Source organism: Leptopilina boulardi, unplaced genomic scaffold (genome assembly GCF_019393585.1).
Source record: "Leptopilina boulardi isolate dan_hultmark-lab unplaced genomic scaffold, ZJU_Lbou_2.1 LbouV2_317, whole genome shotgun sequence".
NCBI classification, from domain to species: domain Eukaryota; kingdom Metazoa; phylum Arthropoda; class Insecta; order Hymenoptera; family Figitidae; genus Leptopilina; species Leptopilina boulardi.
The window spans coordinates 1,264,420-1,402,522 of record NW_026137882.1 but is presented as its reverse complement, the minus strand read 5'-3'; the positions used below and the strand labels follow the sequence as shown (position 1 = coordinate 1,402,522).

Below are 138,103 nucleotides of genomic sequence, written 5' to 3'. Positions count from 1 at the left end.
ATTTTTTGCGTACCTGAAGCATGCTGTCAGTAAATATTTCAATTGATAACAAATAGTTATTAATTTTCATTGATACACTGAAAAAAAATTCTGGTTAGGCTATATTTAACATTACTTTCTCGTTAAGTTAACCAGAATTCTAGTTGCATTAACTAGAATTCTTGTCAAAATAACCAGAATTCTGGTTAACCTAACCAGAATCAAAATGTTAAATATACCCTAACCAGAATTCTTGTAATTCTAACTAGAATTTTTTTCAGTGTAGTCAAAAACCGTTAAATTCATAAATCTAACATCTGTAATTATTATTGTTTCTTAAGAATTTATATATAATTCTTGAATTAATACTTTTTTTCTCTCCTTTCGTGGATATGTTTATTCAATAAACATTTAAAAATAACATGTCTTGTTAAAAAATTGCTTGTGACTCTAAACTTACTTTAGTTTTCATCTTATATGAAATGTTATTTTTTGGGAACCTAAAGTATGATGTTGGTCAATATGTCAATTCATGACAAATTGTCATTATATATTTTTTTTAATTTTTAAAAGAAATTCAGTGACATTTTAGTTTAGTTAATAATTAAATTAAACAATTATTAATGCGCAGTAGTTTATTATAACTTTTACATCTATGCAGTTGATTTTAACCGACTATTCCCGCTAGGGTTGTATATCTTACATCATAATATATATCATCTGGTGTGAAAAAATAGTTAAATATTAATAAATAATATTTATTATTATAGTTTAACATGTGGCTTATATCCAATGGGAAAAATACCATTAGCGTATTAATGGCCCTATAATCGTGATAATTTTTTTAAGCCACAAAATATTTTTTTAACAGAGAAAATTTAAAAATAATTAAGTTTCTCATCGTGATCTTATTTTTGTGCTACGAATAATTTTTTTGTTACATTTTAGGAGAAAAAAAAGTAAATAATAATTACGTTATTTAATTAATTAATTTATTTACACAGAAAATTTGACTAAAAATTATTTTTTCATTGTAATATTTTTTGGGCTACGAATAATTTGTTTACAAAGAAAATTTTTTTTGTGCTACGTATAAATTTTTTGTTAAATTTTCGAAGTAAAAAAAATTAAGCCGCTAATAATTACGTCTTTTAGTTAATTAATTTTTTTACAGAGAAAATTTGACAAAAATTTACTTTCTTATCGTGATATTTTTTTGAGCTGGAAACTGGTTACTCAGGGGATTTTGAGGTCGCTGATTACGAAAATGAAGTTAGATTTTTAAAATTCAAAATGGCGGACGAATTTGTTAAAAATTCATTGAATTCGCTTGAAACATGTTACTCGGGGGTATTTGGGGTCGCTGATCAGGAAACTGAAATTAGATTTTTAAAATACAGAACGGCGGATCCAATATAATTATTTTGTAGCCTTTAAAAAGGCTGATTCATATAATTTATTAACTGTCGGTTTGATTTCACACGCTTGAATTTACTTTGAAATGTCTCCAGTTTTAGTAATCGTTAATTGTTTTAGTAATTCGTATCTTCGCTCACCTTAACCTCACCTGGACTTAAAGTATGTCGGTCAGTGTGTTGATTGATAACAAATAATGATTGTATATTTTTTGAATGATTTATCAATGAGATTCATTGACATTTTAGATCACTCATATTCATGTATTTAACATTTAAATATACAAATGCTTTTTAAATAATTGTTTGTGATTTTAAAGGTGCTTCACTTTCACTCTGAAATTGAAGTGTTATAAATTGCGTATACTTAACTCTTTAGTAAAGTTGTTATTTTCGATTAATACTATTGCGTATAAATTAGTTGCTTATTATTCTACTATGCATGTTCTATATATGGGGCTTTCTACTGCAAATTTTAAGTCAAATTTTTTTTCTGAAATGGTTTTGCGCATATATTTGCCGCACTACGTAAAATACACATCAGTTTAAAGTAAATAGTACTTTTTTGCACAATTTAATAACATTTTTCTCTGCTTCGTTATATTTTCAATACCTTTTTAGGTCTTTTTGTCGTTAATAACAACTGCACATTATTTAGTAGAAAATGTAACTACGGCGCATGTATTTGATTATTCTAAGTTAAAAAGTATCTATTTAACGTGAATAATACTTTTGGGCATAATTTATTAACATTTTACTGTACTTCGCATCTATAGTTACTATTTAAGTGTTAACTAAAAATGATTTAGCCGATTAATACTACTGCCCATGATTTTATTGATAATAATTGTATTGCGCATATTTTTAATACCTGTTTAGGTCACTTTGTCGATATTAACAACTGCGCATGATTTTGTTGAGAATGTAACCTCTGCGCATGTACTTTCCTATTCGAAGTTGAAAAGAATCTATTAAACGTGAATAACACTTTTGCGCATAATTTATTAACATTTTACCCTACTGCGCATCTATAGTTACTATTTAAGTGTTTGGTACAAATGATTTGGTCGATTAATACTACTGCGCATAACTTTATTGATAATATTTGTACTGCGCATATTTTTGAAATCTGCTTCGGTCATATTGTAGACATTAACAACTGCGCATGATTTGGTTGAAAATGTAACCTCTGCGCATGTATTTTTCTATTCTAAGTTGAAAAGAATCTATTTGCCGTGAATAATACTTTTGCGCATATTTTATTAACATTTTACTCTACTGCGCATCTATAGTTACTATTTAAGTGTTTGGTACAAATGATTTGGTCGATAATTACTACTGCGCATAATTTTATTGATAATATTTGTACTGCGCATATTTTTGATATCTGCGTCGGTCATTTTGTCGAAATTAACAACTGCGCATGATTTAGTTGAAAATGTAACCTCTGCGCATGTATAAGTTGAAAAGAATCTATTGAACGTGAATAACACTTTTGCGCATATTTTATTAACATTTAACTCTACTGCGCATCTATAGTTACTACTTAAGTGTTTGGTACAAATGATTTGGTCGATAATTACTACTGCGCATAATTTTATTGATAATATTTGTACTGCGCATATTTTTGATATCTGCTTCGGTCATTTTGTCGAAATTAGCAACTGCGCATGATTTAGTTGAGAATGTAACCTCTGCGCATGTATTTTCCAATTCTAAGTTGAAAAGAATCTATTTAACGTGAATAACACTTTTGCGCATAATTTATTAACATTTTACTCTACTGCGCATCTATAGTTACTATTTAAGTGTTTGGTACAAATGATTTGGTCGATTAATACTACTGCGCATAACTTTATTGATAATATTTGTACTGCGCATATTTTTGATATCTGCTTCGGTCATTTTGTCGACATTAACAACTGCGCATGATTTAGTTGAAAATGTAACCTCTGCGCATGTATTTTTCTATTCTAAGTTGAAAAGAATCTATTTGCCGTGAATAATACTTTTGCGCATATTTCATTAACATTTTACTCTACTGCGCATCTATAGTTACTATTTAAGTGTTTGGTACCAATGAATTGTCCGATTAAAACTACTGCGCATAATTTTATTGATAATATTTGTACTGCGCATATTTTTGATATCTGCGTCGGTCATTTTGTCGAAATTAACAACTGCGCATGATTTAGTTGAAAATGTAACCTCTGCGCATGTATAAGTTGAAAAGAATCTATTGAACGTGAATAACACTTTTGCGCATATTTTATTAACATTTAACTCTACTGCGCATCTATAGTTACTACTTAAGTGTTTGGTACAAATGATTTGGTCGATAATTACTACTGCGCATAATTTTATTGATAATATTTGTACTGCGCATATTTTTGATATCTGCTTCGGTCATTTTGTCGAAATTAGCAACTGCGCATGATTTAGTTGAGAATGTAACCTCTGCGCATGTATTTTCCAATTCTAAGTTGAAAAGAATCTATTTAACGTGAATAACACTTTTGCGCATAATTTATTAACATTTTACTCTACTGCGCATCTATAGTTACTATTTAAGTGTTTGGTACAAATGATTTGGTCGATTAATACTACTGCGCATAACTTTATTGATAATATTTGTACTGCGCATATTTTTGATATCTGCTTCGGTCATTTTGTCGACATTAACAACTGCGCATGATTTAGTTGAAAATGTAACCTCTGCGCATGTATTTTTCTATTCTAAGTTGAAAAGAATCTATTTGCCGTGAATAATACTTTTGCGCATATTTCATTAACATTTTACTCTACTGCGCATCTATAGTTACTATTTAAGTGTTTGGTACCAATGAATTGTCCGATTAAAACTACTGCGCATAATTTTACTGATAATAATTGTACTGCGCATATTTTTTATATCTGCTTAAGTCATTTTGTCGATATTAACAACTGCGCATGATTTAGTTGAAAATGTAACCTCTGCGCATGTATTTTTCTATTCTAAGTTGAAAAGAATCTATTTGCCGTGAATAATACTTTTGCGCATATTTCATTAACATTTTACTCTACTGCGCATCTGTTGTTGCTATTTACCTATTTAGTACTGATGTTTTTGTTGTTTAACACTACTGCGCATAAATTGGTTAATAATAATTCTACTGCGCATACTTAGAATGTTTAACCATATAATTAAACACCTTGATGCAAGAACTAGCCATAGTGCGTTTAATTTTAACGGGCACTGGCTTGTTATTACATCAACGTTCTCTATTGTTCTTTGGTGTTAGTGGAAACATACATTTGTAAAACTCTTTTATATACTCATTATTTATGAAAAGCATATTTTGGGGTCGTCATGTGAACATCGAAATTGGCACTTAAACCGACATCTACCTGCCATCTCTTAGTTATTTACGAACTACAATGTCCCCAAATTATACATTTTTATTTAAAATTTTGAAAATGTCCCCAAACCATGCGTTGCGTCTGTAGTTAGTTTGGGGACGTCCCCAAACTAACAAAAAGTCCCCAAAACATGCGTTTCTTTCATGAAATGTCCCCATATCATGCGTTCGACATATATATATATATATATATATGGGGCATTCCGCGTGGGGTTTGACTTGGGAAAATTTTTCAAAAAAATGATAAAGGATCTCAATTAGTATTTAACATGGTATTTAACATGATATTTAACGTGGGATTTGACATAGGAAATGACATGGGAAATGAGGAACCTTTTTTTGATATTTTCCTATGCCAATTCCTGTCCCAATTTCCCATGAGGATTTATATGGGATCCCATGTGGTTTCCCGTATGGGAATGGGATTTTACATAGGATCCCATGTGGTTTCCCATGTGGGGATTTTCAATAGGGCAGCATCACAAAACATCAAAATAGTCTCAAAACGTCAGGATTTCTGACGTTTTGAGACTGATTTCTAATTTTATTTATAGCTGGGTTCTTTAACTTTAAATGAAATAATTATTGAACCATACCCAACAGTTAAATATCTTGGTATTCACTTTCACGAGTCTGCTTCCTCCGATACTCGCTTCAACTATCTTTGCGATAAAGGAAGAAAAATTCTAAGTGTACTAAAAGTTCTTAGAGGCACTTGGTGGGGAGCGGACCCTCATCTACTCCTTCGTATTTACGATTCATTACTTACAAGTAACACTACCCAAGTGCCAATCGCCGATTGACTTGAGTCTTTGCGCATTTTTTAGAGGAGCTAAAAATATTTGATACGAACATTTTTATATCGGCAATGAAGATGTTGTAAGGGTTGAAAACAGGGGTTGAAAAGTCATATTTTGAGTGGCAAAATATACATATCATGTTCATTAAAGAAAGTTTAATTAAAATCATTATTTCATTATTTAAAAAATGTTTGACACTTCATTCTTGATTTCCTAAAAGATACTGCTCGGTAGAAATTACCGTTATAAACCTTTTTGAATGGGGTGAGTGAAACCTTTAATCCTTTAAGAACCAAATATACAAAATTTTTGCATGATTTCACAACCAATTTTTTAATGTGATTTGAATCGCTTGAAACTTGTTACTCGGGGGTTTTCGGGGTCGCTGATTACGAATTCGATGTCAGTTTTTCAAAATTCAAAATGGCGGATCAAATATGGCGGAAGACATTTTGAAAATCAACTGCAATTTGATTGAAACTTGTTACTCGGGGGTTTTCGGGGTTGCTGATTACGAATTCGATGTCAGTTTTTCAAAATTCAAAATGGCGGATCTAATATGGCGGAAGACATTTTGAAAATCAACTGCAATTTGATTGAAACTTGTTACTCGGGGGTTTCCGGGGTCGCTGATTACAAATATTTTGCAATTTTGAAAATTGGTTTTAGAATCCTAATTAGGAACCTTAAAAATCAACAGATACTTTATTTTTTATCTATTCTACATGAGTTTCGTTACGAAATTTTAATCACCCCTTTCCCAATTTTTCGCCCACCATATTAAATCCGACATTTTCAATATTCCAATTTTTAATCGAATTCGTAATCAGCGACCCCGAAAACCCCCGAGTAACAAGTTTCAATCAAATTGCAGTTGATTTTCAACATGTCTGCCGCCATATTGGATCCGCCATTTTGAATTTTGAAAAACTGACATCGAATTCGTAATCAGCGACCCCGAAAACCCCCGAGTAACAAGTTTCAATCAAATTGCAGTTGATTTTCAATATGTCTTCTGCCATATTGGATCCGCCATTTTGAATTTTGAAAAACTGACATCGAATTCGTAATCAGCGACCCCGAAAACCCCCGAGTAACAAGTTTCAATCAAATTGCAGTTGATTTTCAATATGTCTTCTGCCATATTGGATCCGCCATTTTGAATTTTGAAAAACTGACATCGAATTCGTAATCAGCGACCCCGAAAACCCCCGAGTAACAAGTTTCAATCAAATTGCAGTTGATTTTCAGTATGTCTTCTGCCATATTGGATCCGCCATTTTGAATTTTGAAAAACTGACATGGAATTCGTAATCAGCGACCCCGAAAACCCCCGAGTAACAAGTTTCAACCAAATTGCAGTTGATTTTCAAAATGTCTTCCGCCATATTGGATCCGCCATTTTGAATTTTGAAAAACTGACATCGAATTCGTAATCAGCGACCCCGAAAACCCCCGAGTAACAAGTTTCAAGCGATTCAAATCACTTTAAAAAATTGGTTGTGAAATCATGCAAAAATTTTGTATATTTGGTTCTTAAAGGATTAAAGGTTTCACTCACCCCATTCAAAAAGGTTTATAACGGTAATTTCTACCGAGCAGTATCTTTTAGGAAATCAAGAATAAAGTGTCAAACATTTTTTAAATAATGAAATAATGATTTTAATTAAACTTTCTTTAATGATCATGATATGTATATTTTGCCACTAAAAATATGACTTTTCAACCCCTGTTTTCAACCCTTAAAACATCTTCATTGCCGATATAAAAATGTACGTATCAAATATTTTTAGCTCCTCTAAAAAATGCGCAAAGACTCAAGTCAATCGGCGATTGGCACTTGGGTAGTGTTACTTGTTAGAAGTCCCATAGATTACGGTTCACAAGCCTCTAACTTTAAATCTCATAAAAATTTATCCCGTTTAGAAAAAATACGTAACCAAGCTCTGAGACTAGCCGTAGGCTACAGACAAAGCACCCCTATCAATGTAATGTTAGCTGAATGGTGTGAACCCCCCTTAAGAACAAGATTTAATTCCCTTGCTAAAAAATATCTTTATAGAGTTTTCTCAAATTCCACCCATCCATTTCGAACTAAACTTTCAGAGCTCTCTCGCCTTACCATTGATTCCAACGTAAAATTCAACTATCCCCTTTTAATCGCATTTAAAAAATCAAAAAATTATAGCGAACTAATTAGAAGTAAGGACCTCGATCCTTACTTTGAATTACTCTTTGAGGATCACTCATTTACTCCCCAGATTATTCTTAACTGGGGTCACTCACTTCAAAATTCATGTAATCCCTCTATCGATTTTAAGAACTTAACTAATTTTAACTTCCCCAATCATATCTTTTTCTTCACCGATGGCTCTAAGTCTGAAGTGGATCATTTGGCTGGCTGTGCCTTTGTCTGCCCTTCTTTAAACCTTACTTCAAAATTTAAAATTTCAGATTACTCGTCAATTTTTCCATTAGAAGCATTCGCAATTTTATTTTGATAAGTTTACAAATTTGATTAATTCCATTAAAACTCATTACTAGGGGGTTATAGAGGGCGCTGATTTCGAAATTTTTATTCACTAAAAAATACAAAATGTCGGATAACAATTTTTTAAAAATAAATTATTTTGTACTGAAACTCCTTACTAGAGGGTTATAGAGGGCGCTGATTTCGAATTTGTTATTTACTCAAAAATTCAAAATGGCAGATTGCAACTTATGAAAATTCCATTACAACTCATTCCCAGATAACAAACGTGTCTGGCACGTTACAGGCACAACGAGCGGCGGACCATGTCCCTGCTGTAACGCACCTTTTGTTCCACCTACTTTATGACAAGAACGACTGTGCCAGCATCGTGCTCGCAATATTCCTGACATATTTTTCGGATCTTTTGTCCAGGATATATCTGCCAATAGGCTTGTTTAAATTTCTGTTTTTGAATCTTCATTATAAATAAAAAAAGTATTACTTTCACTAATAAAATTAAATAATTTACAAATAAATTAATTTTTATTGATATTTTATTTTTTTGTAGTGATAAGCAAAACAAGTTTGCAATAATTTTTTTATGGTTCAAAATATATAAAAATATAAATAAAAGAATAAATCTAGGGATAAGAGAAAATAACAAGATTTATTAAAAAATAATTCACAAATTTTTAAAAATGTAGAATACTTTTTAAAATATCTAAAAAATCATGAATAAAAAATTTAAAAAGTAAAGTAAATTATCAAAAAGATGAGAAAAATATAAGCCAACAAATTTTTAATAAATTAAGCAGTTTAATAAGTATAAAAATCCTAATAACTTAAGTTTTGTAAAACACACTATAGAAATGTTAAGAAAAGAAAATTCTTAAAATATAAGAAAGTTAAGGAGATTATTCATAAAATGAAGGAGTTTAAAAAATGTAAGAACAAAGCTTTAAGGGGACTTTCTGGTTTAGAATTTCAAAAAAATCGATTATTTTTTTTTTGCTTAAAAATGTTCCATAGTATCATAGAATTACTGTCCCAAAACGTTTTTTAAAAAATATGTACAAAAACAAAAGTTATAACAATATTTATGACGGTATGTATTTCAACAACAATCTACAGTTATCTTATTTACATATTTGGTGTTCCTCTTTTATTGATATTAGCTTGAAACATGTTACTCGAGGGTTTTTGGGGTCGCTGATTACGAATTTGATGTCAGTTTTTGAAAATACAAAATGGCGGATCCAATATGGCGGACGAAAAAATAAAAATTTAACCGGATTTGCTTAAAACTTGTTATTCGGGGGTTTTTGGGGTCGCAAGTTTTAAGCAAATCCGGTTGAATTTTTATTTTTTCGTCCGCCATATTGGATCCGCCATTTTGGATTTTCCAAAACGGACATCAAATTCGTAATCAGCGACCCCAAAAACAGCTGGATACGAAGTTCTGTTGTAATAAAAAGTTGTTTGATATTCATGACTCAATGAATTATCTTATGAAAACTTTGAACGCGTTTTTCTCGAAAACTCATTTTTCAAACTGGTACAGAGCTTTTCTCGAAATCTACCGAACCGATTTTGAAATCCCAAAAATTTTTCGATTCTTTATTTAAAAAACTGGTGCCTAAACCTCTAAAAACTCATATTTCTACCCCCTGTGTTTTTATATGGAGGTAAATTGACCCAAAAACACGGCGTTTTTGCGAGTTTTTGAGAAAAATGTACATAAAAAATAAAAAAACCTTTAAAAAAATCGTTTTTGAGGTTTAGGCACAAGAATAAATCCTTATGAAGAGATTCCCGTTTGGAACTTGAATTTATGTATTACAGGTTGCCCGGAATCTAACGTACCAAAAAAAAGGTATCTTTTGGAAGACGCCACCTACAGCTATGAAATTGAACTAAATACACTCAAACATATTTTTTAAATTTTCTCTACGCAATGTGCTACAATGTCCAAAAATAGTTTTTACAATTTCTTTAATACTGTTCTTACAATAAAAGTTTTAAAACCTTCCTTTTTTGTCAATTCTAAACCAGAAAGTCCCCTTAAAGAACGAAAACAGCTTAAAATATTTAAAAATGCCCAAAACAAAAACTAAACAGCTTTAAATTTTTAAAAAATTATGAAATGTTAAAAATTGTATAAAATAAAATGTTGTATGAAAATAGAAGAATTTATAAACGAATGTAAAAAGAATCTGAAAATTAAAAAAAATTGAAATGATTTACAGAAATGTTTTTAAAAAATTAAAGAAAATGTTATAACAGAACGAAAAACTATTGAAATATAGGAACGATTGGGAAATTTGTAAAAATACAGGAAAAAATGCAAAAAAAACTGACTAGAATCTATTAAAAAAGAATAATATAAGGAAAAAGTTATTTGGTTTAGAGAAGGGACAACATTTCTAAGAAATGAAAAAATTATGAAAAACTATAAAATTTATTAAATGAGCAAAGAATGATAAAAAATTATAAAGGAACATAACAACAAAATGAGAAAATAACGTATAAACACACACAGCACATGATATTTTCTAAATATTTCTGAAATATTTCATTGAAATTTTGGAATATTCCAATGTAAAGTCCTTGAAATATTGCTGAAATTAGGGAAATGTCCGCCTGTAAGTAATATTGCCGTGTAATTTTGCTGAAATATTTCATTAAAATATTATAGAAAAATTCCAACTTAAATGCCCACACAGCACAACATCTTACACCAGGCCTACAGCAGGCTTACATGTAAGGTTTGTAAGGTAACATCGTAAGCCCATAGTAGACTTACAGTAAACCTAAAATGTCCGCCTTACAGTAAGCTTACATGGTAGGGTCGAGGTAAGCTTACATGGTAGGGTCGAGGTAAGCTTACACGGTAAGGTCGAGGTAAGCTTACACGGTAAGGTCGAGGTAAGCTTACATGGTAGGGTCGAGGTAAGCTTACACGGTAAGGTCGAGGTAAGCTTATGAGTAAAGGCTGTGGTAAGGTTATTATTAAGTTGTAAGGTTGAGGTAAGGTTGTGGTAAGCTTACAAGGTAAGGCAAGTTATATTCAAATAATAATATTAATAATAAATAAATATTCAATAAAAAAATTTTTCTTTTGCCTTATTCTATTTTGGGAACCTATCATTTCGCAGAAAGTTTTGAAAACAAATTTGGGAGGAGTAGGATTCGAACCCGGGACCGAAGTATATACCTAACAACCTAACCAACTGAGCTAAACGGGGAACTGACAATGAGAAAAGTAATCTTGCTTTTAAGGAGTTGATTATCTTCTTGGTTCCACTTTAAAAGTAAGATTACTTTTCTCATTGTCAGTTCCCCGTTTAGCTCAGTTGGTTAGGTTGTTAGGTATATACTTCGGTCCCGGGTTCGAATCCTACTCCTCCCAAATTTGTTTTCAAAACTTTCTGCGAAATGATAGGTTCCCAAAATAGAATAAGGCAAAAGAACAATTTTTTTATTGAATATTTATTTATTATTAATATTATTATTTGAATATAACTTGCCTTACCTTGTAAGCTTACCACAACCTTACCTCAACCTTACAACTTAATAATAACCTTACCACAGCCTTTACTCATAAGCTTACCTCGACCTTACCGTGTAAGCTTACCTCGACCCTACCATGTAAGCTTACCTCGACCCTATCATGTAAGCTTACCTCGACCCTACCATGTAAGCTTACCTCGACCTTACCGTGTAAGCTTACCTCGACCTTACCGTGTAAGCTTACCTCGACCCTACCATGTAAGCTTACCTCGACCCTATCATGTAAGCTTACCTCGACCCTACCATGTAAGCTTACCTCGACCTTACCGTGTAAGCTTACCTCGACCTTACCGTGTAAGCTTACCTCGACCCTACCATGTAAGCTTACTGTAAGGCGGACATTTTAGGTTTACTGTAAGTCTACTATGGGCTTACGATGTTACCTTACAAACCTTACATGTAAGCCTGCTGTAGGCCTGGTGTAAGATGTTGTGCTGTGTGGGTGATGCTAAGGATCCTAAGGTGTTGAACATGTTAGAAAATAACGATTGATTTCATATTTTAAAAAAGTTTTTAACTTTCTTTGAAATATTTTCTGAATATTGCAGAGTCTTCATTTGTAATATTGCAGGAGTCTTAATGTGTAATATTTCATCAAAATTTCACGGCAATATTTCTTATAGGTGGACATTTTCCTGTTTTCATCAACATTTCATGAACCTTGCATTGAAATATTTCAAATCTTTCAATGAAATATTCATGAAATGTTTATGAAATATAATGTGATGTGTGGGAAAAAAAGAAAATCCTTAAAAAAATTAAACGATTAACTGAAAAGTTTTTTAAAAATTGTACTAAATATTAAACAAATAAAAATTCATGAAACGAATTGAATTAATTGAATAATAAATTGAAAATTGGATGGAATAAATTTAAAAAAAACTATGAAAACTTTTAATAAAGCTAATAAGTTTGACTTCGAAATATTTATTTTGTCTTACTTTAACAAAGGAATAAATTAATGAATTAATAAAATAAAGATAGATTTAATTATTAATGTTACATTGAGAATTTATATCGATGGCTCCTAAATGAAAACACGTTATTCGCGAGAGCAAACAAAAAACACCCTTATTTACGAAAATAAATAGAAAACTCATCTGAAAATTTTGTAACCTAATTTTCTTAACTTTTGCTATGTTTTTATTTTAAGCCAATATCAAATGTCTAAATAAAGTAATTTAAGGAAACAACGTTAGTTTGACACAATATAAACGTTTAAATTAATTTAAATTTTAATGTATCATTCATACTTTAAAAATAACCATTAATTAAAATTGTAACATAGCCTTCAAACAACTGTCATTTTGAATAAGATGTTTTCTATTTGTTTTTCTTAATAAAGTGTTTTCTATCTGCACTCGCGAAAAACGTGTTTTCATTTAGGGGCCATCGATATAATTTACAAGAATAATTTTAAAATTTCTTTTGTAACTTGTTTGCTACTTAAGTTTGATGAATTCGTAAATATAATTAATCATTAGTGAAAAATTTATTATTTTAATGAATATAATATATATTGCATTTAACAATCATGCGATTATATGAATATTCTTAATAACACAAAAAATAATCATAGAATATCTTGAAAATTATTACAATCTATATAATAATATTCAAAATGTTTGATCTATTTATAATAAAAATAATTAATTCTAAGAAGAATATTTGAATAAATGAAATTTTGAAAAACAATAATTTTAAATAAAAGTATTTTATAGTTCATTTTTAGGACAGAATTCTTGTAAATAAAAGCAAGTGCGTTGATAGATCAGTAGGGTAGGCATTAGGTTTAGTTTGCATTAGGTCGCGGTTTCGATTCCCCTTGCGTGCGTGAGATAATTTAACTTTAAGATAAGTATTGTAAATAATCATACTGAATTAAATATATGCATTTCCGTGATTAAATTCCGAAAACAGCTCATTTTTTACTAATGAAATATTTTTGAACACTATTTTTTTAGCTATTTAAGCAATGAGATGGTTGATTATCTGATAAAAAAAAGTTACCAGAGCACATTTTCAAAATGTTAATCAGCACGTGTAATTTGTAATGATAGAGTATCGTAGTATAGTCGGCCGGCGAAAAGAGAGAAAGTAGACAGCGTAAGTAGTAGTGTCACTCTCTTCCCCCACCACTCGCTGTCACCTAGCTGCTAGTGATATACCTTTCGTCTCGCACCTTTTTCATCAGTCTTCTTCCGACTCGCCTAGAGGTGCTCCTCTGACTATTGGAAGGGACTCACTCCTGGCTACCTGGTGCACTGTAGAGGCGCTCCTCTCAGAACATCAGAGCCTACCTCACTTCCTAGAAGGAGCTGTACGTGTTCCTACAGGTGCTCCTGTGGAACAGTAACTCCCTTCGCCCTCCATCCCATTACTCAGGACCGTCCATGCCGAGTAGAGGCGCCCCTCTCTCGACCTAGACGATGCCCCAGGTTAACTCCCATCTCGAGGCGCTCCTCGGATGAGGGTTACACCTGGTGAGCCTTAATACATATTCCTTCGCACTAGCTTCGCGTCGGGCATGAATGTGGGAACCGTATCCCACATCTAGCTTCTTCCCGATTACGTATAATCGACCTAGCGTGCACGACCCTAGTATCCGTCCGTACCGTCGTCTAGGGGGTAAATTCTAGAAAGTACCTCACGCGAATGTAATATGCGTCGTCCTGACCAACGTCTTCGCGAACGTGTTTATATTTGAACTCAATTTAAGCGCGATCGGAGCCTCAGCGAACGCTCCTCTCGAATAGCTAGTTCTTTTATCGTTATGTTTTCTAGAGTTAGTATTTTCTTTGCATTGTATAGATTCTTTTGTTCTTTATTATTTTATGTAATACTTTATTTTGTATATTTTATTATTCTTTTATTTAAACAATATATTCTCTTTCGAAGGTTTAAATAATGACTCGTCAATGACTACACCTCTCCTCTAGATCATAGTAAGAAATAGTTCCGAAATTAATCGAAACATAGATGGCGCTTCACGCCATCTACCGAGATTTAAAGTAACTAGTCAAAATAGGTACCCGGACTCCATCCGGCGAGCAAATCCTTTGGCAATAAAAACACAGATCATTACATGGCGCCCGAATAGGGACTAAAATTTTTTTTTTCTGAGTATCAAATAATTAAAAACTAGAATATTCAGGAAAAAGAAAGCATCGATTTTTTTTTTTTTTATGCATCGAACTATGATTTGGAGGAGATTTGTTTTCTCGCCGCCCTCAAAACGCACTAGTTAAATTAATAGCGAAATATAAAAGAAAATTAATTTTTTTTTCTCTCTCGGATCCGTAATGCAACACTAGTACAAATTTTTTTTTTATATTTATCTTTGCGATCAGTGCCACAAATGGAAGAAATGTGTTATGCAAGAAAGAAGACATCACCAACTCGACAGAAATTTGCAATCGTTCAGTGTTTTGTGTACAGTGAAATGAAATTAAAGTTTTCCTAGTCGCCATTTTTCTCGCATTACCCCCACCCTCGTTAACTAAAAGTAGTCAAGTGGAGGGGATAAACTAGTTTATATAGAACTACCTCGAACAGTTAACTCACATTTTATTGTAATTTGTTACACTAAGAAGACATCAGCTTTTACAACAATTATTTTTTTATTCTGGTTATTAAAATTTTATTTTAATACAAAATGGGAGTGAAATGGATTTATACCCTATCTAAAGAACAACTAATCGCCGAGTTAAATCGACACCAAATTGATTCATCTGGTACAGTGGCAGCACTTCGTCAACGTTTAGTAGCTTTCGTCAAATCGAATCCAGAGCTTTTTGACGAAACTATAGACCCGGTCGACTACAAAGAAGAAGACGATATCTCTAAGGATGCCATCGCATTAGAAGATCCTAATTTGAGCATTATCAACCCTCTTCCACCACCATCGCAAAACCCATCGACATCAAACAACCAAGTGCAACAATTTGTTGGAACAACTGAGAATAATCATCCATTTTCCCCGGTATTACCTAGTAATTCATCACCATCCAATACCGCGAGTGATATTTTTGTTCTTGAAAGTATGCGGAAATGGGGATGCAGTTTTGATGGTAGTGATCCGTATGCATTTTTGGAAAGGTTGGAAGAACTGCAATCAGCTTATGGTTTCTCGGATGAACAGATTCTTCGAGGATTTCCAGTGCTTTTGAAAGGAGATACCATGTTATGGTATCGTAATAGTATCCGCTCAGTTAGATCTTTAGAACAACTAATTACTTCTTTGAAACAGTATTACCTGTCACCATCGGAACTGAGAAGTCTGGATTATCAGATTTCCAGAAAACTCCAAAGTAAAAGTGAATCAATTCGTGCCTTCACTATTAGTCTACAAACATTAATGAGAAGACACGGCGGTTATAATAAAGTGCGTGAATTGGACACACTTTATTGGAATATGTTACCAGTGTATAGACTCCATACCAGAAGAACAGAAGTGAATGAAGTCAACGATCTGATACAACGCGTAGAAGAAGTTGCAGAGATTCTTCATTTAGTCAACAATGAAGATAAATCCACATAAAGATGTCAGTGAATGATGCCGAATAGAAGTTTGACACCAGTTTTCAAATGAAGATCACTGCAGGATCAACATTTGTGAAACATAATTTCTCGTTTTACCGGCATCTTTCAACCTATGTTACGTGAATGGATTTGAAGTTTAATTAACACTCACGTCATCAATCTAGTGAAAAACTCGTCTTTTAAGTGAAGTCTATGAAATAGAACACTCAGGTTTAACCTTCCTAGACCAGTAACAAAAGATGCGTTAAACAACTCGTTAAGTAAAAAACCGTTTTATTTCAAGACATACAAGGATGTTACTAACCTATGTATCCTGTGACACAAGTTTTGAGAAAAGAAGAAGCCCAGCAGATGTTTCATAAAGAACTATAGTATCTCGTGTAGTGCGTGTAGTTAACCCTTAGTTTATATATAAAAACTTAAAACTATTAAAAATAGTAAACCGAATAGTACAACGAAATCTAGTATAAGAATGAATGATTGCAAATGGACGTTGAAATTGGACTAGCAGACCAGCAGAATCATACACTATAAAATGAATTTGTAAGTGGCTACTGCGTTTAATCGTTTTTTTTTGTGAAATTCTTTTTTCTCGTACGCTCATTAAAATTCGCTTTTTAAGAAGGGGGGATGTAATGATAGAGTATCGTAGTATAGTCGGCCGGCGAAAAGAGAGAAAGTAGACAGCGTAAGTAGTAGTGTCACTCTCTTCCCCCACCACTCGCTGTCACCTAGCTGCTAGTGATATACCTTTCGTCTCGCACCTTTTTCATCAGTCTTCTTCCGACTCGCCTAGAGGTGCTCCTCTGACTATTGGAAGGGACTCACTCCTGGCTACCTGGTGCACTGTAGAGGCGCTCCTCTCAGAACATCAGAGCCTACCTCACTTCCTAGAAGGAGCTGTACGTGTTCCTACAGGTGCTCCTGTGGAACAGTAACTCCCTTCGCCCTCCATCCCATTACTCAGGACCGTCCATGCCGAGTAGAGGCGCCCCTCTCTCGACCTAGACGATGCCCCAGGTTAACTCCCATCTCGAGGCGCTCCTCGGATGAGGGTTACACCTGGTGAGCCTTAATACATATTCCTTCGCACTAGCTTCGCGTCGGGCATGAATGTGGGAACCGTATCCCACATCTAGCTTCTTCCCGATTACGTATAATCGACCTAGCGTGCACGACCCTAGTATCCGTCCGTACCGTCGTCTAGGGGGTAAATTCTAGAAAGTACCTCACGCGAATGTAATATGCGTCGTCCTGACCAACGTCTTCGCGAACGTGTTTATATTTGAACTCAATTTAAGCGCGATCGGAGCCTCAGCGAACGCTCCTCTCGAATAGCTAGTTCTTTTATCGTTATGTTTTCTAGAGTTAGTATTTTCTTTGCATTGTATAGATTCTTTTGTTCTTTATTATTTTATGTAATACTTTATTTTGTATATTTTATTATTCTTTTATTTAAACAATATATTCTCTTTCGAAGGTTTAAATAATGACTCGTCAATGACTACACCTCTCCTCTACATCATAGTAAGAAATAGTTCCGAAATTAATCGAAACATAGATGGCGCTTCACGCCATCTACCGAGATTTAAAGTAACTAGTCAAAATAGGTACCCGGACTCCATCCGGCGAGCAAATCCTATGGCTCAAAAATACGTATCATTACAAATTTTTTTACTGAAATTGTTTAAATAATCATTAAACGTATCTACGTAGACGCAGTTTCAATTTTTATTTTAGTAAAAAACATTTTCTGTACTTTAATGGATCGGACCACGGGCGGTCGATATCGCCAGTAATGGCGCGTACATTGCGCTGCTTATGTGCCGGCACGTTGGTCCGATCAATCGGACTGAGGTCCGGCACACGGCCTGCTATTATGCAGGCATTTTGTTATCTGGGATTACTAGGGGTTATAGATGGCGCTGATTTCGAATTTTTTATTCTCTCAAAAATTTAAAATGGCGTATGACAAATTTTGTAAATTCAATTAAAGACCTAGACAGAATAGCTTCGCAAACGTGAAACATGAGTTAAAAAAGGACAGAGATTTATTTGTATCCTAGGTACAGTATAGAGTATGGTATGTAAAAGTACCTAGTGAAGTACAGTGCATTGCTTAGTCTCATAGATACTTCAGACTATAGTGAGACATGCTCAAAGAAGACTTTTAAGAACTTAGAGTGGAGACGTAACACAGCCCCACAAAAAAAAAAAGTGTCGTGCGCGGCAGACCAGACTAGTCATTTCCTATGTATTTTGACGCGCTGAACACGAATCCGAAGTCCGTTTTGCTCCATCACGTCAGGATTTTTTTCTAACCTCCAAAAACCTGTCGGATTTTGAGAGGTAGGCTATTTTTTTAAAAATTGATGGATTTACTTCAAAATTGGTATCTAGGGGTTTTTTGGGTCGCTGATGACGAATTTGAAGTTAGATTTTCAAAATTCAAAATGTCGGCTCCAATATGGCGGACGAATTTTGTAAAAATTGATGGATTTACTTCAAACTTGGTATCTAGGGGTTTTTTGGGTCGTTGATTACGAATCTAAAGTTAGATTTTCAAAATTTAAAATGGCGGCTCCAATATGGCGGATTATATCGACCCTTCAAAGGTGATAATTCCGCCCTTACACACGAAACTAGGAGCAATTAAACAGTTTGTCAAAGCCTTAGATAAAAAAGGAAACTGTTTCAAATACCTGGAACAAAAGTTTCCAGAAATCTCTGATGCGAAACTGAAAGAAGGTGTTTTCGACGGACCACGTATTCGCAAATTGTTAAAAGATGAGCAATTTATCACCAAGATGAATAAAAAGGAGAAAGCCGCAAGGCTTAGTTTCAAAGCAGTTGTCAAAAATTTTCTGGGTAATCACAAGAGTGAAAATTGGGAGCAAATAGTTAGTGATATGATTAAAAACTTTGGTAAGTTAGGATGCTTAATGAGCATAAAGTTGCATTACTTAGACACGCATCGGGATCAATTCCCTGAAAATTTTGGAGATTACAGTGAAGAACAAGGAGAACGATTCCATCAAGATCTGAAAGACTTTGAGCGTCGTTATCAAGGAAGATGGGATATAAATATGATGGCCGACTACTGTTGGATGCTGAAAAGGGATATTGTACCTGGAGGCACCAATTTGAAAAGAAAACCATTACACAGATCCTTTGAGGACAAAAGTGTGCGCTATCATAAAAAGACGTGAATACCTTACTTATGTATATAAGAAATTCCATTTCTAGTTTTAAAAATCTAACTTCAGATTCGTAATCAGCGACCCAAAAAACCCCTAGATACCAAGTTTGATGTAAATCCACCAATTTTTACAAAATTCGTCCGCCATATTGGAGCCGCCATTTTAAATTTTGAAAATCTAACTTTAGATTCGTAATCAGCGACCCAAAAAACCCCTAGATACCAAGTTTGAAGTAAATCCATCAATTTTTACAAAATTCGTCCGCCATATTGGAGCCGACATTTTGAATTTTGAAAATCTAACTTCAAATTCGTCATCAGCGACCCAAAAAACCCCTAGATACCAATTTTGAAGTAAATCCATCAATTTTTAAAAAAATAGCCTACCTCTCAAAATCCGACAGGTTTTTGGAGGTTAGAAAAAAATCCTGACGTGATGGAGCAAAACGGACTTCGGATTCGTGTTCAGCGCGTCAAAATACATAGGAAATGACTAGTCTGGTCTGCCGCGCACGACACTTTTTTTTTTGTGGGGCTGTGATAATTGATGATCATGCGTGTTGTCGAAATATCAATTTTGAACTGTTACTTGTGTCAGTTGTTATATCTCAATTGTGTTTTTTTCATTTTTTAGTTATTTTGATATGAAATAATTTAAATGCAGTGCTTAAGTATACACATTTGTAAGGTGCATGGTTATAATAGCCGTAAAAGTGGAAAAAATAAAGTCTCCATACACTATTTTCCAAAAAATGAATTTTTTGGTCTAAAGTGGGTGGAACTGTGCCAAAATAACATTTTAAATTCTTTGAATTATAAAGACATTATAGCAAAGAATTTATTTTTATCTCATAATCATTTTGAAGAAAATAATTATTATAAAACGGCAAAAAGTTTTCGTTTAATTAATGATTTTTTACCCACTTTAAATTTACCACTTATTCCCGTGGAAAATATATTGAGTGAGAAACATTTCGTCTTAAATGAGAATGAAAACACCTGCATATAAACTTAAAAAATTTTAGTAAACTTTCGGTGCTCTGTGAATTTTAGTGTGTTTGCTTGAAATGATTTTTTTTGTAAAATTTCAATAATTAATTTTATGTTGTTTGACACAAAAATTAATAATTTTCTATTTCCCCCCTTTAAATTTAATAAAACATAGGTATTCTTACGTATTTTGGTGCGTAGATTACGAAAATCGTAGTGAAAATTGGCGCAAATTTGATTATCATGGTAAAAACCATAAAAAACCCCATAAAATAATGGTTTTTTACGATTATCTCGTAAAAAACAAAAAGTTTCGAAAAAAGTTTTAGACAAAAGTTGTAGATCTCAAAAAAACACACATTTTATGTTTTATGCATTTTTTACCAAAAGTCATTATTTTTCGAGAAAAATCCAAAAAACGAAAAACACCATGATAATGAAAACATATACAGCAAGTCATGGTTAGACATATTATTTGACTCGTATATAGTATCATATTCACCATTAGTCAGGATCTAACGAATTCCGCAAAATACTTTCGGCCATATCCACCCCCTCTCGCCGAGGTTTTTTTTAAAAAGAAAAGCGAGCAGTACCTTACCCGGCCGAAGGCCGTGTTTACTATTTTGCGTTTACCGCAGCTGTGGACTCCACCCCACAATTTCCGCAAATTACTTTCGGGCACATCCACCCCCTCTCGCCAAGATTTCTTAAAAAGAGAAGAGAGCAGTACCTTACGCGGCCGAAGGCCGTGTTTACTATTTTGCATTTACCGCTGCTGTAGACTTCACCCCACAATTTCCGCAAATTACTTTCGGACCATTTTTCTCGAAAAATAATGACTTTTGGTAAAAAATGCATAAAACATAAAATGTGTGTTTTTTTGAGATCTACAACTTTTGTCTAAAACTTTTTTCGAAATTTTTTGTTTTTTACGAGATAATCGTAAAAAACCATTATTTTATGGGGTTTTTTATGGTTTTTACCATGATAATCAAATTTGCGCCAATTTTCAATACGATTTTCGTAATCTACGCACCAAAATACGTAAGAATACCTATGTTTTATTAAATTTAAAGGGGGGACATTTTCGGAAGTATATCCAATTTGTTTAACTGTAATATAATAAATTAATTACATTTTCCAGAAAATAATAAAATCAAATATTTTAAATTCAATCACTTTTACCGCGTAACTCACACGAGGATCTATGCAATACATGCACAAACAGCTGCGTATACATACACGATTTAGTTCACCCTGTTTTCTACGAAAGCTTCTATTATGCGCCACCACTAAGCACTCACTCGCGTTACGAGACACATATGTACGGAAGCCTGTACGGCTCACGAGCGTCTCGGACGCAAGTGGCAATGTTTCGTACCACAAGTGGCACGAAGTCGGTCCAACTTGTGGCAAGTTCGTTAGTTCGTGCCACTTGTTGGACAGACTCCGTCCCTACCGAAAGAGTGGTACTGGATTGGTACTGGGAAATTGGAACTGAGGGCTCAGTACCAACTCAGTACTAATTTGGTGCATTTTGGTACTGAAATGGAACTGGGAAATTTACCTGCGAAAAGGGTCGAGTTACCGTTAAAACCCTCATAAAAGTGAAAAGCGACTAGCTTTTTCAATATGTTTAAACTAATACTTTATATTTATTTCAATATTATATTTGTTATTCCTGGATTTATATTATTTTCATACATTATTATGCATATGATATGTCCTTTGGCAGCTAAATTCAAAAATGATGTCCATTCTTTTGTCAAACTTAAGGTATACGAGATAAATTATAACTTTCTTAAATGTAATTATTTTTTGATAAATTTTAGATATTCATAATCTGGAAATATTAACGAATCTCAATATATATTTTTTAAAGTTGAGTTATTAAAATTATAAATTTTTTAAGCAATAAAACTCGGGTTAAAATTTTAATCCTTCAACAAAGGACCTAGGGGTCTATTGTTCAAAGAGGGATTGCAATATAATTTCCAAACTTAACAGAAATTTTCTACGAACTATTATATTATGTTTTTTTTGCTGTTTTACACGTATATCGTGAGAGACGGTTTGTTGATCTTATATACCTTTAAAACTATTGTTAAAGTACTTTAAAAATGTCTTTTTATGGGTAATCAGGTAGTGGTACTGAAGTGGAACTCAAGCCAAGTCCAATTCAGTACCATTCCAGTACCACTCTTTCGGTAGGGGTGCCACTCAAGAAGACTAGAATAAGGAGGTCTAACTCAGGTAGTGGGGGTATGGTAAGTATACGTATGAAATTGGTAGTTGCAGTAGCCCAGGTGAAAATGATCCTCACGAATGACGTGTGGAATTCGTCCGGAATTCGTCCAAATTTCCTTAAGAATTCGTTTAGAATTCGTTCAGATTTCCTGTCGAATTCTGGAAAACGCCGTGTGGCGATTTGAAACAGAATTCGTCCATAATTTAATCGGAATTCGTGCAACTTTGATAAGAAAAATGAATACAAAAAAATTTTCTCTTAAATTTCCGACTGAATTTCGTACGGTATTCGTGCGAATTGCTAACGAATATTTTAAGAACAGTTCGTGCGGATTCCTATAAGAAATTGATAGAAATTCCGAACGGAAATTTGGATGAAAAAATTTTTTAAAAAAATATTCGCCCACTTTTCCGACCGCATAGTGCGCGGTATTCGTACGAATTACTAACAAATTCTTTAAATAATCTTCGTGTGGATTCCTATAAGAAATTGATAGGAAATCCGCAAGGAATTTTGGCTGAAAATTTTTTTTAAAAAAATATTCGCCCCCTTTTCCGACCGAATAGTGCGCGGTATTCGTACGAATTCCTATCAATTTCTTATAGCAATCCACACGAAGTTTATATAAAGAATTCCTTAGTAATTCGCACGACTACCACGCACTATTCGTTCGGAAAAGTGGGCGAATATTTTTTTAAACAAATTTTTCATCCAAAATTCCGTTCGGAATTCCTATCATTTTCTTATAGGAATCCACACGAAGTTTATTTGAAGAATTTGTTAGTTATTCGTACGAATACCGCGCACTATTCGGTCGTAAAAGTGGGCGAATATATTTTTTAAAAAAATTTTTATCCAAAATTCCGTTCGGAATTCCCATCAATTTCTTATAGGAATCCACACGAAGATTATTTAAAGGATTTGTTAGTAATTCGTACGAATACCGCGCACTATTCGGTCGGGAAAGTGGGCGGATATTTTTTTAAACAAATTTTTCAACCAAAATTCCGTTCGGAATTCCCATCAATTTCTTATAGGAATCCACACGAAGTTTATTTAAAGAATTCCTTAGTAATTCGCACGAATACCGCGCAATATTCGGTCGGAAAAGTAGGCGAATATATTTTTAAAAAAATTTTTCATCCAAATTTCCGTTCGGAATTCCCATCAATTTCTTATAGGAATCCACACGAAGTTTATTTAAAGAATTCCTTAGTAATTCGCACGAATACTGTATACTATTCGGTCGGAAAAGTGGGCGGATATTTTATTAAACAAATTTTTCAGCCACAATTCCGTTCGGAATTCCCATCAATTTCTTATAGGAATCCACACAAAGTTTATTTAAAGAATTCCTTAGTAATTCGCACGAATACCGCGCACTATTCGTTCGGAAAAGTGGGCGAATATTTTTTTAAAAATATTTTTCAGCCTAAATTCCGTTCGGAATTCCTATCAATTTCTTATAGGAATCCACACGAAGTTTATTTAAAGAATTCCTTAGTAATTCGCACGAATACCATACGAATTTCGGTCGAAAATTTTTTTTTTGTATTCATTTTTCTGAAAAAAGTTGCACGAATTCCTATTAAATTATGGACGAATTCTGTTTCAAATCGCCACACGGCGTTTTGCAGAATTCGACAGGAAATCTGGACGATATCTAAACGAATTCTTTTGGAAATCTGGACGAATTCCGAACGAATTCCAAACGAATTCCTTACGAATCATTTGCACCTGGGAGGGGGCCATACTTAAATTACGTAACGGTTTTAAGAGCCAGTTCAACACCCTCCCCCCCCTATGTAACAATTTTCGAATTGAAAGGTTCAATTTTTTTAAGGTTATAATCGGTTAAATTTCATAATAAATTATTTTTTAATCCATAATTCATTAACAATCACTCAAATATTCGTAAAAAAGTATTCGTGAAGATCTTTATAATCTTTGTAAATTTTTAGGTCTTTTTTATTTTATTTACTTAATTAAGTACGCTTAAAATTCAAATATTCAATATTTGTTTTAGCTATTTTTATAAAATTACATTCCACAATGTAACCAGTAACTTATTAACTAAAAACAATACTACAAGTCTTTCAGATATTTTGTTTAAAGAAATTATTAAGAATACCTCCACAGCAGGTAAACTTTTCTGAAAATTTATTAAATATTTATCTGCAATATTTGAAGTATTTAATTGCAAAGTTTAGTGAAAATTGTATATAAAGATTTAAATGTTCACGCTAAACTTTTATTTAATCGGGACATATTTGAATTTTTACATAATTTTCAATAAGCTTTGCAATTAAATGCTCCGAATATTGCTGGTAAATATTTAATAAATTATCATAAAACTTTCGGTGTTGTGAGGGTATAATAATAATTAAGAATTTTTTTATAAGAAAATATACATTTCTTGTTTTGAAATTTACTGCAATTGCCCAATGACAAAACTTTTCGAAAAGATTATTTGTTATTTATGTTATGAGGTACGTAATTTTTAATTAAATAAAATAATAATAGACCCTGTCCTTCTTATCATTCTGTCCTCATTCAATTCATGCGTCATTGCATGCATTACAAGAGGACAGAACGATTAAGATAAAAATTCTATGCCGCTTGTTAAAATAAGTTAATAATAGTTACTTTATTGTTTTTATTAAAGAACTAGAAAGCTCCTTAAATTTACACAAAAAATGTTTCACAGAGTAATATATTACTGTCAGTATGCGTTATATGTGATATCCAAATTCCTACTTTGGAAGCAAAAGATCACCCTTGTTTTGTTGGGTATAATATTGACGAATTGTACTCATTTGCTGATTATGTGGGCCCCAGCGAAGATATTGATTTGTTGATAGAAGATATGCGCCCCGAATATCTAGAGAAAGATGTGAGTAAAGCGTTATAATTAATAATAATGACGAATAATAATATAATGAATATAATAAACTAAAGTAATTTTATCACTAGGCTAAATGATCTTTATAAGAGAAAATATTTTTTAATACTAATCCTGATTTCCTATATTTTTTTCAGCGCGAAATGACTGAACCTTCTTTTAAGAAAGGCAAATTAAATAAAGAACCTGCAAATGATAATAAAATGATTCAAAATGATGATGATGTGAGCATTGCTGTAAACGAAAACGTTGAACTTAGTATGTTTTTAATTTTGAAAATACATTTTATATTTTATTTATTATTTTTTTCTCTTACAACCCTAACAATTGTTAAGAATGTAAAATCACTTTTTTCCCATTAAATAGATATATTAATATTACTTTTCAGATAAGAATGGAAATGCTAAAAAAAATACTGAAAATTATATGCTACTAATCGACTTGATTAAAGAATTTCCAATTCTCTGGAACCACAAAATTCCTATATTGGAAAGAAATCCGCTTGCAAAATCAAAGGCATGGAATCAAATTTTGCAAAATTTTCCAGGTGACATTTTTTTTCTTCTAATAAATAAATATAAATTATATGCAATATATTATTAGTATAATCCCATTTATTAGATTTCTACTTTATATTTTAAAGTTGTATTCTACAAAAATGCACAAGACAATGTTTGGTAATTTTTTTTCTTAAATTGTATTTTTGACACGAGTATTAATAAGCAGTTATTAACTTTTGAACTTAAAAATTTTAATTTTTTTAAAATATGGTTTTTTTTACATAAATTCTATATTTGTAGGTTGGAGTAAAGAGTTCATGATGAAAAAATTTAATTCGTTAAAAGAAGTATATACAAGGCGCAAAAGTCATGTACCTAGTGGTTCGGCCCAAAGGGCACAACGCTATTGGATATTTGATGATTCCTTTTCGTTTTTAAATGATGTTATTGCACCTGCAGCGTAAGGAAATTTTAAATTTTTTTGTCATATCTTAAACGCCATGAAATCAGGAAAAACGTCTTTATTTTTATTTATGAATCTTACAGTTTTAAATATAAAAAATTTATAGAAACTATATTTTTGATTTTTGATTTTCTAATTTATGAAATTCAGAACCATCAGCAATGTTCCAGCTTCCAATGCACCCGAAGAAAATAATAATAATGATAAAGTTCTCAGTGAATTGGGATTTAATGTAAAAGGAAAAGGACCAGTTGCAGAAATGACAAAAAGTATGGTTACATTTTTTCCTATTTTCTAGAATAATGTAACACTTTTAAAACGGTCTCTGAAATATTTAAATATATTTTATAACTTTATATCTAGTAACATTTATTACTTTTTTTAATTCCTCAAAATTGTAAATGTTTGAAATATAGGCAAACTCTACAGTTTTTAAAAAATAAACTTAATTTAATTATGATTAATCAAATAAAGCATGGTTTGTAAAACACGTATTCTTTGAAACATTTCAAATAAGTTTTCGAAAATTTTTAAATTTTAATAATGATATTATATACATTAATAAAAATACAAATCTTCATTTCAAAAATTAATTTTGTAGGCACACGAAAGAAACAAACCCCTTTCGATGCAGGTATAATGAAATGCATTGAAACATTATCTTCGCCGCCGCCTCAAGTGCAATTTACCAGCTGTGAACAATTTGGTATATTTATAGGGAAGGAACTTGAAAAATTGGATAACGATTACCAAAGAATGGATGCTCAAATAAAAATAATGAAGGTTTTGCAAGATGCAATATGCCGTTAAGAAAATGTGTTTAGTAATCATTAAGTTGTATTTAATCATTTTTGAATTTATATATAATGTTCGAAGTTTTAACGTTAATACTATTATTTTGAGATTTACGTAACAACCACTTGTGATTGATGTTACCTGTGTTACAAAGAAAATGACTGATTAGATATATATATATTTATAACATTTGTCTAACGATTAGAATATTTAATGTATCAATTAAGGTGATTATTTTTGTATCAAAGTTAACTAATTTTTAGGCAACAAATTTTACTTCAAGCTGATGTTAAAAACACAGTAAAAAGTTGTCTATATTGGTGTTATAAAAGTGTTCATTTAATTTTTAATTAAATGTGATATGAGAACGATTAAAAATGTAAAAATTAAGATACTGCATGAAAAAATTGTGATCTCGAATTAGTTTATATAAAACACACTGATGAAGAAAATTTTGTGCAACATTTATTTATTTATTTCTTTTACATACTAACTCAACTATCATCTTCAAAAATAGCTCTATCCTGCCATGGAACTTTTCCTGCCCCCATAAAAAAATCTTTAAAATGATTTCTAATTGCTCTAGCTTGATTCTTTCTTGCTGTCACTGACAGAGGTATTTCCAAAGGCTGTAAAGCACTGTCATCAATATTTACATTTTAATCGGCAGCGTTGGCAGAGCAATAATTTTTCAAATCACGAGGCAATTTTTTTTCTTCTTTTAGAATAAAATTATGTAAGCATACGGTGGCTAGGACAATTAATTTTACAACGGCTAAATTAGCCATGATCGGGGTTCGAAAAATTCTCCACATTGCAACTAAAATGCCAAAAGCATTTTCAATGGTTCTGCGGGCTCTGCTCAATCGATAATTGTAAATGTTTTTATCTTTAGAAAGATTCCCACTATTCGCTCCTTTAAAAGGCGTTAAACAATGTCGACTATTTTCAAATGCTGCATCACCAATGAACACCATTGGCATTTTTGGTCCTTCAGGGTAGAGAGACATTGGAGCCGGAAGATTCAAAGTATCTTCCTCTAGAGCATGAAAAAATTGGCAGTTTTTTAAGATCCCGCCATCACTTTGTCTCCCCTTGCCACCTACATCTACCATAGTAAAATTATAATTCGCATCTGTCATTGCAAGAAGAACAATGCTATGAAAATTCTTGTAATTAAAATAGTCCGAGCCTGTATCGGGTTGTGCCTAAAAATGTAAAAAATTGTTTATTTAAAATATTTTTTAACTCTTTTACAATCATATTCATTTAAAAATTAATATACTTTTAAGATTTACGAAAGTTTAAAAAATAATACATTAATATATCATACATTATTATTTTTAATTTTTATTAATTATAAAATTTAAGGAATTATAAATAGAAAGCCGTTTTGGAAAAATAGAAGCAAAAAGTTCACGTCTTTTGAAGTTTATAAACTTAATTGAATTAAGATTTTCATACCCTGCTAAAAATAAAATCAGAAATAGTGACAAAACGTCAGAATCTGTGACATTTTGTGACTTCTCTGACGTTTCCTGAGACCCAAAACTGACGCGTGCCTAATGTTACTGATCCTATTCATTTTAATCACCAAAATCATCCCCAATAAATTATTTTTTGCCAAAAATTTTAAAAAAACGCACTATGTGTAGGTGTGTAAATGTAAAGTACCGTTGCATTTTCAAATTTGTATGCATCCCTTTTCTACACAATAGAATCGCAGGTCTACTGTTCAGAGCTTCGGGTTTTTAACCTGAATTTTATTACTCTGAAGTTTTGCAATTTTAACTTTTAAAATGAAATGAATAAAAATTCAGAATCCACACTTCTTTACGATTACAAATATATACAATATATCATATAAAACATTTTTTCAACGAAACTGTAACGTATCTCGAAAACCGTAATTACTGGATAAAAACTGATATCATTTTTGAATTTATGTTCTAAGAGATATATTGAAACATATTAAGAATAAATGTTAATCATTTGACTTCATGAAAAACAAATATGTTTAAATAAATATAAACCCTTAAAAAGTTAAAAAATTTATCCTTCAACTTAATGACGGTCAGAGGCCTTGAACGAGACCTTTTTCCAGGTAAAGGGTCCGTACCTATACCTTGCATAAAAAACCTCACTACTTTTGGCGTTTCCTGACTAAACTGACCTGATCTGACTATCTGTGACTGCAAATGTAACAAAAGTAGTTCAAAAACGTCAGGGATTCTGACTATTTTCCTGACGTTTCCTGACTTTATTTTTAGCAGAGTATTATGAAAAGACAACATACGAGTGCAACAAAATTTATACGCAAGAAAAGCATTATTGTCCTTTAATTTTATAAATTTAAATAAATTCCGCAACTTAATTTTTGGTTACCTGCATTAGGACGTGCTTTCCATCAATGGAACCAAAGCAGTTTGGAAACTGCCACTTTTCATTAAAGTCGTTTATTAGCACATTCCAAGCCTCCACAGTGTCCGGAAATGCAAGTACTTCAGGCTGTAATGTTCTCCACAAAATTAATAATGTTTCTGGAATAAATACTTGAATTGTTTTGATTCCCATTCGAAATTGTCGTGATAATGAAGTATAAGACTCTCCTGTTGCAAGATACCTAAAAAAATTTGAAAGTTACTACAGACATAACGTACATTATATATTGATCTAGGGGGGCTTCGCCTCCCTGCGCGCTTCGCGCGTGAACTCCCCTATTTTGAATTAAAAAATTTTAAAACTTAATGTTAGTATAAATTCTATTGCATCAATACATCAACAGTTAATTTAAAATGACAAAAATATTCATTCCTTGACTTTGAGATTTGAGAGTATAGAGTCAAAAATTCGAAGGTCAAAAAATACTTAAAATTTGACCTATATTCTGAAGGTAGAAAGAGTTTCCGGGGGTTTCCAATCCCCCTTGGAATCGTAGGTTAAATATGACCTGAATGTTGACCTTAATTTTGAGGGTAGTGAAGATGAGAGAAAGTTTTCTCTTCTAATACCTAGGTCAGAAATAAATTTAAATTTGACTATTCGGGAAATTGTCTTTCCGGAAGACAATTTCGGGAAAATGTACAGCCTAGCCGTCATCCCCCATCCTAGAGGTCAAAAAATCTTGAAACAGCGGCGACGGCGTCGGCGAAGATATCTTTTTGTAATATAAGAAGATATTTAAGAATTATGAAACCTTTAAATTAAATGAGGAAACTACAAATAACATTAAAAAATTCATTACCATGTTTCATAAATATTCTTATTATTTTAAAAATCTGTAAAGGAAGATTGTAATCAATAATTTTTTATAAAAAGCATTATTATGTATCTACTATTTATTCAATTATCATTTTTACAAAGTTTCAAAAAAATAAAAGTAATATTATTTTCTAAATGTATGAAATTATTTAAAAATTAAATATTTACCTTAAAGTTACGATTAACTTTTCGGATGGTGAGATTATGTCTTCTCTCGTGGGATAGCTTTGTAGACTTTCTCCTACTTTTATTAAAAGTTTCTCAAATGTAGAGACAGACATGCGAAGATAATTCTTAAACATTACTGGATCATGCATCACCATTTCTTTAACTAATGAATTATGTGCACCTAAATTATTAAAACAAAATTTATAAATTATTACATTTATAAATTAAAAAATAATGTTAATTTTCTTTTGCTCTTCAATAAGCATACCAAATATTGAACGTTGGAGCCAAAGAGGATGTACTCTGTACTTTCGACTTCTTCGATTTTTATTTTCATGTATCATTTTATTTAATAATAAGAGGGCAAGTTTCTTCTTAGTAATCTGTAAATAAATATTATGAAATATTAAAATTATTATAATTTTTATTAAATTCATATTACATTAATATTAATTTAGTGCACATTATTTTCAAAACAAATAAACAATATGCAACTTAATCTCATAAAAGAAATAAATTTCATTAATGAGTCAATGATTAAACTAATATAATTTAGATATATTTCTTTTATTGAATGTGATTTAAAATTTTAATTATTATTTTATGTCTAGTATTATTATTTTTATAACACATGTAAAAAATTTTGATTTTAGGCGGACTTAATTTAAGTAAATAAAATAAAAAAGACCTAAAAATTTACAAAGATTATAAAGATCTTCACGAATACTTTTTTACGAATATTTGAGTGATTGTTAATGAATTATGGATTAAAAAATAATTTATTATGAAATTTAACCGATTATAACCTTAAAAAAATTGAACCTTTCAATTCGAAAATTGTGAATATCAGTTAATAAATCTTTAATCAGAAAAATATATTACCTGCAATTCTGAGTCCTCCATTTCTTAAAATTAATAAATTCGATGAGATGATCAAAATTTTAATTGCTTAACAATGATTTTTATTAAACAAAATCACTTTATACCGCGCGGTCTCTAATCGAGTTTGTTGTCATAATATTGCAACCGGCTCATCGCGCATGCGAAGCATTATCTTTTCTACAAACATCTGCTTGATCATAATAGAAAAATATTTTCAACACATTTCTGGAAATATATTCGCTTCTTATTAAAAAAATTTTTACACAAACATAATTAACTGCATTTTTTACAATATAACTTATTTATTAATGTTTCACAAGTTTTTATCTTTTGCTAATCGCAGATTAATTCACAATTATTCAAATCATCCCGCCATAGAATCAATTTTCTAACTTGCTTTCCAAGATAGAAAACTCATTTCCAACTGAGGAAACTGTTACACGACGGAAACATACTCGGGATCGGTGAGGTATACAAGCGCCTTAACACACATGTTTATAATATTAAAAAAAGGTCATTTTTATGACGGAAAAGAAATTGCATATTTTTATAATAGTATAAAAAAAATTAAATGTATAAGGCTCACATTTAAAAGATGAATACTTTTAAATAGAACTGACGCACAGGTCGATAAGAAACGAATATAAACAAAATAATGGAACAAACAGCTATCTTCAGCTTTGTTCGTTCAATTTGACCTGAGTTTGTTGTGCTGATAATTCAGGATAACTTTTTTTGAAAGCATCGAACAGTCTTTTGTATAGTTCACTAAAATCGGTCTTCATATTAAATTAAAACCAAATAATTCATCAAAAATCATTAATTCCAATGAATTTATTAAAGAAACTAATCCAACGAAATCTGGGAATACACATTGACATGCACCTGTAGCACTGAAATTCATTCTTATGTTGGACTCACTGCTTTACAAACATTAGTTGCCGATTCCACTCACCAGAGTCGCTAGAGGCAGCTTCCGTAAATAAGCGCCAAATTTAATTTCCAGAAAATTTTATCAGTAAATAAACTTTGTAATTCGTTTCTTAAAATAAAAAAAAAGTACGTACAGCCATTCAGCAACCCCCCTCCTCCTCCCTACTGTAACAAAGTGTAACAGCTATTCGCAACCCCTCCCCCCCCCTGTCAGCCGTTACGTAATTTAAGTATGGCCCCTAGGCGGATTTTCGATAAAGGCAGAGTGTGCGGTAGACTTCTGCGCATACCAATACATACAAGTTTCAGTAATTCTTGACAAGGCAACAAAAATGTATATGTATTGGTGTGCGCAGAAGTCTACCGCACACTCTGCCTTTCGGCCTACCTCGAAAACCAATTCTTTACGTACCCCCACTACCTGAGTTAGACCTCCTTATTCTAGTCTTCTTGGTGCCACTTGTGGAAAGTGGATTTTTTGAAGGGTCATTCACAAATATGACAATTCCGTTGGATCCTTTTGCCGTCTATTTCGTCAGTGCTTTTCATTTCAGGTATAATTTCATCCGGGCAAGTCCGTTTAATGTTTCTGAATAAAAATGAATTTGTTATTTTTTAATTGAAAATACATGTAAAAGATTACATTTCAGTGTAAACAAATAATATTGACATCTTTATTAATCTTAAATATTCATAAAAATATACTTTTGATTTTAAAAAATAAAATCCTCTTCATGTATTTTAAATTAAAAAATGACAACATAACCAAAAAATCTTATTTTTATTCTAAACTAAGAAAAATTTAAAAAAAACTAAGAAAAAACTTCCGCTTAATTCTTAGTGGAATCCTTAGTTTATTAATATGTATATTTACGTTTGGAAGGAGTATTTATGTGTGAACTCTGGCGGTTTGTGAAAACTGAAATTTCACTGAATTCGGTGAAAATTCGGTAAATTTCGGTTTGAGGCAAAATTTTGCAGCAAATCAGTAAAATATGATGAAAAACATGATTGATAATGATAAATGATCAAAAAAAATTTCCTTGTCTGTAACATTCTCTGTAGATTCAATTTTACTGTTTCAATTTTTTTTGTAATTAATTATGAAATTAAAATAAATAATAAATACATAATAATATAAATATTTATTATATTTATTTTAATTATTTATGAATTCCATCAGTGCTTAATAATTAATAAATATAATAATGAATTCACATAATGCTGTGAATGCCTGTGCAATGCGATTTTACCGGTGGCCACACAATACGTAGTGAAGTATGTTCTCCCGCTGTATGTATTACCATAAGCGATAGAGCTTTTTGTTCAATGACAAACATCAGATGGCACTACTGTATTACTTTAAATCAGTTTGTTAAAGAGTCTTCTACTGTCTTCTTGGATTCTTATAAACTTCGGGAAAACATGTAACACCTATATTAAAATTCATATATATATATATATATATATATATTGTAATTAAATTATTATTATAAACATAATTTAATTATTATGTATTATTAGTGTATATTTATAATGTTTATAATTAAAGTAATTTATAAATAACATTTTTTTGCAATATTAATAATTTATGCATTACTAATGAATTTGAACTGTTTATTGTACAAATTGACACCTTACGAATATATATTTAATGCAAAGAAGATAAAATAAAATTTTCATACAGATCTAATGTATAAAAAATATTATTTTTATAATTCTATAATTAAATGTTTAATTTGTATAAAGTACAGTTTTTTTTATTTATTTACAGTGAAAATAATTAATTTAAGTAGTTTAAAAAAAATTTCCTTGTCTGTAACATTCTCTGTAGATTCAATTTTACTGTTTCAATTTTTTTTGTAATTAATTATGAAATTAAAATAAATAATAAATACATAATAATATAAATATTTTTATAATATATATTACATTATAAATATACACTAATAATACATAATAATTAAATTATTTTTATAATAATAATTTAATTACAATATATATATATATATATATATATATATATATGAATTTTAATATAGGTGTTACATGTTTTCCCGAAGTTTATAAGAATCGAAGAAGACAGTAGAAGACTCTTTAACAAACTGATTGAAAGTAATACAGTAGTGCCATCTGATGTTTGTCATCGAACGAAAAGCTCTATCGCTTATGGTAATACATACAGCGGGAGAACATACTTCACTACGTATTGTGTGGCCACCGGTAAAATCGCATTGCACAGGCATTCACAGCATTATGTGAATTCATTATTATATTTATTAATTATTAAGCACTGATGGAATTCATAAATAATTAAAATAAATATAATAAATATCTATTTATTAGGAATAAATACATTTTTCACCATTTTCACGTGATTTATTCATGAAATTAAAGGTAAATCGCGCATTGACACACTGATAATAAACACTATAGCACTTTGCACATTAATTATTTATTAATTACTGATTAATTTACATCCACTATTGCACAAATCAACTCACAAAAGCCTTATTTATCATTATCAATCATTTTTTTCATCATATTTTACTGATTTGCTGCAAAATTTTGCCTCAAACCGAAATTTACCGAATTTTCACCGAATTCAGTGAAATTTCAGTTTTCACAAACCGCCAGGGTAACTATAATAAGTTTGTTCGATGACATTTATTAATATGCTAAAGGTGCTTATATACCTCAAATTTCGATCAGATGAACATTATTTCTGGACCGTGAAAATGCGTGAAAAGTCATTTTCACGGCGGGTATTTTTGAATTGTTTTAAACAAAAAATGTTTTTTTAAGAAATATAATATTAAATAATTGTTTTAATATGTAAGAACACTTTAAAATAGTGATAGAGAGATGATTTGATTAAAAAAATTAGCAAATTTTGCTTTAAAACGTTTTCTGCTACAAGAAAGTGTAAATTGACGATGTTTGTGAAATGGTTTGTACAGTGCTTCTTCCTTGTGAGTGTCTCTCAGAGTTTTGTTTATGTTATGTCGTTTCTTTTTAACTTGTAATAAATAATGAGTGCTGAAAATAAATCGGTAAGTTGAAATGTTTATCAAATAAATTTAAATTCTACTAATTGTTTCGAATAACTGAAAGAAACATGTACACATGTACACTGTACAAACCATTTCACAAACATCGTCATTTTAGACTTTCTTGTAGCAGAAACGTTTTAAAGCAAAATTTGCTATATTTTTTAATCAAATCATTTTTCTATCACTATTTTAAAGTGTTCTTACATATTAAAACAATTATTTAATATTATATTTCTTAAAAAAACATTTTTTGTTTAAAACAATTCAAAAATACCCGCCGTGAAAATGACTTTTCACGCATTTTCACGGTCCAGAAATAATGTTCATCTGATCGAAATTTGAGGTATAAAAGTACCTTTATATTACTAATATCTTATAAAATTCATTTCTTCTTCTTCACATGAAATTGAAATGAAAAGCACTGACGAAATAGATAGCAACAGGATCCAACGGAATTGTCATATTTGTGAATGACCCTTCAAAAAATCCACTTTCCACGGCACGGAGTCTGTCCAACAAGTGGCACGAACTAACGAACTTGCCACAAGTTGGACGGACTTTATGGAAACAACTGTGTTGTTACCCATAAGCGTAGCTTGGAAGCCACTAGTCGTTTCGTCCCGGTCCCCACTACTGGACTCATCAGTAAGGCTACGTAGTGGGAAACCTGCCTTATACGACCATGGGGAAGTGAGAGTTGGATCGTGTATATATGCTACACGCCAAGCAACATCTACACTTGTGAGAGAGCACATGGGTATTGACCAATGGCAGAGACATCCATTGGCCAACCCCCACAACTTCGTGCCACTTGTGGTACGAAACACCGCCACTTGCGTCTGAGACGCTCGTGAGCCGTACAGGCTTCCGTAGAAATACCATAAAATTGCACGTACGCGTGCATGCATGTCGTCAATTCAACTTGATTTTGCTACATTTAGCCTACATGTGTACGTACCTTTGGGTGGCCTATATGCGCAGTGATGGGTACGTATAATACATGACGTATAATACGTGGTTTTCTACGTGTATAATACTACGTATATTACGTGCCAAGTTTTCTACACGATGTATATTACATTTGATCACGTGATTTAAGAGCGGCAATTTTAAATTCTTCATTAAATTACATCATTCATTACTTTACACTATTGAAAGAGAAAGTTGTTAATATAAACAAAATTTAGGTAATTATTAATTTTAACAATTATAAAACAAAATTTTTAATTATTGAAATGTTTTTATATCGGTTTTATTTCTAAGTTGGTTTCACAGATAAGAGTGAACACCATGCCCGTGAAGTTAGCACCACAACTTAATGAAAATCAATTTTTTTTTATTTTAAACGTTTGTTGGTCGTTTGATAGTGTTTGATAGTTGATATTTAACGTTTGATAGTAATAATTAGAAAAAATAAACATAAATCAAATTTTGGTGTGCTATTTTCACAGTGCACCCCAAATTCAAAAAAATACTAATTTTTCATTTGTAAACGTTTGTTGGTTGTTTGATAGAGATTGATAGTCAATTCTGAACGTTTGATAGTTGAAATAATAATAAATATAAACATTATCAAAAACATCTATCCATGTCGCATCCCTCCATATGCGCATGCGCAAAACATACTTTCGCGGCATTTTCAAAAAACAGAAACAAATTTTCATCTTCGATTTTAGAAACAAAATGTAATACTTCAAATTTTTATTCATATATCATACAATTAAATACTCTCCTTTCAAAAATTGAACAAATTGAATAATTGTCAAATTTTAATTCCAATCGTTTGTAGGCAGTTTAATATTGATTAATGGTAGACTAATATCGTTTGATAGTGATTGATAGTTCATTATTTTCGTTTGATAGAGATTTAAAATTGACTAAAATCATTTGATAGTAATTGATAGTTGATTATTTTCCTTTGATAGTGATTTATAATTGATAATTATAGTTCAATAGAGATTTATAATTGACTAAAATCGTTTGATAGTGATTGATAGTTGATTCTTATTGTTTGATAGCGACTAAAATCGTTTGATAGTGATTGATAGTTAATTATTATCGTTTGATAGTGAATAATAATTGGCTGAAATCGTTTGATAGTTAATTATTATTGGCTAATATCTTTTGATAGTGATTTACAGTTGGCATAAATCGTTTGATAGTGAATAATAATTGGCTGAAATCGTTTGATAGTGATTGATAGTTGGCTAACATCGTTTGATAGTGATTGATAGTTGATTATTTTCCTTTGATAGTGATTTATAATTGACTAAAATCGTTTGATATCGATTGATAGTTGATTATTATCGTTTGATAGTGATCTATAATTGACTAAAATCATTTGATAGTGAATAATAATTGGCTGAAATCGTTTGATAGTGATTGATAGTTGGCTAAAATCTTTTGATATCGATTGATAGTTGATTATTATCGTTTGATAGTGATCTATAATTGACTAAAATCGTTTGATAGTGAATAATAATTGGCTGAAATCGTTTGATAGTGAATAATAATTGGCTGAAATCGTTTGATAGTGAATAATAATTGGCTGAAATCGTTTGATAGTGATTGATAGTTGGCTAACATCGTTTGATAGTGATTGATAGTTGATTATATTCCTTTGATAGTGATTTATAATTGACTAAAATCGTTTGATATCGATTGATAGTTGATTATTATCGTTTGATAGTGATCTATAATTGACTAAAATCGTTTGATAGTGAATAATAATTGGCTGAAATCGTTTGATAGTGAATAATAATTGGCTGAAATCGTTTGATAGTGATTGATAGTTGGCTAACATCGTTTGATAGTGATTGATAGTTGATTATTTTCCTTTGATAGTGATTTATAATTGACTAAAATCGTTTGATATCGATTGATAGTTGATTATTATCGTTTGATAGTGATCTATAATTGACTAGAATCGTTTGTTAGTGAATAATAATTGGCTGAAATCGTTTGATAGTTAATTATTATTGGCTAATATCGTTTGATAGTGATTGATAGTTGATTATTATCGTTTGATAGTGATTTACAATTGACTAAAATCGTTTGATAGTGATTGATAGTTGATTATTATTGATTGATAATGATTTATAATTTATTATTATAGTTTGATAGTGATTTACAATTTACTTAAATCGTTTGATAGTGATTAATAGTTAATTATTTTCGTTTGAATGTGATATACAATAGACTAGAATCGTTTGATAATGATTGATAGTTGATTTTTAACGCTTGATAGTGATGTATAATTGACTAGAATAGTTTGATAGTCTTTGATAGTTAAGATTCAAGGTTTGATAGAAATAATTAGTAAAAATATTTTACACACAAAAATTGTGTGTCATTTTCACAAAGCACCCCAATTTCAATAAATTATTGATTTTCCTTTTACAATCGTTTGTTAGACGATTGATAGCAATTGATAGTATATTTTAAACGTTTGATAGTCCAAATTAAATTAGATATTAAGGTACGCTCTCACCTTTTGCTTGCATGCACGCATGCAGAAGTTGTTAATTATAGATCACTATCAAACGATAATAATCAACTATCAATCACTATCAAACGATGTTAGCCAACTATCAATCACTATCAAACGATTTCAGCCAATTATTATTCACTATCAAATGATTTTAGTCAATTATAAATCACTATCAAACGATTTCAGCCAATTATTATTCACTATCAAACGATTTTAGTCAATTATAGATCACTATCAAACGATAATAATCAACTATCAATCGATATCAAACGATTTTAGTCAATTATAAATCACTATCAAAGGAAAATAATCAACTATCAATCACTATCAAACGATTTCAGCCAATTATTATTCACTATCAAACGATTTTAGTCAATTATAAGTCACTATTAAACGACAATAATTAACTATAAATCACTATCAAACGATATTAGCCAATAATAATTAACTATCAAACGATTTCAGCCAATTATTATTCACTATCAAACGATTTCAGCCAATTATTATTCACTATCAAACGATTTTAGTCAATTATAGATCACTATCAAACGATAATAATCAACTATCAATCGATATCAAATGATTTTAGCCAACTATCAATCACTATCAAACGATTTCAGCCAATTATTATTCACTATCAAATGATTTTAGCCAACTATCAATCACTATCAAACGATTTCAGCCAATTATTATTCACTATCAAACGATTTCAGCCAATTATTATTCACTAACAAACGATTTTAGTCAATTATAGATCACTATCAAACGATAATAATCAACTATCAATCGATATCAAACGATTTTAGCCAACTATCAATCACTATCAAACGATTTCAGCCAATTATTATTCACTATCAAATGATTTTAGTCAATTATAGATCACTATCAAACGATAATAATCAACTATCAATCGATATCAAACGATTTTAGTCAATTATAAATCACTATCAAAGGAAAATAATCAACTATCAATCACTATCAAACGATGTTAGCCAACTATCAATCACTATCAAACGATTTCAGCCAATTATTATTCACTATCAAACGATTTATGCCAACTGTAAATCACTATCAAAAGATATTAGCCAATAATAATTAACTATCAAACGATTTCAGCCAATTATAAATCACTATCAAAGGAAAATAATCAACTATCAATCACTATCAAACGATTTCAGCCAATTATTATTCACTATCAAACGATTTTAGTCAATTATAAGTCACTATTAAACGACAATAATTAACTATAAATCACTATCAAACGATATTAGCCAATAATAATTAACTATCAAACGATTTCAGCCAATTATTATTCACTATCAAACGATTTCAGCCAATTATTATTCACTATCAAACGATTTTAGTCAATTATAGATCACTATCAAACGATAATAATCAACTATCAATCGATATCAAAAGATTTTAGCCAACTATCAATCACTATCAAACGATTTCAGCCAATTATTATTCACTAACAAACGATTTTAGTCAATTATAGATCACTATCAAACGATAATAATCAACTATCAATCGATATCAAACGATTTTAGCCAACTATCAATCACTATCAAACGATTTCAGCCAATTATTATTCACTATCAAATGATTTTAGTCAATTATAGATCACTATCAAACGATAATAATCAACTATCAATCGATATCAAACGATTTTAGTCAATTATAAATCACTATCAAAGGAAAATAATCAACTATCAATCACTATCAAACGATGTTAGCCAACTATCAATCACTATCAAACGATTTCAGCCAATTATTATTCACTATCAAACGATTTATGCCAACTGTAAATCACTATCAAAAGATATTAGCCAATAATAATTAACTATCAAACGATTTCAGCCAATTATAAATCACTATCAAAGGAAAATAATCAACTATCAATCACTATCAAACGATTTCAGCCAATTATTATTCACTATCAAACGATTTTAGTCAATTATAAGTCACTATTAAACGACAATAATTAACTATAAATCACTATCAAACGATATTAGCCAATAATAATTAACTATCAAACGATTTCAGCCAATTATTATTCACTATCAAACGATTTCAGCCAATTATTATTCACTATCAAACGATTTTAGTCAATTATAGATCACTATCAAACGATAATAATCAACTATCAATCGATATCAAAAGATTTTAGCCAACTATCAATCACTATCAAACGATTTCAGCCAATTATTATTCACTATCAAATGATTTTAGTCAATTATAGATCACTATCAAACGATAATAATCAACTATCAATCGATATCAAACGATTTTAGTCAATTATAAATCACTATCAAAGGAAAATAATCAACTATCAATCACTATCAAACGATGTTAGCCAACTATCAATCACTATCAAACGATTTCAGCCAATTATTATTCACTATCAAACGATTTATGCCAACTGTAAATCACTATCAAAAGATATTAGCCAATAATAATTAACTATCAAACGATTTCAGCCAATTATAAATCACTATCAAAGGAAAATAATCAACTATCAATCACTATCAAACGATTTCAGCCAATTATTATTCACTATCAAACGATTTTAGTCAATTATAAGTCACTATTAAACGACAATAATTAACTATAAATCACTATCAAACGATATTAGCCAATAATAATTAACTATCAAACGATTTCAGCCAATTATTATTCACTATCAAACGATTTCAGCCAATTATTATTCACTATCAAACGATTTTAGTCAATTATAGATCACTATCAAACGATAATAATCAACTATCAATCGATATCAAAAGATTTTAGCCAACTATCAATCACTATCAAACGATTTCAGCCAATTATTATTCACTATCAAATGATTTTAGCCAACTATCAATCACTATCAAACGATTTCAGCCAATTATTATTCACTATCAAACGATTTCAGCCAATTATTATTCACTAACAAACGATTTTAGTCAATTATAGATCACTATCAAACGATAATAATCAACTATCAATCGATATCAAAAGATTTTAGCCAACTATCAATCACTATCAAACGATTTCAGCCAATTATTATTCACTATCAAATGATTTTAGTCAATTATAGATCACTATCAAACGATAATAATCAACTATCAATCGATATCAAACGATTTTAGTCAATTATAAATCACTATCAAAGGAAAATAATCAACTATCAATCACTATCAAACGATGTTAGCCAACTATCAATCACTATCAAACGATTTCAGCCAATTATTATTCACTATCAAACGATTTATGCCAACTGTAAATCACTATCAAAAGATATTAGCCAATAATAATTAACTATCAAACGATTTCAGCCAATTATTATTCACTATCAAACGATAATAATTAACTATCAATCACTATCAAACGATTTTAGTCGCTATCAAACAATAAGAATCAACTATCAATCACTATCAAACGATTTTAGTCAATTATAAATCTCTATTGAACTATAATTATCAATTATAAATCACTATCAAAGGAAAATAATCAACTATCAATTACTATCAAATGATTTTAGTCAATTTTAAATCTCTATCAAACGAAAATAATGAACTATCAATCACTATCAAACGATATTAGTCTACCATTAATCAATATTAAACTGCCTACAAACGATTGGAATTAAAATTTGACAATTATTCAATTTGTTCAATTTTTGAAAGGAGAGTATTTAATTGTATGATATATGAATAAAAATTTGAAGTATTACATTTTGTTTCTAAAATCGAAGATGAAAATTTGTTTCTGTTTTTTGAAAATGCCGCGAAAGTATGTTTTGCGCATGCGCATATGGAGGGATGCGACATGGATAGATGTTTTTGATAATGTTTATATTTATTATTATTTCAACTATCAAACGTTCAGAATTGACTATCAATCTCTATCAAACAACCAACAAACGTTTACAAATGAAAAATTAGTATTTTTTTGAATTTGGGGTGCACTGTGAAAATAGCACACCAAAATTTGATTTATGTTTATTTTTTCTAATTATTACTATCAAACGTTAAATATCAACTATCAAACACTATCAAACGACCAACAAACGTTTAAAATAAAAAAAAATTGATTTTCATTAAGTTGTGGTGCTAACTTCACGGGCATGTGAACACCGGACCACGTGCATAATAACATAACCTATATTCTAAGTATTATATTGTCAGTCTAGTCGTTTGGTATCTCCCAAAATAAACAATTTTTAAATAAAAACTTTATAAACAATAACAAACAATAATAATACGCTTATAGCCAGTGTTTTTCATAATGTTTTGACAAATTAAACATTTAGCAACATTTTTATCAGTACCTAGCTCTTTCATCCGCTCAAATTCCATTTTTTCCCAGGGCAAACCCTCTTTAAAAGATTTTCTTTTACTTTTTCTGACCATTTCTATTTTATTTTAAGACTTTAATTTAAATAGAATGATAAGAAAAATTCGTTATGGCAAAAATCAGAGGATCATATAGATGTCAAAATGTCAGTGGTTTTCTACATGGTTTTATACATTTTATACGTATATTACGTCGAAAACGTATTATACGTACAAAACTTCGTGTGACGCGTCACAACCCATCACTGTATATGTGCTTCCGAACGTAGGGGCTTCCGTTTTACGTTCATGATTTTGGTCTATAGGCCTTTCTCCAATGGAACCTAAACTTTTGCGTTGCGTGACTGACGCGTTGATTTTAGCATTGGTTGCCAATAGCAACCGACGCAATGCATACGCAACGCAAGAGTTTAGGATCCTATTGGAGAAAGGCCTTTAGATGCTGACTCTACATTGGCTGCGTAAACGTGTACGTGAACGTGAACGTGCTGACGTCACCCATTTGAATAACATTGTAACGTCAGCACGTTCACGATCACGTACACGTTTGCGCAGCCAATGTAGAGTCAGCATGAAGTCGGTTCTACAATGGGCACGTTTGTACGTGAACGTATACGTTCCGTGCTGACGTCACCCATTTGCAGAACATTGTGACGTCAGCACGTACACGTTCACGTTCGCTTACAAACGTGCCCATTGGAGAACCGACTTTATGGACTCAACCTGATCCGAGTTCTACTTGCATACCCTGTACCCAACTGAATTGTGCTTAGACCTTTAATCTTGAATCAGTTCCTTAATAACATTTCTACTTTCTGTAGTGATGTATTTTATTAACTTTGACGTACCTATATTATATATCGTCTACAATAGAAAGTAAATAAGATTAGCATAATTTCTACATTTAGAATTTGTTATTTTAATTTTCAATTATGTGGTACTGACTGTTGTTTCTGTTTATAAAATACTATACAATCCCAATCAAATCACTGACACTAATCTAAAAGTAAACGCCCACAAGTGTCTTTAATACTAAAAACAACAAAGACTAAAATTATTGTCATATATTTTTTAAATAAATCTTTTAATTAGAATGAGTATTTTAAAAAAGAGGTAACTATTTATATATATAGCATCTGCTATATTTTGAATTACTATTTTTAAATAAGAAAAAAATCATGTATTTTCTTTTTTAAAGGTTAAATAAATATGATGAGATGCTTAAGGCTGACAATATTGACATTCCCAATCTCAGGAAATTGTGCTTTCATGGTAAGAAATTGTTATTTTTTTAATGTTGAACTCTAAAATAAATACTTTTGTAAATCACGATTTTTTAAAAGAGATTTACAAATATTCAATACTTTTTTCAGGTTAAAACATGTTTTTATCTTATCTAATTCAGTTGCCAATAAAATATACTTTTAACTCGGAGCTTCTTGCAATTTGAAGCTTTTTTATTTTTTTATTTTAAATATAATTCCTATTCAATGTTGAGAATAATATAATTAGAGACAGGAACTTTATACTTTTCACAAAGAAAGTATGCTCTTAAAAAAAGTTGCAGTTATGCTGCAATTATGGTTTCAAATAGTATCAATGATACTATTAATTTGTTCTTAAAAATTGACTTTTATGCTTTACATCTGATAAACTTTTACTTTAGCTCAAAATTATTAAATACATCTAACAGGGCTGCAATGATTTAAATCAAGTTGATTTAAGCCAAAAAGATTCTTTAATTAAAATTTTTTAAATATTTATTTGTAAATAAAAATCATTGTTCTTATTAATAAAGCATTTAAAATAAGCGGGCTTTTTATATCAAATGATCAGAGTGTCTACAAACCGGAAAGTAGCCGGGAAACGAAAAAAATCGGGAAATAAATTTCCTAAAATGGTAAATTTATTAAAATTTTTATCGATTCGTATGCTATGTATGAAAACAACGCGGAGGAAAATTAAAAATTTTGTTTTAAGGGGTTAGTACCACATCTTTTTTCAAGAAAATCGATTTTCTAAAAACTGCATATTCTTGTAGTAGATATATGTAGAAATGCTATGGAAACTATTATTTTGGTTGGAAACTTCGGTAACATCGAAAAACGGGGTACAATGTAAAAGTCACGCGCTCATGGAGCGTACTCTTCGCGAGTACAATGTATGCTTTTATTAATATATACCAATATAAATATATATCAAATTACACATATATGTATATAAAAGCATATATACATGTATATAATGTATCCTGTTGTGTAAAGGGGTATTTTCTTGAAAAAGGACATGTTTTCATAAATTCGCTTTTTCTCAAAACAAAGTTTTTTGATCTGGCGGACATCATAAAAGAAAAACTATTGCACCGATTGAGCTCAAATTTTTATGGCTTATTCTACACTTATACCGCTATCGTCGGAACTAGAATCATAATTTTTCATTAATATTTAACCATTTTTTAAAACAATTTAAGGACGTTTATCCACGGAAATGCAGACCTTTTGAAAAAAATAATTTATTAACATTTACATAATTAAAATAATATTATTAATTGTACTTTCTGAAAGATAAGATATTAATTAATTTTCAAGAAAAAAATTTAAAACCTGCAAAATTTATTTGTTTATACAATTTGCATACGATAACATTTTTTTTGTTATATCGCTTCTACAGAATTTTTTAAAAATGATTCGATTTTAATTAAATATGGCTTATTTTCTTCAGAAAATGATTCTCTACAACTTCACGGTGGGGATTTTCAAACAAGCAAGCCGTTTGGAAAATACAGCTATTTCTTTCAAAGAAAAATTTGATTTTTTTTCTTGAAAATTATTATCTCAGAAAGTACAATTAATAATGTTATTTTAATTATTTAAATGTTAATTAATTATTTTTTCTAGAGGTCTGCATTTCCGTGGATAAACGTCCTTAAGTTGAAAAAACAAGGTCAAAAATTTAAAAAAGTTCGCCATTTTGTTTTTTTTTATCGAAAATAGTTGATTGTAGTTCCGATGATAGCGACGAGCTTACTTTTCAAGAAAATATCAAAAATTTTATTTTTCGATGACCTGAATTAGAGATATTGTGTCCGCTAATCACAAGTAAGGGTATTTTCAGGCGGTCATGACAGCAAGATAATTCATAATAAATAAAGAATAAAAAATTTTTTTAATAGTTTAAAACCCCTTCTTTAAGTATAAAAAGTTTGAAGTAAATAAAATAAATTTTGTGGGTCATTCCATTATATTTCACCTAAAGTCGTTGCGGCCTAATTTTTAAAGAAGTTGATACTTTCAGAAATGATTTTTTATGATATTTAGGAAACGAAATAAAAAGAATTAAGTTTAAATTTTTATTATTTATCTCAAAATATGTATTTAAAGTGGACAAGGTGCGGAAAAATGTCACCTTTTTAGCATTTAGAAACTTTTTTTAAAAACATAGAAAAATTGTTAAAAGTGTAAAAAAATTATTTTTTCTTGTTTAGAATCGATTAATTATCTATTTTTTAATGATTAAAGTAGTAAATAAATTAAAATAATATATAAAATAAGTTTTCAAAGTTGGTCTGTCAAATAACCTAATTTTGGGATTTTCATTAATTAATTACTAAAAAGTGGAGTTATTAAATAAAATAAAAACTTACCGAATGTAAAGTATTTGTGGTGAACTTTCAAATTTTCTTAGCACTTTGTACTTTTTAAATTTATAAATGTAAAAAATCTTGAGTCGAAAATTTGCACTTTGTTGACTTTTCCGATTTTTAATTGCTTGTAACTCTTTTGGTGCAAAATAAAAACTTTTGAAACCTTGTGGAATATTTAAGTTAAATCTAAATAAAAACTCACTTAAATTTTTGTGATGGATTTTGATCGAGATAAGGAGACAATTTAATTCCAAAATTGTACGTATATTTCCAGGTTAATGTATGTAATTTTTTTAAACTTGAAGTTGGGCCACTACTTCAAAGACGAAAAATTACATACATTATCCTGGAAATATACGTACAATTTTGGAATTAAATTTTCTTCTAATCTCGATCAAAATCCATCACGAAAATTGCAGTGAGTTTTTATTTAGATTTAACTTAAATATTCCGCCAGGTTTCAAAAGTTTTTATTTTGCACCAAAAGAGTTACAAGCGATTAAAAATCGGAAAAATCAACAAAGTGCCAATTTTCGACTCAAGATTTTTTACATTTATAAATGGAAAAAGTAAAAAGTGCTAAGAAAGTTTGAAAGTTCACCGCAAATACTTTACATTCAGTGAGTTTTTATTTTATTTAATAATTCCACTTTTTAATAATTAATTAATAAAAATCCCAAAATTAGGTTATTTGACAGACCAACTTTGAAAACTTATTTTATATATTATTTTAATTTATTTACTACTTTAATCATTAAAAAATAGATAATTAATCGATTCTAAACAAAAAAAAATAATTTTTTTTACACTTTTAACAATTTTTCTATGTTTTTAAAAAAAGTTTCTAAATACTAAAAAGGTGACATTTTTCCGCACCTTGTCCACTTTAAATACATATTTTGAGATAAATAATAAAAATTTAAACTTAATTCTTTTTATTTCGTTTCCTAAATATTATAAAGAATCATTTCTAAAAGTACCAAGTTTTTTAAAAATTAGGCCGCAACGACTTTAGGTGAAATATAATGGAATGACCCTTGTAATAAAAAAAAAGTATTTCAGAAAAGTCACTGAGAAGTGGTACTAACCCCTTAAACTTATTTATTATGTTTAGTATTAAATTATCAGTTAAACAATAATATTAAAGGTATTATTTGCTTCATAATATACTTGTAGTGAGAAAAAACTTTCATATCTTAAACCGGGAAAAAACTGGGAATTCAAAGACTGAAAAATAGTAGAAACCGTGAATGAGGTTTATGGAATCGTGAAAAAGAAGCATTTGAATATATTGAATAGATTATTATCAGTTTTTGCTAGTTCAGCTGACATTGAGCATATATTTTCCACTTTCAATTTGGTACATTCAAAACATAGGAATGCATTAGGAACCGAGAAGGCTGCAAAATTAGTATTTTTATTTAAAGTATTAAATTTAAAAAATTTAATAAGATATTGTTACAGTTATTGTCAACAAAATCAGAGTATATATACTATAAGTTTTTGTTAGTAGGATAGAAGATGTTTAAAGATTGAAAATAAGTATTTTATTTTTGAGCCAAAGAAACATGAAATATGAAGGCGATTCTCTCAAAAAGGACAAATGAAGCTTTCACGGTAATTTGTTCTAAAATAATAAAATTGATTGAAATTATTAAAAATTCTAGCTGGTAGCCATACGTTAAGATTTAACAATTTTCAATCGGATCACTGAAGAAAAATTCAAAAAAGGCCAAATAACTGAAATATTGAATAAAATCTGATATTACGGAGTTTTCTTTTGACATTTTACTAGTGATTCGATTGAATATTGTTAAATCTTATCGTATGTCTGTCAGAATTTTCTTTAAATTGAAATTAATTTTATTATTTTTTAACAAAAACACCGTCTTAAATCTCTTCTTGCGTGATTTGTCCTTTTTGAGGAAATTTACCATAAGTATTATGTAACAGCGTCATAAGTTTTTAAAAAGATATTTTTATTATTAAAGTTTATGTAGATAGTATATGTATAAAAAATTTTCAAAGTAAAAACGACATAATTTAAAATTATTTTATACACTTATTTTATAACAATTTAAACAAGTTGTAAATTCAGATGTTCATTACATGAACATTTTGCTTCCTCTTTACGATCAGCAAAAAAATTTGCTTCCTCGTGAAGAAAGCAAAATTTTATTGCCAAAATGTGAATTTTTGATTTTTTAACTTTCATTAATTCTTTAAATTTACCTCAAATATATACTTTATATATATCGATCGATTCGTCTTGACGTAAAGAATACAATTTTATTATATATAACCTTAAATTTTTCTATTTAAAAATTTTTTCGATTAAAAAAAATTTTTGGAAAAAAAACGATAAAATTTTTTTTTTTGGGTATTTTTCAAAATCCTTTGGTCAGATTTGAGATATTAATATGATAAATGAGCCTACCAAATTTTATCTAAATCCATTGAAACCTGTTAAAGTTATCTTCTAAACAAAAAAGGGATCCACACACATACACACACATACACATACATACATACATCCGGACAATTGATCAGGATCTCATGTAACATGTCTCTATAAAGAAAAAAATTTATTTCCGCCACTTTGAAAAGTTTTATAAACGAAAGGACTACAAAGCTTCCTCCACGAGGAACCAAAATAAACATTTAAAAAGTAGCATTAAAAAAATCATGATTTTTATCAGCATTTATCTAATAAGTTTCAAATTATTCAAACGAAAAAGTATCTAAATTTTCAAATATCATTAAATCTATTAAGAAAAAGAATATAGAGTGAAAGAGAGTTCAGTAACTTTAAAAAAAAAATTCAAGGCCTTTTCAAATTTTTCGATATTAGCAATGATAATTGTTTTCAAGATTCATCTTTAACGTAGTCACTTCTAATAATTTTAAATCAGAATTTTTTGTATCAAGAAATGATGATTTTTAATAGGTATACAGTCCTATTATTTACATATTATTCCATAAATATTCTTCGAAAATTTTAATGAAATTCTTTAATAAATTCAATTATTCAAAATATACAATAAAAATTTAACAAAATTTCAATTATTTAATATTTTTTATCTTCAAAAAATAAATTATTTTAAAAACTGTAATTTTAAAATAAAATAATTCTAAATAAATTCTTCAAAAATTGAATTGCCTTTGGAATTTTTAATTTAAAATCATTTAAACTAAAGTAAAAATTTTCAATTGCACATATTTGAACTGCACATATTTTAACTAAAACTCTTTACAAATTTTATCATTTCCAAAACTTTGTAATTTTGTAGTTTTAGATCTCCTAAACAAAAAATGTAAAAGGCAAAATTCCAAAAAATGGACACATTTTTTAAAACTTGAGGTTAAGTTTAAAAAATAGTGTTAAAAGCGAAAAAAATTCAAAAATGAGTAAAACCGAAAAAACTAAATAAACTGTCTTAAAACTCGTTACTCGGGGGTTTACGGGTTCGCTGATAACCAATTCGAAAAAGCCTCGTTATACAGCTGAAAAACACATGATAAAAGATAATAAAAATATTATACCCAGCTACAAATTATTGTACAACCCGAAACCGAATTTTTAATCACCGAGGCTTAAAAAATCGTCTAGTAACAAGTTTTGAAGTGAATAAAAATAATTTTTAAAAATTCCTTTGCCAGTCTAGATCCGGTATTTTGGATTTTGAAAATCTGTCATTGAATTCGTAATCAGCGAATGTTAAAAGATACAAAGAATTACATAAAAAATGGTGTTAGTTATAAATTAATTCAAATTATTAAATAATAATGCATTATATAGTTTGAAAATAAACCATTCACTCTTATTCTTATTAGATAAATACTATTTTCAATACATTTTTATCATGCTGGAAATAGTGTTGTAATTTGATAGAAACAATTTTCTCTCTTTCTCTGATATAAGAAATATTGTTTGAATTTCTGTTTCTATTTACCCCGAATTTACAGTTTTTAATTGAATTTTGCAAAATGAAAAAATCAAAGTTGATTTTTGTTGTAGTATTAATAAGAGATAATTATTATAAATAATAATATGAATTTTTAGTTTATTTTTTTTGAAATACGAGTCAAAAAAGTGAAAGGGTGTCTGCTTTGATTTTCAATTTTTTATGCAATAGGAAATATATTTGTTTATACTGCTGCTAATTGACAAACTGACCCTATACATTTTTTTTAAATTAATTGATATTGAAAACTTTAATTTAATTTAAATAAATTTTTTTTAGAAATTTGTATTAATCTCCTTGACCCAACTAAATTCTTAGTTCTTTTAACTACTTTTTAATAGTCCATACAACTTTTTAAATTCAGTTAAGGACCTATTGAACTATGCAGGGTAGTTAAAAAGTAGTCAAATCTACTAGTTTTTTTATTGAGTGTATTTTTTACTGATTTTTTTGTAATTTTAAAATAACTGTTGGTGGATACACTGAAAAAAATTAGTCGAGAAATTCAACTACCGTTAGTTAGTTGGCTGAAAAATAGTAAATTTCTTTTGGAAAACGTTTTATTCACCTCTCAAATAAGTTCGACTAGATATTAATTAATCTATCATAAATTCTATATTATATCCACCAGGAACATCATCGTCGACTAGTTTTCGTTATAGTAGCAGCAGTTATTTTAAAATCACAAAAAAATCAGCAAAAAATAAAGTTGTGGAATTTTATTGAAATTTTTGTGCAATTCTGGTGGAATTCTTCCAAAAAAATTCGCAAAATTACGAAAGGAATACTTTCAAAATTTTGCGGAATTCCGTATGGAATTTCCGTGAAGTGATTTCCGTAGAATCGTTTCACATGGATTGTAAAACTGAAATCAGTTTTTATTGAATATTTTTGATGTAATGAAGTCCTAAATATCATTAGTTTGCATTACGAGTTGAACGTCTTTTTTCGATTTTTAATTTAAAATTTCAAAACGTAACCTATAATTTTTTGCTTTTGAGGTCCCTTTTTCAGATCGCGTCGCATTTAATCTCGTTATACAAAACTTGAATTTCATTTATACTTTACCTTAACAGGAATACCAGATGAAGGGGGCATACGGTCTTTATGTTGGAAGCTGTTATTAAATTATCTTCCTACTACAAGAGCTAGTTGGTCAGAAACTTTGACTCGAAAAAGGGAATTATATCGCACTTTTATAGGTAAAATAAAAGATAATTTTTTATATATAATAAATTTTGTCATTGCTTTCATTGAATATTAATGTAGTGTTTTCTATAGAGGATCTTATTGTAACTCCAGGAGAATCAAATGTCGATGGAGATAGAGTTGATGTCACATTATGTGACCATCCCCTAAATTTAAATCCAGATAGTAAATGGCAAACGTACTTTAAAGACAATGAAATTTTACTCCAAATAGACAAAGATGTCAGGTACTTACTTTTTTAAAATATTATTTTAGAATGCAAATTTTTAATGGTTTTGTAAAACTTTTCCCTGTAATGAAGGCATACAAAAAAAATTCATATATGTATGTTATACGTTCAACAACATATTAAAAAAAAATTATTGGTTCAATTAATTCAAATTACTTGGATAGTAACACAATACAGTGATGCCTTTGTTTACAAAATTTAATATTTACAAAATGTTTTACATTATAAAATGTTATAAAATATCCTTTCCAATAAATTTTTATCGAACTTCCTAAGTCGTTGCGAGAACATTGTTTATTTTACAATTAAACAATTAATTTTGCAATAGTGCGATTCCAGGTGAGATTTTGACTTTTTCGAAGTAGGTTAATCTTCTGCAATGAAACTTTGGAATTTTATTATATATAGTAAGACTAATCTTTAACGTAAATTGCAGCTTAAAATATTTGTTAGTTTACGAGATTTGCAATAATAACAAAAAATTTTAAACTGCTACATCTTCCGTTCTAATAATCGAATTTAGGTCTACGTTTTTTTAAAATGTCAAGGAAAATGAGAGGAATAAATCTCTTTCAGAACAATTTTTTATTATTTTGCAGCTAGACAAATTATTGAATAATAATTGAACAAATTTCACGCGACAATCTAAAATTCAATCACTTAAAAGCTAAAATGATCTTACCTGTGTTTTCTTTAATGTTCCAAAGGAATCCAATTGTAAATGCAAGTTTAACTTATTTAATTTAAATAATTTACGAGTATAAACAATTGCGATTTCTGCTAGTTGACGTGCAGACGCCATTGCGCACGCAGCATTCTCACGTAGCCAATTTAGTCCACGAATCACGTCAGCTGGTTACAGGAGAATGCTGCGTGCGCAATGTCGTCTGCACGTCAACTAGCAGAAATCGCAATTGTTTATACTCGTAAATTATTTAAATTAAATAAGTTAAACTTGCATTTACAATTGAATTCCTTTGGAACATTAAAGAAAACACAGGTAAGATCATTTTAGCTTTTAAGTGATTGAATTTTAAATTGTCGCGTGAAATTTATTCAATTATTATTTAATAATTTTTCTAGTTGCAAAATAATAAAAAATTGTTCTGAAAGAGATTTATTCCTCTCATTTTCCTTGACATTTTAAAAAAACGTAGACCTCAATCCGATTATTAGAACGGAAGATATAGCAGTTTAAAATTTTTTGTTATTATTGCAAATCTCGTAAACTAACAAATATTTTAAGCTGTAATTTACGTTAAAGATTAGTCTTACTATATATAATAAAATTCCAAAGTTTCATTGCAGAAGGTTAACCTACTCCGAAAAAGTCAAAATCTCACCTGGAATCGCACAACAACAATTAATAAAGTTAAACAATAAGTCAATTCATTATATTTAGACTAAAGTCGTTGTTGACTAATTTTTAAAAATTATAATAATTTGTAGGAATGATTTAGAAGTTATCAATAACACGAAATGAAAAGAATTTTATTAAAAAATTATTTATTTTAAAATATCAATTTAAAGTATATAAGGTGTTGAAAACTGTCAATTTTTTAGCCAAAAAAAAGTTATTCACATTTATAATTTTTTATACACTTATGAAGAAGAGAGAAGAAAAGTACAAAGAAATTGTAAAATTTTATTACAAGAACTTTATATTAGTTGTATCAAAAAACTTACAAAATTACTAAGAATATAACAAACTAATATATTAAAATATAAAAAATATTCAAAAGCTACTCATTCAATTAATTTGAGCTCGATAAAATGGTCGGGCCTGCTGGACCCATGGAGCCAGATATGGGTTAAAGATTGTTAAAAACTTTAATTCTTTATAACACAGGAAGATTTGATTTCTCAAAAAAAAATTCATTGAAGTGTTTAATTAACTCTTAAAAAAAGTTTTCATTTTATATAAATTATCAACTAAATACAAAAAATTCGAAGTAACACTTCAGGAATTTTAACTCATTAATTTGATTTTCATTGACTATAGCTGAAGATTCATACTCAATCTGCGTGTCTTTTTCCAATTTTTCAAAACTGACAACTAATTTTTAAAATAGGTACTTATTACAGGAGGCTGTGCCCAGACATATCATTTTTTCAACAAGGAACGGAATTCCCCTGTAAGGTAATAGTGGCTGGTAATGGACAAAAACGTTTACATCGTCGAGTACAACACACTGTTTTACGAAGTGCAAATGTTGAAAGAAAAGGATTAGGTGTAACTAAGGTATTTCTTTACAATTAATTGAATTTAAAGTAAATAGTTTGAAAAAATTTTCCAATTTTTTACTTAATAATAATTCTGACTAACGTTATTTTCTTTTCCTTTTTCCGAGGAACAGCAGGTAAAAAATACCATTAATTTATAATGTAAAATTACATTTGAATTTATAATTTAAAATAATTGAGCGGAAGCAAAAAATATGAATTTACCGACGCATATGAGAAATAGAGAAATTTTGAATTTTTTTTATTATGATTCGCATGATGATTGACAATGTAATATTACTAATGATAGATTGCAGTTTCTGTAAGAAAAGCGATAGAAGACTATGCACCTCTACCGGAAGGAAGCGAGGCTCATTGGGAAGTTCTGGAAAGAATACTATTTTTGTATGCAAAATTAAATCCCGGCCAAGGCTATGTTCAAGGAATGAATGAAATTTTAGGCCCTATTTATCATGCATTTGCCTGTGATCCTTGTATTAGTTGGAAAGGTAAGTTATTTGTATTTCATTATTTTCCCTGTTATTATCATAATGAATCAATAGTTCATTATATTATAATTAACTGCTTATTCTTATAATTAATTATTATAGGGTCAGACTTTTCCAAACGAATCACCTAAAATTAACAAATTTTAATGTTAAATTGTTTTTTTTTGCTCCTACTGTGATCAAAATTAGTTCCTGAAAATATTAATACAAAAATTTTCTCAAAATCCAGTTGACAAATTTAAAAACAAAAAATATGTTTTTCTCGTCTTGGAACATTGTATTTAAAAATAATTTTTGTTTCAAAAAATTTTGTATTTTAAACAGTTTTTTTAAATTGTTTATTTATAAAATGTTAATAAAAAAATTTGTTCATTTACTATGTAAAGTTTAAAAATTGTTTTATATTCCGCATAAATTTCTGAGTATAAAACTGTTGAGAAAAAAATAACACTTAGTTTGAAAAAAGTTAATTAATAAATTATTATAATTGAATTATGTAGGGTAGATGATGTAAGTTGAGCAATTTTCTTTAAAATATTTATAATAAAAATAGACCGATTTAGTTTTTTAACATTTAACATTGGTTCTTATGAGAATTGATAAATATTTGTCAACTGCAATTTTTTTACATTAAGAAGAAGTAAAAAAAATTGAAATTTAATTACTTTTTGAAAATTATAGCTGATTCCTGATAATTCTAATTAAATAATTATTTCTGTTTTTTTTATATTTTTTTTTATTAGAATACGCGGAAGCGGATACATTCTTCTGTTTTACAAATTTAATGGCAGAGATACGAGATTTTTTTATAAAGACTTTGGATGAAGCTGAATTTGGAATTAACTCGATGATGATTAAATTAACTCAACATGTGAAAGATAATGATCGTGAAATTTGGCAGCGATTAAATCAACAAGAACTCTGCCCGCAATATTATAGTTTTAGGTAGTATATATAATTTTTATACACCTCTATACAAAGGGGATTAAATTTAAATGGTCATTTTATTTTGCAACAAAAATAAATTCTTACTAATTTCAATTATTCTGTTAAATAAAAATTAGGTCAAACAAAAATTTTGTTTAATAAAAGTTTTATTAAATAAGAATTTTATACAGAGTTTTGTATATAGAAATTCCGTTCATTGGGAATTCAAATAATAAAAATACTTTTATGAAAATTTTTGCTGGGTATAAATTCTGTTAAATGAAAATTGTACCTATTATTTAAAAATTCGATGTATTAAAAAATATCCTATATAAAAGTTCAGTTAGATTAAAATTTTATAAAATCAAGTTAAATTCTTTGGTATGTAAATTTGGCTGATTATAAAATTCTGCTAAATAAAAAGTAGATCATTTTTAAATGAACATTTCAAAAAATTCCGACAGATTTTTATTTTGAAATATTATACCATATTTTCTAACCATTTAAAAATGTAAATAAAAATGGTTAATTTCTGTTATTTTGTAGGTGGCTCACATTACTTTTATCACAAGAATTTCCGTTACCTGATGTTATGCGAATATGGGATTCCTTATTTGCTGATGAACACCGATTCGATTTTCTAATTCATATTTGTTGCGCTATGATCATGTAAGTGCTTATGTTTTTGTACTTAAAATAACTAATATAAAACTTTAATTCCTTAATTTAACGCTTTTAGGACCAGTGTTTTAACATTTAACATTATGTTTTTTTTAGGTTATTGAGAGATCAACTGTTAGTTAGTGATTTTGCAGCAAATGTCAAACTTCTGCAGGTACTTAACTTAAAAATGACACTGGATAACAAAAAAAGCGAATAAGAATCTGTTTCATATAATACACTAATACTTATATTAGTTTTATTACACTTTTCAATTCAAAAACGTCATTTTTAGACAATTTTTATGGTGTGAAACTAATGGAGAACACTATTTTTATAAAAATTGCATAGCATTCAGCTGAAAAAAGTACTATGAAGTCATTTATAAATATGAAGCATTTGTCATGAAACTTTCCTCTTAAAAACACTTAACCTTTTTAATTGTGTGGTCAAAGAATGAAAATCTTAATTTTTGACAATTTTAGACTATCTATAATAGTATTGAAAAAATTAAAATTTTTCAAAATTGAATTACTGTTAAAATTTCATTAATCTTTCATCTTAAATATTGAACTACTACCTATGTTAAACTCCATTTTAAATATCGTATCCACTACTTTTTACAATTTTGTTTAAGATGATGGTGATAAAATTATGAATTTTTTTCAGAATTTTCCATCAATGGACATTCAGATTGTTTTATGCAAAGCTGCTGCTCTTGCAGGAATATCACTCGATGCGTACTGAAAAAAGTGAAATTTCTTCCGGAAATCAGGGACTGAGATTGTTATTATTATTTGAGCAATTTAATTTTTACTTATTACTATATGTATACAACAGTTATAGTTTTGTAAGAAAAACATATATATATAGAAAGAGAGAGAAAATTATTCAATATATTATAATTTTGTCAATGAAGACATTACTTTAATTCTCGATAATGAATAAAAAATGGCCTATTTTAATTTCTTAACTGCACATTTTCGCAGAAAAACAGTTAATTGCAGATCTGATTGTTATATAAGTGTACCCGATTTATCAGAGTACTTTAAAAATAATGAAAAACTATTTTACTACATAATATATCAATTCATATATTCTATTTGACAATAAGTGACATTAATAAAATGTAAATAATATATTTTTAAAGGTAAAAACAATTGAACACATACACTACCGTTCACAAGTATGGGAAAGTTTACGCGCGGGTGGATTGAAAAATATGCCATATATTTTTCGGTCACGTTTCTGCAATAAAAGAGGATAGAAAAAAATTTTAAAACACATATCTGTCTTTAACTAAAAAACAAGTTGATCTCCGATGCACAGTGGGGCAGAACTCTGAAAACGTCCCGAAAACTCTAAAATTAAATTATTTTTTAAAAGTATTTGATGTTCATAGCATTATTCTCTGACCTTTTCTGAGTTAAAAGCACATTTTATAGATATCTAAAAAAAAATCTTATCCTTCTAAAGTTTGTTGAAATCTAGCTTCCGCATTTAAAAAAAGTAGCAAATTAGAATGAAAAATACATCGCCCTCGTAAAAATATTATATAAAGCTCAAATTTTATTATTTTTCAATTTTCTAAATTGGAGTCGTCTCTTGGAAAGTACTGGAATACATTTGCATAATTTAAAATTAATGATATCCATAATTAAAAAACCTATTTTACTAAGAAATACATGAAAATGTTTAAAAAATCAAGTATAAACTTTTTAAAAAATAATTACTCCAATTAAATTACATAAACCTCTATTGGATTTTATATTCTATTCAACTAATATTTCAGTTATTAATACTTAAAAAGTTTTTTGGTCGTTGATTATAAATTTGAAGTCAGATTTATGAAAATTCTAAATGGTGGATCTAATATGGCGGCCAAAAATTGTAAAAATTCAATTATTTTTAACAAATCTTGGAATAAGGCGGTTTTTTACGTCACTAATTACTATTCTACAATAAAACCGATGGAAGCTTGCAATGCCAACTTGAAAAAATTTGCAAATGCGCAATTAAATTCTAAAACACCTATGCCTGCGCCTGCGCATTAAGTTTATATTCTTCGGATATGACGATCAATGTATTTTGAAAAATAAATCGTATATATCAAATATTTATTTAAAAATCATAATTACTCTTCCGTCTTCCAATAAGTTTAATTAAAAAATTGCAAAACTTTTTAAATAAAATTATATATTTTATTTATTATTACATTAATAATAATTATTTAACGAAATTGGTTACTTTTTTAAATAAAATATTCGAAAATGTTTTCAACGATTTTGACTAATCAGGCGTCTTCATAAAATAATAACAAATTTTTTGGTAATGGTGTCACCTGAAGTAACATTCAAATTCGTAATCAGCGCTCCCAAAAACATATAGTTACCAAGTTTTGTATAAATCGAAGAATGTTTTTTAAGTTTTCAGCACGTTTACGGTTACGGTTACGATTTTGAATCTTTGAAATTTTGTTTATTTGGGGTATAAAGATTCAAAATATTCCAGAGTTTTTTTCGGCATCAGAGACCAACTTTTTGTTCGTTATAGACAGGTGTGAATAGTTGAAAAGCTTATTAAATTCTGTGTAAAATAAACCAAATTTATACTTTTAAAATAAACTTTAGAAATTGAATCCGTTATTGACTTATAATTTAAATTTCTTTTGTATTTTTTTTATTGCAGACATGAATTGATCGAAAAAGTGATGGCATTCTTCTTAATCGAGCTGCGAGTAAGTGTTCCCATACTCGTAGTCGGTAGTATATGTATATAATAACGTCCTTTGAAAGAACGATTCTAAGAAGCAAATGAAGTATAGGTTATGTTTACGATAGTTTTGCTTTGATTAAAAATCCCTTTTTATTTATGTGAAAGCAAAATGAGTTTCTGTTTAATACTTTATATTCAATGAAGAATTAAATATCAGTGGTTTGTATTGAGAGTTTCTAGAACATAACCTTTAACTTTTTTGCTTCTTAGGTCATTTCCTTTATAGTGCGTCGTAAGTAAATAGAAAAATTTGGCATTAAGCTAAATTCCTAGGCAGTAAAATAACAAAAAACTAATTCTTGATTCTGTCTGAGTTAGCAGTGACTCACTGTTGATTTGCTGTGACCTCTGCTGTTTTTTATGCTTAAATTTGGTTAAATAAGAGTTATGTTACATATAACTTCTGTTGAATGTGAATTCAGTAAAATGAAAATACTTTGAAGTAAATATTTCGACAAGCAGTAATTCGATTAAAGAAGAATTCTGTTAATAAATAAAAATTCTATTGCATAAAAATTCAGGTAAATAAAAATGGTTTTGTATAAAAATTCGGTTGAAAATAAAATTCTCTTAAATAGAAATCCAATAAATTTTAATTCAATACCGCAAAAATTCTTATAAGTTCAATGTGGGGAATATTCATGCGTTCCGTAAAATATTTCTACACGGAGAGAAATTTTTTGAAAAAATTACCGTGCTGCCAACTGAAAGGGAATGCAAAGTACATTGCATCAGTTTTTTACTTTGCATTATCTTTCAGGAGGTAACATTGCAATTTTTCCAAGAAATTCGTAATTAGTAAAATGTATTTACAATTGATTAATTTAAATGCCGAATCTGCAGTTGTCACTAATCTTACTGCCTAGAAATAAAGCTTAATGCCGTATTCTTCTCTTTGCCTACTATATACACATATTGTAAAAAAATAGACTTTTTTCTATTTTTATATTACAATTTATTGTATGAAATTAAAATTTTTTTAAAACATACAATAAATGTTTGTTTATAATAAAGTCATAGCAAAACATCATTCATTTTTTTAATTAAAAAAATCAATTCTTTTCTTACAAAATTTTAATTAAATGCGCACTATAAAAAAGTGTAAATTTTTATCTACTCAAATAGACAATTACACTTAAACAAATATACGATTTTTATATTTAATCTCAAAATTCTTTTTTTTTTTTATCAATTTTTCCACGAAATTTGATTATTTTTTTCATCCTTTTTATCGATTTAAGAATAAATTATTTCCATAAGTTTGTATTTTTATAACTTAATTAAAAAAAAAAATTTCAACACGTAAAGTCTTTCTAATACTGATACATACACATATATATCCGTGAAAAAGGAGTCATGTTTTATAATTGATAAAAACAAATCATAATGAAATTTATTATAATCAAAAATGTTCTTTATTTTATTTGAGAAAAGTATTTTAGAAATAATCTATTATAGTAATAATCTATTTTCATTTGCGAAATAAGTAAGACATGAAGAAAGAAATTTTTGCCAAATAATACGCATTATTTTAAATAAAATCGTCCTTACTTTATAGAAACGTAAACGTAAGTAAAAAAATATTACAGTGTCGTAATGCAATTCATTATAGTTCTTAAATATCATCAGTGACAAGTGACAGCGCAGAGAAAAACAATATGTGTACGTGTAGTGAAGAAGTTTAGTTGAATTTGCACTTGGAAAAATCCATCTCCGGATGTTGCTCCATAAACCTGAAAATATTTAATTCAATTAAAAACTTGCATTCTGATAAGTAGTTTCATTTTTGAAAAAATCTGACATACTTTTTAAGGATCAATGATATTTTTTATTTCATAAAAAATTAAACATTTAATAAGGCGGCTTCAAAATGGTGATAAAATAAATTTTTAATTTAACAAATCTGTAGAAAAAAAAACCCACTCGGGGACTGAATTCAAAGTTTAGGTGCTGTGTGGATCACTTAAATATTGGAAACTAAAAATATACAATACTTTTTTATGACGTCCTGTTTCTTTTGTTCGTCAGAAGTGGGTAGACCAAGTTCCTTCTGTCTTTGATCGTACATCATTTTCTCAACAAGACCTCTTGTTTCACCATCAAGATCTGATAATTTGCTAGGTTCTGGACAAACTTTTTTTGTACTAATTTCAGGATCAGATGTTACAATGTGAGCCCACCATTGCATTTTATTCACCTAAAACAATTAACAAATGACGAATTTCTTTTCACACAACTTTTTATTTAAAAGAATTCTAATTTAACCAAATTTTAATTCAGCAGAATTCTCATTTAGTAGAATTTTAAATGCTTCGAATTTTTAATTTATCGAATCATAATTTGTCCAAATTTTTATTTGTACGAATTATTATTTAATAGAATTCTTAAAACGCCGAATTTTCATTTATTCGAAATTGCAAATGGCCAAACAAATAATCGAAAGAAATTTCGGCGCTATTTTTAAAATTTACCAATCAGGATTATCTTGATAAAATTTCTGATTGGTAAATTTTAAAGATCGCGCAAAAATTTTTCAGTTGATTGTATACTCGGCCATTTGCAATTTCAGACAAATGAAAATTTGTTAGAATTCTTTTGAATAAAAAGTTGGGTAAAAAGAAATTCAATGAAATAAAAGTTCAGCACCTAAAATATTTAAGTTTTAATAGCTTCATCAAAGAAGTACTTTTTTAATGAAACTTGGAAAAAATCTTCAAAAGGATGTTCACAATATATTATTTGAATACAAAATTTCTTTTTGTCTTATCTGAATGGAAAATATGTCATTTCGGGCACTTTAGGCGGGTGTAAAGTAACTGATTTCCGCTATAGGTCAGAAGTGAAGTGTCTACTAACCTTTTCCAAATTAATTAATAATGTTTTTCCATCCTCTATCACCCAAGTTGATTCTTCAAGTTTTACCTCGTGTGGCAAATCTCCATCGATAATTGGTGTATTTCCTTTCAAGCCGCATGTGAGATGTTTTTTGGAAATATTAACAACGACGTCCCTAGGCTTAACGGTGAATTTCACTTTTAAAGGCACTCTCACCTGAAAAAAAGAAAAATATTTTTTTTTAAAATTATTTATATAAAAATAATTTTTATCACAAATTAAGAAATTAATGATAGAACGTCCAAGCGCCCGTCCTGCCGGAAGGCTTTTTTGGATGGCCCTATATATATGAGGGTGGTAAAAAGGGAACTCAAAATTTTTTTCTGTCACCCTTTCTTATTAAAGTAGACGTAAAAACGAAAAAATTCATGAGTTAGACTTTAAAAAAAAAATAATATTAAACCATGTTTCAAAGCCTTCAAACTTTGCATGTTTGCAACAAGCCAAAAAAACAGTTTTTCGTAAATTCACTGTAAAATCTACAAAAACCAATATTTTTCGGTCTAACTACTCTCATTTTCTTCTGAAGCCTTCAAAGAATAAAATGTGATAGTTTATTTTTAAAAAAATTCAGTTTAAATATTTTTTTGGATTCGTCAAAAAAACCCTATAAAAACGTCCTTTTTCTTTGAATTCCCTAGCCTAGGGATTTTAATTTACAAACTTTATGTTTACATGCGCTAAAAGCTTGTGTTTTTATCTTTCCAATGATATATTTTACATTTGGATTATCTGAATCCATGTTAATTTTATAAAGCGATTTCGGAGGGACTCACGTGAGTCTTTTTCATCCTGCCGGAAGGCTGTTGGACGTTCTATCATTAAAGCAAATAATTCGCTTTCTTTTATTTAATTAAAATTGTAAAACAATATCTTTAAATCTCTTAATCTTTTTCAATGTTATAAACACAATCAAAAAATGAATTTAAGCTAATGAAAATTAAAAAATTAAGAAATTAGTTAGAATTTTCTTTTAAACCAATTTCATTAGATAAGATCATGAAGTAGTATAAGGAGCACTTACTCTATAGGCCGTTTCTGAAAATTCTACCCTAGCTTTGCCAGATTTAATAAAAGCATTTTCATATCGACGATACTAACAACCCTAGCGGAAAAGCGAGGAATTACAGGTCACGTGGTAGATTGTTATATATGTCATAGGGAAATAGAAGAATCCGGGAGTAAGTCTACTTCCTAGGCAGTAGGCTTACTGCTGGCAATTAGAGGAATTCACGTAGAAATCATTCTTTTCATCTATTTGCGTAGGGAGTAAGCTTACTGCTGGGCAGTAGGCTTACTGCCCGATAAAGATTCGGCATTTAGACAACTTACATCGCCATCCGTATATTTGTTTATGAATCAACCCAAAGTCGCATTTCAAAACAATGAATTTAATTAGATACTAATTACTCCTAGATTTTCCTCGTCTAATATTCATAGTGTAAGACTTCATAGGTAGTGAAAAGTTTGTATTTACAATTTACAAACGTCTTAAAACCGTTGAAGCAAACAGTAGTGATTTTATTCATTTTTAATTTCTATCGCTTTTATTATTTTTTCTATAAATTAATTACAATTATTAATAATGGATGTTAATTCGGTGAATCGCTGTGAATTTGAAAAAATATTTAAAACGAAAGTGGAGGCTCAAACAGGAAATAGATCCGTGTGGAGTAAACAGCAATATGAAGCAGTGAAATCAATTTTGATTAATGGAACTGAAAAAAAGTCAAAAAAATTCTATCATTACTCTAAAATGTATGAAATTCTGCAGATTGGTTCGGAGTGCAGTATAATTTTGAAAAGGAATAGTGGGAATGATGATCTTGTTTATATAGTTCCGATTGAAGAGTACTATTTAAAACTTTTGGAAGCACATACGCAAAATGGGCATGGTGGCCGTGACAAAATGTTGTATTATATGAAAAAGAAGTGGCGCATTCCCAGAAGTGCTTGTGAAGTTTTTATTAGTTTGTGCGAGACCTACCTACCTACCTTCTAACGTGACGCAAAATTTGAGAACAGAGGAAGAATTAGAAAATGCTCTTTCCAGCTTGGAAAATCTCGAGGATAATCGCGAGAACCCATGTTCACAAACCGACGAAGATAACGGGATTCAGTCAAGAGCACTAAATCAAATGCCGAAATTTTGCAGTATTTGTGAATCACAAATGGATCTGAAGGACACTGTATTTTGCACGGATTGTGACTCTGAAATACATTTTCAATGTGGGAATCAAGCAGACATTGACAAATTCGTTTGTTTACTTTGTGCAAGGGGGAAACATCTACTCGATGTTCAACAGGACTGCAGTAAAAGACAAAAAGTAGCTGCTGAGAAAATGACTACATTTTCTGTAGAAATGTTCCCACAACTTTCTACTGGTGATTGTGTGACTGTCAAAATTCCATCTGTTGATCGAGGGCCTTTAGACTTTAGCAAAATTTTTGGCGTTGTTACTGACTTCCAAAATGGTGTTTATCAAGTGGGGACTGAAAAAGGAATTATTAATGGATGGTTTCCTAGGACCGAAATTGAAAAGTCAGGAGCTTCTGCGATGCATCTGGGAGACATTCAAAGAGAAAATTTTATTTCTCTTAGAAAAGCTGCATCTCTTCAATCCAGCAGTGGTGGACAAGGTTACAAAAAATGTAACTGCAAAGCAACAAAAGACCAGTGCTGTACGAAACGCTGCTCGTGTTTCAAAGCCAATATTAAATGTGGTTCACAGTGTCATCATTCGAATTCGTGCATTAATAAATAAAAAAAAAATTAAAATTAAAATTTGACAATTTTAAAAATGAATTTCGACTTCACTTCAATTCTTTGAAAATTGATAACTAAATATTATGATAAATAAATATTTAATTAATAATCAAATTAAATTATATTAAAATTTTGTAAACTTTTTAAAAATAAAATCCAAGTTTATTTTCAATTTTCTTTACTTGTAATTAGTTCATTAATTATTTAATTATTATATTCATTATCATCCACATACCGATGCACATCGAAGGATGGCGATGTAAGTTGTCTAAATGCCGAATCTTTATCGGGCAGTAAGCCTACTGCCCAGCAGTAAGCTTACTCCCTACGCAAATAGATGAAAAGAATGATTTCTACGTGAATTCCTCTAATTGCCAGCAGTAAGCCTACTGCCTAGGAAGTAGACGTCTAGTAAGACGTTGGCGTCTTTTTTGAAATCTTTGAAATGTTTTTGATGCCGGTTTAATTCGCATAATTCAAAATAAAAAAAAGTGAAAAAATAAGCCACTGCTTTGTAAAAGGGTGTACCTCAAAGTGGTATGTGAAGAAGAAAAAAAATTATATATTATATTATTATATATTTTGTTCGTTTACATGGAAATATAACCTAAAAATGACAAACAAAATTTAAGAAATTTCGTATGAAATATATACGACTACAATTAGAAAAAATTATTTATATGTCTATATTATTATTACTTTCTATAGAAAATTTTCTTTATATTTTCACCAATTTTTTTTCAAATAATTTCTGTTTTATTTACATTTTTTGTGTGTAACTTTTTTCTTTCTTTACACTTTTTTTAAAACTATTTTATATAACTTTACATTGTTTACTACACGAAAACAGCTGTCACTAGGCGCGGCCATATTGTAAAAACTCATAAGTACACCGCTTTTCCAATAGAGGCGTCATAATCGGAGATATGTAATTTCGGACTTAATTCTTCTACAGGGGAGCTATATAACCCAGATAGCACAACTTTTTGAAGCAAATTTGCAATGCCAAATTATAAGTTTACAATGTAAATTTGCTGCAAAACTGTGGCAAATAGCTATATGTCCTCGCTTTGCGAAGTTCGCATTGCAAGTTTCAGGGTGGCCGTTTTTTTCACCAAAAAAAATTCCCGGTCATTTCCCGGTCATGAATTATTTTTCCCGGTTATAAAGGAAAATTCCCAAAAAAATTATTCTATAAATTTATTGAATATTGACTCTTTATTAAACATAAAACATACAGGGTGTTCCAAAAGTATGGAAACTTGCAAATATCTCGAAAAGTACGAATTTTTGTAAAAAATGTTCAAGACAAAAGTTGTTCCAAACAAAAAGATGTACATCTTTGAAACCAAAAAATTGGGCCCGGAGCCCAATGTTGGGCCCAACAATGAAAAAAGTGGTTTTCTTAAATGAGACCACTAACTTTCAGTATCAAATTCGTAATCCCCATGAAATTCTGCGTTCAGACATGTGGTATAAGTGCCCAAAATATTGGGCTCAATCCAAGATATTGGGTCCAAAATTTATCAACAGATAAATAAATTTTAAAAAATCGCATCTTGGAGGGATTTTGACATTACAGGATTAGAAATTGAGCATAGAGCCCAATGTAAGATTCTGCAGCCCAATGTGAGGGCCCAATATTTTTGGAATTTGTACCACAAGTCTAAGCCCAGAATTTCATAACGATTACGAAATGGAAGGAAACTAATTTTTTTACTGTAGGCCTCACATTGGGCCGCGGAATCTTGCATTGGGCTTTGTGTACAATTTGAAAATTAGCTTCCAATTTCTAATCCTGTGATCTCAAAATCCCTCCAAGATGCGATTTTTTAAAATTTATTTATCTGTTGATAAATTTTGGACCCAATATCTTGGATTGGGCCCAATATTTTGGGCACTTATACCACATGTCTGAACGCAGAATTTCATGGGGATTACGAATTTGATACTGAAAGTTAGTGGTCTCATTTAAGAAAACCACTTTTTTCATTGTAGGGCCCAACATTGGGCTCTGGGCCCAATTTTTTGGTTTCAAAGATGTACATCTTTTTGTTTGGAATAACTTTTGTCTTGAACATTTTTTACAAAAATTCGTACTTTTCGAGATATTTGCAAGTTTCCATACTTTTGGAACACCCTGTATAAATACGTAATATACATTAAAAAAAACGTTTTATCACGTTTATCACATTTTGTTTCTTACTTAATGTTTATAATAAACACATACTATATATTTTTTTAATAAAATAAACTTTTTCGTAGATATTTGTATCTCTTTTCAATTAAACTAGAAGTTAACTTTTAAAAACTACATTTTTAATATCACATTCAATATTTTAACATCTTAATACTTTGAGTTTTAAGATAAACATATATATATATATTTTAAATTAAAGATACGTTCAGATACGTATTCAGTTAAAAATCAAGTTTGGTTATTTAATTGTTTAAGTTCTAAATCAATGTCTTCTGTACACTTGCGAGCATTTTCTAAGATCAAAGCTTTTTTTTCTTTCAACAATTTTTGAATTAAATAAAATACTTTTTAATAAAAAATTTCAAAATTCCCGGTCAAGGTAAAAATTCCCTGTCATTTCCCGGTTTTTCCAGGTCAAAACAAATTCCCTGTCATTTCCCGGTTTTCCCGGTTTCCCGGTCCACTGGCCACCCTGAAGTTTGCAGAAAAATTTCTCAGAAAAATTGCAGGAGAATTTTATGACAAATTTTAAGAAAACTTGCGGACATTTTTCGACAAAAATTAAAAAATGTCATTGTTGTAAATATGATGATATTTTGTTACTGCAAACCTTTCCTAAAGGAAAGGCGACTAAAATCTATTGCGCAGCCCTAAGTGCCATAGAAAACTACTGCGCATGACATGAACTTGAGCAAATTATCAGCAAATTTTCTTCAAGTTTGCCATAAAAATTTTCTGCAAATTGTATGTAAAATTTTTCTGCAAACTTGCAATGCAAACTTCGCAAAGCGTGGACATATAGCTATTTGTCACAGTTTTGCAGCAAATTTTTCATTGCAAACTAAAAAATTTGGCATTGTAAACTTGCTGAAGAATTGCTGCAAATTGTTGTGCTATCTGGGAATAGTATCAAGAATTGGCCTGAATTATTCGAAGCCATAATCAAAGAAGAAGAAAGAAGAAGAAGAGGACATATATGCTTAACAGCAGTGAGTGCTCCTTATACTACTTCATGAACAAAACTTTAATTAAAATTAATTTTAAACAATTTTAAAAGATCTACTTATATATTTTTTGGAAAAAAATTATGTTGGGTTAAAATATGCTGTTAAATAATTACTATTTTTATCATTTAGACTTAAAAAAAACAAACAAAATTAAAAAAATTTTAAATTCACTCCGAAATCTTTCTGTCGATTGTTTGTTCGGTCGTTTGCGATTTCGGTCAAATAAAAATTTATCCTTGAGAATTCTATAGAGTAACAATAATAATTCATGCAGTTAAAAATAAAGACAGATGTCGATTTATTAAATAGGAAATTCTGAAATTAAAAATTCAAATTACTTAAAATTCTGTTAAATGAGAATTTTGCTTAAATTAAAATTTGATAAAATTAGAATTCTTATTAATAAAAGTTAGTTAAAGAGAAATTATGTCAAATAAAAATTTGACTAAAAGAAAATTTTATCCATTGAAATTCAGTTGAATGAAAATTCTAACTAATGAATTTTATCGAATACTCGCACCTCCACACGGAGAGAAAAATCAAGACTTTATAGAATGAAAGACTGTACTGCTACTTTTGTATGAACTTTTCTTACTAATGGAGCAGAGATTTGAGAATTTTTAATGCAATATTTGTACGTAACATGTCCTACTACCATTGCAGAAGTTCTATGCTTTTTCGGTATTAGACTCTTGCAATTGACGATTAGGCCATGCCTACACTGAAAAAAAATTGGTGCAGCAGCTGCCCCAAACGGAAAATTTCTATATTCAATTAACTTCATACTTAATATTTGCCATGCGTTTTTATATGAGTGAAGTTAACTGAATGTAGAAATTTTTTGTTTGGGGCAGCTGCTAAACCAAAAGTTTTTCAGTGTACCTACTCGCCAGTAGAACTTTTCATGCTGATCATTCTGTCCTCTTCCAACTCAAGCGTCATTATATGCTCTAGATAACACTGAGAAAAATGTTTAGTATCATCTACCAAAGTTTGGTTCTCTCTACCAAATTTTTTATTTGATATATGTGCAACTAATCCGTTTGGTTCGGGCTACTAAATTTTTTCGTTGAATCATTTTGTTCGGTCTACCAAATTTTTTGTTTTGCACAACTAACTTATTGTTTTTAAGCAAACAAAAAATTTAGTTAAATGAAAATTTTTTTTTTGTTTTCTCAACCAACTTATTTTTTTGTTTCACCCTTTTCTCTTTATATAACCTACCTATGCCTACTTAAATTAATTTCTATCGCGGAAAAAACCTAACACTGCTGGGGCTCGAACCCTCAGACTACGCAACGCTAGTCGACAACGCTGACCACTACTCTACGAATCCTACTAACAATTTGAGATTAAATCATTTTCACAATGTATAAAAGCTGGAAAAAAACTTTCGTTCTTGTAACAAGTTTTATTTATTTATTTTCACTACACAAACTTTTTTTTTTTAAAATGTCTGAAAAACAAAAACTTCAACACTGAAACTTCACGACGCGAACGACATATGGTTAATGTTGACATCCCGTGAATGGGAAGCGACGCCATATTTTCGAGAAGAGCGCGTGCGCAATACAGCATGTCAGCTATTTAGTACTGGGAACCAAACTATTTAGTTCGTAAACATGAAAGCTTCAAATATATTTTTTGGTAGAGCTAACTAAACTTCCCGATTTATTGCCACTTTCTATTCTGTTGTGACAACCATATTTTAGTAACGCCAACTAAAAAAGCTCAACTAAATTATTTTCTTATTATTACGAAATTATTTTTCTCAGTGAAGGATAGAACGATCAGCAGGAAAGGTCTGTTGCAAGAGTCTAATACCGAAAAAGCTGTCTTTACTCTCTTTTATGTTTCAAACTTTCGAACCTCAATTATTACAATGTTGTAAAACTTTTTATAGAAATTCGACAATCTTTAAACAATATTATTAAAAACTGTTCAATATAGATTAACAAACTGATCTTTCTATACAGTTTAAAAATTTGTGCCCCGTCCAAAAGTGAAATACTAGTTTACGAAAGTTTTGCTGACTTATTTTTTCCGTGTAAAAGGCAGATTTTTCTCTCCGTGCACTGTTTTTTGAATTTATTTTTTAAAAAAAATTATTTGACCTTGAGAAATGAAGGTCTAATATAAATTTGATTTTTTGGAGAAAGACGCCTTTTAACAACATCGGAGTATTTGTTTCTATTCGCTTCGTTTTTTTATTGTAAAAAAATTGCAAAAACAAAAAAATGGTTTTGAAATGAAATTATTAATTACTTGATGGGTGAAAATAAAAGTCCTCCAAATTATAATAATAACAACTTGATTATTTGTCGAGCGTGAAAATAATTGCAACATCATAAACGCCGTGTTATTAAGGTTTATGGTACATATATACAAATCTTTAGTGTTAAAAATGCAAACAGACTACAAATTTAACTGCGAAGAGACCCTCCGCTTGTAGTTGTGTGCATCGATGCATGGAAATGGTTCATGGTTACCTGTATTCATACATGTACTATTATTAAATTTTATTTATTTTTTATTTTATTATTTTATTTATTTTGTATAATGAAAATATAACTGTTTTTATGGAAAATAAAATTTGACGGAATTCAGATTCTCGACAGATGAATATTTTACAAATTATTTATAAGACATAAAAAAGACTTACAGCTTATTTAGTATTAAAATATCCAATAACACATTTTAGACAATAAAACACAAATATAGATTCTTAGCAATTTTTTCAATTTTCAAAGAAATAAGAAAAGCCATATGGAGGTAACGAAAAATCTGATGGCTGACATAATTCTCCCATTATCCCAAAGGATTTTTACAGGCCACAATTTGAAAAAAAGAAAATAAAACGGCTGTATCTTTTTTCAATTTTCTTATAAAATCAAAAAATTTGTTGGAAACGTTTCTATTTATCTATTTCTTTAATAAATTCCAGAAATATTTTCCATTTAAGAAGAAAAATTCAAAAACTTGATTTTTCCTTGTAGTTTCTACAAATCTGTCAGAAATGTGACTGTTTGTTTTTGTATGACATACAGGAAGTTTGTCGAAGTTTTCCGAATTATTTCCGTGAAATTCAAAGTCACAAACACAAACTTCAGATTACTTTTCGGATAAGATCGTTCAGAATTCGGACAAAAAAGTATAACTTTCGGACAAGACGTTATAAGCTGCGGATACGGTTCTATATGAAATGTTATCCGACTTTTGTGTCTGGTTTTATCCGACATTTTAAGCAGGGTACCTTCCCCTAAAACTAGTTTAAAGTTTGCAGTAATAAAAACATAAGTTAACAAAATAAAAAGTTGAGCTAAGCTCACGAAAATTATACTACTCGGAGGTTTTCGGAAGCGCTGATTACGAATCTGTTGTCAGTTTTTATAACTTCAAAATGGCGAATCCAATATGACGGACGACAAACATAAAAATTTAACTGATTTACATGAAACTTGTTGCTATGGGGTTTTCGAGGTCGCTGATTACTAATATGACATTAGTTTTTAAAAAATTTTCTTTAAAATTCAAAATAGCGGATCCACTATAGTGGAAACTTTTTTAAAAATAGTAATTTTTGCTTGAAACTTATTGCTCGGGGATTTTTGGGATATAGCTCATTACGAATATGACGTCAAATTTTCAAAATTTAAAATGGCGGACTAAAATTTGTCTAAGGTTGACACAATCACTACCCAGGAGGTTTCAGGTTTACTGCTCAGGAATATTATAACAGATTTGAAAAATTCATTTAGGAACGTTAAAATTAAACGCCTTTTTCTCAAAATTACCTTTTTTGAGTTGGCCGGAAACATAACTTTCACAAATCTCAACCTATTTACTTAAAAATTTAACTATAGCTTCTTAATAACATTATCTAGAGAAAAACATACGGATTTTGTTAAGTTGCATATTTTCTTAGTTATAAACAAATTTAGTGCCTATTTGTTTGGGCAAAAACTGTTTTTCCTTAAAATGTTCACCATTTTTGAAAAAATCGATTAAAAAAATCTCCTACGTCTTTCTCTAGCTTTTGAGATGTAAAAATTGAAAAAAAATTTGTTTTTTGTTCTAGGATGAAAATTGTAGTAAAAACCTTTTCGGTCGCGAAGTAATTCTCATCAGAAAAAGGGTTTCCATCACGTACCTGTAAACCTATGATATTAAAAAAAAATTAAGAAGTACGTTTTTTTCTCTTTAAACTGTACCCAATAAAGATATATAAACATATTTTTCATTATTTTTAAACATTTTTTTTTTAAATTATTAAAATTAGGCCCCTTTTTGACGTTCTAGAGCGATTTAACCCTTTAATCACACAGAGAGAGTTAAACCAACTACAAATTATTTAACTACTTTCTAGTCATCTATCAAACGGTAGTTGAATTTCTCGGCTTAATTTTTTTTCAGTGTATTAATCATAATTTTTATTATTATTATTATTATTATTATTATTATTATTTACAGTATAACTTTTACAACAGTTTCCTATAATTATTTCAGAATTGATACAAGGACCAAAACGTCATTTCTCGTAACATAAGAACAATTGGTTGTATAATTTGTTGTCCGTAGTTGCAAAAAAAATAAGATAAAACTTTTACGAAAGTTTCATAAGATAGTTTTCACACGGGATATTGCATAATCATATTGGCATTAAATGCTGGTCACGATTAAATAGTATTCAATAAAAGAAGATAGGGGACTGCACTGTTGACATTGGACTTATATTTTACGAAAGCGTGTCACATACTTCCAGACACAATTTCTAGTTAATAATACAAATAGCCGAGCTTTTGTATATTATAGATTTATTTATATCAGTCAAACCCATGTCTAAAATATGAAAATTTTCCATTAAATTTTCGATTGAAAATGTATAATAATCAAAATACTTTTTACTTTTTATTTGCATCTTACAGTACCTAAATAAGTTTTATATCCTCAATTTTTATTCTTGGATTTGATTTAGAAGCAGAAAAGCAGTATGTATAATAATTTTTAGCTAATTTTTTTAATTCAAAAAAAAGTTAATAATCTCTGTTAATTTTGATAATTAAAGGTCCATTTAAATTCATCGATATTAACATTTGGATTGTTGGTAGAAGACAATTTTTTGGGATTATTTATAGTCTAAAATTATTCTGTATTACTATATAAAAAAAATTGTAACATGTTAGAATTTCTATTTTTTAAAAAAATGGAAATTTTAAGAATAAACCTGACAGAAAAATGAGATTCAAAAGTTTATAATTTTTAACTGATTTCAAGTTAAAAAATTATGACTGTTTTCTTTGGTCTGAACCTTCAATTATGAATGAAAAATAATAAAGATTGGTGTACAAAAATGCTGAAAAAAGTGCTAATACAAAATTTCCAAGGAAAATATCCAAAACTTAAAAGTTCCAAAATAAATAAAAAATTGTTAAGTTGTATTTTAAAATGATGACTAATTTGCGACTTTTGATGGTACATTTAAGAAATTCTTATAGTTTTGCTATATAAAAAACTACAAGTGAGATGGGTGTTTTGAATTTGCATAACTCTTGAGTAACATTGCCTGACATTTTTCTGTATATATTTGATTTAAAGAAACCGCTGAGAATGACATTGAAAAGCCTCGAATTTAAAAACACGCAGAATTACATATAGAAATTTTAGATATATATATATTTTTATTTCGCTTTTGTCATGCACGGTAAAAGCGAGAAGAGTGGATGAACTCAAGTGGCACTGGGACAAGGTTATTGTCAGAGGCCAATTAACTAACAGACCGTCTCACAACAATGCTTATCCTTTAACTCGAATTATTTCGTGGCCTCTTCTCATTTCATTTGACACTGACCCAGCCAGTGCAGATCCCCACTGTGGGACATTTCCATAGATTCGATCCCCCGCAAGACACTAAAGATTCGATCATTGAATACTGTCGTACCACAATGGTGATGACCAGTTGTCGAGTAACGTAAATATGTTCAACTTATTTTTAATCGGCGGAAAAAAGTAACTCTCAATTGAAACGTTTTACTAATTGAAAAGTAAATATGCTTCTGAATCAAAAGCACGGAACTAGAAATTTAGTTAAATTAAACGCCCGAAAAGATGTCAGTGAGTAAATTCTGAGAAATATATTTCAAACATAAATATTATGTTGTAAGAAATATATTTTTTATTTATTTTTTAAACTTAGTATTAAATAGGGAAAAGGGGCCACCAAACTCAAGAAAAATTAACAAAGAATTAACCATAATTTTTTTTTAATTTTTGGGACGCATGATTATTCTATAAAAATAATAAGTTAGAATTTTCAATTTAAGGAATTTTATTAGATATAATTATTTTTTATACGAATTTTCATTTTTTGAATCAGCCTTTAACATAATATCTTTTTAAGCAAATTTATACTTAACAAAATTTTTAGGCACCATCAACTGGGGCTATTGTGGTACAAGCTAGTTTTTAATTTTATTATTCATTTCAAAATGTTAAAATTTGACACCTAGCTGTAATTTATTGAATGTGCGAAATTTTAGCAATAAAGTAACTGCAATGTTATTAGTAAATTCGGTTTTAGAAATCAAAATTTTGTTGAAAGTTGTGAAGTTCTGTAAAAATTTACACTAATCATAAAATTCACGAAAGTTAGTGTCAAAAATATGTATTTAAGATACATACACAGAAAATTAAAAGGCATTAAAATAAGCTGCAACGCTTCTTATTTTAATCCAATTTTGCTTATTTTAATCCATTTTGATATTAAAATAAGCAAAATTGGATTAAAATAAGAAGCGTTGCAGCTTATTTTAATGCCTTTTAATTTTCTGTGTAAATGTCTTATTTTTGTGTTAAAAAATTGAAAATAAATCAATTATAATTTTACAAAGGGTAAAACATAACCTCAAAAAGTATCATTATTAATTTTACATGGTTTTCAAGTTAATTTAAAATATCTTAAAATACAATTAAATTATGAGCCTCACTAAATTATTTAAGGGGGGCGCCTACTTTATAGAAAGTCAAAACAAGTTGTAAATTCAGATGTTCATTACAAGAACATTTTTCTTCCTCTTTACGATCAGCAAAAAAATTTGCTTCCTCGTGGAGAAAGCATTAACATTGAAATAAACATACAAAAATAATATAATAATAATATAAACATTTGAGTACCTATAGATTTGAGTTAAATTTAAAGAATTAATGGATGTTAAAAAATCAAAAATTCACATTTCAGCTGAAATTTCTAAAAATTAATGAAAAATAATATATAATTTATAATTATTTACAATTAGGGTAACTGCACCAGTGGTGGATCAGTTAAGCCCCTTAACTTTCTTATTTTGATTTTGAAGTTCTGTATAGGTTGCTTTTAGACAAATTCGCGGTTATTCTTTATAGTATTATGGACCAGATAGTTCCAATAGACATTTCCTTCAAGGTTGGACTTGATTTTGACACCTACGTTTACTTTAATGCTCCATCAAAGATAATTTGTCAATGATCCTATTCTGGATCACTGTTTGCACCAGTCATGGTTATAGATTCCTCCAGTGGTGGATCACTTAAAAAATCATACTAAAAAACATTGCATTTCAAAATTACGAGACTGAGACGTTTTGCAACTTTTGTAAGGCTTTACGGACAGATTTTCAAATTCACTTTCCTATCCATATCCCCTCCTCTTTCATTTCTATAGGTATAATGTGACTAAATGTTAATTAATCATCTTTTTATTAGAATTTTTGGTAATAAATAAATAGAAACTCTTAAAGCTTCAGTTTCAATGATAAATAACATTTATTAATTCTGGGTATTTTAATTCACCAAAAATTATCAATTTGAAATCAGGTGTTAACAATTAATAAACATTTGAATTAGTGTTAACTAAAATTTAACTCATAAAATTTTCAATAAAACAAAACTAAAAGTTAAATTAACGTTAAAAATTAAAAAAAAAATTAAATTCACAAATTTTTTAATTAAACAAAACTAAAATTTGAATTTATGTTAAAAATTTTAGAAGAAAATTTAATTCATAAAATTTAAACAAAATTTAATTTTATGTTAATAATGTGGAGCGTCCACAATGCGTCAACAGGCGAAAAGTAGGACTGATCCACCACTAGATTTTGTTACTTTTTTGCCTCCTATTGTGAAAAGAATTAAAAATTGTCCTAAAATGGCTCCAAAGCTTTCTATTCCAAAATATACTCTTAACTTACATGCTAAGGAAAACTCTTGTTTTCTGTCATCACTTTAGTAATTGTTGTCCTGCTTTCTTCGCGATGAATTTAAAAATTTTTTTACATTGTAATATTGATCTGTATAACTTTCTTAACAATTACCGACACTTGCGGTTCATTTACTTACAAACGTGTAAACACAAATGACCATTTTTCTCGCAGTTGATCCACCACTGGTGCATGATCCACCACTGGTGCAGTTACCCTATATCGGTTTGTTTCAATGCAAGGAACACAATTATTTTATATTTAAACTTGAATTTAAATAAATACAATATTTGTCAGCTAAAATGGGAATTTTTTTTTAACTTTTATTAATTTGTTAAATTTACCTCAAATGTATACTTTATATATACCAATCGATTCGTTTTCATGCAAGAAATACAATTATTTCATATATAAACTTCAATTTAAAAAATCAAAAAATTTTATTGCCAAAATGTGAATTTTTTAACTTTTATTAATTCTTTAAATTTAAATTGAAACTATACTTTATATATACCAATCGATTTGTCTTGACGTAAGGAATACGATTTTATTATATACATATAACCTTAAATTTTTCTATTTAAAAATTTTTTCAATTAAAAAAAAATTTTGGAAAGAAGACGAAAAAAAAATTTTTTTTGGGTATTTTTTAAAATCCGTTGGTCAGATTTGAGATATTAATATGATAAATGAGCCTACCAACTTTTATCTAAATCCATTAAAACCTGTTAAAGTTATTTTCTAAACAAAAAAGGGATCCACACACACACATACATACATCCGGAAAATTGATCAGGATCTCATATAACATGTTTCTATATAGAAAAAAATTTGTTTCCGACACTTTGAAAATTTTTATAAACGAAAGGACTACAAAGCTTCCTTCACGAGGAAGCAAAATGTATAAATTTTAGGAATTTTTTCTCGAACACATTGAAATAAATTAATACGAGTTCTTGTGGATGTTTTCTTATATATTTAATATTGTTGATTAAAGTTTAAATTTTAATAACAAATATGCATCTAGTTTCAAAAAATTTTTAAACTCATTGAATCCCTTCGAAAATCGTTACTCAGAGGTTTCCGGAGTAGCTGAATACGAATCTGAGGTCGATTTTCAAAAATTGAAAATGGTGGATCCAATATGGCGGAATTTAAAAAAAAATTCCTTGGATTCTCTTGAAACTCACTACATGTGGGTTTTCGGGATCGCTGAATCCGAATCTGATATCACTTTTTCAAAATTAAAAATGGCAGATCTAATGTCCAATGCAAATCCAAAAATCCTGGAGAAAGGAGTTTCAGGTGAATCTGCCCATAATATCCCCGGTTGACGGTACGGAACTATTATTTGGCAGAATTTTTATTTCATAATTATAATTTTTTTACCCAATTTTTTATTTAAAAAAATACTAATTTAACTGAATTTTAATTTAGCATAAGTCTAGTTTAACAGAATTTTAAGTGGTACGACATATTAAAAAATATCAAAATTTCTAATTCACCGAAACTTCATTTATTTGAACGAATTCTCACTTGACTTAATTATTAAAACGACGAATCTTCATTTGTCCGAAATTGTAAATGGCCGACTATACAATCAACAGAAAGATTTCGGCGCAATTTTTAAAATTGATCAATAAAAAATAAGCAATAAAATCGTGATTGGTAAATTTTAAAAACAGCGCCGAAATCTTGTCGATTATTATTTGTTTAGCAATTTGCAGCATTGGATAAATGAAAACACTAGTTTACAAGGTATATATATATTTTTTTTAGATATCAGAGGGGTTTCCAATGTATTTTTGTGTCCTGAAAACTATCCCGGGTTCCAAAAAAAAATCCTCAAAAACACTGTTTTCGGAGACTTTACCCCCACTTTACTCAAAATCCTGATGTGATACGCAATTTTTGAACCCGGGATCGTGTTCAGCACACAAAAATACATTGGAAACCTCTCCGACATCTAAAAATAGTCTTATTTTGTAGACCTGTGAAATTAGTCATTTTAAGAATTCTGACAAATAACAACTCATACAAATAAAAAAAACCGTTGCCAAGTTAAAGTATGAACTTTTTGTGATTATTTTATGAACACTTTGCTTCCTTACGGAGATTTTTTGTGATCAATTTAAGGTAACTAATTTAGTAGGGGAGTGTATTCAGGGTTGGACATAGTTTTGACTTTTCTCTATAACTTCCCCTGTACCCTGAAAAAATTTAAAGAATGATGATGTCTTCATGAGAGAGAGCTACGCTCTCTGTCGAGGGTTAACTGTTGCTCGAATAAGGGCGAGCTGCTGCTCTTTGGCGAGTAGCTGTTGTCCTTTTCTTAGGGGCACTTGTCAAAATCAGTTAAAGTACAGCAGTTGCTCCCTAAAAGGAGTAGCAGTTCGCTTTTTTGAGGGTAGCAGCTCTCTTTGTGGCGGAGTAAGCTGCCCTCTCGCGTAAAAGACAACAACTCTCTCTACAAAGACAACAGTGTTCCTTTAACTTTTTCAGTGTAGACTGAATTTTGAGATTTCTTGCATATTGTTCGAAAGATCTGTAAAAATATTTGACAAAAAGTTTCGTAGTTATAGTCAATTAAAAAAAAGTAGTCAGGGTTGAACCAGGTAGTCAAGGTTGAGCCACTGTAAAAAATAAATGAAATATGCATCAGATAAATGATTAATAATAACCTTCAAATGATAGAATGGCGCTTAAATACATTTGAAACTGTGTAAAGGAATACCACGAGATTGAAATAAAAAGCCCTTATTGTGTAATTTGCAGATTTTCGCTTGTATCGCGAAGCTGGTCTGAAAAGTGAAAAAAAAATTATCAAAAATTTGTATTTCCTTTCTTTCTAATGGATATAAAGTTTTTGATACTTCTTTAAGTCGACAAATGAATTTTCATTGCAAGAACTCTTTTGAAACAACAAAAAAGTTTGCGTACAGCACTGACTCGCATAATACGTCTTAATTGTTCGCACAGTTCACTGTTACGTATGTGAAAAGTTCGCTGAAATTGATAATAAATACTTACATACAAAGACAGATGGCTCTAGTGTGATAAAACAAAATAAATACGATGGCTTAACCCTAACCACTGTCCAACCCTGACTACTCTCCCCTATTATAAGGTAAATGCACTAGTAGTCGTCACCTGAAGTCGAATTGACAACTTTAATTGTGTATTAAACAATGTTAAACTGTATTTCTAAACTAATAATTAATATTTACGAACACGGAGAGAAATAGATGGTAAGATCTTATGATCTGAAGATGGTTAAAAGTAGATGATATCCGGTACCATCATTATGCTACTCGGTACTATCAAAGATGTTACAAAAAATATAGTTATGTTACCCACTACAATCAAGATGTTGCTCCGTACAATCTGGATTGTAACTGATAGAATCTAGATAGCTGTATTGTAAGATCAAATATGGTACCTGGTTCTATCTAGATAGTACCCCGTACCATCTATTTCTCTCCGTGAATAAATTTTAGTCTAAAAAAGCATAATTAACTCTTGTTTTTAAAAAATAGTATTATTGATAATAATTATTTATAAATATAGTTCGTAACATGAAAATGTGTTAGTTATCGGCAAGGATGAAAACTGATTGCCTTAGTGATCGTCATTTCACAGAAAATTAAAAGGCATTAAAATAAGCTGCAACGCTTCTTATTTTAATCCAATTTTTCTTATTTTAATCCATTTTGGTATTAAAATAAGCAAAATTGGATTAAAATAAGAAGCGTTGCAGCTTATTTTAATGCCTTTTAATTTTCTGTGTTACCTTAGTCCCTCTGACTACGCTGTTTAGTAGAATCTGGACTAAATGTATTTAGTTGAATATACTAAAACTCTTCTCTCCATGTATCATTGACTTTGACACTTTTAATTTGGCTAACATTTTTTTTATCTTTTAATACTCTACCAAAAAGGGTTCCATGATTTTTTCAAATTTTTTTATCAAGCTGTTTACAAGATACACTGAAAAAAATGTTGCCGAGAAATTCAACTACCATTGGGTAGTTGACTAGAAAGTAGTTAAAATAACTACTTTTTTAGTTAATCTAATCATGTTCATGTAGTTAATGTAACTATTTTTTAGAAGTTAATAAAGTAATAGTTGATTTTACGTAAATAATACAACTACAGGTCGGTAGTAAAATTAACTTTCTTAAGGTAGTAAAAACAAGTGGAATTATAGTCAACTCAAAGTTTGAAGAGTAGTAAATCCAACTACTATTCACCAGTTATATGAAATGTAGTAAAAAGGAATTATTTTCTTTAATTATATAACTGCTTTTTGAGTAGAAATTTTTTTATTAATTTCTATGATTTTATAGGCTTCAATAAAATTCTTATAGAATTAACAAGTCGTCTGTAATTAAAACTACTACTTTAAGTAGTAGATTTTTACTATATTAATTAATTCGATAAACTTAAAGCAGATTTTTGATGTAGAATTTACAAATCGTTTCCAGTTAAAACTACTACTTTAAGTAGTAGATTTTACTACTTAAAGTGGTTCAATATAGGCTTTAAGAACATTTATGTTGTAGAATTAAAAAATCCTTTGCAATTAAAACTATCACTTTAAGTAGTAGATTTTACTGCACTATGCAATTAAACAACTTATAATATAATTAAAAGATGAAAAATTTACAAGTCAAAACTTAAAAAGGATAGTTAAAGCCACTAATAAAAGTAGTAAAAATGACTACTTTAAATAGTTAAATTACCAATTGGACAAGCAGAAAGTAGTCTTCGAGTAGTTTGCTGACTGTCGTAGCGAGCGTGCTTGGTTAGTCGGTTAAGGAATCGGATTGCGAGAGTTAGGGTCGAGGGTTCAATTCCCGTCGGTTAAAAATTTTCTCTGTTAGGTACATAATCGTTAGGGAATAAAATAAGCGTCAGTATAGGAGAGTGGATGAAAAAGTCAATTCTACTGATAATAAACAATTATAAATAAAAAATAATTTTATTTTCCTATTTTAAGTAGTAAAATCTACTACTTAAAGTAGTAGTTTTAATTAAAAAAGATTTATTAAATGTACCAAAAAAATATTCTCAAAGCCTATTAAACCACTTTAAGTAATAAAATCTACTACTTACATCTTGAGTTGTTTTAACATTTTTAAATTGAGTTAATACAATCACAAAATATCATTCTACCAATTACATTTTTAATTGGTTTAACTATTTTTATATAGTTAGTAGAACCGTTTAAATTCAGTTGAGGACCTATTGTACTACTCAGAGTAGTTAAAAAGTAGTAAAACCTACTAGTTTTTTTTCAGTGTATGAATTTTTCAAATTTCAGAATTTTAATGATTTTTTATTATAACTTTCTCAAAAATGCATCCATTTTTAAAGTTATTTTTTTTTGAATTTGTTTATTTTTCCGTGAACTTTTCGAAAATTCGATACAAAAATTTCAACAAAAAAAAATTTCAAATTATTTAGGGTCAGTTGGGATAAATGGGGACAAAATCGCTATTTTTCACAAATTACGTAAGTTTCTTCCTTTAAAAGGTAATATTTGCGGGTTTATTTTCTTTAAGTTGTTATTTACGTTCCAAGGATTAATTTTATGCAGCAGAAAAAAATTTAGATAAGCTTTAAGGGGGTAGTCTGGTGTTACGATGCCTTTTTGGGAGCTTATTTCAGGATTTTTTTTATTATAAAATAAAATATAATCACACCAAATCTTTTTACTTCGTTTTATTCTAATCATGAAGTGTTGAAAAAAATTATAATCGATTATTTTTTACTAGATTTTGTTATTTATATTTAATATTAATGTTTATAACAAAAAAATGCTGGCGCAGATGATTTACAAAAATCTATCCGACCGATTGCTCCAATTTTTTTACAGCTTATTCTACACAAGCATGACTCTGGACCGTACTAGAATAAAACATTTTTGTTAATAAATAACAAAATAGCGGACTATATAAGCAAAAAGATTCAAAAATTGTCTCTTTTTTATTGACAAAAAGTTAAAAATAAAAAAAAGTTATCATTAAAATTGCGTAATTCTAGTACGGGCTACAGCCATACTTTTGTAAAATAAGCTAAAAAAAAATTGGAGCAATCGGTCGAACAGATTTTTGTAAATCACCTGCGCCAGCATTTTTTTGATATAAACATTAATATTAAATATAAATGACAATGTCTAGTAAAAAATAATCGATTATAATTTTTTTCAACACTTCATAAGGAGAATAAAACGTTGTAAAAAGATTTGGTGTGATTACATTTTATTTTATAATAAAAATAAATTTTGAAATAAGCTCCTAAAAAAAGGCCTAAACACCAGACTACCCCCTTAAACGTATGAAACTGACTGTCCCTATTTACCCCAAAATTTAGAAAATTTCATAAAATGTGGGGTAAATGGGGACAGCATAATTTCTAAGAAAGTTTTAAGAAAAAAGTTTCCTTAAGTGTATTACTGTATTAAGGGATGAAAAAACTTGAAAAAAATTTGGTATGATTTTTAAGTCTGTTTTCTTTGAAATGCGAGACAAAATACTCACACAGTTTGACATTGATTTTCAAGTTTTTATGCACTAAGTGATAACTTTTTTTATCTTGCTACCAATTGTCAAGATAAAAGCTTGGCAATACTCAAAACCTCTTGCAGGTGATCTGAGGTTAAAATATTGACGTTGAACTTAATTTTAAAACTTAAAATTAAGCTCCAAAACCTCTTGTCCCCATTTACCCCCTGTCCCCATTTACCATAAATGACCCTACTATTTTTTTGCAATTTAAATATTAAAATTTTATATTTTTAAAAATGTTTGTATCCTTCGATTTTTTTAAATTAAAAAAAACTTACAAAAATTTTAAGCTAGGGTGTCGATTATGTAATTTGATTTGACTTTGATTTTAAAATCAAATTCGTTTTGGTGACAAAATCAAATTTATTTTTACGAATTCATTTTTTTTATTGCAATTTGACGTCAAAATCAAATTAATTTTTTTAATTGCAATTTAAAGATCAAATTTTAATTTATTTTTTGATTGAATTTGAATTTGACGTCAAATTGCAAGAAAAAAATAAAGTAAAATTTGATTTTTAAATTGCAATCAAAAAAATTAATTTGATTTTGACGTCAAATTGCAATAAAAAAATGAATTCGTAAACATAAATTTGATTTTGACACCAAAACGTATTTGATTTTGACATCAAAGTCAAATCACATTACATAATCCACATTCGGTCGTGGGAAATTAATTTTTTCAATATTTAAATTTTGAATTTTTATTTAAAATACTTCCGGTTTTTGAAAATACTATGTATATTTATTTATTTTAATGAGCTATAAAATGTAATTCCTATAATCCCCACCAGGCGTCCGATTTGTTGATTTTTGTCAATAACGATAATTTTTGTATAGACAGAGGGTTAATTAATAATTGATAATACATCGAAATTTTTTTATTTTTGAGAAGTACATATATGCATTATTGAAATGAGAAAAGATGACTAACCCTCTCGTATAAAGTTCCAATACTAGGGAAAATCCCTATCTCCAGACACATTATCTGACGTAATTTGTATATGCAATGTGGAACTCTGGTAAAAAAGAAAGGAAGGGGAAAGAAGTGTAGACAAGGAACGCAGGAGAAACGGATACCTTTAAAAAACCAACATACGCAACTTGAATATTCGCTGGGACCGTTTCGACAGAGCTATATAAATATTTTAGTGACGTCTATAAAATCACGTAGGCTGTTGAGGGAAAGGGAAGGAAGAAAGGTGATCGACCCTGATAGTAAAACTATTTGATATTTTTATTTCTTTCAAAAAAGTGGGGGAATACAGAGCTATTAAAATTAGATTACAAAAAAATAGCTTCTCTTATTCGCTGAATAAGTATATTTTTAGTTAAATTTTAAATAAACATTCAATTAATAATAATCATATTAATAATAATAATAATAATAATAAATAATTTAACTATGCTATCAGATACAAAGGACTTAGAAATTTTTAAAAATTTACATTCACGTATCTTAGAATTTTTTACTAAACCAAACTTTTATTTTGCAGAATTTTTTCATACGAAATTTCCCTGTTCACTACATCTCCAATTAATTAAAATATACAATTTAAAACAATTTTTTTAATGCAAAATTTTCGCATAAAACAAAATATTTCATTATTAGAATTTTTGTTGAATAAAATTGAAATTATAATCAGAATTTTTACTCAATAGAATATTTTTATGTAATCGAATATTTATTTAGTAGAATTCACAATTCTGTCATGTGATTGTTGTAATTTCACATATGTATAAATGATTCCATACGTTTTCTCGCAAAATGCTTGACATATTAGGCTAAAATTTTTGTTAAATTAGATTAAATAGAAATTCTATTAAATGAATTTTTGGTTGAGCAAAAATTCTGTAATATAAAAAATCAGTTTAATGGAAATATTGTTAAAAAATAATTCAAACAAATAAAAATTCGGCTAAAAGAAAATTCTATATCTAATGAAATTCTTATTAAATAGAAATTCTAACCAATTAAATTTAAAAATTTGCCTCAGTTGAAATTTTATTAAATAACAACTCTAACCAATGAATTTTAGGGTTTGATTTATTCGTTCCGTTTATTAAAAAAAAAAGGAAAAAAATTTAAAGATTTATAACAACTTTAAGAAACTATAATGAAAATTCATGTATTTTCTTCAATTTTCGATTAGTTGATGGTTTTTTTTTCTTCCGATAATAAGTACTTGCGCGAGCATTGAAATCACCATTCTCACAAATCATTCTCCTTGTGTTATATATGTATATGATGAGAAGCATAATCATTCTTCACCTTGGGAACCGGAGATGAGTGTAAGCGAGGCCGATACAGAGAGGAAAGGGAACTTAGCATCAATTTAGTGACTTGGATCATTTCGTGTTTCGTATATATACTATATATTCTCGCAATATATATATATATATATATATATATATATATATTAATTCATTTTACTTTGAGAAAAAAAAGTCAAAACTTGTTTAAAATGGACCGTTTAGACAAAATACAATCTGTACACATCCCAGAAGTAAAAGTAGACTTAGCATTTTATTTTCAATTTGCTACATTTATTTCTTATTATGACAATATTTCAAAGATCTAAATAATCTGATTCATCAGATCCCGGATTTGAATATGAAACTTTTTTATTTACAAAAAATTACTCTTACAGCTTTTATTATGTTAAATTTTCTTTTTTAAAATATTTTATAATTATTATTCTTTATTTACAATTTAAATATATCTACATATTGCAAAAATAAAAAATACATATGAAAAATTATAAAAAAAATTATTTATTATTAAATTAGAAAAGTAAATTTAAATCGAATAAAAGCAGTAACAATATATTGTTTTGTGAAGAAAAAAGTTTTTCAACGCCTGGTAGCGTGAGAGTAAGGATTAAATTTCACGTTTTCTTCCAAATACTTAAACGTGAATTAAAATGAAACAATTTTAATTAAATATAATAACTATAATAGCCGAATAAGTATCAACACATTTTATAAAAGAATTATATTGAAATAAGTATCTTATTATTTATTTGACAAAAAATATAAGTGTCCGACTATATTGTAATATATTGTACGAGATTATCTGCGTTTACCCAAATAAATAAAAAAAACATTTACACTTGACCTCCTTTAACTACGTAACAGGTTATTAAGACACATAATGCCATTTTTCAAGCTAGAAAGTATAATACTATTTATTTTAATAAATTATTACTAATATTAAAATAAGTAAAACAGTTATTATTGTTATTTTTGAAATTTTTGTTTGCATATTTTCAAAAATAATTTTCAATACTATATTTAGTTTAATAAATTACCAATACTATTAAAATAACTAAAACTGTTATTAAAGTTTTCAAAAATTTTTAAGAAAAACACTTTTTCAAAATTTTCATAATTTTTTTTTTCAAAATTTTGGATTTGATTCGTATTACGTATAATAATAATTATTATTATGTATTTTGATGTTCTGATTGCGAAAATCAAAGTGAAAATACCTGTAAATTTAATTTTTATGGTAAAACCCATACAAATCCTAAAAATTATGTTTTTTTTTGCATTTTATAGATAAAATATGAAAATTTTTGAAAAAAATTTTAAACAGAAGTAGTAGATTTTACTTTAATACATTTTTTACATTCTATATACTTTTTCAAAATTTTGCATATTTTTCATAAAAAAAACCAAATTTTTTTTTATAGTAACATTTTTAGCCTTTTTTTTATGGTTTTTATCATAAAAATCAAATTGGCGGGTATTTTTACTTTTATTTTCGCAATCAACCCATCTAAATACATAAATGTAAGTAGTTTAAAAAAACTGGGGGTATTAAAAAAATTTTATGATTTAGAAAATTCAAAAAAGGTTCCAAAAATATTGTAAAACATATTTCCCCACGATCGGACCTGGCTTAAAATTTTTGTAAACGAAAATAGTTTTTTTTTAAATTTAAAAAAATCGGATAAAAATAGTTTAAAAATAAAATTTTAAAGTTTAATAACAAACAAATATAGTTTTAAGTTAAAATGATTAAAAGAAATTAGACTATTTTTAAAAATAAGATACTTTATCGGAAATGGAAGAATTTTTACCTAAAAAATATATTTTAAATAATTTTTTAAAAGAACTTGATAAAATTTGAATTGAAAAAAATTGATTAATATTATTGAAAATTATTAATTTAATGAAAAATTTTAGATAATTTTAAATAGTAATTTAGTTTTAGAAGAGTTACATATTTAAGATTTTTAGAAATAATTTAATTTCTAGAGATTTTGAATTGAAATGTTTGTAAAATTGAGTTGCAGAAGATTTTTTTTTAATTACAAATTAATTAAATATTTTTTAAAAATTTAATTAAATAATTGAATATTAGAAAAATTTGATTTAAATAAAAATAATTAATTTGGCGAAGAATGTTAAATAGAAATTTCAAAAAGGCTACAGTACAGATTTTTAGAATTAATGAAAATTTAAGGATTAAAATTTTGTTTAAAAAATCATTGAACCTTTTTTGGTAGAGCACTAAATAAAAAAAAGATTTTAGCCAAATCGAAAATTTCAAAGTTAACGTCAATATCAATTTCAGATAAAATAAGTAATAAATTTAAAAAAAGCAATGATGACTTTATTAGTTATTTTAATAGTATTAATAATTAGTAATTAATTTTGATATTTATATAGTTTAAATTATTGAAAAAATAATATTTTTATACAAATGTTATTAAAATAAAAAAATAACTTTTGGATTCTTTTATATAAGAGATAAATTATTGTTTTCTCAGAACATGAATATTTTCCAAGCGCGATTTTTCCCAAACGCATCTCTCGTTTTATATATTTTTGACCTTGCGCTACACCTGTAATCAACGAGGAATAACTTCAAAGGGAATAAAGATCAGTTTTGTGAAAGAGTTACACTGTAGATGAATATAAACGGACTATATTTCGTTTGTAGTGGGAGATGCGAAGGTATAAAGCCAGAACTGATCCAAGCAGAAAAGGACTCAGCACAAAGGCCAGAGATGTAGTGGTACTTCTAGTCGCATACGTTGCGAGAGAAATTATCTTGAGACGGCGGGCGGGGTGTATTATTTTTTGCAGTGATTCTGTGCATGAATTTTCCATATATCAATTTTTCTAAACGATTGCATTCAAATTGGTTAGTAATTAATAGAAAATTTAGGAATTAAAATTTTTTCACAACAATATTTACAATTCTTTTCTTTCTAAAGTATACAAAAATTACTTGTATATTTCAAAATAAAAAAAAACTTCTTCATTAGGATTAATTTTTATAGGATAGTCAAAGCACAGAGCACAAAATTGCAATCCGAGCTTCTCGGGATAAAAAAAACGACACACTGCATTTACTAAATTTTTTTAAAGTGATATTAAAGTTTGTGAAAGAAAAAAATAGTAGTGCTGCATAAAATGAATAATATTACAGGAATATGTATCAAAGTTGAGGATTACGAGGATCTTTCCCCAGACGTAAGGATTGTTATTTTTATTATTATTATTATTATGAAATATATTAAAAATTACACAATCATTTCAAACAAACGCAGTGGGCGAATGGATTTTTTTCATTAAAATCACTCTATATTAGGTCTCAATTTTGGCATAAATTAGACAATTTTTTTTCAATCTTTTTAATTAAATTCTGTACTAATTAATAAAGTTCAAAAATAAATTTGTAGATAATAATTTGTACTAATATTTAAACAAATAATTTACAGTTTTTAACTGTATTTCATAACATCTTATGATAATAATAAAAATATGTAAAAAGATAATTTTTAATTAATAATTTTCACAATTATTAATATTATTTTCAATTACTTTTAATAAACTAAATTAGCCAATTTTAAATTTGAAAAATAAATAAACATCAAAATTATTAGTAATATTTGCGAGAACCTTTAGAGATAGTTTTCATAATAATTAATATAATTTAATTTCTATATGTTATATAATTATTATTTACGTAGGTACTAAATACCTCGAAATGGTCAATCTAAGACTGTATGTATGATTGGCAAAAGAAACAAAAACAAATTGTTTAAATAATTTATAATAATAACGATTCAAAACTTTAGGGGAGAGTTGGATTTTTGAGTCTAAAAATTGTATTATTATTATTATTATTTTGCTTTAGCTTCATTTTGTTTTGAGCTACCAAGATTTAGAAAAATTAAATTAATCATTATAACAGCAATATAAAGAGTGATTTTTATATAATTTTTTTTTTAATTCCATTATTTTTGTTTAAAAAACGAAAAAAAAAAATAAATAAAAAAAATTTTAGGGGATCCGGAACATAAAAATCACCCTGTTAGAGTAGAACTTTTCGAGGGGGAATTTACTCAGGTAGTCAAATGTACACTGTAAAAAGAAAGTACTAAAATAGTACCGATTTTAGGTGTCAAAATAGAACCAGATGATAATTTAGTACTTATCAGAATAACCAGGTATCTTAGTTACATATTGACTAGAATCACTTTGACTAATTAAACTTTAGCAAAATTGACTATAGATACATGCGATATTAACCAAACACCTTAGTTAATATAACTAGGAAACAAGGGGTCAATTCTACCAAATCGACTTTGACAATATTAACCAAGCTACATAACTGAATTGACTAGGATGCTTGGTTGCGCTGACTAGATTTAAAGTTACTATATGGTTAATAGTCATTAATGCGAAGCAAATTTTTTTCAGTGTAAAAAGTCACATTTTATTCTACAAAATAAATTCCTTCTTTGCAAGTCCTGCTATTGTGGTAATTTTTTCCTTAAAAAATAATACATAAAGAGTACAATTTAAAATTTTTAAGTCATAATATTAAAATTTAAATAACTCATGAATTTTTAAGTAAAAACACGTAATTTTTTGTTTTTATTTTTCACAATTTTTTTAACTAACTTAAAATAAATTTCTTTCAATTTATACTCCTGTCCTATTGGCCTAACGCTCTCGACAAGAGTCCCCGAGGAATACTTTTTGATTGGAAGCATAACCCTGAAAATTATTCTAAATTATTAACCTAGTGCGCCTACAGTACGACTTTCGACGATAGGAGTACTCGCATTTGCCTGGACCACCCGTAATGGGTTTTCTCGCCAGAGGAGAAGGAAAACTGTAGAAAACCTCTCCTGAGTACAACCGGCTTATTGACAACCGAGTTCCAGCGGTGTGAATCGGACAATTAATCGACAATCCACACCGTTGTACCTCGGCGTCAAGCCTACGCTCGGTATGTCTTCACGTGGTGAAAACACATCCGGTCACTGCGTTCACAAAGGGTAACCCATCTTTGCACTAACCGTGCTCAGAAGTGCTTAACCTCATCGAACGCAGACCAAGTGTTCTCAGCACCAAGCCATTACCGGCGGTAACTTAAAATAAATTAATCCATATAAAAATTACATTTTAAAAAACACATCATAAGCTATCTCAGATTAAATTTTTGTGCAAAAATATTCAATACCGGCTGTACAATACGCGTTTGAATACGTCGGGTCCAGCAGACAGAAAAAACCATCGACTGGACCTGACCCCCCCTTAAATCTAATTGGCGGACTGGAAATAGAAAAGTCATATAACTTCCAAAAAATCGGACAAGTGCGAGTTACACTCGCACTGAAATCGAGGGTTCCGTACTCGAAGCGAACTTATTGGTATAAAAACAAATGTTTAAAAAATATGTGTTGTATGTTAAATAATATATATGATACAAAAAGGAACAATTTTCTTAAATTTTTTTTTAAATTGTTCCTTTTTGTATCACATATATTATTTAACATACAACACATATTTATTAAACATTTGTTTTTATACCAAATAAGTTTGCTTCGAGTACGGAACCCTCGATTTCAGTGCGAGTGTAACTCGCACTTGTCCGATTTTATTTTATAAAAAATATTTTACTAAAAAAATATAAGAAACATAATTTTATTTCAACTCGCAATATTTTTATTGTATTTACATTTTGCGTTTTAATTGAATTTAAATTATTTAAATCACTTAAATGAGTTAAAGAAATTTATTGCTTTCTCCGCGAGGAACCCAAATTTTTATAAAATGAACATAAAGAACTCCCAATTTTATTTTAGAGTTATAACGACTGAAGAAATAAACTTAAGCAAAAAGTCCACTGTTTCCACTTCTTATCATGTTTATTAAATTATTTCTATAATCTACACATAAAAATACGTAAAAATAGTAAATTTGAAGCCCTTTAGATAAAATTTTTTCCGTTATTGGGAGAAAATTCATGATTTTTTCTAAAATTATCAGTTTTTTCTTGACAGCCCCAGAAAAATCAACTCCAATCATCCTCGCTATATTTTTTTGTAATCTACACGTAAAAATACGTCAAAATATATAAATTTGAATCACTTTAGATAAACTTTTTTCGTTTTTTGTGGAAAAATACATTTTTTTCTTATTTATCATTTTTCTTCAAAAATTTGATAAAAATTGATCATCAACTCCAATCGCGCTTACATTTTTTTCCCTGTATTTTTCACGCAAAAATATAGTTTTACAGCAAATATGAACAGTTTGGGTTGAATATTGTGTGCGCTAGGGAGAATAAATCATTTTTTTCGAAATTTTTTATTTTTCATTGACAACGCTATGTAAATTGATCTGAATCAAGTTCGCTATATTTTTCCTGTAATTTTCACGTTAAAATACGTAGGTGTGCCAAATTTGAGCTCTTTATGTCAAAAGATGTGGCCGCTAGGGGGGGGGGTATACGATTTCAAAAAACCGATATTAATAGGGTTCCCAACCGAGTACGGAACCCTAAAAATTACTATTTGTGGTATTTTGGGAACATATATTCTTAATAGAAGGTTGAAATCTAAAATTACAAACTAAATGACTACACAGAAAAAACCTAGTCTCATTTTTGTTGCAACTCAAAATAATTCAATGCTAAACAACATAGAAAGTGGCGCCACCAACCTGGTTCATTTTTGTTGCACATCAAAATGAGCCGCTTACACGACTCATTCTGAGTTGAATTTTTTTTCTGTGTATAAGTGATAGGCAAATAATAATTGTGCTGCCTAATCAAAGAAAGGCACATAACTAATGCAATTCAAATGGGTTATGTGCCCTTCTTTGATCCGGCATGTCCGCATTATTGCTCGTTGATTTTTGGGGTTAAAAAATATTCTTTTAATTTTCAAAATGAAATAATTTTTAAATAATAGAACGAGAAAAATTTCATTGCAATAATTGGAAATGATTATTTTTATTATTATTATTATTATTTAAACCTTGTTAAATTAAACAGCAATAATCTGGCATTTAGTAGTCATACTGTTCATCATAGAGTGAGTGAAGTGCGAGGCAAAAGAATTAATGTCAAAAAGTGTTTCTAATTTCAGAATCATTGCAAATTATAATTTTGATTTTAAAATGTGTAAGGTTATAGAAAAATAATTAATAAAAGGAAATTAAATGAATGAATTTCAAAATTCAACAAGAAACATTTATCCACTTTGTCCAAAGCGGTAAAATACCTTAACAATTACTTTTTAAAAAAGTTGACAGCTATAAATTTTTACATTTATACATTTGTTTATTTAATTGTTACTTTTTCTGATTTTTCTTGTTAATAATTGCCTAAAGGTATTTTTTTATATACATTTTTATAAATTAAATCTAATAGTTTCCTTAGGAATTTATCGCAAATCATTTTTCAAAACGAAAAATTAAAATCGGTTAAGATTTGTGACTTGTAGCTGAGTTTGAACAATGAATTTTAGTTTTAGATGACTGTGCGACCGTCGTCTCGTAATTGAAAATTAATATTATTATTAATATTATTTTTGTTTTTAAATTTTTTTATAACAACCTGACATTTAAAAAAAAAATGTATCCGACATTTAAAATTTTGAAAATCTGACTTCAGATTCGAGTTCAACGCATCAAAATATATGGAGAAAGGGTACTTTGATGCTCGAACTTAGATACTATTATTTTTTGTATGTGACTACGTTATTATTATTTGTTAGATAATAATTAAGACGGCCTAGAAAAGCCTTACTGATTATATCTACAATGTTACAATATTATTTGCAATTCATAGTATTTCACTGTATGCAAGGGATTTTTATACGTTTGAATAAATTTGTAGATATTGATTTTTCAAAGAAAATTGTTATATATGTGACGTTAATTACATCACTGTCCTAATGCATATTACTCAAGTGCACTATTCAATTGTTCTAAAGCAATAAGCGAATTACAAGTGACTCAGAGCATTTATTCTCAATTAACTAAGTATTACGTCAATATTTTAGATCGCTGATATAACTTTGTTCGAATATTTAAAAAATTATAAGGAAGTAGAAATTCTAGCTTTTTTTTAAAACGAACAGAGATACCGTCATTTCTGACATTTATTCATAAAAACTTAACAATATAATTAGGACAGTAATATTGTAATGCTCGTTTTGAGCAAAATGCATTTTTACAGATTTATCTCAATCAGTCTCTAAATCTGTTTCTTTTCACTATAATTCAATTAATTGCTTAATATTTTACAATTGAATTAATTCATAGTAGAAGAAATAGCAAATATATATTACTATAACTTAACTACACTGTAACGAAAATTTATTTGATAATTGGTTATTTGATTATTTACAGACCTCGGATTATACGACTTTTTTGACTTATTTACATTTTTTACAAAAATTTTTAAACAAAAAAAATAGATATTTTCAATAATTTTATTAAAAATTTTTCACAAATTGAATTATTTTAAACTATTTTTCAATTAAAAATTTTATGAAATTCAATAATTGTTTAAAATTTAAAAGTCAGCAAATGAAAATACCAAAAATTTCAATTTAACACCATCTAAAATTTAATAATTTCAACTATAACTCTTCCAAAATTCAATTATTTTTAATAATTTTAATATTTGTTTAAAAATTCAAACTTTAATATTTGTTTGAAAATTCAATTATTTAAACAACATTAAAATAAACACTCCAAAATTGAATTCTTGTCTGAAATTTAAAAGGAAAACCACAGCAGTTTAAATTAGTAGAAAATTTATTTAAAATACGAATGGACATAGTTTTTGAAATATTTGAAATAAATTTTCTTGATAATATTCTTATAGAATTATTCTTAGTAAGGAGGGACGCATGAAAAAACCCCAAATTAGACTTGCCGAAATTTTTGTGGTGTCGAATTAAAATTTATTGAATTTACATTTGGCAGAATTTTAAAAACGTGGATTTTATAATGAGTCCAATTTTAATATCGAAAAATTTCTATTTAACAAAATTTTGATTTTATAGAATTTCTATTTAACTGAATTTTAATAAAATAAGATGAATTTTAATAAAATAGATTTTCTAATAATACAATTTCCATTTAACAGAATTTTTCCTTTGTCGAATTTAATAGACTCAAATAATAATTATAATTATTAAATAATTATTTAATGTCAATAAATTTTTATTTGATAATAGCCAAGTCACCGAATATTTGAAACAAATTTTCTTTACTGTAGTAATTATTCTATTCATCCGATATAGAATATAAATAAATATAAATACACGGAGAAAAAAGATTTCTTTTATAAAGTAACTTTTACTACTTTCAGAGTAAAACTGGACCAACTCGAAGTTTCTGCGCATCTCTGGCAATTTTTACTCCAAAAATTGTAAAATTTACTCTAGAAATAGTAAAACTTACTACGGAAACAGTAAAATTTACTACAGAAATAATAAATTTTACTATTTTTGGAGTAAAAATTGCCAGAGATGCGCAGAAACTTCGAGTTGGTCCAGTTTTACTCTGAAAGTAGTAAAAATTACTTTTTCTTTTTCTCCGTGTAAAAAATTAAAGAAAAATGAAAATGTAATTATTGCTTGAAATATATCTTAATTGTTTAAAAATTCAGAATATGAAAAAAATCGAATAATTTTAAATATATTTCATTAGTAAAGGCAATTAAGTTGTTTGAGAAGAATTCCAGACAAAGTAACAAAATTAAAATGAAAAAAAACGTATTACGGAACTTCCATTTAGTAAATAGATTTTTTGTTGCAGATCAAGGTAAAGACTGGAGCTTCTGAAGTGGCAAATTGTCTTTCATGGCACATACCAAGGCCAACTTTACTTGGACGTAATGAAAGAGACAGTGAAAATGAAAACTGTATACGTCATTATTTGCATGCGTCTTCTCCCTCTAGAGGTTCGACTTCCTCACAAGGATCTACCGCAAGCACTCATGTAAGATCATTATTAATTTATGAAAGTGATTTTATTTAACATATTTTATATGTCAATATCATTCAGGCAGAGAGAAAAAAACAATTAATTTTTTTTTTATAAAGAACTTTTATATCCCGGAAGAATGATTTTTTCCACATTTAATTCTGATTTCGCTTCCTCATAGAAAGCTTTATGGTAATGACGCTTTTTGAACTTCTTAAAATTAATTATTTATTGTAGAAGAATATTTAACGTTTCAAAACTGACTCACATATAGAATTTAATTTACAATTTAATAATTATGTGTGCTAGAATTTTTTTTTTTACAAACAATAAAGAAATTAATTACAATGAAATTTATCCAATTTTAATTTAATTTTGCATTATCTTAATTCTAAGATTTATTGTTAACGATAAAAATATTTTTCAATTAAATATTTTTAAAAATTTAATAACTGTTTGAAATTTCTAAAACAAAAACAATTTCAGCAAATCGAATAACCAAAAAAAAATTTCAATTGAAAATCACATGCAATTCAATTATTTTCAAAAATCTAAACTTAATAATTTAATAATTTCCATCAACTTCTTCAAAAAATCAATTATTTAAAATATTTTTTAATTTAAAATTCTGTAAAATTTAATATTATTATTTACAGAAATTTAAAAACTTTTTCGTATAATTTCTGATTGGTTAATTTTTAAATTCGCGCCCCTAAATTTTCCGGAATTTCTGCGCATGTCTGTCAACTTTTGCTCCGGAAATAGTAACAAAATACTATTTCCGGAGTACATTTTACTACTTCAGGAGTAATTTTTTCTATTTCCGGAACAAAAGTTGCCAGAGATGCACAATAAGTTCTGGATAGTTTTGGTTTTACGTTGTAAGCAGTAAAAGTTACTTAAAATTTTTTTTACGTGAACAAACGAAAGTTCTGTCAAATGAAAATTTAATCAAATAAAAATTTTGTCAAATAAATTTTCGATTTAGTAAAAAATGTGTAATTTATAAAAAAAAATCAGTTAAGGGGGGAACACCAGTTGTAACTCAAAAAATAATGCTTTATACAAGAATATTTTCCAAAAGAACAATGAATCTTTTCAAAGAATACTATTTATTAGTTAAAAGTACATGTAAAAAGCTGTAATTTAAAAGAAAAAAAAAATTTTTTTAACAAAAACTTTTGGAGATATGAGCCATTGAAGTGGCGCCTTAAGAAAAAAGGCGAATTGCGGTGACCAGCATTCTGCAAGTATACTTCGTCTGAAATACAAAAATGAAATTGATTTACATTTATTATAAGATTATCTAGTTCGTGATCGAAGGATTTAAAAAAAAAAAAAAAGGATATAGTTCCGAATAGCACATACCTCCGATTTCAATAAAACTTAGTATCCCTACGTAATTTGGTGCGCTGATTACCAAAATCATAGTGAAAATTGGCGGAAATTTAATTATCATGGTAAAAACCATAAAAAACACCATAAAATGATGGTTTTTTTCGATTATCTCGTAAAAAACAAAAAACTTCGAAAAAAGTTTTAGACGGGTGCAGTTCCGAATAGCACATACCTCTGATTTCGATAAAACTTGGTATCCCTACGTAATTTGGTGCGCTGATTACGAAAATCATAGTGAAAATTGGCGGAAATTTAATTATCATGGTAAAAACCATAAAAAACACCATAAAATCATGGTTTTTTTCGATTATCTCGTAAAAAACAAAAAACTTCGAAAAAAGTTTTAGACGAAAGTTGTAGATCTCTAAAAAACACACATTTCATGTTTTATGCATTTTTTACCAAAAGTCATTATTTTTCGAGAAAAACGCAAAATAGTAAACACGGCCTTCGGCCGCGTAAGGTACTGCTCGCTTCTCTTTTTAAGAAATCTTGGCGAGAGGGGGTGGATGTGTCCGAAAGTAATTTGCAGAAATTATCATATTCACCATTACTCAGGATCCAACGAATTCCGCAAAATACTTTCGGCCATATCCACCCCCTCTCGCCAAGGTTTTTTTAAAAAGAAAAGCGAGCAGTACCTTACGCGGCCGAAGGCCGTGTTTACTATTTTGCGTTTACCGCTGCTGTAGACTCCACCCCACAATTTCTGCAAATTACTTTCGGACACATCCACCCCCTCTCGCCAAGATTTCTTAAAAAGAGAAGCGAGCAGTACCTTACGCGGCCGAAGGCCGTGTTTACTATTTTGCGTTTTTCTCGAAAAATAATGACTTTTGGTAAAAAATGCATAAAACATGAAATGTGTGTTTTTTAGAGATCTGATATAGTTCCGAATAGCACATACCTCCGATTTCAATAAAACTTAGTATCCCTACGTAATTTGGTGCGCTGATTACCAAAATCATAGTGAAAATTGGCGGAAATTTAATTATCATGGTAAAAACCATAAAAAACACCATAAAATGATGGTTTTTTTCGATTATCTCGTAAAAAACAAAAAACTTCGAAAAAAGTTTTAGACGAAAGTTGTAGATCTCTAAAAAACACACATTTCATGTTTTATGCATTTTTTACCAAAAGTCATTATTTTTCGAGAAAAACGCAAAATAGTAAACACGGCCTTCGGCCGCGTAAGGTACTGCTCGCTTCTCTTTTTAAGAAATCTTGGCGAGAGGGGGTGGATGTGTCCGAAAGTAATTTGCAGAAATTGTGGGGTGGAGTCTACAGCAGCGGTAAACGCAAAATAGTAAACACGGCCTTCGGCCGCGTAAGGTACTGCTCGCTTTTCTTTTTAAAAAAACCTTGGCGAGAGGGGGTGGATATGGCCGAAAGTATTTTGCGGAATTCGTTGGATCCTGAGTAATGGTGAATATGATAATTTCTGCAAATTACTTTCGGACACATCCACCCCCTCTCGCCAAGATTTCTTAAAAAGAGAAGCGAGCAGTACCTTACGCGGCCGAAGGCCGTGTTTACTATTTTGCGTTTTTCTCGAAAAATAATGACTTTTGGTAAAAAATGCATAAAACATGAAATGTGTGTTTTTTAGAGATCTACAACTTTCGTCTAAAACTTTTTTCGAAGTTTTTTGTTTTTTACGAGATAATCGAAAAAAACCATGATTTTATGGTGTTTTTTATGGTTTTTACCATGATAATTAAATTTCCGCCAATTTTCACTATGATTTTCGTAATCAGCGCACCAAATTACGTAGGGATACCAAGTTTTATCGAAATCAGAGGTATGTGCTATTCGGAACTGCACCCAAAAAAAATTTGACAAATTGGCGACCTGTCAAAGTCAAAAGTATGATTTTCGTTAAAAAAATACGGTCGATTTTCAGCTATATAAAAAAAAGTTTTGCATAAAAAAAAAAATCCTTCGATCACGAACTAGACTTATATGTGTAAATGAAGCACACTAAATTTTAAATAAATCGGTTTAATGGTATTCGAGTAATCGTGGTCACCGACTTGGAAAATGTCATTTTGAGAAAAACGCATTCAAAGTTTCAACTTACTTTTTTTTGTTCAGGAGAAATTTTGTTTCCAAGTTACAAAGAGTCATCGATTCCTGGACCATATAATAACTCTTCCGCAGTGGTTGCCGTTTCTAAATCATAGGAAAAGGCCATGTGTCGTTAGGGTCAGGTATGGCTGGCCACCTTGTATAAAGCCACGGGACGCGCCGCTGCAGTGTTCTGTATATCTCATTTATTTTTCACCGGATCAACTTTGAAATTTACAGACACATTTCTAAATATGTATACTTTAAGAAAATGCACAAAAAAAAAATTCGATTTTTCGAAAGTTACAACTGGTGTTCCCCCCTTAAAGGGAAATTCGAAAAAATAAAAATTCTGACAAATAAATAAATGGTACCTAATTATTTATTACCAGTTTTAATATTTAATTTTAATTTTTAGAGCGCTGCTTCAGGTACTCTACTTTTGACAGCAGCTAACCTTGCAAATCTTGCTGCCATAAATCCACCATCGGTGACAGTTCCAAAACAAATTGATACAACATCAATTGCCAGTAGTACGCATTTTACAGTAGTCAACGGACTAGGTAGACAAAATATTGTTCATCGGAAATCTTGGTGTGCGAAAAATAAGCTAACTGTGTTAGTCTGCACAATGAGCTTTTTGTTTATGGTTGGATTGCTCGCAGGAATTCTTTTAATGGATGGTACGTTAAATTATTATTATTATTATTATTGCTGAAAACTAGTATGAACTAACAAATCATAAAAGTATTTTTATTGAGGTTGCAAATAAAACTTATTTGATAATTCTTTCAAATCACAATTCGTAGAAAGAAAACTTTTGACAAATATAGTTTAGATGAAATAAAAATTCTGCTGTTTAAAAATTCCACTAAGTAGAAATTCTATTTAAATAAAATTTTGCTAAATAATAATTTGTCTAAATAAAAAAATCTCAATATTGAAAATTCGGTTAAAAAAAGTTTTGTCCAATAGAAATTATATGAATTCAGTTAACTGAAAATTATGTTAAATGAATATTTTGTGTAATGAAAATTTGATTCAAAAACAATTATATTAAATTCGAACTTTGTATTAGGAAAATTTTGCAAAATAAAATTTCCGTTAAATAGAAATTATAGTAAATAAAAATTCAATGAACTAAAGAAAATAAAAATTCTTAAATATAAAAGTTCAATTCAATATAAATTCTACTTTATAAAATTCGGTAACATAGAAAATCGAGCTTATTAATTTGGAAGCCGTAGAAATTCAAAATTCAGTTTATGGATGATCCCAAATGCAATTGGTCGAAAATCAATTTGACAGAATTTTTATATAGTCGCACATTAATTTTCCAGAAATTAAATTTGATCAAATCTCTATTTCATCGAAAACGTTGTCTTGTTTTTGCAGAAAGAATATTAATTTTGTAGAATATTCATTTACTCGAATATTAATGTTCCGGAAAATTAAAATGGTCGAAAATCAATTTGCCATAAATAATTCGTCGGGAATTTCAAATTTGACCAATCAGAAATTATCAAGAAAATTGTGATTGGTCAAATTTGAAGTTCCCGTCGAATTATTTCTGGCAAATTGATTTTCAATCATTTTAATTTTCTGTAACATTAATATTCGAGCAAATAAATATTCTGCAAAATTAATATTCTACAGTATAAGATTCTATCAATCAAGTAAAAATTCGTTTAAATAGACATTCTGTCAAATATTAATTAGAAAAATATAATGTCCTCTAAATATTAATTAGATGTAATAAAATATGTTAAAACAAGTTTTTTTTACCATCCTCTTGTGTATAAATGCTTCTTAATAACAATACTTGATTTTTATTTATAGTGAGGGCCAGGAGTACATACGGATAGATTATCAAAACAACAGCCTATTAACTACAACTTCACCGGAGAGCGTTTTCTTGAGGAACTCTCAATGTTGATTTATTACAAGGAATAAAACAAAAAAACATTGCTTAAGCATCATTAAGTAAACTAATTTGTGATAAAAATACAAGAAGAAATTTCTTTAAAATTTAGGCTTGTTTTTTAAAATGTATAAATAGAGAAATGAGGTATAAAATTTGAGTATTTGAAAAAAACAAATTTAATCAAATTTTTAGAATTAATATATAGCAAAATATTTTTAAATCGATACTTTTTTGATAATATTATCCACTTCAAAAGACTTCCTTTGAAATGAGATTCCGACAATAATTTTTACGATAATCTAATGGAATTCCAATGGAACTTATTAATGGAATTTTCAGATAGTCCTTTCGGAAAAACCTTTCAAAGTAGGTATTATATAATACTTATAAGCATTGTAAAGTTTGCGAATGAAATTTTTTGAGAAAAAATATTAAATAAGTAGTGTTATTTTTTTCTCTAATTTAGCAATTTAGACAAAATTAAAATCATGTAAAATGTGTATTAAAATTGCTCACTCAAAAAGTTCCATTCGCCTTTAAAGCTCACGCTTATAGGATATAAATTTGTATTACACAGCGTCTAGTGTGTGTGGTACGTTAAAAAGTAATTACATTTGTGTAATGAGTATGTTCGAAGCTACTTATGAGTAATTATTTAATTGATTGAAAGTGAGAATGAGATCATTTTGCGAGAAACTTGAGCTTTGTGTCTCAGATATTTCTTAATTTTTTAAAAGTTTTCTTTATATTATTTTAAAAATAACTGTACCAAATATTAAAGTCCAAACTTTGAAAAATTGTTTATTTATTATTTATTTATTTATTTATATATTTAAGTCTTGTTATTAAACTTCAATGATTTTTTCATAAAAAAGGATCATAATATTTTTTCATAATAAAAGAGAATTACAGTAAAGTGAAAAAAGTATCAAGAAATTTGAAATTTAAAATTAATATAAAATTAAACTTTAACGTTCCTCAATTATTAAAAATACAAAAAAGAACAAATATTTATTTGTTCTATTTCGATTATTCTTTTTTGTATTTTTAATTAAAATTAATAATTGTTTCTGTAGTTAAATAACTTAAAATTTTAATTTTTAACAAAAATTAAGAAATATCTGGGACATGAAACTTAACTTTCTTTGAAAAAGTTATTATTTGAAAAATATTTACATCTTGTGTATATTTTTCAATTATTTCAAAAGACGAATATTTGTGCCGCGTTGAACTGGTTTAATGTATTTCTGTGATCCGAAGACACATGTGAAGGTAATAAATGTACTGCGAATTTTTTTTACATGATTCCAAAAAGAAAATGGTTTATTTTGTAGTTTGCCACTTCTTATCTTCAAAATCCAGACAGCGAAATGAAACAGTGCACATAAATTCCTTATTATTTTAAGTTAGATATTTTTTGTGCAATTTATATACTTTTTACAAAAAGTTTATCTATTCTTTCGTAAATGTAATTTGAATAAATAAAATTATTTTTTTCTTTGTCAGTACCGTGCATATTAAAAACATTCTCAATCTTTAAAAAAAATTATTAAAATTAAAAAATTAGAAGTGCAGAATTTTTTTATTTACTTGTTGCAAATAAATAATATAAAACTTATACAATTTGTAAATATAGAAATTAAAAAAGCGTAACTCTTTTTCTAAACTGAAGAGACTAATTTATTTGTGTGAAATTCCTTATGTCGACGCAACATATAAAATTACAAAATTAAAATTAAAAGTAACTTGTTAACTAGTTTTTAATTGAAAACTGGGAACTGTGGGTAATAAAGTTTTTTTTGTTTCCTCTGACAAAAAGTCTTTAGGAAATTTTCAAGTTGAATGAATTTCCAGTAAGAAATTTGTTCCTTAGAAATAAAAGAAGTTTTTTTGAATGATTGAGAACGCTTGTTTATAATAATTTATTTACAATTGTCAACTTTTTTAGAAAAATTTATTTAATGGCAGAATATGTTCTTAAATGAATACTTCAAAAATTATCGTCGTTGTTAGTGCAATAATAATTTTATAAAAATAATTACAATAAATAAAAATTATGACCTGTTTTACAAACAAGACCAAAGTTTTCAGCATAGATTTTATTTATTCGTGTCATTATTTTATTTAATATTTTTCTTTTACTTTTATTTACCTTTTGTTACATGTTTTATCATTTTCTCTTATAACATTTAATTGAAAAATTGCAATTGAAACCTAGTTTATTTTTGTGATTGTTCACATTCGTCAATTCTATGTAATTTAGCTGACACTTAATTTATCCAAAGATTATGTTTTTTTAGTAGGTAATGCAAAAGTTGATGTTTTGGTAACGTGTGTCTATTTAGCTTTTGAATTCCGTTCGGTTTTCGATTTTGATCAGTTTTAAGAAACTTATATAGTTTTTGTAAAAAGAGGTGGAATTTGCAAAATTTTAGTCTTTTGCTTCCTCGTGGAGGAAGCTTTGTAGTCCTTTCGTTTGTAAAAATTTTCAAAGTGTCGGAAACAAATTTTTCTCTATATAGAAACATGTTATATGAGATCCTGATCAATTGTCCGGATTTATGTATGTGTGTGTGGATCCCTTTTTTGTTTAGAAGATAACTTTAACAGGTTTTAATAGATTTAGATAAAATTTAGTAGGCTCATTTATCATATTAATATCTCAAATCTGACCAAAGGATTTTAAAAATACAAAAAAAAAAAATTTTTTTTAATCGAAAAAATTTGTAAATAGAAAAATTTAAGGTTATATATAATAAAATCGTATTCCTTACGTCAAGACAAATCGATCAGTATATATAAAGTATAGTTTTAATTTAAATTTAAAGAATTAATTAAAGTTAAAAAATTAAAAATTCACATTTTGGCTATAAAATTTTGTGATCATTTAAATTTAAGTTTATAGATGAAATAATTCTATTCCTTACATGAAAACGAATCGATTGGTATATATAAAATTTACATATGAGGTAAATTTAATAAATTAATGAAAGTTAAAAAATAGAAAATACACATTTTAGCTGAAAAATTTCATATTTATTTAAATTCAAATTTAAATATAAAATAATTGTGTTCCTTGCATTAAAACGAATCGATGTAATTGTAAATAACTATAAATTATATATTATTTTTCATTAATATTTAGAAATTTCGGTTAAAATATGAATTTTTGATTTTTTAACTTCCAATAATTCTTTAAATTTTACTCAAATGTATAGGTACTTTAATGTTTATATTATTATATTATTTTTGTATGTTTATTTCAATGTTAATGCTTTCTCCACGAGGAAGCAAATTTTTTTGCTGATCGATCCGAGGGCTGCATTATATTTCAAACAAACAAACAAACAAAGTTGTGTTTGTACGTGTACTAAAAGCTCTATATAATAGAGTTGTCAGAAAACTAATTTATATAATAGTTTTGATCGAAAAACAAAACTCAGTGCACAACTCCCCATTTTCCCCTAATAAATAAAGAAAATAAATAAATATAAAAATATAAAATATAATACATAAATATACTAATCAATTGATAGAATAGTGTTAATCAAATATTTAATAGACCTAAAAGAATTTTTAAGTTAGAATAATTTTCAAGATTTAAACTCTCTATTTAAAAAAAAATTCTAACACAAACATAAATTTTCAAAAATTGTACAAAACTTAAATTTTTTTTTGCTTCCTCATGAAGAAAGTATTGTTATGCCAAAATTTTTCAAAATTCGAGTTTTTAATATATCTAAATGTTGTTTAATGATCTGCTTATAATAAATTAATATTTCAATTATTTTCTTTAGCAAAAAATATGAACATTTTAAAATCAAAGCATTCTTCAATGTTTTCTTAATTATTTACATATTAACACTTACCTCAATTTCTTGAAGAGTTTGTGTCCATCTGTAGTTTGTAAGATCTGCTCCATTTCCACTGTTGGGCTTCAATTTTCCTTTTTCATTCTCATCTTCTTCCTCATCTGCAATTTCTGTTTTTATTTTGCTTTCGGCAGCAATAGAACTACTCGATGCGACGCCCTCTGCTTTCTTAAAAATGAAACACATACATTATAAAAATACATAAGACATAAATAAATAAAAGAAACAAGGTTTCCAGCGATTCATGAAAACAAAATTCAAGAATTTTACAAAGTTTCTCAAGATCTAAAATAAATTTTTTCAAGGTCCACTTTTGGCGTAGAAACTATGAATTTTTTTTTATTTATGACGACAAATCAATTGGCCTATGATTATTCCATAAAAAACTTTAGGTACCTACAATTTTCATTTTAAACAATTATATTAGGTAGGTACATAAAATTATTTTTTTGACGATTTTTTTTATTAGAATTTACAGAATTTCTCTTTACACAACTTTTTGTTTAATAGAATTCTAATTTAACCAAATTTAATTTTAGCAGAATTCTTATTTCACATAATTTTAATTGAGTTGATTATTAAAATTCAAAAATTCATAATTTGCCAAAACTTTAATTCAAAGAATTTTAATTTAACGATTTGTTATTTGATATAAAATTCTTAAAACCCAGAATTTTTACTTTACCGAATTTGCAACTGGCCAAACAAATAATCGATATAAAAATTTTGGTGCTGTTTTTAAAATTTACAAATCACGATTTTCTTCATAATTTCTGATTGGTCAAAAGTTTAAAAATCGCGTCGAAATCATTCTGTTAAAATTGTATATTTGGACATTTGTAATTTCGGACAAATGAAGATAGAAGGAAAAATTATAAAAAGATGAGAATTATATCAAATAAAAATTCGAACCAATAAGGTTGATTGAGAATTATGCTGGATTAAAATTCGGTTAAATTAGAATTTGTTTTTGTTAAAAAATAATTGCAATTAATAAAAATTCTGCCAGCCATACGGTCAGATTTAACAATTTTCAATTGGATCACTAATAAAAATTTCCAAAAAAAGTCAAATAACTGAATTATTGAATGAAACGTAGTGTTAAAACTCCCCTCCGTATCATCAGATTTTATTCAATATTTTAGTTATTTGTTCTTTTTCGATTTTTTCTTTAGTGATTCAATTGAAAATTGTTAAATCTTAACGTATGGCTAACAGAATTTTTAATAATTTGAAACAATTTTATTATTTTTGAACAAATTACCGTGAAAGAGTTTTTTTTGTCCTTTTTGAGAGAATCATCCTTAAACAGAAATTATATAAAAGACTAATTTGAAAACAAAATTTGTCTTAAAAGTAATTAGTATATCCAATAAAATTCTTTAAATTGAAAATTCTAACTAATTATTTTTATGGAATAATCATTTAAAAAACGTGGAAAAATTGTCGATAAAAAATAGTTAAAAATTGAAATTGAAAATTAGTTTGAAAATTTTTAATTTTTGTATTATAAATTCTAAATTGGTCAAAAATTAATATTTTCTACTGTTGACCACTCTTTGTTTCTTAGAACTTAAATGATACAAAAAAATATTAAAACTTTCTGCAATCATTTACATTTAAAGAAGTCAAATTAATAAGATGGTGCCTCATCTTAAGAAATAAATATCATTATTTTAGAAAAATTTAATAATTCGAGGTTTTGTTATAAAAGTCAAGGATTTTCAAAGTTTTTTTTTTAAAAAAAAAGAAAAATTCAAGGAGTTTTCAAGGATTTTAGGGATTTCTACGTTCGCTGAAATGAATAAAAAAAATGTCGTTTACCTTATTATCAAGTTCTTCTTGCAACTTTACAGCCTCTTCATCAGACAACTCAACAATTCTATTATCAGTTTCCATTTTTTGAGCAATTTCTTCCTCTTTTCGTTTTTTCTCAATTTTCTCTAAATGCTTTTTATTCTTTTCAGCTCGCTCTGCACTCTCAGTCTCGGCTTTCGTTATACCTGTACCTTCGTGTTTCTTGAATATGTCTATTACCAGCTGCAGAAAAAATTAATATATTTTTTATACACAGAAAATAAAGTTCAAGACAAGCGAAATAAAACTCAACGTTTTTTAAGTTAACTATAAATATCGAAATAATTTTTGATATGTGTTTAAAAATTATTTATTCTAAGATACTTGAAAAATAAGATTTTAATACCTTTTTTGCAGCTCCATCGCCTCCACCGGTATAGAAATCTGTTTTTCTTGCTAGAAAACTGAAAATTGTATCGAGCAACTGAAATTGAGAAAATGAAAGCATATAAATTACATTATTGTTATGTATATTAATTTATTTCAGGCCTCGGATCGACTTTAAGGTTTTGATGGTCAAACAAATTTCAGGAAGAGTTAAAGTTGAAATTTTTAAAAATAATTGAATTTCAATAAGGATTTTGTTAAACAGACAATAAATAAGTTAAATTTTACAGAACTGAAAATAATTTATCAAATAATTTTAGGTATCATTTTTTAAAAGTAATTGAATTTTTAAAGATTTATAATTAAGATTTTTGAAAATAATTGTACTCCAAGTGATTTAGTTAAACTTCAAGTGAGTTTTAATTAAAATTTTTTTATGATATCTGTTACTGAAAAAATTATTAGAAATTGCTGACAAAAATAGAATTTGAAAATTTCCTAAGTTAAAAATGGTTTTAGAAAATTGAATTTTCGAAGAATATTATAAAAATCATTAAAAATAATTGAATTTCAGGAAAGTTATAGTTGAAATTGTTAAATTTCAGAAAGCTTTAGATAGAAAATTTTAGAAATAATAAAATTTTAGAGGTAATTTTGAATTAAAATTTTTGATAATTTCCGTTGCTGATTTTTTTAATTTTTAACAATTATTAAATTTCATAAATTCTTTAATTCGACAAATTTCATTAAAATTATTAAAAATAATTAAATTTTGAGAGTTACAATTAAAATTTTTAGAAATAATTGAATTTTCGGAAAATATTATAAAATTCATTAAAAAAATAATTATATTTCGGAAGAGTTATAAGGTCAGTTGGGGTAAATGGGGACAAGAGGTTTTGGAGCTTAATTTTCAGTTTTAAAATTAAGTTCAACATCAATATTTTAACCTCAGATCACCTGCAAGAGGTTTTGTGTATTGCCAAGCTTTTATCTTGACAATTAACAGCAAGATAATTCAAGTTATCACTCAATGCATCAAAACTTTAAAATCAAAGTCAAACTGTTTCAGTATTTTGTCTCACATTTCAAAGAAAACAGACTTAAAAATCATACAGTAATGTACTTAAGGAAACGTTTTTCTTAAAACTTTCTTAGAAACTATGCTGTATCCATTTACCCTAAATTTTATGAAATTTTCTAAATTTTGGGGTAAATGGGAACAGTCAGTTTTATGCATTTAAAGCTTATCTAAATTTTTTTCTGCTGCATAAAATTAATCCTGGGAACGTAAATAACAACTTAAAAAAATAAATCCGCAAATATTACCTTTTAAAGGAAGAAACTTACGTAATTTGTGAAAAATAGCGATTTTGTCCCCATTTACCCCAACTGACCCTAATTAAAATTATTAAGTTTACGAAAGTCTTAAATGTAAATTATTAGAAATAATTAAATTTTAAAAGGTGTTAAATTGAAATATTTGAAAATAATTGAAATACAAGTGATTTTGAATTGAAATTTTTGCTAATTTCCGTTGCTTATTTTTTTGAATTTCGAACAATTAAGTATTATAGAATTTCATAAATTCTTTAATTCGACAGAGTTGAAGATAATTGAATTTGTAAAGAATTTCATTAAAATTATTACAAATAATTAATTTAGTGATGAATTTTAGCTAAACATTTATTAAATAATTGAAATAAAGAAGATCTGCATTGTATACTAAAAAAAGACTCATTTTATTAAATAGATTGTAAAAAAAGTCAAAAAAGTCTCATCTTATTAAAATAAGTCGAAAAAAGTCGTATAATCCGAGGCCTGTGAATTCATTAATTTAGTCGTGATAAACACTCCATAAAATATTTTTTCAAAATTTTCCAAACTAACAAATGTTAGGTATTTTGAAAATTTTTGCACATTTTTAAAAAAAATTATGTAAATTTGGTTCTAATTAACCGACTTTAGATTATATCTAATTGCATCTATGCTCCAGCATAAAGTACCTGTCTCTATAATTATTTAGGAAAGTCTACAACTTTTGTACATATACAAAACAAATGTTCGAAATTTGTTAAATTAAAATATTATTAATTATTATTATATATACATAACCTAAATGTTCGTATTACATGCTATATATTCATGTGCTATAAACATAACATTTTAGGTTACTTTTATCACTTTCCACAGTTGGCAATAATTTGAATCCACTATGAAAATGATAAAGTTGCATGAAAAATTGTTATTAATATTTATTTTGGTTTACATAAATGTCATTAACGAGATTATCTTTGTAATAAAAAATTATAAACTAACCTAAAACACCGGTAATATTATCAACACTTACATCCTGAACACCACCTTCATGTTGTTGAGCCATTGCTAGCAACATCCCATCGAATTTATCTTCGTTTTTTGTCATGTTTAATTATTTTTTTATGACAAATTTTATTTACACTCTTTTCAAAAAAAAACGTTGAATTGCATTAATCACATTAATCACGAGAACAAAATGTAACTGCTGCCCACCACTGTCAACATGCATGGGCAAGTTTATTAACAACCTGAGCACAGAGATATCGTAAGGCGAGTCCTCATTAGACAAATTGAAAGAGCAGGGATATGAAACTATTTAAAGGTTCGTCTACAATCTTGACGTCAGAAAAGGAGAAATCAGATTGAGTCGTTAAGGCCTTTCTCCAATAGGATCCTAAACTCTTGCGTTGCGTATGCATTGCGTCGGTTGCTATTGGCAACCAATGCTAAAATCAACGCGTCAGTCACGCAACGCAAAAGTTTAGGTTCCTATTGGAGAAAGGCCTTTAAGGTGCTTTTATTTACGGAAGTTTCTACGCGCCACCTCGTAACGAGGCGAAACCTACGGATAGTGTTCTAAAGACAGTAAATTACGTCAAGAAGAGAAAGAAGATTACGGTAATTTACCGGTAAATTACCGGATCGTTTTTTCTCTGAGAATTTATGAGAATTTTTACTTGTACTTTTATCCTTGTCTGACACGTGCGTTGTCATGACAACGTGTATGACGAGGATAAAAGTACAGACATATGTTCCTGACTGTACAATTATTATTATAATGAAAAATATCTTTGTTACAATATATAATATATATATTAATATATTAATATTGATATAATATTACATTATTATATTGAATCAGGTACATTTATATGCCTGCACTTTTATCCTTGTCTAACACACATGTTGTCATGACGACGCACGTGTTAGACAATGATAAAAGTGCAGGCATATATACCCGACTGTCATCTTGTCAGTAAGAACACAGAGAAAATGAGGGTGCAGTCCCATGGAGCAGATTAGCAGATTAGACGTTGACCAATAAAAAAACAGTCTCTAACGGAAATGCAAAATTTGCCGCGAGAGACTAACTTTTGATTGGCTGAAATCTATTCTCCTAATCTGCTCCATGGGACTGCACCCTTACAGTCTATTATATTCATTGTTCAAATTATTCATTTAATAACATGTCGGTCGTTTATTTATAACTTACATACTATAAAAATACATATTTAGATTTAAAAAAGGCAATTATCAATCACTTAAATGAATATTCTCATAAATTCTCTTTTTTTCGGTAATTTACCGCAATTTTCTTTCTTACCTTCTCAGGTTTCAATTTTACCGAGAATTTTAAAACACTACCTACGGAAGCCTGTACGGCTCACGAGCGTCTCGGACGCAAGTGGCGGTGTTTCGTACCACAAGTGGCACGAAGTCCGTCCAACTTGTGGCAAGTTCGTTAGTTCGTGCCACTTGTGGAAAGTGGATTTTTTGAAGGGTCATCATAGAGTTATTATAAATAGAGTGGGGAAGGTATAGGAGCCACAGTAAGTGGCGATGAGACGCCCGAAGAGAGAGAAAGAAAACCGAAACCGTAGTTCTGTCCTTCTCTAAAAATGCGTCACTGCGCAAGCGCGGGCGAGTGACTCCCTACCGAAAGAGTGGTACTGGAATGGTACTGAATTGGACTTGGCTTGAGTTCCACTTCAGTACCACTACCTGATAACCCATAAGAAGACATTTTTAAAGTACTTTAACAATAGTTTTAAAGGTATATAAGATCAACAAACCGTCTCTCACGATATACGTGTAAAACAGCAACAAAAAAAACATAATAGTTTGTAGAAAATTTCTGTTAAGTTTGGAAATTATATTGCAATCCCTCCTTGAACAATAGACCCCTAGGTCCTTTGTTGAAGGATTAAAATTTTAACCCGAGTTTTATTGCTTAAAAAATTTGTAATTTTAATAACTCAACTTTAAAAAATGTATATTCAGATTCGTTAATATTTCCAGATTATGAATATCTAAAATTTATCATAAAATAATTACATTTAAAAAAGTTATAATTTATCTCGTATACCTTAAGTTTGATAAAAAAATGGACATCATTTTTGAATTTAGCTGACAAAGGAAATATCATATGCATAATAATGTATGAAAATAATATAAATCCATGAAAAACAAATATAATATTGAAATAAATATAAAGTTTTAGTTTAAACATATTGAAAAAGCTAGTCGCTTTTCACTTTTATGAGGGTATTAACGGTAACTCGACCCTTTTCGCAGGTAAATTTCCCAGTTCCATTTCAGTACCAAAATGCACCAAATTAGTACTGAGTTGGTACTGAGATCTCAGTTCCAATTTCCCAGTACCAATCCAGTACCACCCTTCCGGTAGGGCTGAAACACGTGGTTTTCAAATGTATTTTTATTCATATTTTATTCAACTTTAAATCCAACCATTTAAATTTTTTTTAATTTAACGTTAAATCTCTTCATATCCCTACCGAAAGAGTGGTACTGGAATGGTACTGAATTGGACTTGGCTGGAGTTCCACTTCAGTACCACTACCTGATAACCCATAAGAAGACATTTTTAAAGTACTTTAACAATAGTTTTAAAGGTATATAAGGTTATTCAAGTTGGGTGGGGGAAAGCCAAAATGGATGCTTGCTGGTGCACAAACATCCGGCCTATCAGCCAATCAGCATTCACTCCCATGTGAAATTCACGGTACTTTCACATGGGAATGAATGCCGATTGGCTGATAGACCGGATGTTTGTGCACCAGCAAGCATTCATCTTGGTTTTCCTCCACCCAACTTGGATAACCTTATAAGATCAACAAACCGTCTCTCACGATATACGTGTAAAACAGCAAAAAAAAAACATAATAGTTTGTAGAAAATTTCTGTTAAGTTTGGAAATTATATTGCAATCTTTCCTTGAACAATAGACCCCTCGGTCCTTTGTTGAAGGATTAAAATTTTAACCCGAGTTTTATTGCTTAAAAAATTTGTAATTTTAATAACTCAACTTTAAAAAATATATATTCAGATTCGTTAATATTTCCAGATTATGAATATCTAAAATTTATCATAAAATAATTACATTTAAAAAAGTTATAATTTATCTCTTATACCTTAAGTTTGATAAAAAATGGACATCATTTTTGAATTTAGCTGACAAAAGAAATATCATATGCATAATAATGTATGAAAATAATATAAATCCATGAAAAACAAATATAATATTGAAATAAATATAAAGTTTTAGTTTAAACATATTGAAAAAGCTAGTCGCTTTTCACTTTTATGAGGGTATTAACGGTAACTCGACCCTTTTCGCAGGTAAATTTCCCAGTTCCATTTCAGTACCAAAATGCACCAAATTAGTACTGAGTTGGTACCGAGATCTCCGTTCCAATTTCCCAGTACCAATCCAGTACCACTCTTTCGGTAGGGATATCTTTTATATTTTAAAATAACGCATTCATTCACTTGTTATAAAAATAATAAAACTCTGAATCATAAATTCACATATACATTTGAGTCACATACATGATCATATCAATGAAAATCATATCAATTTCAATGAATTTAATTTTTTCGCGTTTAAAGAGGTGCCTAACATATTCAATTTTTACAAATGAATGTTTAAATCACATTTCACTCACAAATACATTATCACATGAATGAAATTATTGAAATTCTTAAAAGAATTTAGAAATCAACAGTCTTTGCTCATGCGTGAGCAGAAGAGGACAGATATACGGTTTCGGTTGTCTTTCTCTTTCTATGCAACGGACGCTTAGGTACAGTCCTTCCCCACTCTATTTATAATAACTCTATGAGGGTCATTCACAAATATGACAATTCCGTTGGATCCTGTTGCTATCTATTTCGTCAGTGCTTTTCATTTCAATTTCATGTGAAGAAGAAGAAATGAATTTTATAAGATATTAGTAATATTAGCATATTAGTAAATGTCATCGAACAAACTTTTTATAGTTCACACATAAATACTCCTTCCAAACGTAAATATACATATTAATAAACTACGGATTCCACTAAGAATTAAGCGGAAGTTTTTTCTTAGCCCTACCGGAAGGGTTGTACTGGATTGGTACTGGGAAATTGGAACTGAGATCTCAGTACCAACTCAGTACTAATTTGGTGCATTTTGGTACTGAAATGGAACTGGGAAATTTACCTGCGAAAAGGGTCGAGTTACCGTTAATACCCTCATAAAAGTGAAAAGCGACTAGCTTTTTCAATATGTTTAAACTAAAACTTTATATTTATTTCAATATTATATTTGTTTTTCATGGATTTATATTATTTTCATACATTATTATGCATATGATATTTCCTTTGTCAGCTAAATTCAAAAATGATGTCCATTTTTTATCAAACTTAAGGTATAAGAGATAAATTATAACTTTTTTAAATGTAATTATTTTATGATAAATTTTAGATATTCATAATCTGGAAATATTAACGAATCTGAATATATATTTTTTAAAGTTGAGTTATTAAAATTACAAATTTTTTAAGCAATAAAACTCGGGTTAAAATTTTAATCCTTCAACAAAGGACCTAGGGGTCTATTGTTCAAGGAAAGATTGCAATATAATTTCCAAACTTAACAGAAATTTTCTACAAACTATTATGTTTTTTTTTGCTGTTTTACACGTATATCGTGAGAGACGGTTTGTTGATCTTATATACCTTTAAAACTATTGTTAAAGTACTTTAAAAATGTCTTCTTATGGGTTATCAGGTAGTGGTACTGAAGTGGAACTCAAGCCAAGTCCAATTCAGTACCATTCCAGTACCACTCTTTCGGTAGGGAGTTTTTTTAATTTTTCTTAGTTTAGAATAAAAATAAGATTTTTTGGTTATGTTGTTATTTTTTAATTTAAAATACATGAAGAGGATTTTATTTTTTAAAATCAAAAGTACATTTTTATGAATATTTAAGATTAATAAAGATGTCAATATCATTTGTTTACACTGAAATGTAATCTTTTACATATATTTTCAATTAAAAAAAAACAAATTCATTATTATTTAAAAACATTAAACGGACTTGCCCGGATGAAATTATACTTGAAATGAAAAGCACTGACGAAATAGACGGTAACAGAATCCAACGGAATTGTCATATTTGTGAATGACCCTTCAAAAAATCCACTTTCCACAAGTGGCACGAACTAACGAACTTGCCACAAGTTGGACGGACTCCGTGCCACTTGCGTCCTAGACGCTCGTGAGCCGTACAGGCTTCCGTAGAAACCCACTTATGCTCGTTTCATATATAACATACAGAACATAGATGTTGATCGATGTTTTGTCGTAAAGAACACACAAGTTGGTTCGACATTGCTCATTAAAAAATCATTATAAGATGAAATATTTCTTACGTTGAATAATTTGAGTAAATTTTTTAATTTTAATTATAGAGAAAATCGTTATTTTAAAGTGAGTTGGATTCTTGTGTTTTTATATAATATAAAATAATATAATCACGAAGTAGTATAAGGAGACGTAACGCCCATAGTAGATTGTGGTGAAAGTGAGCCCCAAAATCGTGTCCTAGAGTTTACGCATTTTTCTAATAATGCGATGAGGACGCCGCGCGTGGAGAAATGAAAAAGCTCTGTACTTCAGCCCAAACGAAAAAAGAAAAAAGTTTCTTGAAATTTCAAAAAAAAAAAAACAAATGAAATAAAATAAAGCACCACTTGTTTAAGGCATTTACTTAACTGTGATAATATTTAAAGGAAAGTGATATTAATTGTTTGTTTAATTAATAGACATTTATAAATCGGACTGCAGATATTCATTCGTTTAAAGATTATATTTGTATCTTTTATATTTAATTTTACCGATGTAAATATGATGTATATATAGAGAACTGAAAAAAAGATTATCTTTTTAAAACTAAATTAATAAATAAAAGAAAATTTTACTCGGATTAAGTCATTTTTATACTTTTTTATGTAACAGCACAGATAGCGAGGAATTAATAAAATTGTACAGTATACAGTATACAAGTATTATAAGTACATTTGTTATATAAAAAACGTTAATCTTTAACATTTATTTGATTATTCTAATTCGTCAACAGCTTTTAATAATGAAATTAAGTCATCCACAGATTCGATTCTCACAAACCTTGAAAAAGGATGAATTTTTTTATTTATAATAATTTTAATACTTAAATCGCTATACAAAACAACTCTTTTTATTACACTCGCCTTATCATCATTCTCTAATTTCAAAAAAGCAAGGAAAGATTCATTTCCTTTAATGTAGCACCACTTTTCTGATGGCAATTCTATCATACTTAAATTGGTTTTGCAAGTTGTAAAATTGAATGTTGTAAAATCCATATTTGGCTTCAGCAACTACATTCTATATTTATTATTTTATTCTCCAAATATTTAATGAATAACCTAAAATAAAGTAATATTTATGATAAATGTTGTAATTTTAATCTTCAAAACATAAGTTATTTATTAAATTCTTAATGAAAAACGTACCTTTCATTTACTTTCACTAATATTTAATATTTCACAATATTTATTTTATTATTTATTTATTACACAATATTTTATCAAAACCACTTCGTGATCAAAACACTTTTGCTGTCAACTACAGTTGTTTACGCGATAGCAGACGACATATTTTGATTCCGATTTATCTCAGTAGAGGCGCTACAAGAGCATTATTCGAAAACCTTAGTAACTCTAGGACACGCATTTGGGGTTGCTTTGAATGCATGGCGTTACGTCTCCTTATACTACTTCGTGAATACCCTCACAACAAAAGGATATTCAGGATATCCTTGGGACGTCCTGGGGATATCGATTTGTTTTCGGCGGTTTGGATATCCCTGGGATATCTTAGAGATGTCCATGGATATCCAGAGGATATCTTAGGGATATCCGAATCGCCAAAAGCAAATGGATATCCCCAGGACGTCCCAGGGATATCCTGAATATCCTTGTGTTGTGAGGGTATAATATATAGATTCATTTTTATAAAAGGTTATGTTTAAATATATACAGGATGTTTAAAAAGTGTGGAAACTTTCAACTTTTTGAACAACCTGTATATAAATTTATATTTATTCATTTACTTTAATATTTTTAATATTAATTATTGTTATTTTAATATTAAAAAATTCATTGCAATTATTATACATATATATTAATTAAATACAACATATTTTATCTTATTTAAAGATGAATAGATTTATCGAGTCATCGAACCAACTTCCCTGTCGGAAGGGTGGTACTGGATTGGAACTGAGATCTCAGTACCAACTCAGTACTAATTTGGTGCATTTTGGTACTGAAATGGAACTGGGAAATTTACCTGCGAAAAGGGTCGAGTTACCGTTAATACCCTCATAAAAGTGAAAAGCGACTAGCTTTTTCAATATGTTTAAACTAAAACTTTATATTTATTTCAATATTATATTTGTTTTTCATGGATTTATATTATTTTCATACATTATTATGCATATGATATTTCCTTTGTCAGCTAAATTCAAAAATGATGTCCATTTTTTTATCAAACTTAAGGTATACGAGATAAATTATAACTTTTTTAAATGTAATTATTTTATGATAAATTTTAGATATTCATAATCTGGAAATATTAACGAATCTGAATATATATTTTTTAAAGTTGAGTTATTAAAATTACAAATTTTTTAAGCAATAAAACTCGGGTTAAAATTTTAATCCTTCAACAAAGGACCTAGGGGTCTATTGTTCAAGGAGGGATTGCAATATAATTTCCAAACTTAACAGAAATTTTCTACAAACTATTATGTTTTTTTTTGCTGTTTTACACGTATATCGTGAAAGACGGTTTGTTGATCTTATATACCTTTAAAACTATTGTTAAAGTACTTTAAAAATGTCTTCTTATGGGTTATCAGGTAGTGGTACTGAAGTGGAACTCAAGCCAAGTCCAATTCAGTACCGTTCCAGTACCACTCTTTCGGTAGGGTTGTGTGTTCTTTACGACAAAAACATTGAAACAGCTATGTTCTGTATCGTATCTGCTAAATATGAAACGAGCATAAGTTGGTTTCGCCTCGTTATGAGGAGGCGCGTAAAAGCTTCCGTATTTATTACGGAATATTATTATTCATATTTTTTTGTAATTGTTAATATCTCTCTTTAATGAAATTTTGGAACCTAAGTATATTAGGATTTTAGTTTCTATTTTTAATTACCTATTTAATACAATAATAAAATTTATTAAAAAAATAAAATCGTTTTTTATTATTGTATTAGGCTCTGTCACTTGTGACGTCAGAGTCGATTCTAGGTGTGACGTCAGAGGCCTGGAGGGACAACAAACAGACGACACAATGTTATTCTTATGAGGAAGAAAATTAGATTCCACTTTCATCAATTTTATTCATACTTTAAACCTGGAAAACGCTTGTTGACATTTAATAAAATTAAAATGTGCGTTGATAATTAATTTTGTTATATATTTGATTCAATTGCATTTATAGATTCTCTGAATTCGTGATAAAATATAAATTTTGAGGTTAGGGGTGTTTGTTTTCTAACTTGAAATCTTTTACTGCTGTGGTAATACCCACTTAAAATATATATTTTATATCTTTTTTAATAACACGCATACTGGGTATTGTTTAATAATGTTGTTAAAATGTAAAATGTGACTAGTAAACAAACACCCAAAACCTCAAAATTTATATTTTATCACGAATTCAGAGAATCTATAAATGCAATTGAATCAAATACATAACAAAATTAATTATCAACACACATTTTAATTTCATTAGATGTCAACAAGCGTTTTCCATGTTTAAAGTATGAATAAATTTGATGAAAGTGGAAAGAAATTTTCTTCCCCGTAAGAATAACATTTTGTCGCCTGCAGGGAGTAGTATAAGGAGACCGAACGCCATGCGCGGAAAGTGGCCGCACTTTTGGTGATCGTAATTCTCATGGGCACACTTCTGTCGATATCAGCGCTCTTAGTGTAGAAAAGTGGCACTATTTGTCGTCAGCTACTGTGATTATTTAGTGCACATGTTGTTTTTATTAGACATTACACTTCACAAAATATTTTATTTTAAGCGTGTTAAAATTTTATCACAATTCAGTCGTAATTTATTTACTAAACGATAAACCGCACACGATAAACAAACTAAGAAAGCAGAGGTTATATCATGCTTTCTTGTTTACAACGATAGTGTCAGCCTCTCCGAGTGAGGCGCTGCTATCGACAGAAGTGTGCCCATGGGAATTACGATCACCAAAAGTGCGGCCACTTTTGACGCGGATTCATAATGGCCGTTCGGTCTCCTTATACTACTCCCTGGTCACCTGTTTGTTGTCCCTCCAGGCCTCTGACGTCATATCTTGAACTCGAAATATCTCGATGAACTGACACAGCCTAATTGAATAGGCCATTAAAAATATGAACTAAAATCCTAATACACTCAGGTTCCAAAATTTCATTTAAGTGAGATTTTAAAAAAATTCGATTTCATCCCGTACATTTCTATTGTTCTTTGATTGGTTTCCATTGCCCCCACTCGCCATTTGTCATAATCCTCGTCAACTACCGCACTCTGCTCTAGTGAAAATTTAGTGACTTTATTGTTAAAATTAAAAGTTAGCATAAAGTTACAGTCGAATCTCCCATAAGTTAATTCTGGTGGGGGGTTAACTTATGAGAGAATTGCCGCGTAAGGAGAAATAGTTGCGCAGTGACCTATTGCGCATGGCGGTCAATTTCAAAATATATGTTTGAAGTCTTGTGAAGTAAATGAGTTATTAGAAATGTTTGAATATTTAATTTAATATAAGTTTAGTTGACTGTGAAAAACATTGTTGGTACATACTTGTATTATTCTTTTAACTACTTTTATTAATTTTATAAATCATGGATGGAATTTTATTCATGATAAAATATTATTTGAGTTAATTGGAAATATTATTAAGGAATTAATATTCGTAAATGATGCAGCTACATCAGTGAAACAATTATTTAATAATTAAATTAAATTAAAAAAAACAAAATTAAATTAAATTAAAAGAAAATTCTTTTAAACATGAATCGAATGTTTTTATTCTAGGTAGTGGTTATGTTTATTTATGTGTCAGCCATCTTGGCACCACTATGCGCATGTGTAATGACTAAAGTTTTTTTTAGGTAGAGGGGATACGTCATAGGGGAAAATTAACTTATGGGAGATTCGACTGTACTAAATTTTCACTATAGCAGCGTGCGGTAGTTGACGAGAATTATGACAAATGGCGTGTGGTACACTAGAAACCAACCGTTTGTGTACACCACATAATCGCCATTTTGGATTTCCCCCCACCCAACTTGAATAACCTAATGGGCTGCGCAATAGACTTTAGTCTCTTATTCTTCGGGTGGGAAATCAAGTAGCAAAATATCAATATATTAAAGTAGCATACTTGCAGCAGTCACTGTCAAAAATAAAGTTCAATAGTAAGCATACAAAGTACAGGGTAACTATAGTATGTTGCTTAAGATTGTTTTACATGACTGTACTAAATACATCGTTAGCCTGTGTACAGATACGAACATATGCATGTGTTAGTAGTGATTCCCCTAAACTTACCATGCATTAACCTCAAAAATAGTGATTTTTTTTTTATTTTTTGAAATCTTATTTCTTTTAACCCTTTCGTGCCTCCGGTACATATATGTACCACTTACAAATTTAACCCAATCAGTAATTCCAATGGATAGTTTTATTGACAATCGTTATTACTATATGTTAAAAAATAGAAAACAGTATTATACAGTTATAATTATTTTAAACAATAGGTACAACATTGATAAAAAATTAACAAAAGTTATATATCAATAATGTTAAGTCATTCATTTAGGCTTCATCCGTTTTTAACAACACATTGACTTTTAATATTTTCGAGGTCGCTGATTACGAAACTGGAGTCAGATTTTCAAAATGCAAAATGGCGGATCCAATATGGCGGTCGAATATCCAAAATATTATCTGTTCTCTTCAAATTCGTCACTCGGGGGTTTTTGGGGTCGCTGATTACGAATCTGAAGTCAGATTTTCAAAATTCAAAATGGCGGATCCAATATGGAGGAATAAATTTCAAAATTTCACCGATTTCCCTCAAAACTCATCACTCGGGGGTTATTAAAATTATTATTTTATTAAACTAATTATATTGAAATTATTAATTTTATTTTAATCACCATCTTAAAATTATATTTAATTAATTTCTTTCATATTACAAATTTTTGTATTTTGTTATATGTAAAGCTTACATCGATTTTGAAAATTCGCGCGACTCACATGATAATGAAATTCATCCACCTTGTTAAAATAGGGTTCTTGGCGAAGGTTCACTGTAAAAAAAAACCTAACGCGCCTTATTCGGAACCTCTTAGGTGGTGTGGAAGACCGTCACCGCTGCAAACAATTGATTTGAAAGTGAGAAAAATTTAAGAATTTCTAAAAATTTTTTGAACAAACTTGATCCGTCATTTTGAATTTTGAAAATCTGACTGCAGATTCGTAATCAGCGACCCCAAAAACCCCCGAGTGATGAGTTTTAAGGGGAACAGATAAAATTTTGAAAATTAGTCTGCCATATTGGATCCGCCATTTTGAATTTTGAAAATCTGACTTCAGATTCGTCATCAGCGACCCCAAAAACCCCCGAGTGATGAGTTTTAAGGGGAACAGATAAAATTTTGAAAATTAGTCCGCCATATTGGATCCGCCATTTTGAATTTTGAAAATCTTACTTCAGATTCGTAATCAGCGACCCCAAAAACCCCCGAGTGACGAGTTTCAACAAAATCTATAAGCTAGGTTGCCCGGGGGCAAGAAAGGGTTAAATTAAACAGTAATTATTTTTCATTTTTTTGTTTTAAATTCTTCAAATATTCATTTATAATATACCAGTTTTTTAAAAAAATCTATAGAACATTTTAAAAGTTATTGAAAGAAATGTGCCATTTATATGCACTCTATATAGGCTAACAATGTTAAAGTATCAAACTTTTAACATGTATATCTCGTTTCAAAAACGGTCAATTTGTTTAAAACTTTAGGAGTATGTAGATCTTGTTATTAACTGTTAAGATTTTAAATTTCATTGAATTCTATAGAAAGTGCGATCGCGCGTGTACTACCTTAAAAAATTTTTTTTAAATTTTTTTGAAAAATTTGCATGCTGTAAGTTTTCTTCAAGTTTGCTAAACAAAATTTTCTTTGCAGCGGTTCCACATGTATGCGAAGTCGCACACGGAAAAAATTAATTCTGTATATTTTACAAGACTGTGACGGAGTAGCGGATACAGCTCTTTACGAAACTGAGTTTTGTAAAATGTGATGGATATTTTCGGATAAACTACAGAAATTTTGTTGTTTATATTGAATATTTTTGGAGTTTATCCTGAATATTTCGTGACATTTTACAACACTCAGTATCGTAAAGAGCTGTATCCGCTACTCCGTGATAGTTCTGTAAAATCTACTGAATTAATTTTTTCCGTGCAGAGTCGTTGCGAGTCCCGTATCCCCACTGCGAGATCTACTCAATTCACTCCCTTCCGTGACATCAGAAGGGGAGTGCATTGAGTAGATGGCGCAGTGTGGATACGGGGCTCTTTAACGACTCTGCGACTTCGCATACAAGTGGAACCGCTGTTAAGGCCTTTCTCCAATAAGTTCCTAAATGTTTGCGTTACGTGAATGACGCGTTGGTTCGCAAGCGCAGTGACGTCATCAAAGCATTGGTACCAATCGCGAATATAAAGTTTGGTATATGTTCCTCTTATCCCTGTTTTCCAACTTTACAATTTTAAATGCAAATGTTTCTCGACGGCTTTTAATAATTTTAATTATTTAATATTTATAATTGAAAAATGTAGTGTCTTAAAATCATAAACCAAACTTTTTGTTCGCAATTGATATCAATGATTTGATGTCACTGCGCTTGCGAAAGGCCTTAAAAAGGCCTTTCTCCAATAGGAACCTAAACTTTTGCGTTGCGTGACTGACGCGTTGATTTTAGCATTGGTTGCCAATAGCAACCGACGCAATGCATCGCAATGCATACGCAACGCAAGAGTTTAGGATCCTATTGGAGAAAGGCCTTTAAAGGCCTGAGCAGAATAAAAACGCAACTGGAATCGTAATCGCAACTGGAAGAATGAGTTAGAGAAGGATAGACATATTGTTTGTCCTTCGCTTACTCATTCCTCCGGTTGCGATTACGATTTCGGTTGCGTTTCTATTCTGCTCAGGCCTTTAGTTTGCTATAAAAGTTTGCTGCAAACTTTAAAAAGAGTGGACATATCGCTATTTTCCACCATTTTACAGCAAATTTACATTGCAAAGTTGCAACTTGGCATTGCAAACTTGCTGCAAACATTTGTGCTATCTGGGAATTTATATTATTCATTATAATTATTTATTAATTAGAAAAATTAAGTTAATACATGTAATTAAATCATTAAAATTAATTATGTATCTAATATTAAATTGGAACATGATTTGTAATCACTGTACTTTCTGTGAGTTTACCAATCGAGTGTGACGTCACGTTAGATATCTATATTATAATTTAAAAAACTTCCATTTTTAAATTTATCTAATAAATCGAGGGGTTTTTCACTCTAGAATACTTGCGAGTACGTTATTTGATTTCATGAAGATTCTGGATAAATGCAAGTGACTTCACTGTCCACAATAATTTAAATGCAGTGTTTCACGATGTTTCATTTTATTCTAGAAACTGTGAAATAGCTCGATGAATTCTAAAAGTAAGTCGACGTTTATGCAGTATTTCAACTCGTATTCGCGCGGAATCTCTCTAAAGAGCACGGTCCTCACTGATACTCCCTTATACTCTTATGCATTCCCGTCGATTCTCAGATTCTGTTCGCTGTATATTGCACAGAATTGAAGCAAAATTTAATCATTTCTTGTAGCTGAAGCAACATGTTAAGGGGGTGTCCTGAATTAGAAAGCATAAAAAAAGCTGTTTTTTGATAATTTTTTTAGAAGGGAAAAAAAATCTCATATTACAGTGCGGTCTCGTAACTGCAACATTCTCTGAAATTTCCCACTCTTTCGGACTTGATACTGCAACATATCCCACTACCTACCATTTCAGGGACGTACATACCTACTATACAATTTTTCATTTAGAGAAAAAAATTTTGGACTCAAGGTTTTTGTATACTAACATATTGATAAAACTATTTTGTTTATTTTTAATAATATATTGAAAAATAGTTTAATTAAATTAAAAAAGGATTTATTTGAATGGAAAAAAGTGTTTACAAAGAAACTATATTATTTATATTTTCATTACTAATATGTTTTTTTATATAGTGAATTAAGTAAAGTTTTACATTGAATTAATATTTAATTATTTATTAATACTTACTATTGATGGCAATTATACTTTTTATCCAAAATTTGAGTCACTTTTTGCGCACAAGTTATATTTCATAAAATTTTTTCAATAATTCCTAAAATTTACCGGACATCCAAACTATTCCGATTTGAAACAGTCACTGAAACTGCTTCATCATTCAATGAAAACACTTTTCATTTGTGTGTATTGAAATCTATTAAGAGGTGTTTATATTTTCAAATATATGTATTATTATTATTTATTAATTACTACGCAGAAGATGAATATCAAATCCAATTTCCATATTATATATCACTAATATTTTAAAAATGACACCAAACTTTTATATTTATATGAAACATTTAATAATTACATAATTAAATTTTAATTATATTTTTATAATTATTTATATATTTATTTACTTTATATATTTTATAATTTATTTTATTTATCAATTTTATTTTAAATTTTAATTATAAAACAATTTTAGAGTTTTTTTTCATTTTTATTTATGAATACTTGATATTCATTTTCCGCTGTAGATACGGCACTGAAAGCTGCCGACGTCACGTTTCAGTTTCAAGTCCGGTGGTCGAGGTGGGGTGTTGCAGTAACGAAACTGTTGCAGTTTCAAATGTTGCAGTTACGAGACCGCACTGTAGTTAAACCTAAGGTACATTTTTATAGATGTTTGAAGAGTGTAAAAAAAATTTAAACCACATGATCCTTTGAACTGTTGAGGAGTTATCACCCTATTCCGAGAGCGCCTTCGAAAAGCAGTATGCAATTGGCGGGAAAGATAGCAGAGAAATTTATCGACGGATTGGACCGGTCCAACGCTTATTCTCTTCAGTATAATATTCTCTTCTAGTTGAACCTAAAACATGGTTCAAAATCTATATTTAGACAATTTTATAACACTTTAAAGTGTTGCATACTGCTTTTTGAAGGCTCTCTCGGAATAGGGTGATAACTCCTTAACAGTTCATAGAATCATGTGGTTTAAATTTTTTTTACACTCTTCAAACATCTATAAAAATGTACCTTAGGTTTAACTAATCTGATATTTTTTTTTCCTTCTAAAAAAATTATCAAAAAACAGCTTTTTTTATGCTTTCTAATTCCGGACACCCACTTAAACATAAATCGAGTATATAGTAATGAATATAATGATATATAATATAATTATATATTTAATTATAATTAATAATTGATAATTGTTAATAACAAGTAGTATAGCAAGGGGTCTTCTACGCCAGGTTCTGATCTCGGCTAAGTACCTGCAGTCGGTAACTGCTCTGTCAGTAATGCAGATTTCTCCTTAGCAGCAGTCGGTAATGTAGGAATCTGAAAAAAAAATTTAACTCGACCGATAAGGTAGGAAACTGTTTTACCGACCGAACATTGAAGTTAGTTTACCGACCACCTAACAGATGGCGCTCACTTCAGAGTGTTGTGGGGAATAGCAGGCTTGTTGCTTCCCCTCTTCCGCTGATCTCCCTCCATGCGTAGAGTGGGATAGGACGAATGATAGTTAGTTCATATAGAGTCTCGAGACTGACACGACAAATGTATTACACTTATATTATTATATAGAAGATAGAATTTAGTGGAGTGATAATAAATTATCTTGTTATATTATTAAATAATGATTATTTAATATTGTCCCGAACACAATAATGGGAATGATAAATAATTATTTATTGTATTAAATATTTCCCACAATTGGTGACCCCGACGTGATCGGGATAGCGTCGTGTTGTGAATCTATCAATATCACAAAAGAAATGGTCAATCGAAATATTATTTTAAATTAATTAAATTAAAGAAATTTTTTCTGAATTTCTCCAAATAAAATCGTGAAATTCTCACATGTATTTTGGCAAATTTTGGAACTTTCTCATTCGAGCACATGTTCATGTCATGGTGCCACCATATTGTTTGTGATAACAATTTTACTTGGATATTCTACACTCTCGAGGAATATTGATTTTAATATTTGACCAGAGAAGACACAGCAATGTTTTATTTGAAAACATTAATTTTGAATCAACACCAATATACCTTTTGACTGATGTGAGTTAACCTCGGAAATTGACGTATAACCAAATTTGGAGTAACGATTGGAGAGCCGAATTTGGAATTCCTGATGTTGGTGAGACAAGCTGTTTAATTAAGGAAAATTAAAATTATTTTCATGCTTTCTGAAAGTAGCGCATGGGCATCACTATTCTGAGCCCATGCAAACAGGTGCGTAAAGCAAACATAACCTGTTTTTTGCAAACTAATAACTTTCAGATTTTTCTTTCCCTTATACCTTTTTTTCTCCTTTTCATGAAAAATGTTCGAGCGATGTTTGTAACCAATGACTACTGAGGATTTCTTGAGGAACTTAATCAACGACTCACGACAGGAAGGAAATTTTGATTTTATTGCCTAATTCACAATCTACACATGGATTTTTTAATCCTGGTTTCCGGCCATTTTTTCTTCGAGAGGGAGTACGCAGCCTACAGAACCATCATATTTGGAGTTATCGTTTTGTCTTATTTATTGCTTGTAAGTAGTATGAATGTTTTCGATCGCGATTATTTTTATTTACATTGACGAATTTAAGTGATTATAATCTTCGCACAAAATTAATATTGATTGCTTAATATTTTAAAGTGAATTTTCTTTCTAAAAAAAAAAGATTATTTAAAAATTCTTATTTAATTAGGAATCGAGATAAAAAATTGTATTTTTTGCATTTACGTGAATGAATTTATTAACTTGGTTTAACGAATTTTACTTAAAAATTTACTTGCCATTTATCTAAATTTCATATAAAATGCGAATCACTTTAAATACACCGAATTATGTTGACAATTTCATCTGGTTATGTTTAATATTTTTTATTTTTAAATCAATAATCTTTAATATGAAATTTGTCACGGATTTTATGAAACAATTCACATAACATATAAATTTAGGACAATTTTTTCATTTTTTCATATAAAAAAAACAAATGGTTTTACATTCGATTTTAACATTTATTGAGCATTGTATTTGATGTGTTTGTGTTGCGAATGATCCCACTCTTAATAGATATTTTGTCTTTTTGTTTCTTTTATTGAATATTGAATATTTTCGTTTCGTTTTTTATTGTCGGCGAAGGAACATTACTCGTATATAGGAATTATTATTTTTCTTTTTCTTTATCTGCGGTTCGTTGCAATGGATGACGAGAATAAGTCGGGCGATTCTGTTCCCGGGGATAACGGGAATGCTGGCCTTGTTCGGGGGGTGATGGACCCGAGTCGAGAACATGTAGATGCTTCTTATCGTATACCTAAACTTTGCAATTTTTTCCGAAATGAACCCGCATTATGGTTCGCTCAGGCAGAACTTATGTTTGATTATTCCCGTCTTACTTCGGAGAGAGCTCGTGCCGGTGCCATTATGGCTGCCATGGATTGTGATGTCATTCAAACCATCGGAGATCTCATAACATCAACCGAACCCATTCGAGACATTTATACGCAGATTAAAAATAGACTTATTGAGAACTTTTCGTCTTCACCCGAGAGTGAATTGCGCGGTCTTTTAAAGGGAGAAATTTTTGGCGATATTAAATAGGATTCGTCATCTTAGTCGCAATCGATGCAGCGACGAAGTCATCCGTATTATATTTTTAGAACAAATTCTAGCAAATTGTCGAGCCATCCTCGCCTTATCGGAAACGAACGATTTAACAAAACTTGCTACAATCGCGGACAAAATTGTTGACGCAGGACCAATCTATGGTGGATCAGTATCCTCTATTGAGGACAATAATGATTTTAAAAGTAAAATTGATGAACTGTCTCAACGCCTTGATTCTTTATCGACTCGAAATTTTAAAAGCAATAAAAGTTTTAACCGAAATCATAATAGATCCCGATCTCGATCTGAACATAGACATAATTCGAATAAATCATACAGTAACAGAAATAATCGATCCCAAAGTCGTGAAAATAGAGAGAAAATTTGTTTTTACCATAAAAAATTTAACAAAAAAGCAATTAAATGCAGACCACCCTGCATGTTCGAAAATTCATCGTCGGAAAACTGAAATCACCACCTCACTCAATCAAGATCAGTTCCACTTCCATTTCAAAACGCCTTTTCGTCAAGGATCGAGAATCCGGATTGACATTTTTAGTCGATTCCGGTTCTGATATATCCTTGATTCCGGCTAGTCACAAAACAAAAAGGAGACCCGCCGAGTCTATACTTTATGCAGCAAACGATTCGCTGATAAATGCATACGGCGAGCGTCGCATGTCCTTGAATTTTGGTTTTGATCGTTTGATCGTATGGAATTTTAGAATAGCATCTGTACCCTATCCTATTTTGGGGGCAGATCTATTATCGGCATACGGTCTAAGCGTGGATCTTCGTGGACGTAGATTGATTGATTCTCATTCCGGCATCAATACAGTTTGCGACATTGGAATTGCATCTTGTATTGAAGTGAGTGTGGTGAACAAATCTAATTCTTACATGAAAATATTATCCGAATTTCCTTCCTTAACAGGTTTGACTCAACCAGGAAAAATTTTGTCGCGCGGTATTATGCATCATATCCTTACTAACGGACCTCCGATAGCAGAGAGAGCTCGCAGATTGCCTCCTGAAAAATTAACTATCGCGAAAAACCATTTTCACGAAAAATTGAAATCCGGCGAATATCGCCTTTCAAGCGCATCGTGGGCATCACCACTCCATATGGCCCCTAAAAAGGGAGGTGGATGGAGAATTTGCGGTGACTACCGTCGTCTTAATGAACGTACAATTCCGGATAAATATCCCGTACCCTTTGTACAAGATGCATCGACAATTTTGTTTGGTAGAAAGGTTTTTTCGAAGTTGGATCTTCACGCTGCATACAATCAGATACCCATAGCTCCTGACGATATTCCAAAAACAGCCATCATAACACCGTTTGGCTTATTTGAGTCAACAGTCATGACATTTGGTTTGAGAAATGCCGGCGCTACATTCCAGCGCTATATTCATCAGGCATTAGGGGATCTTGACTTCGTATTTTCCTATATAGATGATATTTTGGTTGCCTCCATGACCGTCGAAGAGCATGAACGGCACTTGAGAATTGTTTTTGATCGTTTGAGCAAGGCTTTCCTTCGTTTAAATTTAGATAAATGTATTTTTGGTCAATCTGAAGTGGAATTTTTGGGATATTCAATTGATGAGAAAGGTATCAAACCTCTTCCTGATAGAGTTAGGGCGATTCTCGATTTTCCCAAACCTCGTAACGTTATCGAAATGAGACGATTTTTGGGCCTAATAAACTTTTACCGGAAGTGTTTACCTCGAGCAGCCGATTATCAGGGAGCCTTGAACGCCTATTTACACGAATCAAAAAAAAACGATAAGAGAGAAATTCTTTGGAATCCGGACTCAGAGAAGGCTTTTGCGGATTGTCGTTCCGGTATCGCGAATGCCGCACTCCTTGCACATCCGTCATCTACTTCCCCGACTCGTATCGTGACGGACGCGTCCGATACGGGAATGGGAGGTTCTTTAGAACAATTCCAGGATGGGTGTTGGAGACCCTTAGCATTTTTTTCTCGGAATTTCAGTCCAACGCAAAGGAGATACAGTACCTACGATAGAGAATTAACCTCAGCTTTCGGATCGGTGAAGTATTTTCGACATTTCGTTGAAGGTAGAGAATTTTCCCTGGTCACTGACCATAAGCCTCTAATATATGCTTTTTCCCAAAGATCCGACAAAGCTTCTCCGAGACAATTAAGACAATTGTCTTATATATCTCAGTTTACAACTTCCTTAGAATACTTACCTGGAAACGAAAATGTGGTTGCGGATTGTCTTTCCCGCGTTGACCTTATACGTCTGGCATCGGATGTAAGCCTATTGGAATTGTCAGAAGCGCAGAATGATGATTCAGAACTTAAAATTCTTTTAGAGGACAATTCCACCTGTCTCAACTTAAGACGTATTCTGTGGGGTCCTGATCACACCCCAATAGTTTGCGACTTATCAGGAGAAGTTCTGCGCCCTTATATTCCTAAGGTATTTCGAAGACGTATATTTGACATTTTCCATGGTCCAGCGCATCCGAGCGCCAAAGTATCAGGGAAAAATATAGGAAAGAGTTATATTTGGCCAGGAATGAACAAGAACATTCGAGAGTGGTGTAGGGAGTGTCTTCCTTGTCAGAAATCGAAAATATCTCGACACAATATCCTGTTGCCGTCACAATTCGTGGCCCCTGAAGATAGATTTCGCCATGTCCACATCGACATCGTTGGACCAATGGCTTCCTGTGATGGTTTTAGATATTGCCTCACAATAATTGATCGTTTCTCGCGTTGGATCGAGGCGATTCCGTTGAAGAATATAGAGGCACTAACCGTGTATCGCGCGTTTGTGGATGGATGGATTACTCGTTTTGGAACTCCTGAAACCCTTACCACAGATCAGGGTAGCCAATTCGAGTCAACCATTTTCAAATCATTACTTCATCTTTCTGGATGTAAGCGTATTCGAACTACAGCCTATCACCCCGCGGCAAACGGTTTAATTGAACGATGGCATCGCACCCTAAAGGCTGCCATAATGTGCCATGGTAACGAAAAATGGACTCACGTATTGTCGACTGTATTACTTGGATTGAGAACAAACGTTCTTGATTCGGGGGCATCACCCGCCGAATACCTGTATGGAACTACTTTGAAGATTCCAGGAGAGTTCGTTCTCCCCGAGGAATTTAATCCTGACCCGCAGATATTCCTTGAAGAATTTCGTGAACACATTAAACTCATTAAACCAATTCCTGTAGAGCACAGACATAAAAGGAAGATTTTCGTTTATAAAAATTTAAATTCATGTTCACACGTTTTTCTCAAACGCAACGGTGTTAAGAAATCTTTAGAATCACCATACTCGGGACCACATAAGGTAATCAAAAGAGTAAATGATAGGATTTTTGACATTGACGTTAACGGTATTAAAAAATCGGTTTCCGTAGAAAACATCAAACCGGCATTCTTTGCCCGGGAGGATTTGAATTTATCGAATGACTGTAGTAGGAGTATTGCGTCTGATGTTCCTTCGAACGATAATGTAATTCTTCCAACAAATAATATTATACCTTCGAACGACAATTCTAAACCAATTGGAAAAACAAATAATATTGTACCTTCGAACGACAATTCTAAACCAATTGGAAAAACAAATAATATTGTACCTTCGAACGACAATTCTAAACCAATTGGAAAAACAAATAATATTGTACCTTCGAACGACAATTCTAAACCAATTGGAAAAACAAATAATATTGTACCTTCGAACGACAATTCTAAACCAATTGGAAAAACAAATAATATTGTACCTTCGAACGATAATTCTAAACCAATTGGAAAAACTAATAATATTGTACCTTCGAACGATAATTCTAAACCAATTGGAAAAACTAATAATATTGTATCTTCGAACGACAATTCTAACCCAATTGGAAAAACTAACAATATTGCAATTCCTAAAATTAAAACATACAGCAATAAGAAAAAGAAGGTCACATTTAATTTTACTCATAAATTAGATCATAATTATTCTAGTATACGTTAGTTGGAATTAAGAAAATCACGTGATATTAGATAAATCAAATTATTTTTTTACTATATATTTTATATATAATGTATTTTCTTTAAATAAAAAAAAAAACGTATCGTTAAACACTCGGGGGAGAGTATGTGGGGAATAGCAGGCTTGTTGCTTCCCCTCTTCCGCTGATCTCCCTCCATGCGTAGAGTGGGATAGGACGAATGATAGTTAGTTCATATAGAGTCTCGAGACTGACACGACAAATGTATTACACTTATATTATTATATAGAAGATAGAATTTAGTGGAGTGATAATAAATTATCTTGTTATATTATTAAATAATGATTATTTAATATTGTCCCGAACACAATAATGGGAATGATAAATAATTATTTATTGTATTAAATATTTCCCACAGTGTGTTGCTGACTTTGATTAACCTTTTAATTGAAAATAAAATTATTCTCAACCTGTTTTACTGAACATTGAAGTTAGTTTACCGACCACCCAATAGATGACGCTCACTTTAGTCTGTGGTTTTAAACTTTTTTACCGAATTAGTTTACCAGCCACCCAATAGATGGCGCTCACTTCAGTCTGTGATTTTAAACTTTTTACTGAATTAGTTTACCCGCCACCAAGAAGGCTAGAGACAAGTGAAATTTAAGGTTAAGTTTAAAGTAGTGTAGTGAATAAAATAAATAATATATATTAATGAATAGTTTTAAAAACGTAAAGTTTTTAAAAAATGGCGAGAAAGTGTTGTGTAAAAAGTTGCCACAAAACCAAAAGTTTAAATATAACTTACCTTGTTAGTTTTGACAGTATTCAATCATATATATAAACAATATTCAAAATCACTGCTATCCTTTTGCTCATTTTCAATATACATGTCGTACACGGAAAAGTTTTCGGGAGAGCTACTGTATCAACATATGATAGCGCCACGCTACCTCGACATTAGTATAAAAGCCGCCCCATTTTGGGCGAGCAGCTACACCACTGAGATCGCTGCTGCACCACTTGAAAGGTGATGCTTCTCATTTTTGGGAGCGCTGCCGCCCCACGGCAAGAGAAGAAGAATTCTGACCGAAAGATACAGCAGCTCTCCCGAAAACTTTTCCGTGTACTAATATAAATTTAACTCATTTTTTGTGTCTTAATTGAAACACTTATTTAATAAGAACAATCTTTTTAACATAAACACTTATACTGTATTTTGACAGCAGATTCTGCTTGCATTCGCCATGCATTCGTGTGTTTCTTATTACACATGATTGTGCATAAGTGTTAGTATGCGCAGAAGTCCACTGCGACCTATGTATATAATTTTTAAAGGACATTCCTGCTACGGGACGGTTCTGTGACTCAGTATTCCCAATTTCCCATACCCCCACTACCCTAGTTGTACCTCCTGTCTCTAGCCTTCTTGCCCGCCACCCAATAGATGGTGCTCACTTCAGTCTGTGGTTTTAAACTTTTTACCGAATTAGTTTACCAGCCACCTAATAGATGGCGCTCACTTCAGTCTGTGTTTTTAACATTTTTTACTAAATTAGTTTACCCACCATCCAATAGATGACGCTCACTTTTATTATCAACTTTTTTTAGAAATTATTTTTTAATTAAAACTATTTTATTGACCCAGTTAATTAATTTATTAAAGGTAAGTGGATATAAACAAATTATTTAATTAGGTTTATCATATTTTTAAAATAAATATTATTTTTCTAAAAAAATTTTTTTTTTATTTAAACTGTTTTACCGACCGAGTTAATTAATTTATTAAAAGTAAGTTGATATAAACAAATTATTTAATTAGGTTCATCATATTTTGAAAATAAATATTATTTTTCTAAAAAAATATTTTTTAATTCAAACTGTTTTACCGACCGAGTTATTTATTTTATTAAAGGTAAGTTGTTTTAAACAAATTATTTTATTAAGTATACAATATTTTGTTATTTAATATGTTTTTATTTAAAAAATAATTAATTTTTATTTTTTATAAGTGAAATTGTTTATAAATTCTTTATAAACAATATAATTTTTATTGTTATTATTAGTCAACATTTTATTATTAATTTATTCCACTAATTAGTTCACTTAATTATTAAGTTCTTTACAAAATAATTAAATTTGGAATTTTAAATTTTAATTCTCTTCGCGCCTTCGTATGAACATGCGCAATGAGAATACATGTGAATCAGCCGTAGTGAAAAAAATATGTATGTTTCCGATCATAAAGACGCTGTCAAAATAAATGACAAAATAAATAATCAAAATAAAATAAACGATAAATAATATCGTTTATTCTTATTATTTTAATATTAATTAAATGTTTAGATTAAATCATATTCTTTTTAGGATACTGAAAATAAAAAAAATATGGGCCCGGAGGACACCACAAATCAGGTGGTAAGTATTTATTTCAAAACAACTATTTTAACCTTTTTGTTTTGAATTTAATTAAATAATCTAATATTTTTTTAGGAAGGTGAAAATAAAGATGTGGGCCAACAGGCCCAGCAAGCAGACGAAGCGCCCCAAATAGTAAGTAGTTTTTATTCTGAAAATTTAATTATATTTACATTTTTTTATGTATTTACTTTTGTATATATATATATATATGGGAGATTCCATATGAAGTGATCAAGGATAGGATTAGGATACCCTTTACTTTAATAAATTCTATCTCTCACTCAATTGAATAAAAATTTTTTGCCAATATCACTTTTGATAGGTTTTTTGATGAATAAATTTGACTTTTTTAGGGTGACAGACCCGATTTTTTTTTTTTTTAACCTTTACTTGACACACTTTTTCTGAGTATCATACTTGACACATTGGGGTTTTTTGTACCCCATCGACAAAAATCATCATGAAAAATAAAATATTAAATATATCTACTTCAATTTTTTTTACATATTCTTGAGAGGCATCTTCTGAAAACTATATAAGTTATATAGTAGAATATTTAAAGTAAGTATTTTTAAAAAATTGGAAAACGTGAGGTATTTCGAGAAAAATTGAAAAGAATGGAAAAACGTGGGGTATTTTGTACCCCAGTGTGTCAAACAAAGGTTAAATGAAAGCAGAGGTTTTTTCCTATAAGGACATATAAACGAAAAAGTGGGACTAGAACGATTAACCTTTGAAAATTAGAGATTTGTAGTTACTTGAACGCTGCGAGCTACCGCGCGCGATGAGAATAATAGCTCGCAGCGTTCAAATAACTACAAATCTCTAATTTTCAAAGGTTAATCGTTCTAGTCCCACTTTTTCGTTTATATGTCCTTATAGGAAAAAACCTCAGCTTTCGTATAAAAAAAAAAAAAAATCGGGTCTGTCACCCCAAAAAAGTCAAATTTATTTTTGACTTTCATTTTTTTTGGTCAAAAATTTTTTTTTCAAAAATGCATATTACCAATCAAAAGGGCATAAAAAAACCTATCAAAACTGATATTGGCAAAATTTTTTTATTCAATTGTGTGAGAGATAGAAATTATTAAAGTAAAGGGTATCCAAAAACATCCACCCCCTCCCCACTAAAAAATATTGGTTAAAATAGAAAAATATTTTTACCAAACATTACCATCTAATAGTACTACAAAATGCCCTATGTTAGGGTATGATAGAAGAAAAAACTTTTTTCACCTTGATCACTTCATATGGAATCCCTCATATATATATATATATATATATATATACAAAAGCAAAGTTATGAATAAAAGGTTATGGTGAATAATCTTTTAAAAATTTCGGGCTTAATGCTTGAAACTTGTTACGGGAGGGGGAGGGGAGTTTATGTGACGTCATTTTAAATTTCAAAATGCGGCATATTTTTTTTTAATTTCGGGCGGAATGCCTGAAACTTGTTACCGTGGGGTTTTCAGGATCGCTGATTACGAATATGACGTAGAATTTTTAAATTCAAAATGACGGATCCAATATGGCGAATATTTTTTTTAATTTCGGACGGAATGTCTGAAACTTGTTACCGTGGGGTTTTCGGGGTCGCTGATTACGAATATGACGTCAGAATTTAAAAATTAATTTTTTAGGTTGAACAGCCTCAACAAGCTGGGCAATAAATAAGAGTCCGTCTTCTGGTAATAATCATAATAATAATAATGAATAATTTTTTTTGTTTAGCATGAGCTGACGGGTCCTCATCCATGGGATCGCAGGCCTACGATGCCGAACACGCTCGTGCGCTCCACAGATGGTTTATGTTTCCACTCGACCCATCTGTGGAGCAGAATCAGCCCAGAGCGGCTGTTGAGGAGGTCCCTGGGCGGCTGGAGGAGGTCGCTCAACAAATCCGCTAGCATCCACCCCCTCCCTCTCGCTCAACCATAGTCATTGAGCCTATACCAATGAGGAGGGGGAGAAGAAACGCGCCTTATTTGACGTCGGCCACACGAAAGCGTTAATTTTTTTTTTATTTTTTAAAATATTTTTTTCTTTTTAATAGTTTTTTTCTTTTATATATATATAAATGATACTGTTTTTTTGAATATTTTTTTTTCGTAAAAAAAAGAATTTGTGTTTTATTTTTATTTGTATATATTTTTCTAAAATTTTTTTTTGCATGCTTTTTTTTAACCTTCGCGTTACCGGGAGCCACCCGGGGTGACCCGAACGTTTTTTTTACCAGTAATGCATTTTAGTAATATTAATAGTAATTTTTTAAAAAATTGATGAACACTCGAGTAGATTGTAAATATTTTTTTAATCGCCGGGTCACCCCAGGTGTCTCCCGGTAGCGCGAAGGTTAAATGTTTCTTAAGTAAGGCGTTGTCCGCAGTGGCGAGACAGCCGGTGTGGCGAGACATTAGGATATTTCAGACAGCTGAACTGACTGTGCTGGCACTTCTGGTCTGAATGTCAATTTTTATTGTGCTTTAACTTTTCAATATGATACATACGTTTTTGATGTACGAAATATCGCTATACTGTTAATAACAGTTTCAAGATATTTTAAAAGTTTTATTTCCCATCGGTATAAGTGATAATATATAAAAATTTCCGGAATTTTCTGAAGGGTTAAATGTTTTGAGTCTTTAGTATTTAGGTTTCCTTCAAAATTTCCAGAGCACTATGAATTATTGTTCGATGCATAGGATTGTACATCGTCATTACCGAAAAATGCTGTTTCCGCCTTGGCGAGACACTTGTTGTCGGCAGTGGCTTTTTTATATCTAATAATATTGTACATGTCCTAATGAATTTGATATAATTTTTGTACGTTTTGTCGACAATATTTTTCATAACTATAGTTTAAATTGAAAAAGATGAACAGGAAGAAAAGCTTATTTGTTTTTAATAACTGTGACACGGATTAGCGGCTCACAATCAGAAAAATATTTGCCTGTATTTTTATGATTGAAAAAAACAATATTATGATTTAAAGGCATCAATTATTATACTCTTTCTCTTTGATTCCTTTGTTTTTGTTACGTTTGAACGATAAAGACTCTGATTTTAAGATAGTGTCTCGCCACTACGGACGATTTTTTATGTCGGTAGTCGCGAGACATTATCGTAAATCGGCAATAACTTTTTTTCCAATATCTGTTATGTAACTGTATAAGTTAAATTTGCAGTATAGAGTCACACCTGTCCATGGATATATATACAGACTTGATGTTCTTGAAAATGTGAGTGCTATAACAAAAAAACAAAACGTGTCTCGCCACTACCGACTCTCCCTTACCATGTTATTTTATTGAACAAATATAATTTACAAATTTTTTGTCATTTTGAATAAATGGAAAATTAACGTTCTGTAAAATAAATTTTTTTAAATTTAATTTTAATTACATAAAATAAAATTTTGGTTTTAGGATTGTTCAGTTTTATAAACTTTAGAAAGTTAATAAGATATTTGTAATACTTTCTAAATAAGTATAAAAAAAATATTTTTAATTGCAAAATTTTGAGTGTATTCCTAATATAATTAATACTTTAATCTTTGATTTGTTTATAAACTTTGTCAGTTAGACTGTGTACGTCTTGCATATAGTAGTAAGAAATTAATTTCTAATATTATAATTTTCTGTGAAAAATGTCTGAAAAAGGTTTATTGAAAACCGTAAGAAAAAAATGTGGAAAGCAAATGTGAGAAAGTTTGCTAGAAATGAGGTAAATTTATTTGCATTTTTAAATTAATTAATAAATATGTTTTGAAATTTACTTCGCTTTCATTTTTGAATAAAATTTTTTTAACCCTGGCGGATTTGATTTACGTAAATTCGACCCAGCTGGGGCGAATCTAAGTCGAATTTAGGTAATTATCAAAAAAAAGCTTTAAATTGATAAAAATTTATAAAAATTAGTATTGTGAGGTTAAATGAACATTTATAGAGTTAATTTTTGTAAAAATTTTAATTATTAAAGTGATAAATAATAAATAATCACTTGATATGTGCAAGTGGTAACTGTAGATTTTAACTCGTTGTCAGTTTTCATAATATTTTCAAGAAATTAGTGTAAAAAGTGTGAAAAAATAATTTATATTTAACGAATATTTTTGATGCCATGAAGACTTAACATAAATAATTTTTATGGAGTTGATTATTTTTGTATAATTTTATTTCCAAAATTGCAAACATAACCTACAATCAACCTCATATCGCGTTATATATATTTAAAAGTATTTTTTAGCTGATAAAACGGAATTAGACGAATTATTTGTATCTGAAAAAGGCGAACTTTTGGACAAATCCACAAAAATATTTTCCAAACAAGTGATTCTTCAGGAAAAAAACACTGATGCCAATAAAAAAATAACAGAAAAA

General features: G+C 29.2%; 5 protein-coding genes across 5 annotated transcripts; 3 read left to right on the top strand and 2 right to left on the bottom strand.

Moving 5' to 3' along the window:
• Positions 1-25,219: 25,219 nt before the first annotated feature.
• LOC127284035 (uncharacterized) lies at positions 25,220-27,697 on the top strand. Its single transcript, XM_051309317.1, has 6 exons — positions 25,220-25,510; positions 25,657-25,777; positions 25,908-26,066; positions 26,320-26,479; positions 26,633-26,751; positions 27,084-27,697. The coding sequence occupies exons 1-6, from the start codon at positions 25,484-25,486 to the stop codon at positions 27,290-27,292; spliced, it is 795 nt and encodes a 264-aa protein (XP_051165274.1). The 5' UTR covers positions 25,220-25,483; the 3' UTR covers positions 27,293-27,697.
• Positions 27,691-31,893, bottom strand: LOC127284034 (uncharacterized). Its single transcript, XM_051309316.1, has 5 exons — positions 31,589-31,893; positions 30,975-31,089; positions 30,707-30,887; positions 29,663-29,900; positions 27,691-28,485 (listed from the first exon to the last, which is right to left on the bottom strand). Exons 1-5 carry the CDS (start codon positions 31,607-31,609, stop codon positions 27,937-27,939), a joined length of 1,104 nt encoding a protein of 367 aa, XP_051165273.1. The 5' UTR covers positions 31,610-31,893; the 3' UTR covers positions 27,691-27,936.
• A 12,255-nt stretch (positions 31,894-44,148) lies between these two features.
• Positions 44,149-60,571, top strand: LOC127284031 (TBC1 domain family member 13). Its single transcript, XM_051309313.1, has 10 exons — positions 44,149-44,514; positions 44,600-44,673; positions 52,086-52,211; positions 52,291-52,444; positions 54,533-54,689; positions 54,981-55,179; positions 55,923-56,124; positions 56,653-56,775; positions 56,884-56,941; positions 57,436-60,571. Exons 1-10 carry the CDS (start codon positions 44,495-44,497, stop codon positions 57,511-57,513), a joined length of 1,191 nt encoding a protein of 396 aa, XP_051165270.1. The 5' UTR covers positions 44,149-44,494; the 3' UTR covers positions 57,514-60,571.
• A 362-nt stretch (positions 60,572-60,933) lies between these two features.
• On the bottom strand, positions 60,934-109,456 carry LOC127284032 (nuclear migration protein nudC). The gene is made up of 7 exons (XM_051309314.1): positions 109,264-109,456; positions 106,933-107,010; positions 106,554-106,769; positions 104,727-104,897; positions 62,398-62,592; positions 61,536-61,738; positions 60,934-61,274 (listed from the first exon to the last, which is right to left on the bottom strand). Exons 1-7 carry the CDS (start codon positions 109,336-109,338, stop codon positions 61,223-61,225), a joined length of 990 nt encoding a protein of 329 aa, XP_051165271.1. The 5' UTR covers positions 109,339-109,456; the 3' UTR covers positions 60,934-61,222.
• Positions 88,198-102,362, top strand: LOC127284033 (uncharacterized). Its single transcript, XM_051309315.1, has 5 exons — positions 88,198-88,365; positions 88,505-88,697; positions 95,298-95,480; positions 99,352-99,616; positions 100,773-102,362. The coding sequence occupies exons 2-5, from the start codon at positions 88,638-88,640 to the stop codon at positions 100,796-100,798; spliced, it is 534 nt and encodes a 177-aa protein (XP_051165272.1). The 5' UTR covers positions 88,198-88,365; positions 88,505-88,637; the 3' UTR covers positions 100,799-102,362.
• Positions 109,457-138,103: the final 28,647 nt, after the last annotated feature.

Coding starts and splice junctions, on each gene's coding strand:
- LOC127284031 (XM_051309313.1), top strand. CDS start 44,495: ATGAGTATTTTAAAAAAGAG. Junction 44,515..44,599: donor ATGAGTATTTTAAAAAAGAG/GTAACTATTTAT, acceptor TCTTTTTTAAAG/GTTAAATAAATATGATGAGA. Junction 52,445..54,532: donor CAAATAGACAAAGATGTCAG/GTACTTACTTTT, acceptor TACTTATTACAG/GAGGCTGTGCCCAGACATAT.
- LOC127284034 (XM_051309316.1), bottom strand. CDS start 31,609: ATGGAGGACTCAGAATTGCAG. Junction 30,888..30,974: donor GCTCCAACGTTCAATATTTG/GTATGCTTATTG, acceptor TTAATAATTTAG/GTGCACATAATTCATTAGTT. Junction 29,901..30,706: donor AAGTTAATCGTAACTTTAAG/GTAAATATTTAA, acceptor AAATTTTTTTAG/GTATCTTGCAACAGGAGAGT.
- LOC127284032 (XM_051309314.1), bottom strand. CDS start 109,338: ATGACAAAAAACGAAGATAAATTCGATGGGATGTTGCTAGCAATGGCT. Junction 61,739..62,397: donor TATTAATTAATTTGGAAAAG/GTTAGTAGACAC, acceptor TAATTGTTTTAG/GTGAATAAAATGCAATGGTG. Junction 61,275..61,535: donor AAACAGGACGTCATAAAAAA/GTATTGTATATT, acceptor AAATATTTTCAG/GTTTATGGAGCAACATCCGG.
- LOC127284033 (XM_051309315.1), top strand. CDS start 88,638: ATGAATAATATTACAGGAATATGTATCAAAGTTGAGGATTACGAGGAT. Junction 88,698..95,297: donor ACGAGGATCTTTCCCCAGAC/GTAAGGATTGTT, acceptor TTTTTGTTGCAG/ATCAAGGTAAAGACTGGAGC. Junction 95,481..99,351: donor GATCTACCGCAAGCACTCAT/GTAAGATCATTA, acceptor TTTAATTTTTAG/AGCGCTGCTTCAGGTACTCT.
- LOC127284035 (XM_051309317.1), top strand. CDS start 25,484: ATGCGCCCCGAATATCTAGAGAAAGAT. Junction 25,778..25,907: donor AAACGAAAACGTTGAACTTA/GTATGTTTTTAA, acceptor ATTACTTTTCAG/ATAAGAATGGAAATGCTAAA. Junction 26,752..27,083: donor AGTTGCAGAAATGACAAAAA/GTATGGTTACAT, acceptor TTAATTTTGTAG/GCACACGAAAGAAACAAACC.